Source organism: Takifugu flavidus, chromosome 22 (genome assembly GCF_003711565.1).
Source record: "Takifugu flavidus isolate HTHZ2018 chromosome 22, ASM371156v2, whole genome shotgun sequence".
NCBI lineage: Eukaryota > Metazoa > Chordata > Actinopteri > Tetraodontiformes > Tetraodontidae > Takifugu > Takifugu flavidus.
In genome coordinates, this window is record NC_079541.1 from 7,864,918 (window position 1) to 7,971,044 (window position 106,127).

Sequence of the window (106,127 nt, forward strand, 5' to 3'; positions counted from 1 at the left end):
CTCTGAAGCGGCGTCAGCGGCTTCGCTCGTCCTGATCTTTGGGTCAAAAGCAGCTCAGCACAAAACCTCCGGTTGCTTTTCTGCCTTCTCCCTCCGCCGGTTTAATTGAATCCGCAAATAAAGTTTGCTTATAAAAGTCACGTTTGTGAGCCGGTAAAGGCGCCAAAGTGAAATGCGCGGGTGATTTTAGCGCCTTTTCTGCTTCGCGTTGCGTCCAAAGCAACAGCATCAGGGTTGGGGTTTGACCTCTGACCTCTGCCGCAGTCAGAAACAGCCTAAGCCAAAATAAATGGGTTTTCATTGAGTTTAAGACAAGAATTTGGGATATTTGAATTCAGACATTCAAACGTTAAAAACAACCCCACAAAAATCTCCTTTAAAAATGAGAGTTTGGCCGCTGAAGTGGCCCATTATCTCCACCTGCAGATAAGGTTCCACTTCATTTTCTTCTTCTCCTGTTAAAAAGAGAAGATCTTTTTAACTTTCTCCTCCAAACAGCTGAAAAAGATCTGAGCAACATTTGTAGCTGTTTACCTTCAGCTGGAGGAGTTGTTCCTGGAGGTTCTTCAGAGGCTTCCTGTTCTCCTCGGCCTCCTGCCGACTGATCTTCTCCTTTCCTTCTAACATCTCCTCCAGGTTTCTCTCCTCTTCTCTCTCCAGAGTAAAGAGCTCTGGTCTTTCTCTTTAAGAGCTTCTGCTTCATGGAGTCTTCTCTCTTTGGTGAATCTTTCCTGATCCTCCGTCAGCTGTTTCTGGAAGCTCTGGTCTTTCTCTTGTAGCTCCTTTTCCATCATCTCTCTCCTGTCTGGGAGCTCTTTCTCCAGCCTTTGCTCCTCTTCTGGACAGCTGCTGGCTAAAGTTCTCTCTCCCTTTTTGGCTCTCCTGATGTTCTTTCAGCTCCTGCAGCTGTTGTTCTTGCAGAGCAGCATAATCCTGGTGGCTCCCTACCAGAGCAGCATCGGTGCTGCTCAGCAGAACCAAGGTTTCACTTCCTGTCTTTGACCACCTTGTTGCCTTTCTGGGCCTTCAACATCTCTGCAGCTTGAGCGGTTCCTCCAGACCAATGACCAAAACTACAGAACAGCTGGGAATCAAGGAATCAAGGTCAGCTCTCTTTTCAGGTGAGGCTACCAAAATACTTTAATAGCAAAGTGAAGACATTTTGGCTGGTCCTCACAACTTCAAAGGAGAGTTTGAGGGTGAAGATGTCGTATTACCGATGAGGTCAGAATCATGTTTCTGTAAGGGTTGAGGTTAGGGTAAGGAGCTTCACAAAGATGGAAGGACAACTGTGTCTTCTAAAGTGTTTTCTTTCACTGTAAATGGATCTAATTTAAAGTGTCACGTTTTCCTCAAGCTGAACATGCTTAGTTTATTTTTAAATATATAGATTTTCCAATTTCCTGGAAAAAGGGAGAAGCGTTTTTCCCAATAAAACAAAGGAGGAAATACCTGTTTAAATCGGTGTTTTTATAGACTTGCTCGGTGAGTCGAGACCCTGCAGGAATGTGGTTATTTGGCTGCATAAACCTTTAAAGTGGCTTTACAAAGCTTTATTAGGAGTGTGAAAGTCTTACACACACAGGCACCGCTGGTAATCCAGGAGTGTGTGCGACTGTGAGCGTGCGTGTGTGGTTACGTGTGTTTTCAAGGTAAATCGTGTTTGAATTGTAGTGTGACTGCAGCCTTCAAAACCGTTTCCTCTCAATGTCAGTGTGTGTGTGTGTGTGTGTGTGTGTTACAGGGCTTCCTGTTGGGTTATAATCCTGTTAGACTAACAAACCTGACCTGACATTGAACAAAGTTAGAAATGGATGACTGACACGTGCTTTCTCTCTGCTGCGGTAACCATGGCAACAGGCCTTCTAGCATCACCATGGCCACAGTATGGAAACCATCCGACTAGGACGAGGTCGTCCTCTATGAAATGACACTGGAAAATGACAAATACTCACCTGAGAAAAGCAACGCGCTTGTTTTCTTCACCAGCCGTTCCGGATGTGAGATGATCCATCAGCAGATGCTCACACCTGGCAGAAGCAGCCAGACCAGCTGTAGAACAGAGGCACGAATCAAGAGACGCGCGGCACAAAACTCTGCGTGAAACGTTCCTGCGTCTGACGTGAACTTTCAGTCGACGAGTTAATAAACGAGGAGCAGAACGCGGAACCTTTTCTGCAGCTGTGTGACAGAATTAGCATATCAACGGTTCCTCCCTTTCTGTTAAGATGTAATTGTGTTTACCAAAGCGTGCGCGCACACACACACACACACACACACCACACACACACACACATGCAGGTCTTTTGAGAAGAAAATAAATCAGTTCACTGAACTGAAAAATGTGAAAGTGACAGAATGTGAATTTTAAACAACAGCGTTGATGTAGCGTCCGTGTGACGAGCTGCTGCTGAAACTCTTCACATGCTAATTTCGGCCTTTAACTCCTCCTCTTCCTCTGGAGTTTAGCTACTTTGGAGTGATCTCTGTTTCCCGCGTTCGAGCCGACCGTGCTGGCGGTGCTTAATCCTGCTGATGGTGCGCCTCCCTGCAGCGCTTGTCTCCGTGTCTGATGACTGATGGCTGCTTCACAGCCGTTTGTCGCGTGGTCGTTATTTCTCAGCAGGACAGTCGCAGTCAGATACTGTGATTAAAACCAAGAGGAAAGATACGCCCCCTGCTGGTAGGAACAAAAGAGTGAAGGACCCCAAAACAGACTGTAATTACCATCAAAAGTACCATCGACATCAATCAACTTATATTGTCCACAGCCATAAACCCCAAACCCTACAAACATCTCCATAAAAACTGGTCAATAAAGTCACTTTTATGTCTACCAGCAGCAAATCCATTGTTTTTGATTGTCTCTACAACCAACTCCTCAAACTCTCATTGTTGTACAGCAATTAGATATTGTTTGTATTTAATGTCTCACAATTGAGTTTCCCCCCTGATAACATGCTTGTGTTTTATATCCAATTTCAGAACTGAGCACGATCCAACAGCAAACATGTTATTGATGTTTATTGTCTCAGGGAGCGAAGCGGCACCCTCAGCGGTCGGAACATCAGGAACCAATCAACACTCCATCTGTGGGGAAGACGCATGTGTGAGCTGAAGCTGTGATGAAAGGAAATCTCCACCTCTGCCATGTTGCATTGCCGCTGCATTTCAATGCGCTGGTCCCAGATGCTAATGTGGCAGTGACGTGATTTAGCCTTTAGGTAAAGACAGAACTGAGCGGTGCCGCTGGTTTCTCTACTCACTAGTGTGAAAGTTTCACTTCTACAGGAGCATCAGCAACTTGTAAGAGCCACAGGACCTTCTTAGTTTAGCTTCAATTAGCACATTTAGCACAAAACACAAGGGACAAAAACAAAACTTATAAAACTTTCAACAGCAGTACACACACACACTCTCTCTCTCTTTTTCTCTCTCTCTCTCTCTCTCTCACACACACACACACACGCGCACGTGCGCACACACACACACACACACCACACACACACACACACCACACACACACACACACACACACACACACACACACACACACACACACACACAGCCCTTGTGTTTACCAACGCCAACTATATAGAAAAAGTGGCACAACCTGCTGCTCAGACCTGTCAGTCAATTTCATAATTAATGTCAGGGTCAAGGTCAAAGGTCATCTCACCATCCATACTTCACAGGAAGGTTTTTATTGTGAAGTAACGAGCCGACGCTTCAGGAGACGCAGGAGCAGCGAGCAGTGTCGGCAGGTGGTGTCTGCTGTGGTGCAAACTGTGGTTGTCTCATTACAACAGCGCACACACAGACACACACGAACAGACACACACGAACCGACGCACAGACACACACGAACTGACACACACGAACCGACGCACAGACACACACGAACTGACACACACTGAAAATCAAGAATGTGGAGCTCTGACCTTTTCTTGTCAAACCACTGTAGTGGAAAATTCATATGTCTACATGTAAGATGTTCGTATATACTGTTTCATGCATTCATAATTCATACGTTCATATCTGCTTAGATTCATCTGTCTACAGGACAGCTTGCCCTGTCAAACTCACAATCTTACAGAACGCGAGCGCGCACACACACAAACACAAACACACACATCAAAAATGATATTGAAGGAGACCTAGGGAGGTCAGAAACTAGATGTCCAAGTGATGACATTAGCATGAATTAACATATACACAAAATGGACGGGTAGTGGCACATCTTCTCTTATAGATGCTGCTATAAAAACTGCCCCTTGCCTTGAAACCGGGGGGGGGGGGTTCTGTCTGTCCCTATCGTTTGTTCAATAAATAGGAGCATCTCCATCCAACAGACAACACCAACTGGACACGAGGACATGCTGCTGGGCCAGTTTTAGGTTTATTCAGAGTTATGATGCAGAGAACTTTGCTCTCACTGATGATGTAATGCTCGCTGATCATGTGACTGAACCACAGCTGATTCCCACCTTCTGACTGGAAGACAGAGCTGTTTTGTTCCCGTTCCTCCGCGAAATTAAAGACAAACCATGATGAGTTTCTACAGCCTTCTCTAAATCTTAAATCTAATAATCTGAAGGTCGCGACCCCGCTGCGGTCCCAGCATCCTAATGAAGACGAACACCAGGCTGCTAACGACTCATCATTGTGTCTGATTGTTTATTTCCTCCGTCACCGCCTGGATCAGGCAGCGCGGCACATCTGTTCACTAATAGCTGTGCTTCACAGCGGAGCGGCTGGGGTGTGTCTGTCTGACATTTTCAGCTCCGCCACCACGTCACCCCCCCCCCCCACCCCCCGACACCACCACCCCCCCACCCGCCCGCCACGGTCGTTATTGTTCACGTCAACCTGCAGAGAAAGGACAGAGGTGCGTTTGCAGGAGGGGAGAAAAGAAGATGGGGAGTCAGTGAGGTGAGGAGTGATGAAGATTTACCTCCGCTCGCCACCCAGGCGACAAACACATCAGTCTGCGTCCGCCTGGCGACAGGCCTCGTGCACGGGCCGATGATTGACAGCTGAAATGAACTGTAGTAAAAACTCGAGGAGGTATAAAAAAAGGACATCGTGTGTGGAAGAGTGATGAACGAGGATCACTGAGACTCATAGGAGGATTCCAAATATCAAACTTTATTAGCCATAACGCCTGTTAGCTAGTTATCCAAGCTCAGGTGTTGGTGACGTTTATACTGGGGCACTGACACGCCCAACCACTAATTACTGGATTTATTCACGTTACAGAAAATGTTTTGATGTCAGTCTTTTAGTCCGCTCCTCATTAAAGGATTTCTTTCAGTATAAGCTCAAAAGAAAGCGTCTTCCTTCTTCATTTTGTCCTGTTGTACTTCTGCTGATGAATGATGATGTTATTGATGGCGGGGACGGAGGGATCGATAGAGGGAGGAGAGAGGCTGAAAGTAGGCCACCTATCTGGCCGGACCTCCATCCATCCATCTGCTGCGAGGCTGTATAAACACCAGGGAAGAGGGGATGGAAAAGAGGCGGGAGGATGAGTAATGGGCAGGAACCAGCAGGTGGGGAAGAAAACAGAAGGGAGGGACGATAATGTGGGAAAAGGTAATGAGGACCAATGGAAGATTCTGACTCCTGGGTCTCATGTGTCTGCTGCAGCTCTGTCTCGGCTCTTCAGGCAGTTCTATGGACCTCACGGACCTGAACGACCCACGTGAGTGTGACGGTAAAGGGTCCGAAACTCACGTTCCTGTGAGCTTTCAGGCGTTCTTTTTATTTTTTTTAAAGAAACTCACGTTGCTCCAAAAACCACCAAAAGGAAAAGAAGGAAAGAGTGATCAGTAAAAAAAAAGGCAGGAGAAGCTGACAGCGGTGGAGGAGTAAGGGAACAAGGGAAGGTGACGAGGAGAGAAGGCGCTGGTCGTGTCTAAAGTGACACCACTCATCATCCAGTTTCTTCAGCACCTCCCGAACTTCCTGCTTCGCTCTGCTGATGAGATTAAACGAAGCGGGACATTAACGAACACGCTGCTGACCCGCATCACTGGCAGAACGAAGGAATCTAGATGAAAGACATGAGCGATTGAACGGATCAGAGTGGCAGCAAACATTCAAGGAAAAATGAGTTTCGTCTGTATTGTCACTTTTTAATTTAATAACAGTGTGAAATAATGATGTAATTTGTCATCAGCCACTAGGGGGCGTGTGAGACACCTCATTAAGTACAGGGACAGGGACTATTTTCAGTGGAGGATTAATCTACATTTGTTGCACTGCAGTGCCGAAATGAAGAAGATTAACCTCATCATTACGCGTGTGTTTGTGTACATATGTGTGTTTGTGGGCATCTGGATGTGTGTGTTGCTCTGCAGTGTCTGAAAGAAGAAGATAGTCCTCAACATAATGTGTGTGTGTGTTTGTGTATGTGTGTGTTTGTGGGGGTGGAGCCTGAACCAGAGATTCACCTGTGTTTACCTGGTAATTCTTAGTGACAGAACAACCTGACTTAATTTACCCAGTTAATGAGTTCTCTCTTGCCTCGTCACATGACCTAGGATCGTTTGGGGTCCTGAACAGAGCGATGATGGTTTCTTCTAAGCTCCGCCCACTGGTTCCTCCTCATAATCCCTTTATTCTTGTTCATTGTCATCAAACCTAAATTCTCAAATTGGAGGAAGACAAATGACATCCAATCAGCTGCCAGAGGTTCCTCCAGGCTGACTGTGATTGGCTGACAGCTCATTATGCGCCTGACTGAGCAGGAAGCTGAACTGATTGGTTTGCTGTGGGGAAGCGAGGGCGCGTGATTGGACGGAGCAGTCGTTTGGAATATAAATGAGCTTCTTTGGTTTTAGGTGAATAGTTTTTAATAATGACATCGCAAACCAAAAGTGAAATAAAGGTTAGGGTCTTTTTGAGCTTAATTCTGCCTTTTATTTTGAAGTTTCTCCTTCTCTCTTCTGAGTTCTTATGTTATTTTGGAATTCTATCTTCAATCCCAGAGATCTGCCGTTACTACTGGATTTCAGGCTAATCTCCAAAACATTTTTTTAGCCTGTTTTCTATACTAATGAGATGATATTTCCAACTTGAATCTCTGAAATGTTTCATTTCTTTGATAAAATCTGAATTTTGACACTAGTGCAGTTCTGGTTACAGGTAACCTGGTTCATTTTTCAGCTGCATTATTTTCACAGCTAAACTATTTCTGATGATAAAACCTTGTCGTTGTCGGTGTCAGCACGAACCCCCTCATTGCTGTATTGTATTATACAGTATATGTTGCTTGTGTAGCTCTGTGACCTCCTGCAGGTCCACTTTCTCCTGCGTCTCCTTTTTTAATGTCTCCTTTATGCTGCATCCTCTGAGGAGGTGGCGGTTCCTCCCTGGAGGTGCTGCTGTCGTTGGTTTGGCGAACATTTGTGGGTAATTCTGTTTATGGGGTTTCTCCCCGTTAAATGGTTAAATGCCTCTACAGTGAGCTTCAGGATTGTCCTCCCACACTTCCAGGTGGATTAATCTGTGTGTTTTAGTCAGGTGGTCACCGTTTTAGCCTTGCTTTGTTTGTATTTAGGATTCATTAAGTTATTTTTTGTTAAAATGCCTCTACCTGTGGTGTAAAGCACCTTTTTTTGTATGAAGGGGGGACCAGAGGAAGCTTAAGGTACATTGTTGCTCCTGGGATAAGAGTAAAATGAACAAAAATGTGAAGAATTTGTTGAAATTGTGTTGCTGGGACGGTATCTGATGTCTGGTAGCCATTGACAGATGTGTCAAATAGTTCCTCATAATATAAAATCCAGGACATATTTTGTTTTAACCTTGCCAGTCACGTTATGGATGATTCTGCTTTGGCCACAGAAATCATGCTGCTTTTATTGATCTGTACAGAAACTCTGCACAGCAGCTTAACACACACACACACACGGGATTACAACCCCACCTCTGTGTGTGTTTTGCATCTTTACAGAAGCTTTGCAGCAGACAGATCAGCACAACAATAACTGTGATTGAGCGTTTTGCAGTTGGAATGAGTCTTGGGTGCTGAGTAATGTCATTTTTACCCACTGTGAGGACGTTAAAACCAGGAGGAAACAGGGAAGGAGTGCTGACAGGCATCACTGATGGTATCTATGGAATAATGTACATCCACCTGTGCACGCGTATGTGTGCACATATGTGTGCAGTTTTTCTGCCTGCGGCCTGCTGAATCCCTCCATCCTCTCCTCTGTCAGTCCTTTATTCTTACAGTCTTATTTCCTCCTTTCCTCTAGTTTAAGTGCATGTCCTCAGGTTTAAAACACACACACACACACACACACACCACACACACACACACCACACACACACACACACACAAGGTCTTTATTTCTCTTCCTCATGCAAAAGTATCATGCTCGTGTAATTGAACGCCTCAGCTCCATTAAATCCGAGTCCACATTTGAAGGAAGAAGACAAACAAACACATTTTTCCGGTTTATAACTTCAATTTACAGAATCTGCTCTGGTCAGACATTTCCGAGCGCCTCCCCCTCCCTCTGCGTCAGATCGAAGCAGCTCGTGCAGCCGAGTGTCCCCCAGCGTGGCTGTTTAATGCAGCAGTGTAATGTGCTGCGTCACTGTTTCCACCCTCAGCACCAGTGGAGCTTCTCTCATCTCATAACTGTTGTGGAAAAAGAGCTCCGGAATGAGAGTTCGTTCCTCAATGGAACCACCTGCAGAACAGGTTGTTTTCTTCTTCTCCTCTGCCAAAAAGAGGGAAGCTCTCTTTAACTGTCTGCCCCAAACAGCTGAAAAAGATCTGAGCAACATTTGTAGCTGTTTACCTTCAGCTGGAGGAGTTGTTCCTGGAGGTTCTTCAGAGGCTTCCTGTTCTCCTCGGCCTCCTGCTGACTGATCTTCTCCTTTCCTTCTAACATCTCCTCCAGGTTTCTCTCCTCTTCTCTCTCCAGAGTAAAGAGCTCTGGTCTTTCTCTTTAAGAGCTTCTGCTTCATGGAGTCTTCTCTCTTTGGTGAATCTTTCCTGATCCTCCGTCAGCTGTTTCTGGAAGCTCTGGTCTTTCTCTTGTAGCTCCTTTTCCATCATCTCTCTCCTGTCTGGGAGCTCTTTCTCCAGCCTTTGCTCCTCTTCTGGACAGCTGCTGGCTAAAGTTCTCTCTCCCTTTTTGGCTCTCCTGATGTTCTTTCAGCTCCTGCAGCTGTTGCTCTTGCAGAGCAGCATAATCCTGGTGGCTCCCTACCAGAGCAGCATCGGTGCTGCTCAGCAGAACCAAGATTTCCACGTGTGTGACTGTCCGTCGTCTTTTTACGCCTGCTTGCACAATCCACAAATAAGCTGGCCTTGCGGCTTCATTTCTAGCTGTTGGGAATTTATACATAAAATGTCGAAATTTGTAATTGTATATTTCATCTCATACGTTTCTGGACACCAGCAGGAATGAGGGCTTTTCTGATTGGTTCTTGCTTTAGTTACGAAGGGACTGTTCCGAATATGATAAATGTGACGCTCGTCTATATGAACAGTAGCTGAGCATAAAGTTGGACCAACAAGGTTCGCGTGAAGAAGAGAAAAGTTGCTCATGTTCGCGATGTCGCACCTTAGTGGTGTTAATCTTAATTTTGTATGTTGTACTCAGTCTATTTGAGCGCGTGTGTGTCTGTGTGTGTGTCTGTGTTTAAATAATCCATCTGTGTTTATTTTCTCTGTCTATTTCTGACACAAAGGTGTGTTTGGTTGAATGATTTATTTTGGCTGGAGGGAACATGCCTCCCTCTTCCTCCCCCCCTCTTCCTCTCTTTTCCCCGTTTTCTTCCCTCTCCCGCGGTGGAACCAGTCCTGCCTTCGTCTGTTTTTAAACCTCTGAGCAGTATTACTGTAACTCAGAATCAGGATGAGGCCTGATTGACACGCTGAATATCAGCGCTGCTGCAGCCGAACACGCACAACTGGGCTCAGGATGCGTTCACTTCTCACAACTTCACAAAGGAATACGGAGAAATTCCACGACAGGCCTTGAACAAACGGGCTGCGTATTTTGAATACATTGGGTATTTTTTCTTGCCACAGCTTTTATATTTCCCTACATCGCCAACTACAATGGAAAAATATTCCCTTTTCCTCATCACATTTAATAGAAATTCCAGGTACCAACCAGAGGTATTATAGTCATTTCAGGTAGTCCTTGATTGTTCCCTCTGCAGATGTTTCTTTGCCTTCATCCACTGGGCATATAAAGTTTGGAAAATAGACCACCCGTTAACATTTTATCTCCTCTTCTTTCTCCCTTTCAGGGTCATGGGGAGGGTGCACATATGGGGGAAGGAAGGGTACCCTATGTTAGAATTTGTGGGTTTGGTGCCTTGCTCAAGGGGACCTCTGCAGTGCGCTGAAGGTGTTCTGGCACCTTCCAGAACACCTTCCATGTTTTTGTCCACACTGGGGATCAAACCAACAACCCTCCGCTACCACTGCCCCCCCTCCTTTAACCATTCAGCCATATTCATTTTCCCAAGTAGACGTTTGGAGGATGGCTGTTTGATTTTGGTGTGTTCTAATGAAATCCCTCAACTGTTTGTATATGGGAAACAAAAAGGGGATGTAAAATCAATTTTCCTCCGAATGTCATCAGCACCTTCTGTGAGTTGTAAAGACCTATTTTTCCGGCCCCTTTAGCAGCCCAGGATTTCAATCCCCTGTCTGTTGCACTTGGAGGGAAGGAGTCATTTCCCCATATTGGGCTGAAGACACAGATAGAGGGCACTTTTCTCAGATCTTCAACTTGATATCGCACTACAATCGGAATTTCCACAACAGGGATTTTCTATTCTTCTCAAAGGTTTTAGTGCCCCCTGAGTAGAGGTATACTAGGAGGGGTAAGCTTAGCCGGACTTCCTGCGGTCTTTCCCAGAGATGAGCTTCCTGTGAGGTAAACAGTGCTGTCCAATGAGCTGCCCAGTAGGACCGGAGTGGACTTGGACATCGGAATCCCTCTGTCACATGTTAATGTCTGTTATTCCACAAAAATCTGACAAGCTTTTAAGTTGAGTAAACAGCTGATTTGGAAAAGAAAGTGGAAGAGTCCAGTAACTTTGACATTTTTTGTAGTGATGGTTCATAATTACTGACGATAATATATTTTGTGAGAAATGAATGCTAATATATGTAAAGATATCCACCACTTTAAACTGAGCTATTCTAGGAGGACTTTTACTTTCTAACTGATGAAAGAACATTATTAGAATTCTACCAACATTATGGAAGCCTGGCCTGCTATATACAAAACCATGTTGATTTGTGTCAATATTTTTGGAATTGTTCCATTGTTAAAATCTCCCTTCAAGGTTTCTAATACTGCTAATATCAGTCCACTAAATGTACATCTTTCTTTTGTTCTCCCTTAAAGGCAGCAGTGAGTAAGAAATTCATTTAAAAGTGATTATGAAGCCCTGTTATGACAGCAGACATTAAGGAATGGTGTCTAGCTAACATTAGCGACACACAACTGCAAATGTTCTTGCTGGATCCTGGAGCTGGCGACCCGTCCTCTGTTGGGGGGGGGGGGGGGGGGGGGTGTAACATACTCTGCAATATTGTGATTGGGATTACAGCACCAGCTTTGGCTGAAACCTTGTGTACTGCTCCTTTATTTACTCCTGATATCTTGGGAATGACGATGCTGCCCAAGAAATTATGCATTTCAGATTTATTCTGGCACCTTCCATGTTTTGTCTGCACTGGGGCTTGAACCAAGAACCCTCTGCTTTCTCACCCCAGTTCCCAACAGACAGAGCTGGTATTGTTCAGAATTTGTCCCCTAATAAAGGCCTTAAACATTTCCCTTCTGACACGAGTGTTCGATTTGCTTAAAAATGCTATTTAATTTGTTCATCTAGGAAAGTAGGAAAGAGCGTATCTGCTAAGCATTTTGTTTAAATCTCCTTTTGGGAATATCAATAGTCAATTTGGGATCATTATAGGCTAAAAAGTTTGGAGAGGAGTGTGACAGGAGGATAGAGTCATAGGAGACCTCCTTTCTTTTCTATTGTAGTTGTGCTGAAACCAGCAGCCAGAAATCTATGTGGGACTCTGGTGTTTACTGGAGTAACAAATATTTCCCAGTTGGTTTATCTACCCTACCCCAATTATCAGTTAGACTCATTTCATGATGAAATGATAAATTACACCCCTGCTTCCTGACTGTGACTGGTCCACTTTACCTGGTGCCCCAACACGAGCACCAGGTAAAGAAGCAGCAGCAAGACATGGATTTGGGGCAAATTTGGGCAGAATTATGGTTCCCTGAGAATTCCCCCCTGAATAGTCAAGACTGCTTTATCTTTGATAACTATGGATTTGCAGGGGAATAAAAGCAAAATCTAAATGGATCAAACCCCCCTTGACTGAGAGGAAAAGGGATCTGACAGGATTATACCCTTCCACCTCCTCCTCACTTGAAGCTCCTCTTCATCTCTTAGATGGGTTCCTCGAAGGAATCCTATATTAGACTGGAACATTTTAATCCCGTTTTAATACCCTTTTTTGAATTTTCCCAAGACTTCATTTCAGACCAAATCAAGACAACAAAAATGATCTCCCTCGGCCATCATCCATCCACCTGAATATTACCCAGTCAGGTGTTCCCCCACCGTCAGATATTAGCGCTCCGCACAGCGGGAGCCGTACAGCTATGATGATGGAAAACATTTTTCACCTACTTTAAACCTCTTCTGTTGTTGTTCCTTCCGAGCAGTCTGTAATGTGTCTCCTTAGGTTTCCACCATCAAACCTGGATGAGATCTCAGTTTTAATGGTGGTAAAAGCCGCGGCTATTGTTATGAAAGAGGTAGCAGACTCTTCCTTGGCAGTAGATGTGTCTCCCTCTTGGGGCTAATGCTAGCAGCGGGGCTAGCTTCCATGGCCTCATTGTGGGCGTGGCTTTGGCAGTTGGAGGTGCAAAATGAGTGAGGTGGGTTTGTTGCTTGCGGCTGATTTCCTTCCTTTGTTTCATCTGTATTTTCTTAAACTCCAGTGTTGGAGTTGAGCTCAATGACCCACAGAATTAAACTTTTTAGGAAAGATTTTAAAGGCACAAAGCAGTCTTACGTGCTTCTCCTCAGCAAGCCGCCATAACCAGACATCTGCTTCAATATTCATATATATTTCACTTCTGAATGTCAAGCTAACGAGCTCCTGAGCTAGCGACCTGAGTATCTCCCCAGGATTGAAGGGGCGGAAATCAGCTGAAGGCCTGCGATACGATATTATCGCGCTATATTTGACGATCTTATCACAGTGCTGTAAATGTTGCAAGACGCTGCAGCTAATTAGCTTTTTTCAGCAGCAATTCACATCCCCAAATGAAAACTTTAACACTTGCTTGTTCTTATTATATAAACTTCTAATGTGTTTCTGTCTCCTAAATAAGTTTTGTTGATCCATTTTTATTGAAGACGAACATTTATGTCTTCATTTTCAACACGTATGAATCTGACTAATGTAGCTGTTTTAGAACCGACGTCATCAACTGGCTTTTTGAAAGTTTTGTACTAAAATAATTAGAATAAGAATAATATATAAACAACACCTTTGCTGACCAGGCCTAGACAAGAAACAAAAACACCACTGTCAAGTCGGCTAGAATGTTATTAATCTGGTAGCGGTTCAGTTCTCTACTGGAGGTGTGGATGGATGAATGAACGCACCTGTCGTTTTTTCCCTGTGGGCAGTGAACGCCACATGGACATCACACATAGCCAGAGGAATTATGCTTCTCCATCTCCTCAGTTTCCAACAGATGTATTAAAATATTTAGACTTAACTTAACTTCATATGCAAAATAGGTCTATACAACGTGTGGCTCTGTCAGGCGGGATCGATTTTTCCTCCGCCGCTATCCGTCCCCATCTCCACTTCCTTCTTCTCCTCTTTCCTTCTCTTCTGCACCCCCTCGTCCACCTGCTGTTGTTTCGCCCCCTCTTGTTTCTCCTGCGCTCCCGTCTGGTTCTTCTGCTCCTTTTTCATCTCGAGACGTTTCGGTTCAGGCCAACACGGAGTCGCTTCTCCAGATGCTTCTCCTCTTTCTTCACCGGCTCTCCTTCCTGCTGTTCCACCTCCACCTGTTGTTTCTTCAGCTCTCCTCCTCCTTGTTTCTTTCTGCTTCTCCTTCCTCTTGAAACATTAAGATTCTGGATGGCACAGTCGGTTCCTCTACGTTCAGCTTGTCGTGTCTCTCCTTCATTTTCTTATTCTGCCTTTATGCTTCTACTGGGAGTTCCTAACATCGGTACGGAGCTCTTTAATCAAATTAGAGCTGGTCTTGGTTAGTCTCATGGTTTCGTTTGAAGCTCCAGTCGCATCTTTTTTTCTTTCTCAGCACTATCGTTATAGGAGATCTCACTCTTCCGACCTAAGAACAAAGAAACTGAGACCAAAGGGCAATGCTTTCTCATATCAAAGGAGGGCTGACTGCAATAATTCGAAGGTTCCGCACAGGAATTGTGGAAAAAAAATGTAAATAACATTTTTATGGGGGACCTTCAACCCACCATACGTTTCCCCGTATGGGTTCATGCTGACTAGCAAACCAGCAGACGATATTTTCCCAGTTGCATAGAGGGACCATGTTTCCATCAGCTCCACACGTGACTTTGAGGATGCATCAGTCTGTCTCCACGTTGACATCAGCACTATTCACATCGGTGCGGAACGCTGCCGTTTCCGTCACCTCTCTGATGTTTTTGGTTCAGTTCTGCTCAGCTGGATGCTTCCACAAACAAAAGACGGCGACCATTTCCAATATAAAAACCTTCTTTCACCCACTCGGGAGAGTAAACACACGAAATATGAAAAGAAGTAGTTAAAAGGTGTGATAATAAAAACAGAGCATTCCTTTGTTCAGCCAGAAGCGCGACTGTGCCGACGTCAGATTTGAAAAGAAGCAGAGAGAAAACACATTAACCTTCATTACTCGCTGCTGCGCCCGTACGAGTTCCAGCACCACGACTGTCAAGAGCTCATTAGAGCTCCTCATGCTTCATGTTAGCACCCCGAACATTAGCTTAGCTAACATCGCCATTGTGGTCGGATCCTTCTAAAACGCCGTTTTTTTGTTGTTTGTGGTCAGGAACACAAAATTAAAAATAATCCATCCATCGCTTGGATGTAAGCAGCGTTGCCAAGCAACAGATTTGGAACCAGCATTTCATTATGACAAAAGATCAAGATTTTATCTTTTTGCTCTAAAACCTTCAACAAAAAATGAAATCATTGCTGTCAAGTAAACAAATGATCAGTTAATAATCATTTTCGGTATTTTACAGTTTATTTAGCCGTTAAAGAGCCGTCAGTGTCACGGGAACCTAAACCGACGTTTGTTTGGACGTAAATGTTAGATTAGAGGTTTAAATTGTGTTTTTTTTAGATGATCTGCTCACATTAAAACTTATTCTGGCATATTTCTCTTATTCTGTTTAAATACTTCTTCTTCTTGGGTTTTTCTTCACTTTCTTGGATCTGAAATCTCAAATGTTTCCTCTTTGCCGGTAAATCAACAGGACGTTTGTTGCATTCGTTGTGGGATCATCAGGGTTTTGTCTCTAACTGCCAGATGGACGGAGAGTCTTTAAATCCTTCACGTCAGTGTTAATCGGAGCTGGAGGACAAATGTTCCGGGAATTTCTGTGCGTGGTTTATTATAAAACCTGAACCTGGACCGATGGATGAGCCGCTGCATCACGTCTCGGCTATATTTGTTCACACCTGAGGCTGATTTAAAGCTCCAACTAACCTGATGTTCTTGTGTTTACATCGTAGGAGGACACACACACACACACACACACATACACACACAAGGAAACGGCAACATACGGAAACCTGGAACCTTCAATACAGCAACCATGTAACATAAAAATCAAGGTTAGCAGGAAAAAACTCAGATTCTGTTTATCAGTGTGTGTAGGTGTGTGTGTGAGTGTGTCCAAGAATCACCCTCAATTACATTCAAGCATAAAGACGTGAAGATGTGGGTGGAGGGAAGAGAGAACTATTGATATGCTAATATTTTCTTTCTCTCTCTCTCGCTCACACACACACACACAACACACACACACACACACACACACACACACACACACACAGAATGACAGCGGGTGAATGGAAGGTTTCATTTTCCATCTCAAAGCTTTTTATTACGACGCGAGCCTCAAACTTCTCATTAGAGACAAAGAGCTGCTGTATTCAAGTGCAGTCGTGCAAAAAGGAACCAAGTTCAAGCAACGACAAATGACTGAAATTATTAGTTATTACAGGACAATTTGATCTATTTCATACTGAATTTGAGATTGTGTTGTGGCTCAGGCTTTTCACTGTTGTTCTTTATCAGTTTGTGGCAGTTTGACAGGATTTTGATGTTCCGTAAAAGAACATAAAAAGTCAAGAAAGACGAGCTTAAATGACGTTTGTAAAGACCTGTTTTAATACTTTAAGATGCTACAGATGACACCACAATCAGCTAGTTTTTAACATTTTGTGCTGTTCAAATTAGCAAGCACTACCTAGCGACGCAAGTGTTGGGACCGACAACCAGTGCAACTATTAACACATTTCTGTTTTTAGGGATTAAAGAACTAGAAGTGAATTGCAAAGAGTTTGTGGTGGACTCAAATTCAGAATTTAATGGCCAAAGAAGACAGGATGGCTCTAGCTCAGCTCCAGGATTCTTGTCAGCCATAATCTGATTTATAATAAATGCAGAGATTCTTTAACGTCAGTCTGAGGCAAACCTGAACTCGGATCTAGTTTAGAACTGTTTCACTGACATAGTATCACGTTAGCATTAGCGTATTTTACTCATTGATGGTGGTACTCATACTCTTCATTTGTCTTCTCAAGTGAAATCAGTTTGAACAGGGTGGTCTGTGCCACACACACACACACACACACACACACACACACACACACACACACACACACACACACACACACACACACACACACTTGAGTGTAGCAGTGTCACATTAACAGCATTGAGGTGCCTTCAGGGACCCCAGGCTGCTGATAGAACTCCAATCATCAATCAAAACTGACTGCTGGATAATCAACACAGACACACACAGACACACACACACACACACCACACACACACACACGCACACCGTCAAATTTCTCTTTGTTCTCTCCTTGTGAAGGAAACAAGCAATTTCCTCGGAGTGGCGCCGCTGCTGTTCCATCACTGCACCTCATTGATGTCGCCTTTCACTCTTCCTTTATCTGCTTTTTGGTGTTCATTTCTTTGTGTCTCTGCCGCCATGACCTGTGGTCAGCAGACCTCGTCCCGGATTTAAATGTCCGTGGAAAGATGGTTTAGCATTTGGGAGCGTTATGAACAAACTTTCCCCTCCACAATTCCCTGTTCTCCTTCCTTGTCGGAATACCGGCTCCTCTTCCCAACAGGGCGTCCCAGTAAGGAAGAAATCTACGTAAAGAGGTTGTCAAGATGCTGCAAATGAAATGAGGAGATGGTGTCTGAGCAATGTGCCACCTGTGGAGAGGTTTTACCATCACACAGCAGGTCCCTGGACCCACTCTGGACCTTCTCTCCTCTCTCTGAAGTTTCTAAAACTAAACTCAAGACAAGATAGAGAACTCCAGTTGCTCTGAGACTTCGGCCCCGTCTGCAGGGAGGAGCAGGAAACAAAGGAGCTGATTGGTAAAAGCTATTTTCACTTGAGGAACATTTCCAAGCTCAGATCCTCCATCTCAAAGGCGCTTGAGATGATTGAGATGATTCTGTTCCCGCCGTCCAGAACTGCAAGAATTCACTCCCACCAGTAAAAGTTCCCATCACGCTGGTTGAAGCAGAGCTACACTGGTTCCCAGTTCATCGTGGGACTCACTTTAATCTTTCAGATCTCATTTTTGGAGCATTTAATGGTCAGGGGCCTGTCTCTTAGCTCCTCCAATCAGTGCCTGCTCCAGTGATCGAGTCTTTCAATCAGTTAGCATTGAATCTTTTAAAAAGATCGAAAGAGGTTTATTTTGTGTGTGTGTGTGTGTGTGTGTGTGGTAACTTTCTTTGTGCTTCTTTTATGTTCTTTTTGTTCTGTAGACACTTTGTGAATCCTTTCTGAGAGAAGGGCTAGAAATCCTATGTATTTCTTTCTTTCTCTCTCTCTCTCTCACACACACACACAAACAAACACACACACACACGCCGGGTCTCTGTCTCTTTATCCTGATTGGCTGCAGGTACCAGCTCACCACTGATGGGTCAGTAATTGTTGTTGTTCTTCTGCTTCTGACTGAAGGCAAACCTCAAAGTGGGGAAACTCTGCTAATCTTGAGCTGGTTCAAAGCTAACGCCGCCCTGCTACAGCTGAGAAGACGGGATGGTATTTAAGAGGATGCTCAACGTCGTTGGACACTGTCGCACAACAGAACTGGTGCCGATTACCTCTGACGCAGATGTTCCCTGTGCCTCCAGGGGGCGCCACCGCGTCTTCACTCCAGCCACTGCTGTCGCATTCTAGAAACCGTATCGAGCATGCTAGCTAATGTTGAAAATCTTGACAAACAGAGATAACGCACACTGAGGAGCTAGTGTGTGTTTCTAGGAGGACTAGAGGCAAGATCGTTGCTCTGCAGAGATGATGATCGGAAATAAAATTAACTCTGTTTCCAGGGATAATTGAGCAAAAATGTGTATGTGTGTGTCGCCCGAGGAACATCAGCTCAACTTCCATTCATATTGAAATGAGGAGTAGGAAAAGATGTGAAAGGAGGATTAGGAGATGTGTGGAAGGAAGGAAAAGCTGGATGAGGTGGAGGATGAGGATGAGTCAAAGGAGAGAAGAGGAGGAGTGCTGCTGAGGAGGAAGACTCATTCTCTCCCTCGGGAAGACCTGAGGTCCGTCAACAGCTGGAAGAGAATTAATGGAGTGCTAACTCCTGCTAACCCATGCTAACAGCAGATTGGGGTTAGAATTATTTAAGCGTTTCTCGTTCCTACCTCTGTTACCCTGGCAACCAGGCGCAACAGAGTGTGCACGTGTGTTTTGCACAGGCAGCGTCCTGAATACCAAAATATGAATTTTAATAGCAAAATGCGGACATCTGACAGACCGTTGTTTGAAGGGTGAATCTTGGGTTTAAAAAGTCCTTACAAGGGTAAAACTATGAGGATGTGTGTTGTGGACGGTCAGCTGGGGAACAGCTCTCTCTCTCTCTCTCTCTCTCTCATCTACTCTTCTTTTCTTCCGTCTGTCGCCGCAGCCTGCATTCGGTTTTCTGATTTTTGGTGGCTGAATGTTTTATTTCACGGTCAAAGCGAAACCCGCAGAAGGTTGAAGATGCCAAAGTGTTCGGTGGGTGAGAAATCGGGCGTCTTCCGCTCGTCCCCTCCCTCGCTTCCTGCCCCTCGTTCATCTGCTGCTCTGTGCAAGCTGGAGCCATGCTGAGTTTTCCCATGATGCTCTGGGAAAGACGTGAGTCGTGAGTCATTCATCAGGGAGGTGGCGCCATCCAGATACACTTGAGGTTGTCGGTTTGAATCCTGATGTCATGACTAACAAGCAGAGCAACTTTATTTGTTCTTTTTTCTCTTTTCTGATAAAATGTCCATCTTTAGCCCAGCAGAATTCTAGAGTTTCATAATGGGAAATAAACGACGCAGCGAGCAGAGGAGTGTAAACGACCTTCAGCAACATCCTCGATCACCCAGGAAAGAGATGAGACATGCAACTCATCGTTTTATAAAAGCTCTTCATCAGCATTATGCTAACAGAAATGCTAAAATGTTGCATCTGAAGCAGACACCAGTTTAACCAGTTTAATAACATCCAATCAGAAAATACAGGAAATCACAGCAGTGGAAGCAGGAAGTCAGGCTGCAAGTTCCTGTTTCTGTCTTTTGGTCCACCACCACCACCATCATCATCAATATAACATGTATCTGCTTAAACATTTTTAAACTTTAATTTGGAACAACAGATTTTTACAGTGCGTCATCACAGCCGGTTAATTGGTAAAGTTCTGAATAATTAAAGTTAATTGAACCTTTTCACATCCAAACAAACCATCATTATCATTAACCGAGGGCATCATTATTTCAGTTTTAATCATGATGATGACCAGCTGTCATCACACACACACACACACACACTTGTCTTTATCAACCTGTGAGGGCACAATTCCCCACATTCTTTGTGAGGACCACCTTTTCCACTGATGTTACAATAGTGTTGTCCTCACAAATCCAGTAATACACACACACACACACACACACACACCTCATATATGGCTCCATTATTATCACGGACATGGACAGTGAGAGGGAGGAGTGAGCGAACACGTTTGGAAATGTCAACATGGCTAAATTTAGTCAGTTTATTAAACTTCTGAATCAGAATTCTGCAGTTCTGTTTGCTACCCTGTAAAACATGTTGGTTCTGTTTTAAATTCCATCAGCAGAACCAGTCACAGCCAAGTTTTTTCCAGTGACAGAATTCTGGCCTGAGCTCCAGCTGGAAATCCTCTTGGTTTTGTGGTTCCTTGTGAGGGCGACATCCATCCTCACAAAATCCAGGAGTTATCCTCGGGCATTCTCCACTTCCATCTTTATTCCACACTTGAACAGGTCCTCATGCCCCAATACCCATGGAGAACATCACATCGTCTGCATATTGGAGGGTCTTTGTGGATAGTTTTTAGTCTGAGAAGCTCAGAGGTGGTGTTGGGGGTACAGAATGCTAGGATTGGGGGGGATGGGGAGCTTATCTCAACCACATATGATTTTCTCTGATATTTAGCTGCAGTTTTAACATAGTTTTGGCTCAAATTTCCCCAAATCAACCGCAGCAGGTTGACTGTGACAATTTTGATAAAGCACAAAGTTCATAAACATCTGTCAGTTCATGCAGGGTCTCATCTGCGCATGTTCACCTATCAAACTGTTTCATGAAAAGTGTTTAAAGTTTTTGTTTGAAAGGCAAACTGGGCCTTAACTGGACTAAACTGGACAGATGTTCTGTCCACAAACACTATATCATAATAGTTAATGGTTAAACTCACTTGATCTAATGTGACGTCTCTGACAGGTTAGCATTGTCAGGAAGTTTGATTCTATACTTAATAATGTACAATGTTATGTTTTGGTCTTTAAATCAGTAAAGAGCCGCACTTACAGAACACAAGTTATTGTGTCACATATGCCAAATGATCAACTAGCATTTACTGGATTAATGATGTCCAGTTAGCTAGAAATGTGAGTCAGTTAAGTCCTGAAACAGTTTGTCTTAAAGTGAAACCAGTAGATAAACCCATTCACAGACCAGCATGTGTCACTTCCTTCGACTACACTGGTAAACTAGCGAGGCATTAGCATGAGCTTAGCAGATGGTTTGTAGTCCGTTCATAAGCTTGGAGGTTTGCGCAGCCATTGGTAAAACTGGTGCCGATGAAGGCGGTGCCAGCGGACGTTGCCTTCAACAATCTCCAGCGCTCGTGGCCATGCAGGCCCCGCCCCCACGCCACTGGACTGGATGAAGTCCTTTAACTAGAGAGAGAGAGAAAGAGAGACAGAGAGAGAGAGAAGGAGTAGAAGCAGTTAGAGGCAATGAAAAAAAGGAGAAATGTGGAAGATGAAGGCACCGATGCTAATCACCAAGAGGCTAGTTGGACAACAATTATCCTAAATGCCGTCTTGTCGGAATATTATTACATTTGCAGGTTGGAGTTTGCTCATCACCAGTAAAATTGCATAGTCGATTTGCTAAGTGCTTTTCAGGCTGTGAAGGTCGAGAGTGAGGAGATGAAGGTCGCAGCAGTTAGAATGTTTTGAGAGTTTAGCTAAATTGAGCTTTAAATTAGTTTAAAAAAAAAAAATGTTTTAGGGAAAACTGCGTGACGGTAACCTGTCAGTGTCTGAGGAGAAACGAGGCTCCAAGTGAAAGTTTGTGTCAAAGGACGTAATTAAAGCAAGAAAGAGAAGCTTTCGTGAGGAATGGGGAGAAATGTGACTTTTCCCCTGAAAGTTGTGGACTGAGGAGGAAAGTTCAGACTTTGACAGATTCACTGGAGCACAAGAAGGAAATCAGCCTCCTTGCTTTAATATCGTTAACTCTGCTCTCCTTTCAGACTCCACTCCTCCATTCATCCCCTTTTTTCCTCCATACAACACGTTCCAGCACCAGTTTAATCTTCTGTGCTTCCAGCTGTGACACCAGGACAGAGTTTTTTCTTTGATTGGAAGCAGGACGATCTTTAGTCACGTCTGAAAACACTTAAAAATGTTAAAAGGGAACTTTGAGACTCAGGTTTTTTACTTAAGATGTGAATATGAGGAGACTTTAGAAGAATGACATGAATCATAGAGAAGTCAGGGGAGCCTTTGGTAGTTTTACCTCTTGAAGTTCTCGTTCGGTGTTGAGGAACTCTGTGACTCCTCCAATTAGCTTTGAGTTCAAGAACAGAGCTTCACCGTACCTGGTGGGAGAGAGTGAGACTTTAGCGTGGCTGTTGTCAGCGTTTACGTGACAGTGGCGTCGCTCACTCACCGCGCGTTTAGGATGTCCCACTTTTCCCTGAAGTACCTCCAGGCGAGGTTTCGACCCTGAGGGTTTCGACCCACATGGATAATGACGTCAATCACGTCCTGCTCGGGGACGAGGTCAGAGGTCAGGGACAGGTTCAGCAACCTGGGAGACACAGGGACACCTTACATTCAATTAACATCTTAGTAACCATGGTAACCTGATGGCAGAGCTGTACTGACCCACTGTGACCAAAGGGCACAAAATAGCCCATCATTAAATACTTCTGCTAAAGAATGTAAGCTAAAGTTATCAGGCTAAAGGTGATTTTGTCCTCCAGGCTAGCATCTGTCCTGTGAGTTTTCAAACTTGATAAGGGCCGACTGTAACTGTCTACGTGCTGCAATAGTTTGCCATCAGCCTTATTTCATAATAAAACCGGTGCTGTATTACCACGCTAATCTTTGGTAGCATGATACAGTTTGCCTGGGGCGGCGTGCTACTTGTCTAAACAGCCGTAGCTGGACAGAAACATTAAAATGCTAAAATAAAGCTGACCTAAAGAAAATGGAGTATTTTCTCCAGCCGCTAATCTGTCAAACAGGCTCAGATTGTGCAGCCGCTCAAGTAGAACAGAGCTAAAGGTCAAGCGTTGGGGTTGAAATTGACATTTTGAAGTTTTGTTTCTTTGAGTCTTGCTGTAGGCGGCGTGCTGTCAAACCACCAGCTGCAGTAATCTGATTACAGTTGGCTGGCCGGAGATTGAGCCCGCGTGGCTTCTGCAATCCGAGATTGTAACGACTGTAACGAATATCACATGACGACCGTGACACTCGCGACCCCAAGGTTATGTCACATGATCATCTCCTCTGATGTCACGAGCTGCTTTCAGCTGAAAGCTCCTGAAACAGAAGCAGAGGAACTTCTGATGAGGATCTGACTTCAGAGCGTCCAGCTCTGTAATGGCCAGTCTGGCAAACATCAGGAAGAAAAATGGGTCTGCAGCGGCGCCGCTCTGTGTGCAGCTTTAGGGTTCAGATTGTTCTGAAAATGGATTTACTCTTTGGTCTTTTCTACAACAACTTGCTGAACACAATCGGTCTGCAACTCCTGATTGGACGGCTCCGGAGACAGTCCAGACTGTCCAGGACACATGACAACAGCCTGATTGTTCCGTAGCAGCCTCTATAGAACCTCCAGATTACTGCGCTGCTTTGATCCAAACCAAGTCTGCTTTGATCTTCATGTTTGTACCTGTTGAGGAGAAAGACGTTGTCTGAGCAGGTCAGCGCCTCCAGCAGGATCTTCTTCTCCGAGACGGCGTTGGACGAGTGGAACTTCATCCAGATGAACTCCCACACGTCCTCGTCCATCAGGCTGACGCCGGTGCAGTAGACGATGTCTCTGATGTTGGGAGGAATCCTGCGAACGCACGTCGAGATTCAGGAAGAGGAAATCGAACCAACCCAAAACTGAATAGACTCAGTTACAGGATCAATCAGGAAATTTCCATCCATTTCCTCATCCCGCAGAACACCAGCGAGACTGTTTTTCCTCTTTTCTGACCGAACGGTCCAGAGTTCCAAAATGTCGATTTTTATCTTGACACGAAATCAAACACATCGCGCGACCACGGTAACAAGATAGCTGATCATTACTGATCACTGTTGGCCTCCCTGCAGAGAACCGGCTCTAAAACCGCTGTCACACTGAAATTAGCGGGTCGATGGGGGATTTTCTAAACTCGGGTCGATCCACGTTGATCATTTGGACATGTTAACATCGCCGGCTGTAGCTGGTTTTTCTCCCTCTCATACGACATCGCCTCGACAACGTCGTCTTGTGGCGGAACACTGCGCGGTAAACGACGGACAGCATGGACGTCAGCGGGTCGATGCTCAGCGTTGTTGTTTCGTGCTGCAATTTTTTTTCCCGAACGTTAACTTAGCGAATCCGGATCTAATTTGTGGCTAATCTAGAAAGATCGGAATGGGCGACGATTGTCGTATTTATTGCCCCGGTGATAGGCTACCGTGGGAAGGAGTAACTCCCGAATAATTTGTCTAAAGAATTTTGTCAGAAAGTACATTTTTGTTCGCAAATACCGTCCGCGTGGCTTAAATTCCAGCCAGAATAGCAACAATATTTGTGTTCTTCCTAACAGTTTCACAAAGAATGAATAAACTGGGTCTAGATTGTTATTGTTAGGCAACATCGCTGCAAAGCTTCCATTCAGTGGTTGCAGTTGGACAGAAATGTTCCGTGGCTCGTTTGGCATCGTCAGCAGGGCTCGACAACAGTGGAGGACGGGGGAGGGGCACCGGTGGTGTAGATAGCTGGAGATGCTGAGGAGCTTTAGCTAGCGGCTCGGCTCAGTGAGCAATTTGCTAAAGTTATAATAAGGCCACTCAAAGAGTCCCAAGCTGGCAACATCGCCATAAATAACCGAGTCCCTGCTCAGTGTCCGGGATCTGCTCCCGAATCTTTCAGAGGCCGAACAGCTTGCGGATCCCTTTGAGTTTGAGTTGTTGGACTGATTTTTTTTTTTAAAAATGGGAAAAGAAATCTCTGCCCTTTAGAGACCAGTCTATGCTGACAGGATGTTCAGTGACAAAATCACAATGCGACATTCAGGTGCATCAATGTCATTGGGTAATTTAACGGGACAGCTTTCATACAGGCGAGCTGAAGCGCTAATTTCCTGGGTCGTTTGCAGAGTCATTTCGCCGTGACAACCATTCCACGATGCCAAAAAGAGCTGCGTTGACCCGGGACAGCGCCGGATTTCCGTGCAGTGTGAAAGGGGCACAACGGTGCCCCCACTACATACTCTAAACCAGAAAAAGGGTGTGTGTGTGTGTCTGTGCTTGACCTAAATTGTTAGTAAAGTAAAAAAAGAAAAATCATGACAATACAGTGCTCAGCTGGCTGCCCGTGTGTGTGTGTGTGTGTGTGTGTGTGAACCTTGTTCTTAAGTGGAGCATCTCTAAAATGATTTCCCAGGTTGGTGGATGACGCACTTGTCGCTGGTTCACTCCACACAACATGCATGCACACACACACACACACACACACACACACACACACACACACACACACACACACACCACTGTGGGATGACAGCAGTAGACTGTCTCCATGTCATGTGACGTCTCAATCAAACATGATAATGTGGAATGTGGCTATGAAGACCTGACTGAAAACGCGCAGCCCTGACAAACTTCAGGCGTTTTCAAGTTAATTGTTGATTTTTTTCTGTGATGTGGGCAGGAGGCCCTACCTCTGGCACGCTGTGGTACCCAGCATGAGCTCACAGAGGAACGGGTCAGTGAAAAAGGTTGTGCACGAGCAAGGACGTGCACTGTTTAAAGAATCTCATTTCCCTGTCAGGTCCCTGGTGCCCGCCGCACAACGCCAGCATCTGTTTCCATTGGATTAGCTGTTTTGAATCAATATTTGCATAAGTTGTTCGGGGTCTGGTGTGAGCGGACCACCAAGCCTCACGTGAAAGGAAGAGAGTTAAAGTCAAAAAGGAGAGAAAACTATCGTTCGACTACAGAACGGGATGATGGGTAATGTGTCACACATCATGTCTTTTGTGTCAGTTATTGTGTCAGTTATCTTATAATGATCAATATGACACAGATTGCTGGCTAGAATTCCCAGAATTATGTTAGATAAATGCACAACAAACACACAGACACACATGTGCTGCAGTACCATCGTGCGCCTTGGGGGCAGTGTTGAGCACTAGAGAAACATCAGGCTAAACAGAAAGGACAGCAGTGAAGGATTGGGTGATATTACCACTTTGGAGCATATAAAACGAACCCCCCAAAAATAACATTATTTAAAATATTTCATCCATTCAGAGGAGCAGACAGATACACATCTGTTTTTATTTGGCTTTGTGTCCCTTTAATAAGCCCAACTCCATTAGATCCACTCATGTCAAAGTGACAGATTATATATTGTATGTCAGGTTTATTTTTTCATTCAAAATTGCAAGTCCTCTTAGCACAGTTGAAAATAATCCAAACGTTGGACTTTTATTTTGAAAAATTTCGGGATATACTTTTTTCTCTTTGCACCTGACTGACTGTCCTCCACGTGTTGCACCGTGCCAGAACGCTGCAACGTGCTCTAAAATAGAAGTCCCGCTCAATTTTTCAGAGCTGCAGCCACAAACAGTGTTTTAGGGGTGACATTCAAGTTCAGTGAAGATGTAGACGTATGCTTGTAAGCCCACAAACAAAAGGAGGAAGTAACAGACTAGACACACACAGAACTATGAGACCAGAGATGCTAATGCTGTACCCAGTGTTTCTAGCTCCAGCGTGTGCTCTTTTACCTGTTCTTGTTGCTGGAGATCCAGTCAGAGATGTAGGCGACAGCTTGCCGGTGACACTGTTTGTTCCCGAAGCTACAGGCTAGCATGATGAGCTCCCGCTGCAACTCCCTGACGCACAAGAAGTTCAGTTAGCATCAGCAAAGAGAGCAACTACTGGAGCAGACTGAGTCGTTTCAGGAAATACACAACCATTAATGTCATATACAGTAAACGAAAGAGTTTGTGTGTGTGTGAGGATGTGTTACGTACTCAGTCTGGTATGAAGCCTGCAACATGTTTCCCTCATTACCAGGAACACTGGTTGGCCAACCCATCTGATGATACCGAGCAGCAACCTGCTTTAGCACGTAGTCCTGATGACACACACACACACACACACACACACACACACACACACACACACACACACACACACACACACACACACACACACACACACCTAATATTAATTAAGATCAGATGTTTGTGTCATTAGTGCTGACACCACTTTAATCTTCTAAAAGTGGACTGGTGCTGATTGATTCAGAGCAGTAGTTGATTGATTGATTGATTGAGTGACTGATTACACTGAACAAGCTGTATTCATCAGTTCGGTCCAGCAGTTTGTCCAGCTGGTAAAGCGCTCGGCTGGCTGAATGCCATGGCAGGAAGGACGTCTCCTCCGGCAGATAGCCAATCAGCTGCAGGGGAATGCTTTGTGGGAGGTACCCAGCCCTGAGAGACAGAAAGACAGGGAGAGAGGGACAGAGGGACAGAGAGAGACAGGGAGAGAGGGACAGAGAGAGACAGGGAGAGAGGGACAGAGACAGGGAGAGAGGGACAGAGAGAGACAGGAGAGAGGGACAGAGAGAGACAGGAAGAGAGGGACAGAGAGAGACAGGGAGAGAGGGACAGAGAGAGACAGGGAGAGAGGGACAGGGGGACAGAGAGAGACAGGGAGAGAGGGACAGAGAGACAGGGAGAGAGGGACAGAGAGACGGGAGAGAGGGACAGAGAGACAGGGAGAGAAGGACAGAGGGACAGAAAGAGACAGGGAGAGAGGGACAGAGAGACAGGGAGAGAGGGACAGAGACAGGGAGAGAGAGACAGGGAGAGAGGGACAGAGACAGAAAGAGAGGGACAGAGACAGGGAGAGAGAGACAGAAGAGAGGGACAGAGAGAGACAGGGAGAGAGGACAGAGAGAGACAGGAAGAGAGGGACAGAGAGAGACAGGGAGAGAGGGACAGAGAGAGACAGGGAGAGAGGGACAGGGGGACAGAGAGACAGGGAGAGAGGGACAGAGAGACAGGGAGAGAGGGACAGAGAGACAGGGAGAGAGGGACAGAGGGACAGAGAGACAGGGAGAGAAGGACAGAGGGACAGAAGAGACAGGGAGAGAGGACAGAGACAGGGAGAGAGGGACAGAGAGAGGGAGAGAGAGAGACAGGGAGAGAGGGACAGAGACGGGAGAGAGGGACAGAGACAGAGAGGGAGAGAGAGACAGGGAGAGAGAGACAAGGAGAGAGGGACAAGAGAGACAGGGAGAGAGAGACAGGGAGAGAGGAACAGAGAGACAGGGAGAGAGGAGACAGAGAGAGACAGAGAGAGAGAGAGACAGGGAGAGAGGAGACAGAGAGAGACAGGAGAGAGAGAGACAGGGAGAGAGAGACAGAGAGAGACAGAGAGAGAGAGACAGGGAGAGAGAGGGACAGAGACAGGAGAGAGGGACAGAGAGAGAGGGACAGAGGGACAGAGACAGGAGAGAGGGACAGAGACAGGGAGAGAGGGACAGAGACAGGGAGGGAGACAGAGAGACCATCACCGACAACACTCATCACATGACAGCGATGATGTTCTTTGATGTCCTTTCAAATTCCCACTCTCTAAATTACATTGGCTAAACATTGACCTGACACGTTAATTTATAACTTTTCTGAACATTTAAAGATCAGACAGCCTCAGTGTGTGTGTGTGTGTGTGTGTGTGTGTGTGTGTGTGTGTGTGTGTGTGTGTGTGTGTGTGTGTGTACAGTAGAAATGCTTTGGATGGGGTTTACCTCTGCTCAGCTGTCACAGCTTTATGAATATTGATGAGTTTCCTCCTGAATTCATAAACAATGATGTTTTTTCTACATATTTTTTGGGGGGGTCAGTTCATGAGTATTAATGAGGTGGGCAGTCGAGGTCAGCGGATGTTAGCTGTCAGTCGCTGTGATTGACAGGTGAACAAAGAAGTTGTGTGTTTTTGACTTACAGGAAGTAAATCTGTTTATGATAAGACTTTTAGCAGCTCAGGAAACTAAGTCGTACACTTATTTCCATAATCTTCCACTTCTTCATCCTCAACACTCATCTTCATTCCCATCATGCACCTGGCCTGTGCAACATTACCATAATCCACCCGACTTTGCTCGCACTTCCTGTTTACAACAACTGATGGGATTCAGCATGAAGGCAAGGGCAGAAATGGTGTCACCGTGGCAACAGCCCCTGCCTCATTTATTGGTCTGAAAGGATTTTTTGGATTTGGAGGAGCAAAGGTGAACTCTTTTGTCCAGAAATTTCCCTTTTTGCTCGACTGCAGAACTGAGAATAAAACATACAATGATAACTGGCTGAAACGTAGACAAATACTGTGATCCCCAGTGACCACATCTGGCCGAGATTTGCTGAATTTCTTAATCAATCAGCCACGCATTAACGCTTGTACCTTTACCCCACATGAGCAGGCTAGTCTATGTAGCCAAACATTAGCAATGGCCTAAAAAAAGTGCATGTGAATATTTGCTTGTGAATCTTGCTGTTGTAAACTGTGTTCATGAAATACTGTGGACCAAACGCGACCACCAGAACCAGTCAGTAAGATCAGGTCAGTTTAACATATCAAAGAAAATGAGATGAAAAGAATGCCCTTCTGCACAGGCCACATTACATTACAGCCATGATGTCACCATGGAAATAACAGGCTCGGAGGGGGCGGAGCTGTCAACCCACCAAGGGGCGGGGCTGTGGCACAGTTCCTAAACATGCTGTTGTTACCCATCAGCCACAATTACAGCCATTTTCCTCCAATAACAACAGGTTTCACGACTTTTCTCTCAATCGGAAAAACAAAAATACACCCTAATGATGGCCACTATTGCCATAGCAACAGATACAGACAGATACAGAAGCCTGTTTGTTTCTGTAACCATTAATGGCGCAGTTTCTTGCCCTGTACAGGTAAAGAAACAACCCCCACTGATATCAACACACAAACACACATGGCTGCAATAAAATCATAAAATATATATAAAGAATTATTGTCCTGCAGCTCCTGTTTGTCCTCTAGAACTGCTGATGTACATGAATGTGGACATACATGTGATGCTGCTCAGTCAACAAAATATTGACTCCTCATCGCTTTAAAGAGGCAGAGAGAAGTCAGAAAGCAAAAAAAAACCCTGCAGTAATCCTCCATCCATCCACCGAGTGGCACTCATCAAACTTTGTGTGCGTGTCTGTGTGTGTACGTGCACTCTGAGCCGAACTCAGTCTATAAACCTGAATGAGAAGCGCTGAGTCTGTCAAAGAGGATTTATGGCAGCACAAAAGCAGCAGCTGAAAGGATGATGACACCTCTGAAATAAATCTGTGTGTTCAGAATAGTCGCTCCATCAGAACAGACGTATCTGTGGGACACACACCCTCACACCTGCCCAGCACAGTCTGACTGTAATAAAACCGGACGGAAGCAATAGACGAGGCTCAGCCGCAGCCTCCGTCTAGGCCCTGATGTCAGAGAGCGGATCTGTGCGTCACTTGTGTTTAATTGAATGAAAGCTGCTGCTTGTCTAAATTAAATCTTTTTTACACCAAAAGGATGATTGGATTACAGAACAGTTTTTTTTTGCTATGATTGTATTAATGGTGAACTGTTCCTCATACTGGGCGCCGTGTTGGATTACTCACCTGGCCAAGTTGAAGGTGTCATCGATGAGGCCGGCTCTGTTCCCAACAGAGATGGTCTGAGAGACAGAGGAAGCGAGTGAGAACCAGGCTAACGTTCAGAACGTGTAGCTGAAACCTACTGCAGCCGGATAGCAGTTATATCAAAATGACTAAAATCAATTCTAATTTGTGCTTTCAATTTTTATTCATAAATCAAAGAAACAAAAGCTATGGTACAAGATACTGCCACATCTGTACTTCAGTGTTTTTTCTGAAGATTTTAATGTGACCAGAGCTACAACACCATGTGCCACCAGCAGGGGGCCGCTGATGTTCTACCAGTTTTACAGTGACGTATTTCATTAACACGCACCTGATGGTTGTCATGGAGCTGCTGGATCAGCAGTTTCCAGTTCTGGAGGTCATAGTTGACACGGAAGTACCCTGTTTGATTGATGTTGCCTAGCAACCAGGTTTTGTCATCCATCGCACCAATCCTGTGGGTTTCTGAGATGAAAATAAATGAAAACAGAACATTTTCCTCCAAATCTAAACTGTTATTGAGAGTCAGCCTCTATGCAGATGATGTTGTGATGATTGTTTCTCACTGAGCTGAGGTTTATGTAATAAAAGCTAGAAATATTCCCCAGAAATATCAAGAGTATAGAGAAAAACCGCGGTCGAGTTCAGCTACTTCACACATTGCAAAAACCAACTAATTTAAGCTCGAAAACATCGTTAACACCAGAAGATAAAAGTGAAGTTAGTGTTGATTAAAATTACAGCTGAAAATTACAGGAGCTTCATTAAAATTTAACAGAGATGAAGAACAACAGTTGGTGACAAACACCATTCAGCACCTCCTTCAGCACCGTACCTGTCCTGTTGTTGATCCAGATGAGCGTCTCCAAACCAACGGTGGATGCGTTGCCAACGGCGACTGTCAGCGGCACCTGCCAGAGGGAACTGCATAGAGTGGAGAGTGATGTCAGACCTTTACACTTTCAGTTATCATCAGCCAGAATCTGCGGCGGCAGGAGGTGTCTGAGGGTCTGTGGGGTGTGTGTTCAGGGTCTGCTGCGATGCTGGAGGCAGTAAAACCATTCTGAGGCGGCAGATTTTCTCCAAATTGCATCAGAGCTCAGAGTTAATCGCAGCGTTTTTCTTGGCTCCGGAGACGTAGAAGAGATGAGAGGGTCATGAAAACCAGAAGGACAGAACCATGTGGAAGCAAAACACCATTTTAATCTAAAGAACCAACAAATCCTAATATATTAAAAACCTCAAGATCTATTCTGACGTCACTTTGTTTGATCTCCAGATCTTTCATCTCCATCAGTTCAATAATTCAGATTAGAGCTGAAATAATCTTATTACCAAAAATCAGTCAGTTTCATCTGTGGTTGGTCTGTTTTTACAGATTTACACGGAATCTGGAACCAGAGGCTGTAAACACACACACACACGCACGCACACACACGCACACACACGTGCACACACACACACATGGATTAAAGGGTCTTTAGTCTCATTAAAATCTGATGACTCACTTGTTTACAGTCTCATCGATTTGATTCATATTTTAATTAAAGTGGATTTTAATTACAGACACTAAACCCTGTGTTTGTGCGTGTGTGTGTGTGTGTGTGGTCGGTCAGGGTCACTTTAACACCACCAGCCAGTAAGATCCATTTAAAATCCCATAAGGGCTGTCTGTCGCCGTGGGAAACCAGGGATCAATAATACTGCAGTGACTAAATATTTAAGCTGATATTTATATCAGCATGATTGAGTGCACAGGAGTGCACTTCAGTCACACACACACACACACACACACACTCACGCCCACACACACATGTTCCTTTTAAAGACTCTTTGATGTGATTTAGTTTGGTTGTTAAAGGTTACGTTGAACATAAACGGTGTTTACAGCCGGCGCGCTCATCATGGAGTTCATCTCTGTTCTGGTAGGACAGAAAAATGATGCCATTACAGCTGAAACGGGTTCCTCAATGCCTCATTCCATGGCTGCACACAGGAAGTTTATCAGTTGCAAGAGGAAACATTCTGTCAGCAGCTCCGGGAACGTGAAAAATGAACCTGGCACGGAAAATGTGTTCCACGGTTCCTGTGGTGAAAGTTCTGCTCCGTTCTACAGCTGAAACTTCCTCCAAACCTGCTATTCTCCTCACTTTTCTGCTTCGATCAGTCGTGTTTTTCCGCATGTCAGGAAGTTTCTGGGTTTAGATCAGAACTCTGCTGGGCAGAATACAGGTTTCCAGGGCAGCCACGGCAGCCTCTGACAGGCATGACGGCTAAAGCAACAGCGGCATTATTCAAATATGTCAGAAAAAGAACCCAGACTTCACCTGTAACAAATCATCATTGAGTCACCAGCATCAGTATAAAAACATGGAACAAAGAAGAGGAAGTGAACGAGGAGGTCTGAGTGGGTCTGAGTCGCTATAAATGTCAGAACTCTGCATGAAAACATGACAGAAAGATGAGAGAGAGTGAAAACAGCCACAACAGGTGGAGAAAAGAGGAGAGGAGCTGATGAAGTATTGATGCAGGAGGAAATGGGTCGATGAAAGAGCGCGGGGAAACGGCTGTATGCCGTGAAGAGCGTGAATAAGAGATGAATAGAATCAAAAATAAATGAAATATAAATGATACAGAGCCGTTAAATGAAGTGAAAACAGGAGTTTTCTGGGTAAGAAGAGGCTACAAACTCGACTCCTCCAGGTGATACAAAGATGTTCAGCGATGCGACACACTAACATTACCAACACACTGAAGATAACATGAACTGAGGATGAATTTTACCTGTAGTTGTTTCTGACTTCCTGTCCATACAGGAAGTGCTCCTGGCTGACTGTGATGTAATGAGTGAACAGCTGCTCTGATTGGTTCTTGCTGATGGTGATAACAGGGTATCCCATTTGTAGAGTCCACCTGTCCATCATGCCTCCGATGTCAATGTCCCGCCCCTCTGAGCGCATGGCCTGGACAGAAACGCCTCATTTAAACGTTGAAACCCATTGCGTTGATCATTTACACGAGTTTTAATTTAACTTAAAACTGAGAAGGGACTTAAAATCACAAACAACAAGTCACATTACCATGGAAACAAGCCTTTACCCATCATGTTGGATAAATAACAGCACCCGAAGTGCCTTTGAGCCACACAGGCGAGTCTCACCTGAGAGAGTTTGCTCCACAGGTCGTCTCTGGCGGCGTTACCATACATGTGACTCAGCAGATAATCCTGAAAACCCAGAAGGTTGATCAATTCACACAGCTCAAACACATGAGACAGGAAATGACATCACTGAAAAGACTGATCACATTACAAGCTGTGACTGTCATCCATGTGTCAAAGGCTCTTATAACCACGTTGGGTCACCACCAGCTGTAATTGTAGCTGATGCTTAAAGACTATTTGATAAAGCTCCCATGATGCTTTAGGTGCAGCTGGGAGGCTTGATGTTGATATAATCTCATCTCTGTTCTGCTGTGTCAGGAGATTTTTTTTTTAATAGAATCTTGTTCTCAGTGTTCCAGGTCACACAAAGTTTTTAGAATCAGAACACTGTGTGTTTCTGTGTGCGTGTGCATTTTCTTAGTGTGACACTCTCCAGGTTGGCTTCCTGGATTCCCCCTGGTGGCTGCTGGTGTGCTTGTGGATGTTTCTCAGATATTAGCCAGCGTGTTAGCAGCGAGCAGCAAATCACTGATGTGTGTGAATGATTCAGCAGAAAATTCAAACGAATCCCTTCATGACCAGACTGTCTAATTAATTTATCTGTAGGTTTTTATTCATGTTTAATTTTGTTTGAGGCCTGTTTATTTGCTGCACATGGAGGAAACAGAAACTTGTAGACGGATGGGCCCTGCTCTTTTGAACGCTCTCTGGTCTTTTGTTCTGAGAAAACACCTGATTGAAACAGCTGGACCACATCAACTTACGTTGAGTCCTTTCTGAAACAGCGACTGTCCCATCACGTTAGCTAGCATCCGGATCAACGCTGCCCCCTAGCACAGAGACACATTTAGGAACATTAAGAGAATGACGTCAAATATAGTTTTGTCATTTCCACTTAGCCCCTAAGCTAATGGAGATGTTAGCCGCTATTTTACTGGCTAGCTCCCTTACTTTCTTGTAGGCGATCCAATCGAAGACGCGGTCAATGTCCGTCGCCCTCTCCACTTCTTGTGAGATTGGGTGGGAAGAGCTTAAACCGTCCAGTAGCATCACCTCATGGAGGACATCAGTAAGGAAGCGTTGTTTCTCCTGTGAACAGCCGCTCTACATCATGTCTGAGGACTAAATAACTCTTTCAGAAACACCTGCTTCAAAACATCCCTTCTCACCACTGAACATGTCACCTTTCTAGCACGTATGCAGGTGACACATTCTCGCAGCAGAACATACCACCTGCATACATTCTAGGAAGGAGGAATATTTCCTCCTGAGCCTTTATTCCGAGCACTGGAATTGGGCTAAATCCAGGGAACTGTGGCTGAGACTAAGCAACGTATTACAGTGTTTACTGTGGAGATGCACTGTTGATGAATCGCCTCCTGTTACGACTCTGGCTGATTAACTCAGTCATTAATTAAGCACATGAACGCAGTGTCTGATTAGATCTGGCTAATGCCTGGACCGTTGGATCAGGCGTCTTCCTGATGAGCGTTTTCCTTCAGGTTTAGTGTAACCTTTGAGCAAAAATTCTCAGCTTTGTATCCTTCAAGCTGTTTAAACATCTCTGTACTGAAGCTCCTTGGCTCCCATTGGACGTTATTCAGATTCATGAAAGAAAGATGACGTGTGAGCAGAGTTGACTGAAGCTTTCAGCTCCTTCACTGTTAAGACACTTATAGAGCCCAAACAGATCATTAACATCAGAGTCAGGCTTCATGTTCACACTTCAGGGGCTGCCGGCGTTTCATCCCCCACCATCTCATCTATGAGGACCATCATAACACCTGAGCACATGCTCCATCTCCTCCATCTACTTTGGAACCCAGAGAAATGCTCTTCCTCCTTCTGCAAATGTCTCATTTATTATTGAAAGTAGGCCAGACATGATTTAATTTCATTGAAATGAATTCATTCATCATTTAAATTCTGCTATAGAAACAAGTTTTGATGCGATTAGCCGGCCAGCAAGCGCATCTGCTGTAAATATTCTGTCTTCCAGAAGGGAGGGGGTGGGGCTTATGAGCTGCGCTGCAGGGGTCAGTCTAACTGTTTTTGAGATAAATAGAATGTTCATGGTGGTGGTAGCTCAGGCTGGTGGGAACTGGGCTGAGAAGCGGAGGGTTGGTTTGAACCCCCGTGAAGACGAAACATGAAAGGTAGTAGGGGAAGGTGTCAGAACACCTTCAGAGCACTGCTGAGGTACCCTTGAGCAAGGTACTGAACCCACAAATGCTCATTATAGGGCCCTGCGATGAGCTGGAGACTCGTCCAGAGGTGAACCCTGCCTTTGCCCATCGTGTACCCTCCCTGTGACCCCGAAAAGGGGTAAAGCGGTCAAGAAGAACAAGTGAGATGAGATCTTTGCAATAAAATGAAATTTCTCCTCCAAAAAGGACCAGATTAAGTCCTGTGTAAACACACTCACGTGCACACACACTCTCTCACACACAGGAGTGGAACAACCTAATTAGTTAATTGTTAGTTAATTGTTTAACTGACTCATTTGGAGAAAATGACTCTTGGAGGAAAAACAGAGTAAATGAGACATCAGCTCTAATTAGGAGACACTTTAATTCACACAGAGAGGTGGGGGGAGGAGGTGGGGGTCCATCTGGTCATCGTTGAGCAGATGGACGCCGTGTGGATGTGCAGCTAACAGGCCGCAGTCAGTGTAAACACGCCCTCCCACACAGATGGAGGGACGGGGCTACGTTCTGGAGCAGCTGTTGAACGTTCTGCCTGCCTCCTCCATCCTTCACCACCCCCTCCCCCCACCCCCACTCCTCAGACCCAGATGATGGACAGATTTCCTAATGGAACCTCACAGTCTTCCCTCCAACACCGTTATGATGTCACAACAACCGAAAGGCGAACAAACAGCGTCGTTTCTCTGCAGCTTCAGATTAGATCCAATCGACTTTGACAGAACCAGACAGAGCGACATTTCTGACTGTTCTCTAGTGGAACCAGAGCAGTCCTGCAGTTCTCAACAGCTAAAAAAAACATTGTGGGATGGCCTGTTTTTATTACTATTTAATTACAGTCACCAGAGAATCGTAGCCATTTGCATGTAGCATTTTTTTTCCTCCTTCATCTTTGCTGCTGCAGAAACACTTTGTTTCTGTTGGAGGATCCAGCCTTCCAGAAAGCAGAAATGGGGATTTAGGAACAGAGCGAGTGTGTGACTGAGATAAGGTGTTTCCTGTAGAAACGACGTGTGTGTGCCACGGCGTTCCTGTCAGTCAGCGTGGGAGTTTTCATCAAATTCAGGCAGAGAAGAAGAAATTCCTGCTGCAATGTGATGAAGAGGAGGATGACTGCGAGGAGGAAGAGTTCACGGCCTCCTCCTCCTCTTCAGGAAACGGGAGCTGAACATGAGTTACATAAAGATTTAAATAAAGATGAAAGCGAGCGACAGATGGTCCTAAAGTTTATGGTTTCTTCTCCCTGCTGCTGTGGTCATGCGATCACATCTTTCCAGCTTCTTCTGGATGTCAAATATAGAAGGAGCGTACGAACCAGATCTGATAGTCCAGCGCCCGCTCGTGAGAAGTGACAGAAACTGATAATAATCGGAGTAATTTCCCTTCAAATGTACAAGATAGCAGCCTGACTTGATGTAACCTTTTACATCACCGCACTCATGAGAACCTCAGCTGACCTTCATCCGTGCTTTTATCCTCATCCCCAACATTTACTCACCATGTTCCACTTTGGAAACAGGAAGTCAGTACCGACATATTCGAAGAAATGAGCGAAACCTTCTTTTAACCAGACGTCTTCCCACCAGACTGGAGTCACCAGATCGCCAAACCACTGCAAGAAACAAGGTAGAGGCTCTGGTTATACTGGGAATGATGGAAAACATGTCAAAGACAAACAGGACATCAACAAAAGGCTCAATTGTATTGAAGTCACAGAAGGCGCCACCATCTGGCTGAAGACTGCTGCTTGACTATAAAGACTTCCCCTGATCTGACCTGAAAAATTGACCTTTTGACCTGTTATGGCACCTACATTAAGTCAGCTAATTTGATGACCTGAACCAGTAACAGCAGTAAGAGCACAGAGGTGGTAGTTTCCATCCATCAGCCTCAGCAGGGTGCTGATTGGACGGCGCGTCCTCTCTGAAACTACAATCGACTGTACTGACGGGGAAACTTTGGGCCGCCAGAGAAACAGAAGCAGCTGTTTTGTTTCCTGGCAACGCAACTCGAATAAGAGCAGGAGCGTTCGGGAACAAAAGTTGCTGCCAGCTTTGTTGTGAATGTTCCCTCTGCAGCAGAGAGGCTGGCTGATCTTAAAGGAAATTCACTTTAAACCGGCATCAAACACACTTCGGAGAGTGTGTGACTGTGTGTGTTAGCGTGCGTGAGTGTTCATGTACAGGCTGCACTGCCAGGACCAGTCAGGCTCCTTTCTGAACTTTATTAGATATTTAAAGTGGCCCTCACAGCATGGACTCGGTGCCTCTGAAGGAGTAGAAACACGCATACATATTGTGTTCATTCACGTTCGTCTTCAGCGGGATGGTTTTTTCCGTGCTGGAGTTGGTTTTATGCTCGGCTAGTTTCACTCAGCTGTTTCTTTTTCTGCATCGGAGGATAAAAGAAAACAACTTTCTTCTACGTTTCCACATCTGGAAATCGTTATGCACGCATCCATAAGCTGCAGATTTAATTAACACACACTTCAGCTCTTCAGCATCCGTAAAACTGTTCCTGACTCAGATATGTTCTTCAGCTGCTCACGTTTTCATTAATCGTGGTCCATCCCTCCGCCACCGTCAATCTGGAAACGATAATCAGTCTTTTGCCATCCTTGGTTGGGAAGAGGGAAAATCAGGACAAAAACAGCCTGATTATCATTATTTAGCTACTCAGGCTGACAGACAGAACCATCTCCAGCTGGTTTCACCTCAGGTTACTTTAATTTTTGAAAATGAAACTGTTTGAATCTTCAGCTCCTAAACGCCACTGAGGGAGATGAAACTGTTGAATTGAGCTGCCTAACTTCTCGCTGGCAGCTCGGCCGTGTTGGGACTCTGTGGGACCCTGTGGGAGCTGGCGGCCTGTTGGGCTGCTGCCTGACTAATCAGGCGCTGGTTCAACTCCCCGAGGATGAGCAACACTCGCACTCAGGAAGACGACGCTGCCAGTGAAGTTCGAGAAGTTGCTTCAGTCGCAAAAGTCGCCAAGACTGGAGGAGCTCTCTGAGATCAGTTTTTATTCATATTCCAATTGAGGCTTTGCTGGAAACCATTGACCCGCTGACTGTTTCCTGGACTGGCTTGACTGGAATCTGAGCTCCTGGTTGACTCTGCTTTTCTGGCCGTTGGTGTTTCAGGTTTCAGGCCGCCCCGTCTCTGTTAGCATGAACCTCCAGCAGGAGTCATGTGACTGGTGGACGCATACCGGTCGGCACAGGTTCAACTTTAAAAGTGATCGGAGCAACAAAATGCGGTTAAAATTGCTGAAACGATCACCAGAAGGAAGGACGTCTCTCTCTCAGCACTTCCGTCCCTGGTCATTTCACCCAGATGATCTCGGGAGGGGGGTTGTTGTGCTTCTGTTGACTTTTATAAAAATCCAATTAAACCAGCGATGGTATCGGGGAGTTCCTGGCTGTAGGTTCTCCAGAGGACACATCGTGGTTCTGTGAAAACTAGAGTCGGGTCAGTGGAGATAATGGCAGCCTGCTGGTATGGTTTATTTATAGAATTTCTGGCTGAGGGAAGTTGAATTCTGCTGCGGCAGTGAATTAAAAAACAAAACCAGCGTCCACAACAACACCTTTAAAGTCTTCCTTCACCTCTTTCTTCTTGTCTGTCTCTACCTCAGAACAAAGCAGCTCTGTGCCTTTGATCTGTTCTCCTCAGACTGACCCAGCTGATGAATATTCATCTTCCTGTCGTCAGACGTTCGCTCTGAACAGAACCAGCCTGGACTGTCAGCTGGAACAGTCACACTTTATGTCTGTTTGGTGTTTCAGCTTGAAGCGTCACCTGTTTTCTCCCAAAGAAGTGTAAGACTCCTTTATTCTAAAATGGTTCTGGTCTGGCGTTCTTGGCGTCTGGATGTTCTGTACGTAGTCGTGCGTCATGCAAGCCGCCCATCGGTCGCTGCACTCATCGTAGGAAATGATCCAAGCTAGGCAGTCGCCAGAACCAGCTGGTTGAGGTTCTGCAGGTCTAACACGGTTGGTTTGGGTTCATTTATCATCTGCCAAACGTGCGTACAACCGTGGTCGACGGTAGTATTGCTGTGGCGAGTAATTTTTTAATAAGCGATGATGAAGTTTTATTGATTAAAGAGCAGCTGCTGCTGTTCCTGATCATGATGAATCACGATAGAACCTGGTGAGTGTGCGGACTATTTTCAGCAGCGCATTAATACTGATGGAGTGTGTGTGTGGTAGTTCTGACAGCAGCCTGGTGATAATTGATACCAGTGTCGTTCTGTTTAAATACATAATTATCTCCCGGTGTTCCCTCCATGCTGCACACGTGTGCGTGTGTGTTCCAGGAGTCCATTACTCATCGCCAACGCTCTGCGATCGCCCAGATTTGAATTTGGCTGGTCCCTCGGCTGTGGGGGGGGAGGCTCCCAGACCTCAGTTGGTGAGTTAATCTCTCTCTGTGCCGCTGTAGCTTAGATCCGCCCCCCCAGGTTCATCACCTCGCCTCTCAGCATCACTCCCAACATCGCTGCCTCCACGCCGCCTGCACTTGACTCCACTCCCACCTTCTACACTTCAGGCTCATTCCTCCACTCATCTTCTGACTCACCAACAAATCATTAAAATGCTTTTAACACTCCTTCTCTCCTCTCTGAACGTGGATGTCAACAGGAACAACGGAACAAACAACCATCTGATTCAGCCAGACGCATATTTAGGGCTAGTTTCAGGAGTGGATAATGTTCAGCATAACACACACACACACACAAATTCCATTTACACACAGTTATTTACCAGTTAATGATTGGGTTTCTGAAGCTTTGTGTTTCCTTGAAGCGGAAAATTCTAAATATTAGTTTGAAAATACCAGTCTGAATTATTTTATAAACTGGATACAGAAGCCTGATTAGGATCAGATCACATGACCAGATCTCCAGCAACAATCAAAATTAACTGAAGCAACAGAGTTGAACCCAGACCCAGAGAGGAACCATCAGAGCGGAACAGAAGGTGAACAAAAGAAGAAGAAAATCGAATCAGAGGGAAGAAGAATGAAGATTTATGGCTCTGAGCTTCATAAGATACTCAAGTCAGACCATTTCTGCAGTAATAAATGATCCACAGCAGAGGGTGTGTGTGTGTGGGTCTGTGTGCGCGCGTGTGTTTTGAGAATTGTCAGTTGCATGTTGCTCACAGCTCCGTTCATTCATCACAGCTGCAGGTTTATTAAAAACAACTTGGTTTGCCATTTCTGCAGCTTTAGCAGATGTTCTCCTGGTCGATGTTCTATGTCATAGAATCTATGAGAAACTGAAACTTTTCTGAACTGATCTCATCAGTAAACGCAGAAAAGGTCACAAGACAAGTTGTCCGTAGCAGCAACAGAGCAACTGAGGCTGAAACCCTGTTAGGAGCCCAGGGGAGGCAGCATTTGGAAGGTTCCGATGTCTGTCTGAGGGTCAGCAGCTGATCTCCAGCCCTGCCAACAACTTCATCAACAATCATGACGAAGGGCTCCTCTTTCAGACCTCTTTCAACCTGCAAGAAGGGGGAGAATGTACAAAAACAAACTCTCCCCCTGTGTTTCTGGACCATCTGGTCCCAGCAGGGAGTCCTTACTGAGCTGATCCAGAGCGTCACCCTGCTGCCAGAGGCTGCAGGACAAACAGATGTGGTCTAGCAGCAGTATCAGGTCATGATGGAGCAGCTGAGATGTTTCCTCACATTATCAGCAGGAGAGCTCAGGAGAATGTGTTTTAATGAGCCCTTTCCTCATACTTTCTTCTCCCCTTTCCATCACAGCGCCACCTACAGCACAGGGTGTGGAACAGAGAAATTAACTGACTCCTCCTTTCACTCATAAAGTCACCTGGCCTTCTGTTCTGTGCTAATTAACAGAAAAGTACGAGAGAGCTGCAGGTTTATTTTAAATTGAATCCCCAGAAATGAGTACCGTATTTTCCAGACTATAAGTCGCGCTTTTTTTCATAGTTTGCCAGGGGGTGCGACTTGTACTCCGGAACGACTTATATGTTAAATAAATACATGATTACAGAATTTCACATGTTCGTTATTTTCACACTGACAACCACAAGAGGGCGCTCTATGCACGTGTACCTGAGGAACGAGTTCCTTTAGCGACGCAGAAGAAGAAGCGGTGTTCTTTATGCTATAGTTATCTGAATAACTGTTAATATGTTACGTTAACAAACAAATTTACGTTAGCAAACATTTACTCAGTTCGTTGTGGGTCATGTGGCTGAATTTGTTATGTTAGCATACCGTAACCCTATTGCTAATCCATGCTAATTGCCTTTCAAGATGAAATGTATGTTCTTGGTCTCGGATTTTATCAAATAAATTTTCCCCCAAAATGCGACTTATAGTCCAGTGCAACTTATATATCTATTTTTCTTCTTTATTATACATTTTTTGGCAAGTGCGACTTAAACTCCGGAGTGACATATAGTCTAGAAAATACGGTAGGTTTAGATTTTTTTACAGCACTCTCTTATTCACCCTCTCAAACTTGCTTTGATCACCCGTCGGCTTGGATCTTTCTCTCCCTCAAGTCATTGCTTCGCCTCTTTGTCTCTCCATCATTTTCACTGTCTCTCCCTCACTCTACATTTATCTGTGCCGTTCAAGCTCGCTCGCCCTCTCCGGCTCCGTGTCTGCGCTGACTCAAAATGTTAAATTTTCTTCCGCTTGGTTGCATTTGTCTGCTTGTCACGTAGTTGATGTGGTACTGTAAAAACAGGATCATCTCCTCTGCTGCCTGAGGAACTCTGTAACACACACTCACGCACAAGCACACACTTGTGTCAGAATTGGTGCGTGTACAAGCGGATCATTTGAGTGTTTATTTTTCGCCGGGGCTCTTTTTGTGTTTGGATTTGCAGCAGCAGGTTGAGGCTCAGCGACAGCGAGTTTATTCCAATCAGATTTCACTCTGTCACCACATGTAACTGCTGCTGTCTTTCCAGCTGAAGATGTTTTCATCATCATATTTAATGTGTGTGTGTGTGGATGGGAGGGGGGGGGGTCCACTGTTAAAGCCAAAACTGTCAAAACAAGAAAGTCAAACATCGTCTGACCTTTGATGAGGGAAAACCATTTGGCGGTGTCGATTTTAGCTCGTTATCTTGCAACAGCTACCTGTCGGTGTCCCACAGGGCTCTGTGTCAGGCCTGCTGCTCTTTCATCAATACTTTAAAACCTCATGATACCGATAGTCTGCTGCCACCCTGCTGGCTCTGTGATGTGTTTTTATCATGAATTTCATACTTCAGCCAGATTTCTATACCTGATGGCAGATTTCGTGGACGACCACCATGGTCAGCTCCATCTGATAGGATGAGGAGGACACCTCAGCATCCAGCAGGATCTTCTGCTCCACAAAGACGCTCAGGCCCCAGTTCTCCATGGCAGCATACGGATGTTTGGGCACCGCCAACAGGTCTGAAAACCACAACACACAATTATCAATCAAACAGTCTGAGTAAGAAACTGCAGCTTCCTCAGTGGATTCATGAGGATTTTAACCCAGAGACGATCTGAGATGCAGCCTGAAGGTGATGGGTGACAACGATGATGATGGTTGAAACTGACTGAGTTGATGTCTGTAAGAATGTTTCATTTCCCATCATGCTTTGAGTGATGCAGTCATTAAACATATTGTTGCCTGGAGTCAGCCGGTTAGCGATTAGCTGCACCTGAGCCCCATCTAGCTTTTTTTTTTCTTTTTCTGAACATCTCTTTTGGGACTCTGGAGCATGTGAGGTCCTGATTCATCACTTTGTGCATGAAGCAGTTTTAGCTGTCCTGAGGGTGATTCCTCATTGGCTGCAGAGCATCCATGAATGACTGAAAATAGGCTCAACTGAGAGACGCCAGAACATCAATCTGCTGCCCACAGCTCCTCAGCTTCTCCTGCTCACTTCATTAAAAATTTCTGTTACATCAGAACCTGACACGATGCTAAAGACTAGCGGTTAGCATGCTTCATCATTGTTAATGCTCTGAGACGTCACAACAGACAAAATCTAAAAATAAGAATTCGCTCACTGTAGCAGAAGGAAAATTCAGCTTCGCTAAATGATTCGCCAGCATGTGAACTGGTCCTGAACCAGCTCAGCCAGTAGAGACAGGCTCACTCCAGTCTGGAGAGAGCAGAGGACACAGAGGACCTCACAGGACACATTGAGACTGAGTCTCATTTTAAACCCGAGCAACGGAACCCATTTGTGTTTGTTCAGCTTCAGCCATTAGTCGTTATCTGGTGACAGCTGTCAATCATCAGGTGACCGATTCAGCCATCACACTCTTCAAAAAGAAAACAGCAATTCAGGAAGTGACACAATGGACATATTTCAAAGAAAAAGAGCAGACAAAGACAGACAGTCAGTCAGACAGACATTCAGTCAGACAGACTGTTGTTGCCTGCAGATATAAAAACAGCTGCTGTTGACTAAAATCTCTGATTTTTCTCAGTTCTGTCCCAGTTTTACAGCAGCTGGAGAGAAGAGTCTCTCTCTCTCTCTCTCTCTCACACACACACACACACACACACACACAGGCACACACTTACTCAGTCGTTTGTTATAATTGTCTATTCGTCTGCTCATTCCTCGGTGACACAGAGTTCATATTTCAGTGTTTGCCGCAGTATATTAAGTTGAAATCATCAGTGATTTGGCAGAAACATTGGAAACGTTTTTTCTGATGTTTTTATATTTTTCCATCAGGAATCTGAGAATTGAACTCCAGTAAAAGAGAAGAGGAGCCTCATTCTGTTGGTGTTAATTATCTCATAAATTTCAGACAGGATTGTGTTCTGTGGGTCAAAAATGTGTTTTTGTGTTAAAGAGAATCAAACAACCAATCACGCGTCAGCGTTTGCTCACAGGCCTCATCATGATTGGCCGACATGACTGCGGCTCAGAGGGCTGAACTGATTGGTCGGCTCTGGCATGTGTGTGCGTGTGTGTGTGTACTTGTGTGTGTGTGTGATTAATATAAGATCAGTTCACCTTAAGGCGGAAATGTTAATGAGGCCGTTTCAGTTTAAGGTGGAATATGCAGATGAGACATTCTCAACAGACATTTAGATTAAAATGAAATTAATCATTTCCGGAAGCTCTTACACACACACACACACACTCACGCGCGCACACACACACACAGTCTATTACAGCTAAATTAAATTCTCTTTCTCTTTGACTCTCTTTGATTATTTTCCATCAGAAGTGGAACCAACCTGAACTGGTTCACATAGCAACTGTGACGGAGCATCCACCACAAACATTTAAGAAACATGAATTTTTAAAAGCGTCTTTCCAGAATCAGTTGTTGCATTATAGCAGTTGCGCCTGTAAATTTTTGCAACATAGAACAAAAGAATGAGAAAGAATTTGTTCTCATTTGTCATGAAAAGTTCCTCAGGAGTTCCTGACGGAGCCCTCGGTGAAGGTTCTGGGTGGAACTGTCCTCTTCCAGAAACTGCAGCGACGAAAGTCGCTAAAAATACGACGCCTGGTTTTCTGGTTGTGACTGGGAGGAGGATCAGGTTCACTGGCACCTTCACAGGAAGCGTGAATCACGCCGTGTTGGATGGTTCCTCCTCTGAGGTGACTTCAGAGATGATCCGTAAAAGCAGCCAGTCGTCCAACAACACACACGTTTCTGTGATTCGCTGCCATTTTAAACGCCAACTCTTTCCAACTTTAATGATTCAGACATAAACCATCTTCTTCTGTGAGCTTCATGCAGGAGGAGGCGCTGTTGCAGATGAATTATCTTCAGGATCTTTCCAAGACAAACATGTCAAGTGTTGCCATAACAGACAACTTCACGCACTCTTAATTGATCAAGACCACAGTTTATGTTTTAGTTTATGTTACAGCTAACGAAATGCTTAAATTATTTTCCAGCTGTTCCTCAGGTTCCTTCTCCTCAGGTTCCTACTGTTGTCAGAGATGGTGATGAAGGTCATTGATCTGAGACAGTTCAGGTTGAAGCAGATCATTGGAACATTGATCCCTCCACCAGGTGGTGATGATGAGTCAATTAGTGATGGATCCGTAAACCTGTTTGTAGCATGACTGATGTGATATCAGCCATGTTTTTCCTCATCACGGTCATCTTCTGCTACCAATTTATGGCCTTCCATGTGTGTGTGAGTGTGTAGAGGAGACTCAGAGGACAGTGGCCATCAGACCGCCTGGGGGAGCAGCTCGCTGGCTTGGCGAGGGTCCAGCCCAGCCAATCAGAAGCCTGGATTTCCCTGCAGTGATGAGAGCTGAGAAATATTCTACAGCAGAAATGACCTTTAAAAGGTGATAATGAAAAGGCAGGTAGAACGTCAGGTTCCCTCTATTGGCAGATCCTGATGGTCACTTGTCACTTCCTTTTGCGTGTTCCTGTTGGACGTAGTCATTTCCTGTGGCAGTGACCAGAAGGATGACCCGTCCAGCTGGCAAATGTTAAAATGGTGGTGCCATCATGTCCGAGGGGGCTTCAATAGATAAACATTATTGACAAGAAGTTCCAGCATCAGCATCCATCGGAGGTTCTCCATGATCTCTGATGGGCTGCCGTTCTCTGACATCACACAGATGATGTTGGCATCTCTTCTGCTGGAATCAGAAACATCTGACTGCCCAAACAGGTCTTAGCTCCATGGCGATGGCCTTGCTGGAGACAGAAGACCACGCCTCCTCTCTGATGTAAGTCCAGCCAAACAGATGTTGGGTTGCTGTGGCGCCGTCGGTCATTCTCTCACTCATCTTTCTCCATCTGCTTTGTTCATTCCTGTGTTCTCTCTTTCTTTTCCTCCATCTGTTCATTTCTCATCACGTCTTTGTCACGTGAATCGCTCGGCCGTTTTTCCATCTGTTTTCTCCGTCAGATGACTGGACGGCTGTGTTTGAGCCTTTGACCTGGCAAAATCTCTCTGATCTTCAGCTTCTCAGCTGTGCTGCTGAGATAAAACATCTACAGAGTGCCGGGAAACTTCAGGAAGAACCTTCAGAAATAGCCTTCAGGAGCAAACTTCAGGAAGAATCTTGAGGAGAAAGGAAGAACCTTCAGGAAGAACATTCAAGAGCAAACTTTAAGAAGAACCTTAAGGAAGAAATCTTCATCAACCCCGACTCCAGAATATCAGGCTCAGTCTGTTCATCCAGACAGATGTCCGAAGAAACGCTGAGGTTTGAACATAAATGAGCAGAGCTGACAAGGCAAAAACAAATCGTTTGTCTTGGTTATAAGTGCTAAATGTCTCGTAGCACAGGTTGGTGGGTTCCTTTCATCTTTAGAACAATAACATTCATAAAGTCTCTGTGAATTCCAACGATGTGGAAATGGGAGTGAGATGAATGAGCCTCGTTCACAGATTGGAATTAATCTGCTCATTAATCGGTTCCTGCAGCCAGTAAAACCGGAGCTGAAACTCATCAGCGCTGGGATCAGAACGTTCACCCCCAAGGAACGGGAGGAGTGCTACACTGTAAAACTACCCTAAAATATTCTTTAGTCTCATTAGTCTTTAGTCTATTTCAGAAAATGTAATGTTTTTAACCAATTGAAGATTAAGGAGGAAATCTTTTTTTTAAAAAATCAACTATTAAAATCCAGTCAACACCCGTTTAAAGCATTAAAGTCTGATTAGCAATATTCTACAGCTCACTCAAACATGGTGTGTTTAATATCTGAAACTTTGAAAACTATTGAGATTTCAGGGTTGCTGCCGTTAAAAGGATTTATTCCTTAAATGAATTACAGTTTTTAATTTCAGAACCTTCAAGAACAATAAAGTTCACAGCCACAACAATGAAGTTGATGGTGTGAAATCAGATTTAACCTGGAGCTTCATATGAACTGGAGCAGAAAGAGACGACGATGTCATCAGAGAGATTTAATCCACTTAGAACCTAATCCTCCATTGTCCGAGCTGCCTCCGGGCTAATGATCGCACTAATTATGAAGATGTCATTGTTCTGCTCATGTGTATGTGTGTGTGTGTGTGTGTGTGCGCGCGTGTGTGTTGCTGCTGGCTGAACCAGTTCTGTCTCTGATAGCAAGAACTTGAAGACGTTAGCCGAGGTTAACCACCAAATATCAGCGCTCGCGGACCTTTGTTGTTATTGTGGAACCCCAGAACTGTGTTTTAAAAGACGTGTTCTGAAATTTTGAATAACAAATTAAATTTAAAATTAAAAAAAATTAAATTAAATATTTAATTTGTTGTTTTTTTACTTCTATTTCAGTGTATTTAACACTATATGATAGCAATGTCACCAGTTTGATGCTATATGCTCAGTGGATATTTGTTACTACCAAAGAAGTAACGATATTTAGCATCAGGCTGGGCCAGAGGGGTCAAAGGTCAGAGGCTGACCGAATCTGGCGCCACTGCTTAATAATCTCCTCCTCAGCTCATTAATCATTAATCAAATTAACAACCTCTCCCTTACTATCAGCGTGATTTTAGGTCACCGCTAAAACCGCTATCCTAATTTGTCCATTTAGCCATGGAGGAGGCGGGTGTTTAATGGCACAACACAAACAAAATGGTGGCGGTGGCATCGAGAAACAGAAACGGCTCATTAACCTGCCCCGTTGATCCGACCACACCAAGACACAAACCTGTGTTTTAAGCGATGGTGATTTCACGAGCTAGTAGTTAAAACAAGTCATGTAGCAATGTGGTCACATGATCAACCCTGACTCCAAATAAAGACTTTCATGGAGAGAGAGATGTTTCCATGACAACACATGATGGGTCAGTAAGTCAAAGAGAGGGCAGCAAGAGGCTCACACACACACACACACACACACACACACACACACACGCACACACACGGCAAACACACACAGACACATAGTCTACAGATATCAGATTGCTGGTAGTCATAGTAACTATTCTGTGAAACTCATTGGTAATTCAAATGCATATGACTTGTTCAGAACACATGGACACGCCCCTCGCCAAAGGCCAGACGTCCACCTGTTAGAGTGGATGGAGAAAGAAAAGACTCACATCTGTAAACTTTTTCATCTGTTTTCCTCAAACTCCAGGTGAGACGTCCAGAGGTTAAATTGTGTGAATCAAATCTCATTACAGCTCAATATATCATTTCAATCACTGTTTCCTCAGGTAACCTGATGTCTGTGTGTGTGTGTGTGTGTGTGTGTGTGTCTATATGTGTGTGTGTGTATGTGTGTGTGTGTGTGTGTCTATATGTGTGTATGTGTGTGTGTCTGTGTATGTGTGTGTATATATGTGTGTATGTGTCTGTGTGTGTGTGTGTGTATATGTGTGTGTGTGTGTGTGTGTATGTTTGTGTATGTGTGTATGTGTGTGGTGTCTGTGTGTATGTGTATGTGTGTGTATGTGTGTGTGTGTCTATATGTGTGTATGTGTGTGGTGTGTGTGTGTGTGTGTGTATGTTTGTGTGTGTGTGTATATGTGTGTGTGTGTCTGTCTGTGTGTGTGTGTATGTGTATGTTTGTATATATGTGTGTATATGTGTGTATGTGTCTGTGTGTCTGTGTGTGTGTGTGTGTGTGTGTGTGTGTCTATATGTGTGTATGTGCGTGTGTGTATGTGTGTGTGTCTGCGTGTGTGTATGTGTGTGTGTCTGTGTGTGTATGTATCTGTCTGTGTGTACATGTGTATGTGTATGTTTGTATATATGTGTGTATATGTGTGTATGTGTCTGTGAGTGTGAGTGTGTATGTGTGTATACTGTATATGTGTGTATGTGTGTGTCTGTGTGTATGTGTGTGTGTCTGTGTATGTGTGTGTATGTGTGCTCTCAGCTGACACAAAAATAGCAGCTTCACTATTTTTCTCCAATTAAACCTCCAATTAATGACGACTAATCACAGGTCTGATGCTGTGACTAAGGAAAGACAGGAGAGAGGTGGGAGTTGTGTGTATGTGTGCATGTGTGAGATCCAGTTTGCTCCACTCCACCAGGATGATCTAGCTCTAAATGAGTCCACGATCACCGATCGAGGGATTCATCTTGAATCTGACATTTCCCTGCACGCTCGGCTTCTTGAACGTCACCACCATCTTTTTGAATGTTACTTGTAAAAGCTTCCCTGTTGCCACACACCTTGACTCTGAACTGCTGTCTCTATGGTGATCAGGCTGATGGTCAGTGATGAGTTGCCATGGTGATGTGACCCACAGATAAGGGTCTCCCTTTGAGATGGTGGCCTGGTGTTGTTCTTCAGGTCTGCACTGGAACAGTAGCTGGTCCAGTTTAGATTTGGCTCATTGACCCTAAAAAGGATGCGGTCTTGCCGACGGACTCTTTCCTCGCGACATCCTCAGAATGCGAGGAGTGGAGCCTCATCAGTGGCCGCCGTTCGGGCTCAGCTCCTGGGGGGGCTGAGGAGGGTTCTGGCTCCTCTTTACTCACAGCTGGAAAGGAATCCTTCACCTCTGGCTGTTTTCCCAAAACGCTTTGAAACAGAGACGCTGTCCCGAAGAGCCTTTGCTTTCATCTATCTCGTCCACCGAGCTCCACAAAAGCTGAAACATTTTCCTCAAGGCGACAAGGTCGCTGTGGGGGACTATTGAGGGACACAACGGCGATAACGTCTCCATTCATCACCAGGCTGGTCTGAACCATCAACACACAATCACAGATACAAAATCACCCGGAGCTCACAAAAAAAAATTACTCAACAAAGTTGCCCCCTCTGGTGGTGCGAGGCACTACAGTCCCATCGCTGACAAACTGCTTTCTGTCTTATCTTCCAGTTTAAATGACTTTATCTCCAGATTTATCAGCCCTAGTATAAATTAGCATCATACTGAAGCCTTGTGGGGACAAAAGTGCTGAAAAACTTTCAGCAAAAAAGTTTCCACGGTAACAAATGAGAGACGTTCCTGCTAAATATCCTTCAGCACGAGAGGAGAGACATGAATTTAAAAAATCATCCACAAATGCAGCAAACCCACCAGGAATCTTCGTCTGGGCTTTAGCGGCTTGGAGGAAAAATGATCCACGACAGCAGCTAATGTAGCGGGACAGCTAACTGAAATATTTACAATAGATGAGTGAGGAGGTGATCTGCTGCAGACGAAAGAAGCCGGAAGAAGTTTGATTTCTGCAGCTTTAACAAATGTGATGACAAACTCTGATAATCTGACTGATCCGATTATCTAACTGATGAAATTGGTCACTGGAGAAAATTTAAACTGCGTCACTGTAAAAGGTCCGGCATTCGCTGATTAACATTTTTCGTGAACAAGCGAACCATTGAATCGAGTGGCACAACAATTCTTTAAATTGAACCACACAAAAACAGTTTGAACATTTTCATCGAAGCGACTTTTGAGCATTAATAAGCAAACTTTGACGCTTTTACCAGCATTTAGAATCAAATTAAATTAAACAAATCAGGAGGAAACAAACAGACGCTCTGCTGAGGCAGCAGACAGCTGATCAGCCCCCAGCAGTGTGTGTGTGTGTGTGTGTGTGTGTGTGTGTGTGTGTGTGTGTGTATATATGTTCTTGTGTGTTCTTGTGTGCGTGTGTGTTGAGTCCATCTGTTGTTCCATGTTAGCCCACGGCGACGGCACAAGAGACTGAACGAAACATGAAGAGGAAAGAGAGATAAAGAAAACATAGGAGCGAGTGCGAGTGTGTGTGTGTGTGTGTGTATTAGACCTCCGGCAGGGATGCCTGTGTGTCTCTAGATCCCAGATGGAGACAGAACTCAACAGAGCATATTAGTCCAGTTGGTGTACTCTCTCTGTCACACACACACACACACACACACACACACACACACACACACACACACACACACACACACACACACACACACACACACAGATAATTCTCTAGGCAGTTTGATCACCTGAGCCTCCGCTGGAGGAATTTGTCTTTACTGCAGCATCAGATGGACTCATACGGAAGCCTAAAGAGGCCCTTTACGAAGTCTGTGCAGAGAGTGGGGAATGTGTGTGTGTGTGTGTGTGCGTGTGTGTGAACTGTTTGGATGGTATAAAATGAGTCAAAGTTTGGAGTTTGTGTTCTGACTGTAGGAGCTCCCTGCCAGGAACCGCCTGGCCTAACAGGCTGCAGCATACAGTATGTGCGAACTTCTTCTTTCGTTTTTCATGATCAAACTTAAGAGGTCTGACAGGAAGTCGATCACAAAACAAATTTAAGCTAAGTAGGAAACAATAGCCCAGCTAGAGACATTAAATCAGCTGATTATTGATCTAAAATGGTCATAAGCAATAGTGCTATTGACAGAGGGGACAGCTGGTTACTAGTCAGGGTGGTTGAACTTGACCTTTAACCTCTGTCTGCTGAATTTTCGTTACCAGAAATCATTGCAAGGTCGATGTCGATGCTCCAGCCTATTCGGATCAAAAGCAGGATCTGGACTAGATTTTTATGAAGAGGATCTGACTCTTCATCAGGTTCTCTGTCTCTTTAAATTTGGATCATCCATTTAGCATCGTCCTCTCAGGGGGTGCCGGCCCCGTACCACAGCAGATGGAGCCCTGGGGCCCTGGGACCCAACACACACACACACACACACACACGCATAGATACTGGATTCATAACAGACATGAATTCCATCTCTTAAATGTGAGACTTAAGAGCAGAAAATGCTAAACTGGGAGGAGAAGGGACAAGAAGGGAACCTGAAGGGACATCGAGGTAATCAGTATTTTGATCAGGACTCTGCTTGTTCACAGCTTCGTCCCCTCAGCCTCCTTTATCAGGTCCTGTCAGACCATCAGGCCCACTGAAGCATGCTGGGAGATGGATTCTTGGATGTTTAGGGGGCGGGGCCAGGCTGCAGATGTTTCTAATCTAGTGCAATGTCACCGTTGCTGCTAAAGGTTCTGTCGTTAGCCCAGCTGCCTTTCCTGGTCCTCTGGAGGAACAGTCTCACATCTGATCACCTCGTTTTGTTTGACGGAGCTGTGCATTAACGCGCAACAACACATCGCTTCGTTCCTATGATGCACCTGTGCGGTTCCAAACAAGATTGATAGATCGGCTCGGGGAGACTGAACTGAGGCTCAGCGGAGCTTCAGGAAACTAATAACATCCATCAGAGACGCTCGTTAACGTTCACTAATCAGAACCAGCGGTGGGAGGAGGTGATCACTCAGAGTCACCTGAGGGAGTGATCACCTGATCAGGTCCGAGGAGAAGATCGTGGCGGCATCGGAAATGTTGAGTGGAAATATCTCCTCAGAAACATGTGGCTGAATCTCAAGAGAAGATATTTGCCACCTTATCACAAGCTAATCACTTCTTCATTCCTCTGATTCATCAGCTGTTCTTGAAAAAATGCCCAGTGTTGTTTTCCCTGTTCCGCTAAACACAACGGAACCTTTGAGTCAGCAATGTGGCGATGTGAGGTTGTCCTTGTACGGTCTGGATCGTGTGATCGAACAAATCTGCCTGTTATCACAGCTATTATGAGCGTGAAGGTCAGGACGTTAACGTCAAACCTGACCAACAACAGGAAGCTTTGATTCTGGGATTATGGGAGCTGTTAAATGGATGTGGACAGGAAGGAAGTGTGTGACACGGGCGGTGCGGCGCCAAGCTGATCACATTAGCTACAGAGAGAGAAGGAAGCACATGAGCGTGACGTGGCTGATTGGTTCTGGCAGCACCAGCGTGTCAAACACAAACAATTATGAGGACAGAAGAAGGAGGCGGAGTTAAAGGGAATTAACTGTGCTGACAGGAGTCATTAACAGGCTGGTGGATGGGAGAGGAAATGCCAAATATGGTCATACGGAGAGGAGCTGACCAATAGGTGAACAACTGATCATTGTAGCAATAGAGCAGGTTGACGCCACAGCGCCACCTGCTGTCAGCAGTCTTACCTAGCTTAGGCAGTGAGTACTGCACTTTAAAGTAGTCTTGGTAAAATCCCAGAAGCCTCTTGGTGATGTGGAGCGCATAGTCGCCGGCTCCACTGGCGATGGCATCGGGCCGAGCGTACAGACGGATCTGAAAGAAGACAAACGTAATCAGGTCGAGTTTAAAGAGATCTGAGATGGAGAGAGAGGAACGCGGACAAAAGGAAATAACACGATCGGACTGAGCCAAAGTCCAGATGCTAACTCAGTCTGAGCCCGTTCAGCTTCAGTTTCAGATGTTCAAACACAATCAGAAGCGAGTCCGACAGCACTGGACCGCTAAGACCACAAATGCTAACATGCTCACATCTGAAATTCTAATGGTTGGAGTACTTTTCATGTTCGTTTGAATGTTCTTATGCTAAAAGGGGGGCTAACACTAATGATACTTGGCAATATCATCAATCAGAGAGCTGTTAATGATTGGTTTAATATGTCGTAATATGTGAAATGGTAGAAGATGGAGTGGAATAATCAATTGTGGAGGAGGGATCACTGATTGAAACCTTTTCATGCTCATGAACATGAGCATCATCTTCCTGATGGAGTCTTTAAAGGTCTGGTTGTTTGTTAGCGCTGCTGTTAAAGTCTGTGATGGACTAAAATCTGATCCTTCAGATCCCTTTTCTCTCTAAGAGGTTTCTCACAGGAGAAATGTGCTGCACTCGGATCCAGCAGATCCCAGATCATCTAAAATGGCTTCAGAACAAGCGAGGACCACGTCTGAGTTGATGCTCAATCAGTTGAAAGTAAGAAAGTGGGTATGTGAAGCCAGAAGGAACCCTGAACGTAAGCCAGAGCTGCCTATTCGGGCCTCTTTGACGGAGCAGTTTTTGATCGCTGCTCTCCTGTGCGATCGCCACAGCTACTGGTGATCTGCAGCTCAAGCAAATATCTGATTCTGATATTTTCTTGTTCATTACGGAAAATTGTTTGGTGCATTTTTTTAAGCTGCTTCTTTTCCCCAGTTTGAGCTGCAGGTTTTGAGTGAAGGAAAGCCATAAAGCTAATTAGCATTTTACTGGATTCACCTCTGATAACCCGACAGAAATTCTGATAAATACGATGCCAAGGTTGCTCCCTGCCAATTTTCAGGAAATATTCATACTTTTTCCGCTCCTCTTCCTCTTGTTTTGACCTCCGCAGCTGAACTCATCTCAGAGCGCTGCAGCCGCCACGGCGAGTATCTGCTTGCAAAACCGGAGCCCTTATTGAAATCACAGCTTGTTGCTGCGACAGCGAGTCGCTGAATTGAGAGTCGTCTCCTGAGGTTCGTTGTGCCGTCCGCAGCCATGTTTATCACGCTCGCCGCATCGTTCCGCAAAGTCGGCGTGATGTCAGAGTAACAGGTATTAAATGCAAGGAAAATGCATCTGAAGAAGATCTGGAGTTAGAACCCTGCCTGTAGAGCTGGAGAGTCCTGTTGTCTGGCCTTTCACCTGTGGCATGATGGGATATCACCTCAACTTTGAGTTGCTGTGGAAACACATGAAAGTGCCCCTACCGGGTCATCGGAGGGGGGGGAACAAACGATTCCTTCAGCACATTATGTTGTGGAGCAGAATCCCAGCTCCCCTCACCTCATCCCCATTCGTCTCTTTTTCTCCTCATTTCTCCTCATTTCCTGGTTTTCTTCTCTCCTTGTTATCTCTGCACTCATCCGTGACATCACTCGCTCCGTCTGTCGCCCTCAGATGAAGGATGAGCTGATGGACGCTCAGCTGCTGCAGCTATTTGATGGATGGTTTAGCAACTGATGCGGGGCACCGTGAGACATACACACATCCAACCGCACTCTCTCTCACGCACACTCCGAGGTCCTTGACTTTGAGGCCTCAGACAGTCTGCTCCGCATCCAGAATGAACGTCTGCCGACCCGAACGTCCGCTGGCTGCGGCGCCGCACGTCTCATCACTTGAGCTGCCGCCGCCGCCGTGAGGAGCCAAACTGACCCAGAGTCAGAAAACAGATGAGGGTCTCCGTCAATGTCAACAAGACCAGCGGGACGAGTGTTGACTCCAGAAGCATGCAGACGTTAGCGACACGCCGGCCGAAACTCCTCAGCTGTGTGGTTACCACGGCAACTTCCGTTTGACCGGCAGCCAATTGAAACTGCACTTTGTTGTTATTGAGATTAATCTGATATATTCTGGTTTTAGTTTCTGATTTTGAGGATTTGATGGGTCGGACTGTTCGTTAAATGCGTTGATAGAGCAGAGGGGTTTAATGTTTGGTTATTGATCTGGATTGTTAATTAAATTAAAGTGGAGTTTGAAATAAAATCAAACCTCTGTTGAAGTTTGATTACTGATTTCTGGCAAGCAGAAATCAGCTGATTATCATGCAGAGCTAACCCTCCACAGAGACGCTTTATTTGAACTAACCGCTGTCACATTAAAGCTTCTTTTATAATTTAAAAATACCCAGCTGACCTATTGAGTGTTGTTTATCATGGGATGCTTCTGTTACCATCTGCTGGGCTGACATTTAAACCCTTCCTGCAGAATTTCAACAGTAAATAAAAGTTTATTCCAGCCATGAGTTGGTGCAGATCATGTCATCTCGACCCAGACGATGAGTTCAACTCTTTCGTGTTTAGCCAGAAAAGATGAGGATTTTTGTTCTTTCTCATATAAAGGAGGAGGAGGAGGACTGTTGGTGTCAGAGGAAGCTGCTCTGCAAACAGACGGCAGCTACGGCAGCTATTCCAGTGCCTTGAGGCTGAAACGCGTAGAGAAAGAAAGAACAGAGGAGAGGAGAGGACAGGAGAGGAGAGGGGAGGGGAGGGGATTAGCATCACCATCACTTGGGGACTTCATCCCTGCCCATAGGGCTCGTCTTCACCATCATCGCTGCTCTTCTTTCAGATTGGATTGAATCCACAGGTCAAAGGTGAAGAGCAACCCAAAAGCCAAGTTCCTCACAGGAGGAACCAGACCGAACAAAGATCGGAAGAGGAAACCAAGCTGGTAAGCAGCCGGTGAACAGAACTTCCAGATAACAACAGGTTGTTTCTTTCTTCTGTGGCTCATGTGACCAAAACCACAGTCACATGACAAAAGTCACCACACCCTGTGCAAAACCCCAAGCTGCTAATCTTTCAAATGATCTCGGAATTATGTTCTGAACGCACGTGTGCACGAGAGGTGTGTCATACTGCCAACAGCAGCGGTAACATTTAACAACCCCCAACGTTTGTATCTATATTTTAGTAACAGATAAATAAATCAGTACATTTGTGTTTGCTGCTCAGGACTGAGAGAAAGCAATAAACTCAACATGCACACACACACTAGAAGAGTGTCGATGGTTACAAATGAGCCACATATGCTTTGACTTTGAGCATTTTACGAAAATGATCATCAGTGCGTGTGTGCATATGCACGTGTGTGTGTCTGTCTGTCCTTGACACGGTGGCAGACGAGATGAATGAGCTGTAATTACACAGATGTGATGATCGCAGTAGGAGAAACGAGGTCATGTATATCTGCGTGGGTGTGTGTGTGTGTGTGTGTGTGTGTGTGTGTTCTTCCTCTCTAACATGGCGGCCGGCACTCACCGCCACACCGTTCTCGGTTCGTGTCTCTTTGTAAGTGAAGTTGCAGACGGCCCAGGCAAGGTAGTAGGTGGACATGCGAGGCGTCCGGGCGAAGCGATTGGTCACCCATCCGTCCTCGTCTGCCAGCGCGCTGCTCTCAATGGGCATGTTGGACAGGGAGGTGTACTGGGGGTCGTGGCGGAGGCTGAGAGAGAACGTGGCCTTGTAGATGGGCTCGTCGAAGCAGGGGAAGGCCTTTCGGGCGTGGATCGGACTAAACTGGGTCACCGCCAAGTAGCTGCGAGGGAAAAGAGACGTCAGAGGGAAAGTTCTTTGATCTTTATAGTGAAAGCTAACGACGATAGCCACTTAGCCTGACGAACATCTTTGTCAGAACACACAGAGAATAACCTCCAGCAGCTTAACGTTACACTAAAACCAAAAAAGATCAAAGCAGCAAAACCCCTGAGTTTTGGAAATGTTTTCTCACACATTTCTCACACTTCCTGTTATTGTTTCTCCTTAAAACCCTCACGGACCCTCTCTCCGCTCCTCTTTCTTTACTCTGTTTTCTCTGCATTTAATTCATGTTGATGTGATTTTAGATCAGGAACTTTCAAAGAGGAAGGATGTTTGTTCAGGGTCCCCAGAGATGCGCCAGTGTTTTTATTGTGGATCTGATATTCTGCGAACATTCGTCTAAAAATAACAAATATGAAAGCGTCCCTGGAATGTTATAAACAGGAAGTAGAACAACATCACTCTAACAAATAAAAAGGAAGAATTTACTGACAACATGAAAAAGGATTTACATGGGAAACAGGAAGTTTGGTAGTCCTTCCTGTCCTAGTTTGATTGACAGCACAGATGAAACCCGCAAGCATTAGCGAAACTTCAAGGAAAACTTCAGGTTCTTTCTTAAATCCGTCTGGTAAAAAGAGGATTTTGTTTCAGTCGCTTAGATGAATCAAAGGAGAAATATAAGGTGGAATGAAAGTTCGGAGGGTTGTGAAGTTAATCCCGTGAAGTCAGACCCGACAGGACGCAAACGTCCTCACCCACTCGGTTCAGAAAAAGCTGCTTCCACAGAAGAGATAATCCAAAATAAACACTTCCTGTTTCTTCTGATTCTGCTCAACTCATCTGACAGTCACATGACAGGAAATGAAAAGTCCAGGATATAATCCACCTGCAAACTTTCTTATCACACTCTGACACTTTACAGTATTTGTGGAAGAGATGAAAAGAAGAGGAGAGGAGGAGAAGAGGGGGAGATGAGTGACGAGATGGAGAAATGGAAGGATGAGGAGAAACAGGTGGAAAAAGGAGAAAAACAAGGCGCAGGTGAGGAAGAGGAGTGAGAAAATGGTGAACAAAAGCAGGAGGGGAGTTGAAGAACGCCATGTGGAGGAGAAAGAGAGGGGGATGAGGGGAAGAGGAGATGACTGAATTTAAAATAAATGACGCAAAGAAATGATAGAGGAATCTGAATAGAGGCGTGGAATGGTGGGAAGAGTTGAAGAATGAAGATGGGAGGAGGTGAGAGATGAATGAGGGAGGAGGTGAAGAATGAAGGTGGGCAGAGGAGAAGGATGAAGGTGGGTAGAAGTGAAGGATGAAGGTGGGTAGAAGTGAAGGATGAATGAGGGAGGAGGTGAAGAATGAATGTGGGTGGAGGTGAAGGATGAATGGGGGAGGAGGTGAAGAATGACGTTGGGAGGAGGTGAAGAATGAATGAACGAGGAGGTGAAGAATGGTGGGAGAGAAGTTGAATAATAAACAGGACAATCGAGGCAGACAGACAGTGAGAGAGGGAAAATAATGGAGAGAGCCTGAGAGGGACGAGATAAAGACATAATCTATTACAGCACGCACACACGCACACACACACACACACACACAGTGACATCCTGCAGGTTGCCAACAGTCTCTGGTGCCAGGGTAACGCTCGTTGTTACAATAATCCTGATTGACAGTGAAGCCTACAGCATCATCAGAGAACACCTAAAACACACATACACACACACACACACACACACACACATACATACAGATTCAGGGACAGAAGACCAAAGTGTTGAATCAGGTGTTTGTGTGCATGTTGATCAGTGTGTGTGTGTGTGTGTGTGTGTGTGTGTGTGAGTGCCCCCTCAGCTCCAGTTTCACACAGGAAGCTGCTTCATCATCTTTGTTGTAAATCTACCTCTGATGAAGGGGGCGGGGCTTGATGGCGTCTGTTGTGACTTCATGAGCTAAAAATGGGGCGGGGTACACACATAAGGGTTGTCTAAGTCTTAAGAAGAGGTCATTTATTTGTTACAGACGCCACACATGGAGACCAAAACATGAGTCATTGAACACTTTTGATCGAGGGATCACTTGTGATCTCACAAAGCAAAGAAGAAAAACAGAACCAGCAAGAAAACAGAACCCATAACATGGAAGAGGGTGTACGTGAAGAGGGAATGATGGGGGTCTTGGGACTGTTTGTAACAATCAAACTTAAAATGAACGCCTGCTTCCTTCCTCCTCAGTCCTAATTGGCTACGGTCCGCTCTAGGTCACAACTCACGGAGTCTTGACTCGGGAGTCGTCGGTTCTCCCCACACACACGAGAATTTTTCGTTGCGCATATTGAAAATGTTTAATATTTACGATTGTCGCCCCGACTCGATTATCAATCTGAACACACTTCAGACCACAGCATAATCTTATAAGATGTACGATAATGGGATGTTTGTCGTCCTTGGCCGGGAAGGGGGAACAATAACAGCCCCGTTATTATGGGTGTACCGCGTTCCAGCTGAAACCAGTAGATTTCACCCACAATTCCCATTTAGCCAGGGTTCTTTCAGTGGTCTGCCACGTCCTGTAGGCTCCCAAGGTTCCACTGACCTCATTGCTGATCTCAACGGTCTCATCTGAACTTTGAGAGTCCAACCAATCAGCTGATAGATCTGCTGACCAATCATCTTCTCTCTCACTGGGACTCATACTTGTTCTCATGGCGACTCCTCATCATTGATGCACTGATTGTTCGGAACTGGTGCTCAGCAAATCAAAGATATCAGTGATCATCTTGTTTTGACCTCATTTTAATCTTTTACAGTTCTGATTATATGAACTGGATGATCTGGAGGAACACGGAAACAGTTTCCTATACATTCACCCCATATTGACATTAGCGTCCTGCTGTGACATCATGTGACCAGCCGACAGCAGGTCAGTGTAGAGGCCATTGAGCCAATGTGTATGCACACACGTGTGTGTTAACATAAAAATCAAACACACTCCACAATAGCCTGTGTGTTAGCATTAGCTCCCCTGCATCATGCTAACCCTTAGGCTAATCTGAAGCTTGTAGGTAAAATTAATATAAAATGTGCAACAATTGCTAATTTAACCTCGAGTGCCCTGGAAACAGACTAATAAAAAATGATGTTCTTACAAACACCACCAAGAGCTGAGAACTTTTCTTTCCTCTCATCCCCGCCCAACTACTGGGATTCCCCCAACAATGACTCTGAACTCATCAGCAGAAGCTAAACCAGCAGTGCTAACCGAGGCAAACCATGTCTTCCGGCTCTGCTGACCCCTGATCAGCATCACCCATGTTTGTCTGTGGACAAACGTCTATTTACTGTTTTATTACAGTCATTTCCACCTGTTCCAGCGATCACAGTCAGCCAGAGAGCTGGACTCGAACTAACAGGCTGTTGCGGTTTGATCGAGCTTCGCTGCTCCGTCAGCTGCTGCATTGATCTAGAATCGATCCAAACTGCAGCTAACGGCGAGCGTGTCGGCTGTCCGTGGAGCAACGGATGCAAACGAACACGTGCTGAAGCAAAAGAGGGCAAAACAGAAAAAGCTTCATCAAAGAAGGCAGTGAAGCCAAACTGTGCTGCAGCTGGAACAGAAGAATGTGGAAACAATTGAGATTGTTGATTAAAAATCAGTCAGTGGAAACGCATCTGAAACTCTTGCTAACAGTTATTAACCGGCTGGTAACAACAAATCCCCAAAACATCTGGAATAGAGATGCTCAGACCTCTGAACTTGTTTGTTTGTGCTGTCCACACATGGCCGCCGAGGCTTTGATCTCAGCCTAACCTCAGCATGAAAGACATTTAACTGAGAATCACAGAAGAACCAGACATCAGTCATCGTCTCGCCTCAATGCTTTTACTGTGAAAGGAAGCGAAAAATGCCCAGAAAGTATCACATTAGCTGTTCCTCAGTATGAAGATATGAACCTTTTGAGTTCACGCTTGGCCGTTTGAACTTTAATGTAGGTAACTTCTACCATTGCTGCTGCTGCTGGCCATTGGTGAAATGTATTTTGGGATACAGAACTGTCCCGAGCTTGCCCAAGTCATGTCTGGGAAAAATGGGCGGAGCAAGTGCACACCTGGGGAAACCTGGGGAGCGACTGATGATGTCACAAGCATGGGCGGTTCAACCGCCCTATTAATAGCACACACACACACACGCATACACACTCTATCAGCACAGTAGGCAAGAAATCTGATGTGAAGACTGCAGCAAAGGCTTGTGTGTGTGTGTTTATCTGTGTGTGTATGTGTGTGTGTGTGTGTGTGTGGTGGATATGTAGGACATTCACATGTCCATACACACTCCAACAGCAATGTGTGAGTTAATCAATGTCTCGCATGTGACACGTTGACCTTTTCTAGCTGAACCACCTGCTGCTGGAAAAACTGTGAGCTGTGTGTGTGTGTGTGTGTGTGTGTGTGTGTGTGTGTGTGTGTGTGTGTGTGTGTGTGTGTGTGTACCGTCTCTCTCTCTGCAGGGTGTAGGAACTCCTGAAGAAGCCCAGCAGCTCGTCCTCAATGGCAGCGTCGAAGCTCATGTTCAAGCGGTAAACTCTCATTGGCTTCAGCTCGCGGTGCAGCACCACCACGTGCATCTGATTGGCTGCGTACGGGAAGTGGCGGTTGATTCTCATGACTCCGCCCCCAGGTCTGTTGATGGGACGCCCACCAGCTCCACCTTCAAGTGTGACAGACACGCGGTCCACCTGAAGGCGTGAAGAGGAAAATATGTGTTTAATTTCATTGTTGTCTGGTCGAATGATGTGTAGTTGGGACTCTTAATGGTGATCTTATGTGATAAGGCTTCTAAAATGGCCACCCTGAACTCAAGTCTGTCGCCCAGCACAGAGAAGATAAACCTGCAGGTGCTGATCTTCAGAAAGTTCTTCCTCTAACCCCTTCATGAGCAGAAAAGGTCCCAACTAAAACCCACCTAGCTCCACACCTGGTCAACATCTCCACCACCTGGATCAGATTCATCCTCCTGAAGAGTCTGACAGGTCTGGACTGGGTGACTGTGGCCCATTTCAGATCCCCAGGAAGGAGACTGGCACAAGGAAGATCGTCTCATTTTCTCCGTGGAACAGCTCCAGGGGATGTCAGCTGAGCTCGCGCCACGTAAACCCGAACAGAGTTGACGGCAGGAGTTTGAGGAAACGTACGGAGGGTAAGCAGAAATGCATCATGGGAGTGCTGCTGCCAACACCGGGACTCATCAAACGTGTGTGCCGGGCTGTTTGCTCTTTGATGAACCCGCCGATCGATACGAAGGCAGAGTCCGCTGACACGGAGAGGTACCAGCCTGGATTAAAGCCACGGCCGTTTCTGGTGAGTCAGCGAAGTGCACGGAGAGGCCGTCAGATGTTCCCCACAAGGAAATTGCATTTCAATGACATCGTCTGTTTGATGAGACGTCATGTGTCTCCAGGATTGGACCTCACGTGTCCACGACCTGAAAGAACCTTGTGTGATCCAGCTCCAGAACAGCTGAAGGTTCTCCAGAACAGCTGAAGATTCTCCTGAACAGCTGAAGGTTCTCCTGAAGGGTCTCCTAAACAGCTGAAGGTTCTCCAGAACAGCTGAAGGTTCTCCAGAACAGCTGAAGGTTCTCCTGAAGGTTCTCCTAGACAGCATCTCAGAGCTCCGTGTGTCCTTCTCAGCTCAGGTAAATCAGCTGTTTCATGTAGGAATAACTGAGGAACCTTCTATAGTTCCTACGACACAAACGTTTCTGTTAGCTTTGCAGGGCGTCACGAGTGTCCAGGCAGGAACTGGATCCAGGCAGTTTTCAAAATAAAAAACTTAAAAAAATTAAAAAGAAATTAAAAAGACGCCGCACCCATAAAGAATAAAGTTAAATGTGAAATTTTAAAAATGATTTATAACTGAGCAACATAGAAAAGAAGCTAATGTAAGCAGCTGTTATGTCAACACTGCTGAAACTTTATTGACCAGAATCCCAAAAAACGGGCAGATGCTAACTTGATGTATCAGTTTTTACTAATAAAAAACACTCGTCGGCTGTTTTTATCGACCCGCGTGTTGTTTTCAGCCTTCGGTTTAGCATTTTGGTAGCATTTACAAACCTGAGCTGGAAGAAAATGGCACCTAGCATCTTTACTCTTTTAAATGTTAGTATAATCATGATGTTTTTCTCACCTTTGCTGGCACATTTATGCACCGCTCACAACGTCTTTACTGCACTTTTACGCTCGCTGTGGTTTGTTAGCGGTGAGTGAAATTAGCTGTACTTCGGATTTTGAATATTAGATCATTTTAGAAAAGAGACAGATAACCCCTCCCCCCCAACACACACACACACACACAGTTTCCGTTCTATGATATATATTTTTTGGCCTGTTTACACAGATTTTCTTTTTTTATAATGAACTGACGCTGAGCAGACCTTTGGAGACCTGCCAGGCACAACAACACCTCTTCATTATCACCCTGAACACACACAAAAACAAAAACCACAAAAGGCTGCCGGGTTTCAATTGGCCAGAATTAGACAGATTTACCCTGACACATCAGCGAGATGTTCGCCGCTCGGGCGTTTCTCCGAGGCTTCGTCTCGCAGTAATCATATCAGAAATTCGGATGAAACTGCAGCTTTGATGTTTAATTAGCCTCCTTAAGGAAATCTCTCAGGCCGAAACCCGGAAATAGCATTCTTTGTTAGTGAGGGTCAGTTTTTGAAAGCAGCGAGGTGAACGCGGTGAAACATAAACAAATGAATTCATTACGAGCTTGACGACAGCGAAACATCTGTTGATCAACCAATTAATATTATTTTCAGGATGTTAGGGGTCAGAGATCATCGTCAGAGCAGCCGTCCGTCTTACCTCCAGTCTGTCGGTGTGCAGCACGATGAACCTGGTGGCGTCCACACACTCCAACTCTATGCTGACGTCTCCAGAGAAGGTGAAGTTGTCCATGTAGACGACCAGCTGGAGGTCGTAGTGTCGCGGCCTCACCGTCCCAGGAAGCCGCGAGTTCCTCCAGGGTTGAAGCATCTCCTCATCTCCTCGCTCTCCCGTCCTCTCCCCTCTGCTCCCGTTCAGCTTCGCCGACCCGCCGCCCCCTCGCGAACCCGACTCCCCCGTTACCCCACCTCGGTCTTGAGCGGCGCAGTCCTCAAAGCGGACACTGAGCGCCACGGCAACCGCCGTCACTATGATGAGGGTGAGGATGGAGAGGGCAAAGCCCAGCACCAGCCGCTTGTGCACGGTGATGCGGCGCTCCGTGGTTCGAGGCCGGACCACCACCGACTCTGCCCACTGGTCCGAGAGGCCGCGGCCGTTCCGCATGGTGCCCGGGCTGCTGTCGTTAAGTCCCATCTAGCTAAAAATGTAGCAGGTGCAGTGGTGAGACGTCCGCAAGGTTCAGGATCAGGAAGTTCATCGACGTCCCGCTCAGATTCCAGACCGCGTAGGCTCTAGTCCAGAACCTGACCTCTGACCTCGGGCTCAACTGTCACAGATGTCCTTCAGAATCGCCGCTTCCGCACATCTCACATGTCAGGCGGCAAATCTGACCGAGGAGAGGAAGGAGATGGTCGCGCGTGTTTGAGTTTGCCACGAAGATGAAGAGATCAATGCTGCATGGCTCGATTACAGGTTGTAGAGGAGAAGGTGGACGAAGAGGAGGAGGAGGTTTGCTGTTGAGGATGTGGCGGAACAGTGAGTGGACCATCCATAGATCAACTGTAAACAACAGATAAGCCCTGTTAATCACATATAATCTCAGGTTTGATGTCTTAATTCAGATTTGATCACAGATCACACATCAGAACCACTGTTGCAGCATGTGTGTGTGTGTGTGTGTGTGTGTGTGTGTGTGTGTGTGTGTGAGGGCACATGGTTCAACGGGCTAAATCAACCTGAGGGATGATGAGCGGCAGGTTCTCATCCTCGGGCTGTTAAAGTTCAAACTCTTCCAGAGCCACAATTAAGCAGCAAGGAGTCCCATCAGACTATTCTGGGATTATTGTTCTGGTTCAGTGGGACATGAAAACGCCTCAGAGAACATTAGATCAGCTGGAGGAACCCGAGCACATGATTAGATTAAAGTTCAGGTTCTGAGGACTTTACTAACAGGTCCATCATCTTAATCTCCTCATCAGATCCTTAACAACAGATTTTTCGGGCCATCTCATGGTGGATTTCCCTCCCTTTCTGTGATTGTCATCTTCATTCATGATAAAACTCTCCGTCTCTCTCTGCCCTCTTGGTCGGTGTCTCTCGGCCTCTCTCGGGGGGATTAAGTGTGTAATTCAGGGAGTCCCGCGGGTTTATTACACAGGGCAGCAGATCGTTTACCTGGTTGCTCCGCACCGGCTGATCGATGAGGGCTGGATTAGGGATGACGGATGCCCGGGAAGGAGCCTCTGCAGCCGCGCGGAAGCCCGCGGGTTTATCCGGTCTAATGGGGTCCTCTGCTACAGCTGATCCGATCATTAACGCTCCGTGACGGTTTGTTCTCCACACAATATCCGATAACTTCTGCGGTCAGACCGCACTGGGATACCGGCAAATCTCCACCGCACCTACATCCCGAGAAAGATGCGGGTCAGGAGTCCAGCCGGGACTGTCCGAGGGTCCAAAAACCTGGTCAACACCCCGTCAGAACCCGTCACTGCTTCCCAGTTGGAGAGAAGCTCCGGGAGGCTCGGTTAAAGCAGCCGGGATCAGTTTCAACACCGGGGAGCTTTTGGAAACTGATCCCGGGGCGCCAGAAGTGATCCCATAAACACACAAATCCGTCTGTGTGGGTTCCGGAACAGAGCTCAACCGTGACGGAGGATTATCCCGATTTAACGCCGGCACGAGCCCCCGCCGGGGGATCCGTCAGTCAGCCGGGTCCTCAACTTTTCAGCCCGGAAAGAGGCGCTGCTGCTCCGCCAGCTCTCCGCTCCTGGTGCTGATGAGGACGAGTGAGGATGAAGACTCTGTTAGCATCCCTCCATCCAGCGAGGAGGAGGAGGAGGAGGAGGAGGGGGCGGGGTGGGGGAGACGCTCTCGTGCCAGCCCGAGGAGAGGTCCGTTCGCTCGTGCAGGGAGCTCGTGTCTATGGCAAACTGCAGCTGCGAGGCACGCGCGCCGGGAGAGAGAGAGAGAGAGAGAGGCAGGCACAGGGGGGGGGGGGCACGCGCTGTGAGACTGATAAGGTGAGCGGGAGAGAGGCACGCGCTGGGGCAGAGGGAGAGGGGGAGAGGGAGAGAGACACGTGTTAGGAGCGAGAGAGCGAGGAAGAGAGAAGGCAGAGCGAGAGACACGCGCTGGGGGGGAGATTGAAAGGGCGAGGGATGGGCAGAGAGAGGGGGGGGAGAGGGGGTGAGACACGCGCCGGGAGAAAGACAGGGGAGAGAGAGAGAGCGGCAGGGGGTGAGAGGGGGAGAGCGACGGGCACGCGCAGGAAGCGGAAGAGAGGAAGATAGAGACGCGCTGGGAGAGAGACGGGCAGAGGAGAGAGAGAGGCACGCGCTAGTGGAGGTATGGAGAGAGAGAGACAGGCAAAGAGAGAAAAATAGAGAGAACCACCCACTCCATCCTGCTCTTTATTCTCTCTGGAAAGACCAAAGAAAATGATGAAAGACTGCTGAGGCACGCGCGCACACACAAACTCACACTGGATTTTCAAATTCGTTTATAGTAACTTTTGCAGGTGAGTCATTTAGAACAGATTTAGACTAAAATTACAGCATTTGGAAGCACAACAGTAAAGTTACTAATAGCAGTCAAAGTAAATGATGAATTTTCAGTAAAACTAAGCTGAAAACTAAAACTGCTTTAATGTTTCTGTGAGTCAGTACAGGGTGGTTGTCATCATGAGCACAGTAACTTCAGACTGAACGTTGGGCGGGCTACCACCAGGGGCGCTGTAACCACAGTCAGACTGGAATAATAGGGCTGCTCACACACTTGCTGCACTGATTAACATGACTTTATTTTATTTATATAGCACCTTCCATACAAGGAATGTTACACAAAGTGCTGTAGAAATAAAAGATTAAAAGCCCTGATAACCCCTCCTCACCCCCCCACCTCTCCAGACACACAAGCTCAATGACTCTGACATGCACGCGCAACTGCCAGCAAATGCTCTTTAAAACCCCAAAAAAGCTGCACACTGAGGAACCAGGTGAAGAAACCAAGGATCCCTGATCATTTCCTTCAGCTCAAAGCTAACAGGAGCAGCGAGGACGATGAGCGTTTGAAGGTGCCCGGCTGCCGAAGGTCACACGTGCCCCAGCTGTCACACAGGTGACGCCGACAGACCTCCTCGGTCGTCGGCGTTCACGCCGGCAGCTGTTCGATTGGCTACTGACACACACCTGCCAAGTCTCTCAATGGTTGTTACACGAGTCATTAATTTTGGTGTCCCGTCTGTGGCAGGTTGCGTGTTTATAGGTGTGTGTTTTTGGTGATTAAAGTCATTGTTCAAACACTCTGTGTGTGTGTGTGTGTGTGTGTGTGTGTGCGTGTTTAGAGATGTCATATCCATTGAAGCTAGCAGCAAATTTTATGTCTGTCAGACGCTTCGGTGGTCAGAGCGTCGAGGTTATCGAGGTAATGATGCAGCAGGGTGGCAGGAAGTGACCTTTGTTGCCCGTGCTGCTCCCTCCACAACATTATCATTTTAAAGATAAATGCAAGAAACAGCAAGAAAGTTGAAAGGAGTCAAATGGAGCAGAATCACGTGAACTGGATCCCTTTAAATATCCGAACTGGCCTGGTGAAGCTACTCAACTTAGTTCTGTGTGTTGGAGTTCATGGGCTGGACCACCGCAGAGGACCAGTCTGGCTCCAGAGGCTTACTGGAGCAGAGTTAGGGGCGTGGCTTCGGTCCAACGAACACCTCCATCATGCTTAATGAACAACAGAGTCAATGCAGACACTCTCTCTCTCTCTCTCTCTCACACACACACACACACACACACACACGCACACAGACACACAGACACACGCACACATCAGACACTGTGCACTTGACACTGATTCGTCCCTAGCCTGACCAGCGTACGGCCCACTTACATCCCCACCTTGATCCAGTTGGCTGAACTGGACTCTAATTGGCTGTAAAGTGTCAGTCCAGCCGTGTGTGTGTGTGTGTGTGTGTGTGTGTGTGTGTGGTGTGTGTGTGTGTGTGTGTGTGTGTGTGTGTGTGTTCTTTCGCAGGGCAGTGAGTTGGAGCAAACATCAATTTTTCTGATTGGCTGACAGAAGAGATCTATGGAAATGTAGTTTGCTGCCACGCTTAGAAAAAAAGTGCCACGTTATAACGAGGACACATCTCATTATTTGCAGATAAGATGTTTTTCACACAACCTGATATTACGCAAGATACAGGCAAGATTTAAAACAAATTTAAAAAAGCAGCGTGGGGCAAATATGAAGCTTAATTTCACGGTTCGGTTTGAGACACTACAGTTATTGAGCACACGTGATTAAAACATGAAACGTTTCTCAAAATCATGTGCTAGTTTCTTGTTATAGCCTGAAAACACCTTGAAATAACAAGATAGTTTTTCATTATAACGTGATACTGAGCAACCCACTTTAGCTCTATACAGTATGTACTTGAATATCAGTGTTCATGTACTGATACATAGGGAAGACCAAAAGAACTATTTAACCAGCAAAGTGAGGATGTTTATTTTGGTCCTCATGTCACAAAAGTGGGTTTGAGGCTTTAGATAAGAGTTGGGTTTGATTAAGGCCAGGGTCAGGGTCAAGGTCAGGGGCTGGGGGTGCATAAGTCCTCACAAATATAGAAATACAGAGAACCTCCCACTTCAGAGAGCAGACAGATTTTTGATAACTCTTCTTGTTCCTGCTTCTTATCATCTCTTTAATCCTCTGCCAGCCTGTTTTTCAGAGAGGAGGGGTCACAGGTGACAGCGCCCCCTACAGGTGTTAACTTGAGGTATTATCCTCTCAGGTGTGTGTGTGAAGGGGGGGGGGTACTGATGAGATGTGAGAGCTTTTTGATTGGCTGCCCCTTTTGTGGCTGTATTAGCATGCTGCGCTAGCACACACGCTCAGCAGTAATTGAGCGTTTCTCCTCCACGTTTGATGAAACTGGATCCAATCAGCAGCTGAGCTGTAACAAACCAGCACTTCTCTATGTAGATTTATGCAGATCAGCTGAAGTGGAAGATGAATGAGCCCGTCTGTGTGGGGGAACTCTCTGTCGTCTCCCAGTTAACCTGCTCCAGTCGGGACTGGGAAAAGAAAACAGAGGCAGTTACGGTGATGAATGCTAACAGATAGCATCAGACGTTGGGTCTGCTTCGGTGGCGAGGGCACAGAGGAGGGCCGGGAAAACTCTGGAGGACTGAATCTGGAATTCTTTCCAGAGAAAATAAGTTTGTCCATTTTTATCTTTTCAGAGTTTTTCTGCTGAAAACACACACCCACTCTCACACACACACACACACCCACACAGTCCCTGTTGCTGTCCCCTGTAATGACTCTCCACTTTGTTTCAGAGCAAAGCATTATGGGTAACCTGGCACACGGGCAACAATTAGCTCCTTATTGCCATGGCGATGGAATGTTTAGATTTGACTGGACCTGATCCCGACCAGAACTGGTGATACTCTTCCCCAGGTCATTACTCAGGTGTGTGTTCGCACATGTATCAAATCACCAAATGGCCCCTCCCCCTCCCAGTATAACCAGTCTATCCCACTCTCATTATCTGGGGAAATGACGCTCGTGTTGGTGGGAACGTTTCTCTCTGCAGCAGCTCGTCAGATGTCAGCGAAGTTCTGCAAAAAAACAACAAGATAATGTACACGTAGGTCTAAACCTGGAGAACGGAGGGAGGAGGGAGGGATGGAAGGAGGGAGGCCGTGAATACATTAGCGTTCAGGGTCGTTTCTAACAGAGGAGAAAATACAATTATTCAGTTTAAGCCTTCACACTTTCATTTTTGCTGCAGGCTCAAAGTCACAGCGTCTCTTTTTGTTTAACCTCTCGTGTGCATGAGAACACACGCGCGCATGTTACACACACACACACACACACACGGTAGAGCGTGGGGGCTCCTGCAGGTTCCAATGCTGAGAGAAGATGATGGATGGAGGAAAGAATATTAGAGTTGTAGGGGAAACAAATATACACTGAGATAGATAGATAGATAGATAGATAGATAGATAGATAGATAGATAGATAGATAGATAGATAGATAGATAGATAGATAGATAGATAGATAGATGGATGGATGGATGGATGGATGGATGGATGGATGGATGGATGGATGGATGGCTGGCTGGATGGATGGCTGGATGGCTGGCTGGATGGCTGGATGGATGGCTGGATGGATGGATGGCTGGATGGCTGGCTGGCTGGCTGGCTGGATGGCTGGATGGCTGGATGGCTGGCTGGATGGATGGATGGATGGATGGATAGATAGATAGATTATAGACATCTCAGTGTTGGTGAAGTTGTCATGGCCATGGCCACTACATCCCAGCACCGTCTTTTGTCTTCATGAATGATGGACAGAAGATGAAGAAAACATGAATTAATCATTGTAGGTTATTTTAGGTGGTGCTGCTGTGAAGTCATGCGTCTCTTTTCCTGTTCTGCAGACGGCTGCCCTCGCTGCTCCGCGTGTTCTCCGTGTTCTCCGTGTTCTCGCTGAACTTTAAAAACTTCACAGAATGAAAGCTCAGTCTGTTCTGTTTCTTCCCCTCTTCTTTTCCCTCACCTCTTTCAGACGTCATGAGACAGAGCGGAGCAGCCTAAAGAAACCAGACAATTTTACACTTGAACTTGGAAAGCCTTCAGACTGGGACTCAAAGACTGGTTCTAAAACACACCAGCAAGTTCTGACAATGCTCCAGTGTCAGATATTTATCAGAGTCAGGGAGCATCAGCAGATAAACAAGATCTCTCTCTCTCCTACACACACACACACACACACACGCACGCACACACACACACACACACACCACACACACACACACACACACATTACACCAAATGAAATGAGCCACTGACGACCTCTGACCTTCAGTGCCTGACCCAGCCCATTCCTCTGTGGTCTCTGTCAGGATAACCTTGTTAAATAAAGCTTTATTCAATAAAGCTGCGTCTTGCCCATCTGCTCGGCATCGTTGTAAATCCATCATCAAACACAGGACACAGCGGATCGATGATGCCCGCCAACCATCGAAGCTTCGACTGACAGCCGCCGTGGCTCCGTTAGCGGAACACATCTGTTTACCTCAGTTGAACCATCAGCAGGTCAAACAAAACTGTCATTGATTTTCTTACAGAAATGAGTTTAAACCAGGTTTTGTCCAGTTCAGCCTTCTAAAAGCAGCACGAACAGTTTGTATGTTGCTAGCAAACTGGTTATCTTTCTGTGACACCCAGTAAAACCAGTAAAAACTACCGACGACTCGTCATTGTGGTGTGATGCGTCTCGATCACCTGACCTCTAAACATCATCCTGATTGGCTGAATCACATTTACGAATTCTTTCACCTTTAAATTTAGAAAAAAAACAGCATTTAATCTAAAGCAGCTGTTGTTTTAAACATTTGAATTACAGTGTCGTCAACTTTGTTTTTCTTTGATTTCCAGCAACGTTTTTAGCTGATGTTAGCAGGCATAAAACTGCTAGCTTAGCTCTTTTGATGGATGTGGTGTTCACTGTCCATCCTGCTGTTTATTGACAGGTCAGATGGTCTCCATGGAGATACTGACGCCGCCTCAGCAGTTTTAGAAAAGTGCTGAAGACGTCATATTTAAAGTTTTCACGTGATCAGATGGAAAAAAACGAATCAGATATAAAAACGCATCACGGGCAGAATCAACTCGTTTCCCTGGCAACTGAGCTGTCACGACCTCTGACCTCCCATCTTCCTCTGTCATGTGTTTTCTGACATCGTCCATGTGACAGGACTGATCAAGGGCAGGTCAGAGGTCAAAAGCTGCTGAAACAGCATAAAAACTTTCATCGGGTGACAGCGAGAAGTGGGCGGAGCTTTGATGCTAACGGAGGGTATCCAACATTCCTCTTTCAGAGAGAGCATCCTAGAATATTTTGGATTATTGAAATGAGAAAATATGACATTACACTACTCCCTGGTGGCTGTCTGCAGGCTATCTGATGACATTTACGTTAGCAGAGCCAGGAAGCAAACGTAAATGAAAGTTTTTCCTGGAATATTCAATGTTGTTTTGGATTAAATCTTGAAGACAAAAGAAAAGCGAGACGCAAAGTCGCAAGTGCCTTTTTAAAAACACTGGCTTTCTCTGCTGGATGACAGAAGTATAATCGTCTTAATGTCATTTATAAATTAGCCGTTGGCATCATACAAACACAGCGTCGGTGAGATGAGACTTTTAAACGCTGCTGAGCGTTAGCCTGAGGTGAAATTGCAGCAAAGCACTTCCTGTCAGACTCTTTTTACAACCAATCACACTAAAATACAACAATTTTACTGACACCAGGACAAATAAAAACATGGAGATAAATGGGGAGTTATGGTTGTTTGATAATTGTCACCATTTCTGATGTTACAGCAGCTTCAGATGGACTCATCAATCAATTTTTATTTATATAGCGTCTGTTACAATCAGAATTGTTTCTAGGTGCTTTCCAGGATCCCAGGGCCTGACCCCCAACAAGCAACAGTGGCAAGAAAAAACTCCCCTTTAACAGGAAGAAACCTTGAGCAGGACCAGGCTCATGTAGGGGGACCCTCCTGCTGATGGCTCATGAAGCAACTGTAGTTAATAAATAGAAATAACTGTAATTATAGCCCCGCCCCTGGCTCCTCCCACATCTTGAGGTTGATCTCATGGTGCTGCCGGCGGCAGGCCATTTTTCCTCCCCCGTCTCCATCACCCGGCCTCCTGACCTCCCGTCAACCTCAGTCTCATTCTCGGCTGAGTGAGAAGACGTGGTTGGAATCAGGAGTTTCCAGACTGAACGTCAGAACATCTCAGATTATCTACAGGCAGGTCTTTTTCTTCCGGGATGTTGATTGCCTTCATCATCCTCTTTGTCCCCCGTTGACATGTGGAGCCAGGTCTTGTTGAGACTGAAGGGGCGGAGCCAAGAGAGGACCATCCAGTCTGAGGAGAACCTTCAGCCCAGATCCTTACCTGTGTCAACCTCCTTTTTCTTTTTAAGTTTGAAATGTCTGTCACACACACCCCCAAAGCAGAAATACAGGCTATGTCTCCCTGCAGTGTGTGTGTGTGTGTGTGTGTGTGCGTGTGTGTGTGTGTGTGTGTGTGTGTGTGGTGTGTGTGTGTGTGTGCATGTATTTGAGACATGGTGTTACGGTGAGTTGCGTCACTTCTCCACAGGTTGCCCTGGTGGACTCATCATGAGCGTCTGTCATGGAACGTCACCTTTGGTGGTTTTGGGGGCGTGGCCTCACTTGTCATCTTGTGTGTTTCTGTACAAACTATTTCAGGACCTTTTTTAATGGACAGTGTGTGTGTGTGTGTGTGTGTGTGTGTGTGTGTGTGTGTGTGTGTGTGTGATAAGTGTGTGAGTGACAGGTTTCAGTTCCTCATTCCCTCATGTTCCTTTCTAACCTGATGATCTAATCTGATTAATTCTCTTGGTGTTTCCCACTGATGCTTGTGGGCAGAGCCTAGCAGGGAAAAGGGGCGTGGCTCACATGCATGTATGTGTTGGCGGGTGTGTGCCTGTGTGTTTGAGTGTGTTGACCAACCATGGTTGGCCCTTCGGTCTGTCCTATCCTACAGGGGTGATTGGGTATTCTGTCTGTCTGCTGCCTGGATCAGTGGTTGCAGCATCACACACACTCTCTCTCTCACACACACACACACTCACACACACACACACACACACACACACACACACACACACAGAAGCACACTTTAACTGTGTACATGGCAACTTGTCTATATGTGCATACATACAGTATATGCGTGTGGTTCAGTCATTAATAATTTCGGTTGTTTTTATTTTGTTTTGTTTGCTAGGTTGTTTTTATCTGTTAACTGGATTTGAGCTGTGAGTGTTTGCTAGTTTGTGGGTTCCCCGGCAGTCAGGTCAAGGAACAGCGAAATCTGTCTGAGACAAAGAGGCATCCAGATGCTAAAGCCGCTGCCTCACTACAGGACAGGACGAGGGTTAAAAGCAAAAACAAAAAAAAAAAGGCAACTCTGTGGATCCACCTACTGCATCAAGGGCTCCGGAGGAATTGTGGGGTGAAGCTAGTTAGCTTAGCATGGCCTTCTGACCTGTAAATGTTGATTAAATGCTTCTGTGAAAATTTGCAGTAATCCCACTGATGTTTGAGCTGGATTTAATGGCAGATGAGGTGGATTAATTGATTGGGGGTGTGGTGGTGGTGGTGGTGATGACGATGATTAATGAAACATTTCTAGCTGCCATCAGGTCTCATTTGCAGTTAATTTATTGGAACCTGCTAGGATTTAAGACACATCACATCAGTCAGAATGAGTCATTAACACAACCACAAGAACAGAGATAAAGTTTTGTTATCGTTTAACAAGTTGATTAGAATATCCTGACTGTTCTGTCCAGCTCTATTGTTCCACTGCTACTGTGCTTAAACTCATATTCATCCACCGCTGCAAATAGTCCCCAACTAATGAACATCAATTGTCCAAACGAGGGGCAGATGATACGAATGAAAGGATTCACAGAGAAGTGTGTGTATGTGTCAACAGCTCATGAATTACTGAGTTCCATTTACAACTTTTTGTCCCCATGGCAACTGACCCCACAGGGCAGGAACACACTGAAAATATGACAACAACCCTGCAGGAAACACAAACAAACACAGCAGGCGCATGAGTGTGTGTGTGTGTGTGTGCGTGCGTGTGTGTGTGTGTGTGTGTGTGTGTGTGTGTGTGTGTGTGTGTGTGTGTGTGTGTGTGTGTGTCAGAAAAACACAGCTTCATGTTTTATTTATGTATGTTTCAAACGGAGCAACAGAGCCCCCCGGTGGTCGATAACGGACACAACCTGAAGTGTTTGCTGAGATTTCCACTGCAGGAGTTCCTGGTAATTTCCTTGGTTAGGGCCTGTAAACTTCCTGTAGATGGCTTCAGTGGCCCCATCCCCGGGAAAAGTCCCCAGAGCTCCTGCAGTGGAAAAGCAGCTTTTCTTTCTTTACCATCTTGTTGCTGTTCTTTTTAGCAATTAAAGGTTTTCTATCTTTTCTGAATTTTTCCTTCTCTGGCTGATGAAGAGCGAGAAGAGAAAAACTAGACAGAAAATGACTGAACTTCACCTCCAATAATCAGTAAAATCAGTAAAATGCTAACAATTAGCATCTGTCATGTTAGCCGAGCCTCGATGTGGACTTGCTTCACCTTTGACCTGTCTGTCATTTTTCTGTAGTTTCATCCTTTCGTATTCATCTGGTCTCACTGTTTATCTCATCTCTGATTACCTGTCTAATTACCTGATTAATTACTTTCTGATTAGCTCTGATGTTCAATTCAGTCTTATTTTATTCCTGCTTTCATTAAAAACGCATTTTGCGGCAACCACAAAGATCAAACTGGTTTTACTGGTTTCTGCTGTCAGCTCGTTTATTTCCTCCCTCCTATTAGCTTATCTTTGCTCGAACTGGTTTCTTCAAAGAACCTCCAGAGGTCAAAGGTCAACATTGCTTGATGAACGTTGCTGGGTTTTTAAAAAAAAAAAAAAATATGTGAACTCCCTCCTCCCCTCCTGACAGTCCGGTCAGTTGCTTCTGCCGACTTCCGTGACTGAACAAACAGGAAGTTGTTCTGCATCCTGACAAAAATAAAAATAAAAACAGTTTTCTGATGAAGCATCTGATTTCTGAAGATTTAAGATTTAATGGATAAGACGCTCACATGTCAGCTAGCATAGCTGCTACACAGTCCATGGCTACAGTCCAGGGTAAATTATATAAACACACACTCACACACACACACACACACACACACACCCTTGAAGGTCTGACTTTGTGAGGACCTGTTTAGACATAAGTCATTCTCCTGACCCCTGACATTAAAGCAAACCTCAGTGTGAACCTTAAAACACACCTGTGTGAGGACCAGACACAAGCTGATTGGGAAAAAACCTGTTCAAGAAACTATGTGGTCTGATAAAAATGGTTCTGAATTTCCCGATTAAAAAAAAACCCCCTCAAAATGCTTCATCATTGTTCTGATTGATCGTGTTTGAACAAAAACAACAGAAAGCATTTAACCCTGTCAGGGGAAGGGGGAAAGGAGATAAATGAACAGGTGATTCACCAACAAAGAACTGAGCCAGAAGACAAAACCACCCACCTGAACTGGTTTACCTGCAGGAGGGGGCGGAGCTTCAGCGGCACAAAGGGATGTGAGTGTTAAAAGAGGTTAAAAGAGAACAGGTCACGTCAACAGTGAACAACAGCCAGGAAAGGGAGACACAGAGAGAGCGAGGGACATAGAGACAGAGACAGAGAGAGCGGGAGGGAGCGCGTGGCGTCTTTGTCAGGACTCAGCTGATCCCGTTGATGTCGGTTGATGTTTCTTCTCCCTGGGAACTTCCCGTCTGATCCGTGTTGTCCTCGGGTGGTCGCCATGTCGTCTCCTGGCTGCCTGCTGACCGAGGACCAGCTCCTGTGCGACGTCTGCCTGGACGTGTTCTCCGACCCTGTCACCTTGCCCTGCGGACACAGCTTCTGCCGAGCGTGCGTGGAGCGGCACTGGGAGGACAGCGTCCAGCGCCACTGTCCCACCTGCAAGGAGACGTTCTACGGACCGCTTGAGCTTCAGCTCAACAAGTTCATCTCTGATGTGATTCTGCGCTTCAGAGGAGCTCAGAGGGACCCGCAGCTCGCCAAAGGAGGTGACATCACCTGTGACATCTGCAAGGAGCCCAAACTGGCGGCGTTGAAGTCGTGCCTGGTGTGTCTGGCGTCCTTCTGCCAGAGTCACCTGAAGCCTCACCTGAGCGTGTCCCGCCTGAAGCAGCACCAGCTCACCGACCCCATGGAGAACCTGGAGTGGAGGATTTGCCCCAAACACGAGAAACCTCTGGAGCTCTTCTGCAGGACCGACCAGACCTGCGTGTGCATGCTCTGTCCTGTCCACGACCACAAGTCACATGACATCGGCCGGCTCAAAGACCAGTACGAGAGTAAGAGGGCAGAACTGGAGAGGCAGGAGGAGGAGATCCAGGAGATGATCCAGGAGAGGCGGCGCGTCGTCCTGAATATCAGGCACGCCATCAAGCTCAGCAGGGGCGCGGCTCAGCGAGAGATGGCGAACGGCGTCCAGGTCTTTGCCACTCTGAAACGCTCTTTGAGGAGAGCGGAGGCGGAGCTTGTTGGAACCATCGAGGAAAAGCAAAAAACAGCAGAGACGCAGGCGAAAAACTTCATCCAGGAGCTGGAGCAGGAGCTCGGAGAGCTCCTGACCCAACAGGTGGAGCTGGAGCAGCTCTTGGACACTAAAGATCACCTCCACTTCCTCCAGAACCTCAGGACTCTGAAGTCCTCCAGCACCAAAGATTGGACGGCGGTCAGCGTGAATCTGCCGTCGCATGAGGGCACATTGAGGTCGGCTGTGGACCAGCTCCATCAGACGCTCAGTGAGGAGATGGAGACGCTGGTCGCCGAAGTGGAGCTCAACCACCTCCGGCAGTTCAGCGTGGACGTGACCCTTGACCCTGACACAGCGCATTCGGCGCTGCTGTTGTCTGAGGATGGGAAACGTGTCCATCACGGGGTCCGGAGGAGGAACCTCCTGGACAACCCTGAGAGGTTTGACCCCTGCTGCTGCGTGCTAGCTCGCCAGGCTTTCTCCTCCGGCAGCTTTTATTTTGAGGTTCAGGTCCAGGGAAAAAGCCGGTGGACGGTGGGCGTGGCTAAAGCCTCCATCCAGAGGAAGGGCGTGGTCCCGCTGTGTCCTGCAAATGGCCACTGGTCTGTGTGGTTAAAAAATGGAACCCAGTATGCGGCACTTGTCGGCACTCCTCTACCTCTGACCCTGAGGTCGACACCGCGGAGAGTCGGGGTCTTTGTGGACTTCGACAAGGGTCTGGTGTCCTTCTACGATGGGGACACGGCAGCCGTTCTCTTCTCTTTTACCGGATGCTCCTTCACAGAGAAACTTCTCCCCTTCTTTAGCCCCGGCATCAACGACGACGGCAAAAACTCCATCCCCCTCGTTATCCTTAATTCTACCGAGTCCAGATGACGCTGGTCCAAAAAGCAGAACCAGAACTGTTGGCAGCCAGGGGTTGGCAGATCTGACCTGTTCCCGTGGAACTTCTGCGTAGGAACAACACAGAGCAGATGTACAGGAGGCTAATGCTAGCTGCTAGCAGCCAGAACTGTTGCATTTCCTTCAAACCTTCCCCGTTTACTAGCTTAGCATTAGCTTCTCATTTGCAATGCAACACCTTCAGGCAACTTAGCAGGAATTCACATCGGTTATTTAACTTATTGTGTTGCCGATGGTCAGACTAGTTTAACAGCAATGTTTTGTTTTTTTCGTTTTTTTTAAAGCCTAAACAGAAAAGACAATGTTGCATTTGTCACCATTACACGACAGAAATGTTTGCTGCTGGTTTTTCGACATTCCAAATCGACTAGGGTTGTTCTTTTGTTGGCGCCAAAACCTTTTTAAGGAGTGAGACTTAAGTTCTTAACTCAGCGTTGTTTTTAGATCTCATATGAAATGTATGTTGCATGTTGATTGTTTGCATGCTAACTTATAGCCGCAGCAGAATTAAAGTGTGGTGTCAACTTTAATTTTGATTAGAATCAAAAATGAACAAAAAAAAAAGAAATTCTTTTTTTCCCCCCTCAATACAATAATCTTTCACATCCTGTAAGCTCTCACCAACATGCTAGCAAACATATCTCTTAGTAAAATGTAAATATGAATGTTTTTATTGTTTATTTTACATAAACAGATCAGACCCCCGCAGGTCTCTGATGCCCCCATCTGGTCATCTTGCCGAACTACAGCTGAAACTATTCAAATAACTTTTGCTTTATAAATAACTCCACTTTTTCAGGTTTTAGTCTCTTTTTCCAAATGACGCCACAAACGTCAGTGACGTCATCATTGATCCGAAGTTTGGCGACCTTGTCCCAGTTGGTGAGGGGGGGGGGGTCGCAGGTCAGGTCAGGGACGGTTTGGGCTCATATGTGACTCGGTTGAAGTCGTCCACTCTGACCTCCACCGGTGGCTTCGTCCAGTATTCCTCCAGTGCCAACGCCAAACACAGAGCAATGGCCGCCATCTGACCACGAGCCAGCGAAAACATCCAGGTTAGCGTTAGCATAGAACTGAGACCAAAATTAAAATTCAGACAAAAAAAACCTAAAAACCGGCTGGAAGTGACTGTTTCTATGCTACATGGCGAGGAGTTTTCCTGCACTCTGCCAGGCGCTGCTTCCTGTTGGGCTGTGACATCATTTCCTATTAGTGGCCCTACCGTGATTGTGGCGAAGGCCGAAATGATTCCGATCCGGAGTTTGATGGGAAAACTCAGGTAATTCTTCAGGATGGGGCCGCAAGGCTGCACAAAGGTCAGAGGTCAACGTCAGCAGAAATAGCTGCTTTCATGTGAAAGTGTGTTTTGACGGAACCTTGGCGTGGACCCAGAGCGTCCCTGGGGTTGGTTGACCCGGTTGATGGTTGCGTTTCGCCATCACACAACGGTGATCTGAGCTGAAACACAAACGTCTCCGTGAGGTTTCAAAATCCGTTTGAGTCTTTTTGAACGCAATTTTCTCACATCTGCTCGGACGCCGGGCGGCCGACGGACGGCGTGCAGAAACAGGAAACAGGAAGTTCATTCTCCCAGTCCTCGGAACTTCTCAAACCACAACAAGAATCCTGAAAGTTATTTATGCCAGTGTTATTTTTCCTCGAAAAGACACTTTAATAGCACAATGGCAGAGAATACCGAGATTCTGATTATTCTGGGATGCTTGGTTACCGACAGCTGCAGTTTGTTGAGCTCCCTCTGGATGTATGGGTCAGCCCGGTGCAGCGGCGTCACGTTCAGAAACAACTCATCGACGGCGCCGTCCATCTGCACAAGACGGCAATGAGCGAAGATCACGATGTGATCAGTTAAGCATCAGGATGTAGACAGGAAGTTACCTGAGCTTCAACCTGAACCAGCGGCGCCGCAACGACCATCAGAGCCACGAACTCCACCAAGGCCAGAACTGAAAACTGCAGGATACGACTGCAGGTTGGATGTGTGTGTGGGTGGGTGGATGTGTGTGTATGTGTGTGTGTGGGGGGGGGTGTGGATGTGTGTGTGGATGTGTGTGTGGGGGGGTGTGTGGATGTGTGTGTGTATGGGTGGGTGGGTGTGTGTGGGTGGGTGGATGTGTGTGTGGATGTGTGTGTGTGGGGGGGTGGGTGGATGTGTGTGTGTGTGGATGTGTGTGTGGATGTGTGTGTGTGGGGGGGTGGGTGGATGTGTGTGTGTGGGGGGGGGTGTGGGTGGATGTGTGTGTGGATGTGTGTGTGTGGGGGGGGGTGTGGATGTGTGTGTGGGTGGGTGGATGTGTGTGTGGGGGGGTGGGTGGATGTGTGTGTATGTGTGTGAGTGTGTGTGTATCTGTATGTGTGTGTATATGTGTGTATATGTGTGTGCGTGTGTATGTAAGTGTGTATGTGTGTGTATATGTGTGTGTGTGTATCTGGATGTGAGTATGTGTGTGTATATGTGTGTATATGTGTGTGTGTGTGGATGTGTGTGTGTATCTGTGTGTGTGTGTATGTCTGGATGTGAGTATGTGTGTATATGTGTGTGCGTGTGTATGTAAGTGTGTATATGTGTGTGTGTGTGTGTGTGTCTCACCACCAGCAGCAGCAGTTTCAGGTCCAGTGTTGCTGCACAGATGCCCATAAGCGACAGAATGACGGTGAGGGGACCGAACACCTGCAGGACCAGTAAACCATCGCTACTGGACAACTGGTCAAACAACTGGGAGATGAAGACAGAAGCCACCGAAACGTTCACTCGTTTTAATAAAGTTTCGGGAGGTTTTTACTGAAATTCTTCGAGATGCTGCTAATCTGGCTAATAAATAGCACAATAGCACAATCAGCCATCAGGGGCAGCAAACAACAGTCCAGCTGTTACCTCAGCAACTGGTGTGTTTCCATCACCTGAGGAGAATCCAACGCCGATCATGACAACACCCGACACCTGAAAACAGGAAGTCGTTACCGGCAGCAGTGTTTCTTCAAAATTGTCATTTCCTTGAGAGACGTCATCAGCTGTCAGTCCCAACCATCACAGAACCTCCCAGAATAAAATAGCATCCCTGATGCTAACATGCTAACAGCTACAGACACAAGGGGGCTAAAACCAAACAGAAGTGACGCCATGTTTTAACTCAGATTTTTTATACATATTAAAAAAAATTATTCAAAATCTATTTTAAGAAATTAACTTTCTCATGAAATTAGGTTTGTGACCCCAAACTTAAATTTTCACATTTTTCTGCTAAATCTCTCAAAAATAGACCTTCAAACATCTGAAGCTTAATCAAAATAATCACGTCAGTTAGCAGTTAGCTCACCAGCAACAGCACAGTGACACAGACGGCGAGTCCTCGTATGTAACTTCTACAGCGAGTCATGATGGCGACTGAGGAGGCTAAAATAGGAACAGAGCTCAAGAGTGTGTGTGTGTGTGTGTGTGTGTGTGTGTGTGACAGAGAGATGGATGATGTTTAAATCTCAGGAGTGTTTGGCTGCAGAACGTAGAACATGACCAAGTTTGGAAGCTCAGTTCTTCTCATCAGCAGCAAATTTTAGCATCAAAGAGAACAAAAACAAGAACAAAGAAAATCAAAACAGAAACTTTTGCTTCAAAGATGGTGTCTGTTGTTCTGTTGTTGATGTTCCGATGGACGTTTAAAGTTGATCTTCAGGCTTGAGAGATTCAGGAACCTTCTGATCCAGAAAGTTCCACAGATGTTAATGAAGAAAAAAAAACTTTTACATGAAGAGTATGAATTAATTTAATTAAAGACAAACATTGTTTTTGGATCATTACATAATTCTGTGATGTAATGTTTATGGAAAAATGTAAAATACTAATTTACAATATTAAAAGTAAATAAGATAGTTTTGATTTTATTTTCTAAAGTAAATGATAGATTTTGTGATCAAAATTGAAACATTTTGTTGTTTGTTGACAAAGTAAAGAAGAAAAGAATGTGAGCGAGTCATAAAACGTATCTAAAAATAACTGTGTGCGTGTGTGTGAGTGTGTGTGCGCCCGCGTGTTTGGGGGCATGTGTGTGTATGTGTGTGTGTGTGTGCGTGTGTATATGTGTGTGTGTGTGCGTGTGTATGTACGTGTGTGTATGTATGTGTGTATATGTGTGTGCGTGTGTATGTAAGTGTGTGTGTGTGTGTGTGTGTCTCACCACCAGCAGCAGCAGTTTCAGGTCCAGTGTTGCTGCACAGATGCCCATAAGCGACAGAATGACGGTGAGGGGACCGAACACCTGCAGGACCAGTAAACCATCGCTACTGGACAACTGGTCAAACAACTGGGAGATGAAGACAGAAGCCACCGAAACGTTCACTCGTTTTAATAAAGTTTCGGGAGGTTTTTACTGAAATTCTTCCAGATGCTGCTAATCTGGCTAATAAATAGCATAATAGCACAATCAGCCATCAGGGGCAGCAAACAACAGTCCAGCTGTTACCTCAGCAACTGGTGTGTTTCCATCACCTGAGGAGAATCCAACGCCGATCATGACAACACCCGACACCTGAAAACAGGAAGTCGTTACTGGCAGCAGTGTTTCTTCAAAATTGTCATTTCCTTGAGAGACGTCATCAGCTGTCAGTCCCAACCATCACAGAACCTCCCAGAATAAAATAGCATCCCTGAAGCTAACATGCTAACAGCTACAGACACAAGGGGGCTAAAACCAAACAGAAGTGACGCCATGTTTTAACTCAGATTTCTTATACATATTAAAAAAAATTATTCAAAATCTATTTTAAGAAATTAACTTTCTCATGAAATTAGGTTTGTGAGCCCAAACTTACATTTTCACATTTTTCTGCTAAATCTCTCAAATATAGACCTTCAAACATCTGAAGCTTAATCAAAATAATCACGTCAGTTAGCAGTTAGCTCACCAGCAACAGCACAGTGACACAGACGGCGAGTCCTCGTATGTAACTTCTACAGCGAGTCATGATGGCGACTGAGGAGGCTAAAATAGGAACAGAGCTCAAGAGTGTGTGTGTGTGTGTGTGTGTGTGTGTGTGTGTGTGTGTGTGTGTGTGACAGAGAGATGGATGATGTTTAAATCTCAGGAGTGTTTGGCTGCAGAACGTAGAACATGACCAAGTTTGGAAGCTCAGTTCTTCTCATCAGCAGCAAATTTTAGCATCAAAGAGAACAAAAACAAGAACAAAGAAAATCAAAACAGAAACTTTTGCTTCAAAGATGGTGTCTGTTGTTCTGTTGTTGATGTTCCGATGGACGTTTAAAGTTGATCTTCAGGCTTGAGAGATTCAGGAACCTTCTGATCCAGAAAGTTCCACAGATGTTAATGAAGAAAAAAAAACTTTTACATGAAGAGTATGAATTAATTTAATTAAAGACAAACATTGTTTTTGGATCATTACATAATTCTGTGATGTAATGTTTATGGAAAAATGTAAAATACTAATTTACAATATTAAAAGTAAATAAGATAGTTTTGATTTTATTTTCTAAAGTAAATGATAGATTTTGTGATCAAAATTGAAACATTTTGTTGTTTGTTGACAAAGTAAAGAAGAAAAGAATGTGAGCGAGTCATAAAACGTATCTAAAAATAACTGTGTGCGTGTGTGTGAGTGTGTGTGCGCCCGCGTGTTTGGGGGCATGTGTGTGTATGTGTGTTTGTGATTGAGTGTGTATGTGTGTATATGTGTTTGATTGTCTGCGTGTGAGTTTGTGTGTATGTGAGTGTGTACGTGTGAGAGAGGGTGTACGTGTGTGTGTGTGTGCCCACGCGTGTGTGAGAGCGATTGAGTGTGTTAGCGATTGAGAGAGTGTGAATGTGTGTGTGAAAGAGTTTGTGTATGTGTGTGTGTGTGTGTTCTCTTCATTGTGAATAGTCTACAATTGTAGTTCACTGAACCGCCTGCGGGGCGCTGCTGTTGAAACATCGCAGACAAACTTCCTGAAGTTTGAAGGTTTATCGTAACAAATGTGACAGATTTAAGGTTTGTATAAACACACGGGACATACATGAAGCAGATCTCACTAAGGCCAACAAAGCCACAAGTTTTATTACTCCGAGAGGCGGAAAAATACGTCCCAGGAACGGGTGGAAGAAACGAGTCACGTGGTTTTAAGCAAAAGTCTTTGGGAAAAGTCTTTAAACGTGGAGTTCTTGTCATGATAAAAAACAGAAAAAACTAAATTTAACTGTTAGCTTGTGCGATGAAATGACATCACAGTTAGAGAAGGAAACATTGATGATATTGATTAGACATTTTCAGAGCAAAAAAATCCCTGCTAATATGATGTTAGCTAATTACTCGTTACTTTTCCCACCTATTTAACGTGGTTATGTTTTTATTTAGTTTTTGCTTTGGGGCTGATGAATAATTTACTGGCTTTACAGGCTGTTTTTGACAGAATCAGCGCTGTAACAGTTGAATATTGAAAATTACCACCAAAAATAAATAAAAGTATTTAGTAGAATGACAGTGTTTTTCATGTGTATAAACTCAAAGCCTGACGAAAAAGGACATTAAAGGCACAACATCAAAGACAAAAACTCTACTCCTAAACATAAATTCTAATATACTAAAACTATCTACTTATGCTAGTGAAACAGCATAACATAACAGAATAACATAACAGAAGCTGCTAAAGTGATCTACATTTTAAACATAAAAGTAAGAACAGGAAGAGCAATGGAGAAGATACAGAAGCAGAACAAAGAGCTGCGGAGGTCAGTGACGGAGCTTCAACATGAAGTCAGGCAGCTAAAAGAACAGCTGGCTGAGAAGGACGAGCAGTTGAGCCGGACCATCACAAGGCGCCAGATAAGAACAGTGGCTCATGTGGACGCCCTGACCCAGCTGAACCAGGCAAGGGCTGATCTCAAAGTGAGCCAAGAGAAGTGCTCTGATCTGGAGGAGAAGTTGCAGAAAGGACCCAACGACAGCCACCAGAGTCCGGAGCACGGAGACCACGTCAGAGGACAACAGACTGAGAAAGTGGAGACGAGTAACATAGAGCTCTCTAAGAAAGAAGAGGCTCTGAAACTGCAATTCTTAGAAAAAGAGCAGCAGATGCAGGCGTGGATGAGGCCGAGGCTCATTAGCATGCAGGAAGAATTCCAGAAGAAGCTCTTGGAGGAGAGAGAGAAGGACCAGCGTGAGATGAGTGAGAGAGAGGAGAGGCTGAGACAGCAGCTTGAGAGGGGATGAGGGAGAGAGGGACGACTGCTTGAAGAAGCAGCTGACCACGTTGATCGAGTCCTGGCAGACCGAAGCTCAGCAGTGGAGAAAACACCAGTCAGAGCTGCAGGAGAAACTCCAGGAACAAGAGACCCTGCAAAAACAGCAAGAGGAGGAGAGGAAGCAGGAAACTGAGCGCTTCCAAGAGCAACTCCAGCAGCTTTGGGTAAGCAGCCGCAGATTTGTTTGTCCCGTCACTCCTGGTTTTGGAAGTTTAAATGTGTGGATGTGAAAACTAAAACCAATTCCTCCTTTCAACAGAACTACATTGTAAAGAAGGAGAAGAAGAAGAAGAAGAAGAAAGGGGTCTGGAGCAGGATTCTAAAATTTTGGAAAGCGTGAACTCCAACACCTTTCCTTGCTTCCTTTTGAACTGGTCACAGCTCCCTCCACCCGTTTGCCTCCTGCCCTCAGTAGTTTTCCACTCTACCTGTCAGCCACTCCCACCTCATCAGGCCAACTCCACTCACCTGTCAGCTCCACTGCAGCTCATCCCAGACCTGCCTGTCTTCATCCTGCCCCCTCGCCTGTTCCCCAGGAAACCTGCCTGCTTCCTGTCTCCGACCACGCACTCTGCCTCCGTGGCTCCAGCTATAATCAGCTTCCCCGGCTTCGACTCCTCTGCCTGGCCTCGACTCGTCTGCCGCTCGCCCCTCATCGGTACCTCTGCCTTGCCGCCCGGCTCTGGACCCTCCCCTCGGCCGTTCCACCAAGAGTAAACCCATTCCTTCCCCAATCCTAAACCCAGAGACTCCTTTTGGGCCACTGGTCTGAAGAAGACTGTTTCCTGAAATCACGGGGCTTCATAAATGCAGAAGTTGTCCTGGAAAAAATGTTCTATGTATTGAATGGATTTTAGTTTTTGGAGATTTTTTTATACTGAAGTAATTCACAACATAATTGTGGGATCCTAAAATGAGTTTTTTTTTCATTAATATAGTAATTCAATAATTTCAGACTGCTCAAATGATTTGCATCCTTATTTAAAAATGTAAAAAATGCAAACACTCTTTGAATCCAGCAGATGTAGGTGTTCACACCCCGATGTGTATCTGCTTTCATTTATTTTACGCAATCTGTCATTTTTGCCATTTTCTGTTATAATTAAAATACATTGATATTTCATTGTGCTAGCCATTTTACCATTCAATCAGTGCATCCTTTCAAGTCCATCTCCAGCAAAATGAACAATTACCACAGAAATAGGACACACTGAGCTTTTTATAAATGTTGAATAGGTGTAATAAAATTAAGTTAGAGCAACTGAGTGGGACCACAGACGCTTCAACAAGACAGGAAAGTCAGAAAGTGCTTTCAGTTGATGTGTCGTAGGCACATTGGGGGTAGATTTCTGATGACTTAATTGCTGACATAATTATTCAAGTAAAAGACTAAATACAATTGGAGAAAAACAAAACTAGCATTCCCACTAGCGCTGCTGTTACATTGGCTGGTTCTACAGAAAACTGTCTTTGATGCACTCTGATGATGAACAGTTCTTAGGCAGCTTCTCCAGCCATCGAGGGTTGTCAGCAAACCAGGTCTTTCGACAGGCCTTGCAGCAGATTCACGAGAAAAAGATAAAATACTGCCCACTGTGCCAATAAATACTTGAGGTCTTCCCACACCTGCAGAAACCACCAGAGGATGAGGACATCTTTGGAGACATGGCAGATTGTAGTTGACTATAGAATAATGTAAAATAACAGCTTTATAAAATAACAGCTTTTCTGCCCCCGCGGCCCGGATCTGGATCAGCGGGAGAAAACGAAACGAAAACAAAAGGAAAATAACAGCTTATGTATGCACAGTAACTTTGGTAAAGACGTGTTACATGAAAATTAACATGAACTCCTAATGCCATTCTCATGAGAGAATCAGAAATTGGGGAAAAGGCGCCTACTAGCGGCCTAAAGTATATTACATCTGTAGTGGTTTAGCACTACCATCGAGAATGAATGAGGTAGAGGGTTCTTGTTTGTTCATTCGTTTTCTCCCACTTATCCGGATCCGGGTCGCGGGGGCAGCAGCTTCAGGAGGGATGCCCAGACAGCCCTCTCCCCGGCCACTTCCATCAGCTCCTCCGGGGGGACCCCCAGCAGCTCCCAAGCCAGGCGAGAGATGTAATTTCTCCACCTAGTCCTGGGCAGGCCACGAGGCCGCCTCCCGGTGGGACATGTCCGGAACACCTCTAAAGGGAGGCGTCCGGAAGGCATCCTAGCCAGATGCCCAAGCCACATCATCTGACTCTGATGTGGAGAAGCAGCGGTTCTACTCCGAGCTCCTCCCGGATGTGCGAGCTTCTCACCCTATCTCTAAGGCTGAGCCTGGCCACCCTGCGGAGGAAACTCATTTCAGCCGCTTGTATCCACGATCTCGTTCTTTCGGTCATCACCCAACGTTGATGGCCATAGGTGAGGACTGGGACGTAGATCGACCGGTAAATCGAGAGCTTTGCCTTCCGGCTCAGCTCCTTCTTCACCACGAGGGATCGGTTAAGCGCCCACATCACTGCTGACGCCGCTCCGATCCGCCTGTCGATCTCACGTTCCATCCTGCCCTCACTTGTGAACAAGAACCCGAGATACTTGATCTCCTCCGCCTGGGGCAGGACCTCCTCCCCAACCCGGAGAAGGCACTCTACCTTTTTCCGAGCGAGGACCATGGACTCTGACTTTGAGGTGCTGATCCACATCCCTTCACACTTGGTCGCAAACCATCCAGCATTTGTTGGAGGTCCCTGTTCAATGGTGCCAGAAGAACTACGTCATCCGCCCACCGAACTCAACACCCTCCACTCCCCGGCTGCAGCTAGAAATTCTGTCCAAGAGAATTTCTTGGTTATGAAGAGAACCGGTGACAAAGGGCAGCCCTGGCAGAGTCCAACCCTCAATGGGAACGATTCCGACTTACAACCAGCTATACGGACCAAGCTCCTGCTCCTTTGGTACAGGGACTTGACGGCCCTTATCAAGGGACCTTCCACCCCATACTCCCGGAGCAACCCCCACAGGAGGGGGACCCGGTCATAAGCCTTTTCCAAGTCCACAAAGCACATGTGGACAGGTTGGGCAAACTCCCAACTCCCCTCAAGCACCCCAGCAAGGGTAAAGAGCTGGTCCGTGGTTCCACGACTGGGGCAAAACCCGCATTGTTGCTCCTCGATCAGAGGTTCGACTATCAGTCTAATCCTCTTTTCCAGCACCCTGGCATAGACTTTCCCAGGGAGACTGAGGAGTGTGATCCCCCTATAGTTGGAACACACCCTCTGGTCCCTACTCTTAAAAATAGGGACCACCACCCCGGTCTGCCATTCCAAGGGCGCTGTCCCCGATGTCCACGCAATGTTGCAGAGGCGTGTCAACCAGGACAGCCCTACAACATCCAGAGCCTTAAGATACCCCGGGCGGATCTCATCCCCTCCCGGAGCTCCACCGCCAGGCAGCTGTTTCACTACCTCGGCAACTTCCGCTCCGGAAATTGGATGGTCCACCTCCTTGTCATCACTCGTCTCTCTGTTCCACCTTGAGGATACGTGTTGGTAGGATTTAGGAGCTCCTGGAAGTATTCCTTCTACTGCCGGATAATTGCCCCAGGAGATGTCAGGAGCTCCCCACGCACACCTAACACGGTGTGGGCGAGTTGCCGCCTGCCGCCCCTAAGGCACCGGACAGTTTGCCAGAATCTTCTTGGAGCAGACTGAAAGTCTTCCTCCATAACATCACCGAACTCCTTCCATGTCCGTGTTTTTGCCTCCACGACAGTCATGGCCGCAACCCGCTTAGCCAACCTGTACCGGACAGCTGCTTTCGGAGACCAACAGACCTGCCATGACCTGTAGGCCTCTTTCTTCAGCCTGACGGCTCCCCTCACCTCTGGTGTCACCATCGGGTACAGGGATTACCGCCACGACCAGCACCAACGGCCTTGCAGCCACAGCTCACGACAGCCGCCTCGACAATGGCAGAGCGGAACATGGCCCATTTAGACTCAATGTCCCCTACTGCCCTCGGAACATGATCAAAGCTCTGTCGGAGGTGGGAGTTGAAGACCAGCCTGACTGGTTCCTCCACCAAGCGTTCCCAACAGACCCTCACAAGCGTTTGGGCCTGCCAGGTCCACGCAGTGGTTCCCCCCCACCACCTGACCCAGCTCAACACCAGGTAGTGACCAGTTGACAGCTCTGCTCCTCTCTTCACCCGAGTGTCCAAAACATATGGCCGCCGATCAGCTGACACGACTATAAAGTCAATCATTGACCTACGGCCCAGGCCGTCATGGTGCCAAGAGCACCGATGAACAACCTTATGTTCAAACATTGTGTTAGTTATGGCCAAACTGTGACTAGCACAGAAGTCCAATAACTGAACACCACTCTGCTTCGGGCAGACCGTTCCTCCCAATCACGCTGTCGTTGCCCACGTGAGCGTTGAAGTTTCCCAGCAGCACGATGGAGTTACCAGTTGGGACACTGTCCAGCGTCCGTCCTAGATCCTCCAAAAAGGGCGGGTACTCTGAACTATTGTTTGGTGCATACGCACAAATAACCATCAAAACCCGTTCCCTGATCCGAAGGCGCAGGGAAGCAACCCTTTCGCTCGACTGCGAGAACCCCAACGTTGAACTAGAGAGTCTGGGGGCAAGCAAAAAGCCCACCACCGCTCTCCGCCTCTCACCCTGAGCAACTCCAGCGTAGAAGAGTGTCCAACCCCCTCAAGGACTTGGGTTCCTAACCCGACATTATGTGTAGAGGTGAGGCCGACCATATCTAGTCGGTAGTGCTCAACCTTCCCCACAAGCTCCAGCTCTTTTCCCGCCAGAGAGGTGACGTTCCATGTTCCAAAAGCCAATTTCCATAACCGAGGATCGGACCGCCAAGGCCCCCACCTTGGTCCGCCGCGCAATCCACACTGCACCGGACCCTTCATGCTCCTCCTGCAGGTGGTGGGTCCACTGGAGACGGGAGTATCCACATAGCTGGTTCGGGCTCGGCCTGGCCCGGCCTCATGGACGTAGGCCCGGCCACCAAGCGCTCGCCATCGAGCCCCAGCCCCAGGCCTGGCTCCAGGGTGGGGCCCCGGTAAACCTCCGGGCCGGGTACGCGGCTTCCCTTTTAGATGTTCCATGATGGGTCTTCTGAACCACCGCAGCATGATGCTGAAAAGTTAATTCATGCTTTTGTTACTTCCAGGCTGGACTATTGTAATTCTTTATTATCAGGGTGTCCAAACAACTCTTTAAGAAGCCTCCAGTTGATCCAAAATGCTGCAGCCAGAGTTCTGACAGGTATTGACAAAAGAGATCACATCTCCTGTAATGGCGTCACTTCATTGGCTGCCCGTTAAATTGAATAATTTTTAAAAAACCTTCTTTTGACCTAAAGGGTCCTCAGAGGCCTAGCTCCATCCTACCTGGAGGAGCTAGTGATACCTTACCAGCCCAATAGACCGCTCCGCTCTCAGAATGCTGGTCTACTTGTGGTTCCCAGAGTTTCTAGGAGTAGAATGGGGGGCCGAGCATTTAGCTACCAGGCCCCTCTGCTATGGAACCAGCTCCCTGTCCAGGTATGGGAGGCTGACTCCATCTCTACTTTTAAGATCAGACTTAAAACCTACCTCTTTGAAAAAGCTTATTGCTACTAATTCTGTAGTTCCAGTTACTATCATAAACAGACAAATTATCATACTTAGGGGGTCGTCTAATCGTTAGGTCACATCTTAGCTATGCTGTTATAGGCCAAGGCTGCCGGGGTCCAGAAACATGATCACCTGACCTGAGGCCTCTGTCACCCCACTGGGTCATGGTTTCCTCTCCCTTCCTCTCCTCCTCCTCTCCTCTCCTCTCCTCTCCTCTCCTCTCCTCTTCTCATCAAGCAGACTAGTTATGCTGATTCCTGTGTAGTTTTTCTGCCCCCCCCCCCTCTATTCATTTACAGGTATCGCTGCCTTCGGAGCTGCATGATGACCTCCGGCCCCGCTGACCCGTTGTATAGTGTATTTTTGTGTGTGTTTCTGTGCTCTGTGCCTCCCCTCCCTCTCCCCCTCTCCTCTCCTTTCCTCTCCTCTCCTCTCCCCCTCCCCCTCTCCTTCTCCCCTCCCTCTCCTCTCCTTTCCTCTAGCCCTCCCCCTCCTTCTCCTCTCCTCTCCTCTCCTCTCCTCTCCTCTCCTCTCCTCTCCTCTTCCTCCTCTCTCTTTACCCAGCCGCCATCAGCAGGAGGGTCCTCCTACATGAGCCTGGTCCTGCTCAAGGTTTCTTCCTGTTAAAGGGGAGTTTTTCCTTGCCACTGTTGCTTGTCTGGGGTTAGGTCCTGGGATTTTGGAAAGCGCCTTGAAACAATTTTGATTGTAAAAGATGCTATATAAATAAAGATTGATTTGAGTCTTTGTCTGACCCTTCACCTAGGACCATATCTAGTCGGTAGTGCTCAACCTTCCCCACAAGCTCCAGCTCTTTTCCCGCCAGAGAGGTGACGTTCCATGTTCCAAAAGCCAATTTCCATAACCGAGGATCGGACCGCCAAGGCCCCCACCTTGGTCCGCCGCGCAATCCACACTGCACCGGACCCTTCATGCTCCTCCTGCAGGTGGTGGGTCCACTGGAGACGGGAGTATCCATGTAGCTGGTTCGGGCTCGGCCTGGCCCGGCCTCATGGACGTAGGCCCGGCCACCAAGCGCTCGCCATCGAGCCCCAGCCCCAGGCCTGGCTCCAGGGTGGGGCCCCGGTAAACCTCCGGGCCGGGTACGCGGCTTCCCTTTTAGATGTTCCATGATGGGTCTTCTGAACCACCGCAGCATGATGCTGAAAAGTTAATTCATGCTTTTGTTACTTCCAGGCTGGACTATTGTAATTCTTTATTATCAGGGTGTCCAAACAACTCTTTAAGAAGCCTCCAGTTGATCCAAAATGCTGCAGCCAGAGTTCTGACAGGTATTGACAAAAGAGATCACATCTCCTGTAATGGCGTCACTTCATTGGCTGCCCGTTAAATTTAGAATAATTTTTAAAACCCTTCTTTTGACCTAAAGGGTCCTCAGAGGCCTAGCTCCATCCTACCTGGAGGAGCTAGTGATACCTTACCAGCCCAATAGACCGCTCCGCTCTCAGAATGCTGGTCTACTTGTGGTTCCCAGAGTTTCTAGGAGTAGAATGGGGGGCCGAGCATTTAGCTACCAGGCCCCTCTGCTATGGAACCAGCTCCCTGTCCAGGTATGGGAGGCTGACTCCATCTCTACTTTTAAGATCAGACTTAAAACCTACCTCTTTGAAAAAGCTTATTGCTACTAATTCTGTAGTTCCAGTTACTATCATAAACAGACAAATTATCATACTTAGGGGGTCGTCTAATCGTTAGGTCACATCTTAGCTATGCTGTTATAGGCCAAGGCTGCCGGGGTCCAGAAACATGATCACCTGACAGGCCTCTGTCACCCCACTGGGTCATGGTTTCCTCTCCTCTCCTCTCCTCTCCTCTCCTCTCCTCTCCTCTCCTCTCCTCTCCTCTTCTCATCAAGCAGACTAGTATATGCTGATTCCTGTGTAGTTTTTCTGCCCCCCCCCCCCCCTCTATTCATTTACAGGTATCGCTGCCTTCGGAGCTGCATGATGACCTCCGGCCCCGCTGACCCGTTGTATAGTGTATTTTTGTGTGTGTTTCTGTGCTTGTGCCTCCCCTCCTCCTCTGAGAAGGGAAGAGAGAAGAGCCCCTCCTTCTGAGCCTCTCCTCTCCTCTCCTCTCCTCCCCCCTCCTCCTTCTTCTCCCTCTCCTCTCCCCTCCCTCTCCTCTCCTTTCCTCTAGCCCTCCCCCTCCTTCTCTTCTCTTCTCCTCCCTCTCCCCCTCTCCTCTCCTCTCCTCTCCCTCCTCCCTCTCCCTCTCCTCTCCTCTCTCTTTACCCAGCCGGCCATCAGCAGGAGGGTCCTCCTACATGAGCCTGGTCCTGCTCAAGGTTTCTTCCTGTTAAAGGGGAGTTTTCCTTGCCACTGTTGCTTGTCTGGGGTTAGGTCCTGGGATTTTGGAAAGCGCCTTGAAACAATTTTGATTGTAAAAGATGCTATATAAATAAAGATTGATTTGAGTCTTTGTCTGACCCTTCACCTAGGACCAATCTGCCTTGGGAGACCCTACCAGGGGCAAACTGCCCTGGAAAGCATAGCTCTCAGGCTCATTAGGGTACGCAAACTCCTCCACCACGATAAGGTGATGGTTCATGGAGGAGTATAGAGGGTTCTCATATGATCAAATTCAATAAAACATAAGAATAAGATAAAAGCAATTTGCATTGGCCGGGAATCGAACCCGGGCCTCCCGCGTGGCAGGCGAGAATTCTACCACTGAACCACCAATGCATAAACAGCAGCAAAAAAATGACGTTTTTAAAGAAACTGAACTTAATACTTAACCAGACTTAACTTAATTCTCAACTATAAACGAGAACAAAAGCGTTCAAAATACTGGCGTCTCTTGGATAACTATGCTGCCATCTAGTGGTCAAATACAGGTATCTACACGCATAAATTAACACGCACTTCACGTGGTAATTAACGATATAAAGCTTGGACAGAAATTGTCACACACTTAACAGCTTAAATACGACCACAATAACGTCGTGTGACACTAAATAAAGGGTATAATCCTCAGAACAACCATCGCAATGCAACCACCCAATTAACAAGCAGAAACCCAACTACCAAACATAACAACATAAAGCAATAGCCACTAACCAAACTATAAATACGACACAGTCAGGAAAATGGCTTAAAATTCGTCTGTGATAAACAATACCGTCCGAACTTCATCTGGGCCGTCTCTTCAGGCGATGAAGACAACTGGCTCCGCTCTGACGCGCTCCCAATTAACGCTGACCAGTGTGGCGCGCTCAGCGCCCCTCACTGCGCATGCGCTCAGGCTGTGACCCTTGTTTTCCTTGCTGTGACCCTGGTATTGCTGCATTATTACCTCCATTACCCCTGTGCAAGCTGACAACTATTTATCAACCCTCTTTCCCAATAAAACACCAATTTCTGGCATAAAGAATAATAACTAACGCTGTATGCTTGTGTAGATTGTGGATTGAGAACAAAATTCCCATCGTTTCCTTTATTTAATAAGACGTCTACTGTAGCGTTAGGAAGGCTTAAGTACTGCGGAAAACATGTACTACAGGTCAGAAAGCTCCCGTTCCGTCCGAGTGTGCCTTTTTTTAAGACCATAACAGTTAATGTTGTGTTCATCCAACAGTTATTGTACACATCAGTGGATTAGGAGAGATGAGGAGAATCAACAGATCATAGTACACTGACGCTGGGGGTGTCATACCCCTATATGGACACACGGGGGCGCTGAAGTCCACGACATATGTCAACCTTGGGCGTTTCGTTTCAGGCCCCGATTTACACACTGCAAGTTCTGGGTCTGCGCAAGTATTTATGGACCGGAACAGTAAGACAACGACTGCATGTCATACGCACGACTTCTGTTTCAAGTCGGGCAGTACTTTTGTAAAACGACCCTTCTTGCTAATGTGAACATTGCTCGTTGAGCAGCGCTTGGAAGTAGTGGTCCTCCTAAATCAGTGTTTTTTCCTCTCCAGGTCCAGTCGATTGTGGAGAGGGTGATACTGTTCCTGCTCAGTCGGGTTGTGGACAGATCTTTGGATGAGAGCGTGTGTTTCTCCCTGCACCCCCGCACCAAAAGCTGCAGCCTGTTGTGGAGAGACGGTCACCGTCAAACACAAAGGTGTGATGGTGGTGTGGGAGGGAAGCGGCAGTTTTACAGTCTTTCACAGAGAAGGTAAGCTCCAGCTACATGTATGGGGCAGACCAGTGCGTAGAGATGGGCGGGGCTTAAAATGTGTAATTGCTGTCACCGCCAATGCATTTAGGCTACTGTCCTGATTAGTTGGACCTGCAGAGTATGTACTGGAAGCCAATAAATAAAATTCCTGAACAACATTTAGGGCTTGTTGTTATTGATATGCTCCGTATGCCAGAGAGGGCTGCTAAATAAAACACCTGATTATTGAATTCATGATTGAGCTCCCGTTTTTCTTTTCAGGCAGCCTCTGTGACACCTGGAGTGGTCAGGGTACTTGCTGCCTGGGTTTGGACACGCCTGGTTCAAAGCCTGACATAAAAGGCACAACATCAAAGACTAAAGCTCTACTCCTAAACATAAATCCTAATATACTAAAACTATCTACTTGCGTTAGTGAAACAGCATAACATAACAGAATAACAGAACAGAAGCTGCTAAAGTGATCTACATTTTAAACATAAAAGTAAGAACAGGAAGAGCAATGGAGAAGATACAGAAGCAGAACAAAGAGCTGCTGAGGTCAGTGACGGAGCTTCAACATGAAGTCAGGCAGCTAAAAGAACAGCTGGCTGAGAAGGACGAGCAGTTGAGCCGGACCATCAAAAGGCGCCAGATAAGAACAGTGGCTCATGTGGACGCCCTGACCCAGCTGAACCAGGCCAGGGCTGATCTCACAGTGAGCCAAGAGAAGTGCTCTGATCTGGAGGAGAAGTTGCAGAAAGGACCCAACGACAGCCACCAGAGTCCGGAGCACGGAGACCACGTCAGAGGACAAAAGACTGAGACAGTGGAGACGAGTAACATAGAGCTCTCCAAGAAAGAAGAGGCTCTGAAACTGCAATTCTTAGAAAAAGAGCAGCAGATGGAGGCGTGGATGAGGCCGAGGCTCATTAGGCTCATTAGCATGCAGGAAGAATTCCAGCAGAAGCTCTTGGAGGAGAGAGAGAAGGACCAGCGTGAGATGAGTGAGAGAGAGGAGAGGCTGAGACAGCAGCTTGAGAGAGGGATGAGGGAAGAGAGGGACGACTGCTTGAAGAAGCAGCTGTCCACGTTGATCGAGTCCTGGCAGACCGAAGCTCAGAAAACACCAGTCAGAGCTGCAGGAGAAACTCCAGGAACAAGAGACCCTGTGCAAACAGCAAGAGGAGGAGAGAAAGCAGGAAACTGAGCGCTTCCAAGAGCAACTCCAGCAGCTTTGGGTAAGCAGCCGCAGATTTGTTTGTCCCGTCACTCCTGGTTTTGGAAGTTTAAAAGTGTGGATGTGAAAACTAAAACCAATTCCTCCTTTCAACAGAACTACATTGAAAAGAAGGAGAAGAAGAAGAAGAAGAAAGGAGTCTGGAGCAGGATTCTAAAATTTTGGAAAGCGTGAACTCCAACACTTTTCCTTGCTTCCTGCCCTGAGTAGTTTTCCACTCTACCTGTCAGCCACTCCCACCTCATCAGGCCAACTCCACTCACCTGTCAGCTCCGCTGCAGCTCATCCCAGACCCGCCTGTCTTCATCCTGTCCGCCTCGCCTGTTCCCCAGAACCTGCCTGCTTCCTGTCTCCGACCACGCACTTGCCTCCTTGGCTCCAGCTATAATCTGCTTCCCCGGCTTCGACTCCTCTGCCTGGCCTCGACTCGTCTGCCGCTCGCCCCTCATCGGTACCTCTGCCTTGCCGCCCGGCTCTGGACCCCTCCCCTCGGCCGTTCCACCAAGAGTAAACCCATTCCCTTCCCCTAATCCTAAACCCAGAGGCTCCTTTTGGGCCACTGGTCTGAAGAAGACTGTTTCCTGAAATCACGGGGCTTCATAAATGCAGAAGTTGTCCTGGAAAAAATGTTCTATGTATCTCATGGTTTTTAGTTTTTGGGGATTTTTTATGCTGAAGTAATTCACAACATAATTGTGGGATCCTAAAATGAGTTTTTTTCCATTAATATAGTAATTCAATAATTTCAGACTGCTCAAATGATTTGCATCCTTATTTAAAAATGTAAAAAATGCAAACACTCTTTGAATCCAGCAGATGTAGGTGTTCACACCGCCTTGTGTATCTGCTTTCATTAATTTTACGCAATCTGTCATTTTTGCCATTTTCTGTTATAATTAAAATACATTGATATTTCATTGTGCTAGCCATTTTACCATTCAATCAGTGCATCCTTTTAAGTCCATCTCCAGCAAAATAAACAATTACCACAGAAATAGGACACACTGAGCTTTTTTAAATGTTGAATAGGTGTAATAAAATTAAGTTAGAGCAACTGAGTGGGACCACAGACGCTTCAACAAGACAGGAAAGTCAGAAAGTGCTTTCAGTTGATGTGTCGTCGGCACATTGGGGGTAGATTTCTGATGACTTAATTGCTGACATAATTATTCAACTAAAAGACTAAATACAATTGGAGAAAAACAAAACTAGCATTCCCACTAGCGTTGCTGTTACATTGGCTGGTTCTACAGAAAACTGTCTTTGATCTGCTCTGATGATGAACGGTTCTTAGGCAGCTTCTCCAGCCATCGAGGGTTGTCAGCAAACCAGGTCTTTCGACAGGCCTTGCAGCAGATTCACGAGAAAAAGATAAAATACTGCCCACTGCGCCAATAAATACTTGAGGTCTTCCCACACCTGCAGAAACCACCAGAGGATGAGGACATCTTTGGAGACATGGCAGATTCAACAAGACAGAAAGTCAGAAAGTGCTTTCAGTTGATGTGTCGTCAGCACATTGGGGGTAGATTTCTGATGACTTAATTGCTGACATAATTATTCAACTAAAAGATTAAATACAACTGGAGAAAAACAACAAAACTAGACTGGATTTTAGTTTTTGGGGATTTTTTTATGCTGAAGTCATTCACAATATAATTGTGGGATCAAAATGAGTTTTTCTATTAATATAGTAATTCAATAATTTCAGACTGCTCAAATGATTTGCATCCTTATTTTAAAATGTAAAAAATGCAAACACTCTTTGAATCCAGCAGAAGATGTAGGTGTTCATGTAAAAGGGCCGTTGTGTTATAATGCGTTATAAAGCATTTAATTACACAAAATATGGTCTGTTGCATGCTCAGCTGTCAGAAATACAGCATTTCCGGTCTTTAGTGGCGGGTTTGGGAGCTCCGTCCCGCATTTCTTCTTCTGTGGTGCCCCTATAAAAGTGATGGCGATCCCTCCGCCTCCCCCCTTTGGCACATCACTCTCATGGGAGAGGTGCGTGTCTCATTTTCCATTACGTCAGTTCAGATTAGTTACGTTTGGTTCTGTGTTCATCCGCTTACGTATTCTGATTGATTGTTTAATAAGTTTGTTTATTCATGTTAGAAATACAATAGAAACATACCAGCACTTAAACATGATGTTTAGACAGTGTTGACCGCTAGCTTACCCGCTATGACGAGTCGCGCTAATGTTCGTCTTCCCGCCTTATCTGTCTTTAGGAACTGGAGCGGGCTGTTAACTGTCGACCAACGTTATTAGTTGTTGCTGCCAGGTATGTGACTAGTTGTCTGCCCTTTTTTCACATTACTCTCATGGGAGAGGAACTGGAGCGGGCTGTTAACTGTCGACCAACGTTATTATTTGTTGCTGCCAGAATAAAGAGAATCCTGGACACGAGAGTCTCATTAAAACACAACGCAGAGTTCCACCAGTTCCACTTGGTGCCGTTCGACCCGTCCGGACTCCGGCTGCTCTCGCTGGGTACCGTCGCGGGATTCTCCGTGAGGCTGCGCCGCTGTGCCCTGGTCGGTCCGTATGGAGTAAACTACTGTTTTGGATCGTCAGAGGGGCATCTTTCTTTCCTTTTTTTTCTTCTTCTGATTATTACACTGATTACACGTATGTTCATGTTATCCATTTTGGGGCTTATGGCAAAGTAATTGGGTGTGCCTTAGCATTTTCATCCAGTTATTTATTTTCACACTGTTCCTTTTGGTGATATAAACCCCCCATTTGTGTCCTGTATGATGTCTGAGCTACATTAGATGGGCCGTGGTGGCACTTTTAGTTTGGGGAGGGGTCAGTCATGTTTTACATTTGGGGGGTTGAGGCCAGTCGCCCCCTGTAACTTTGACTGTACTGGTGACCAGTTAAACATGAACCCACCGTTAGTCCCTGCTGCTAGCTCAACTCCTGTTGATGTCCAGTCTCCACCTACTCAAGTCATTACAACAGAGGCTCCTAGCACTATGATTACAGGTTTAGCACAACAAATTGGTGAGAATATTGCTGCTAACCTCCATGCTATGCACCAGCCTACACCCGCCCAGTTACATCCCACACATAGCCAGCCTTCCAGCCATGTTGATACATCCCAGCTGAAGGTGGTTGTCCAGTCTGACTCGACAGATGTGTTGTCTGTTCAAGAATGGGTGGACATGATGAGATGCTATCTGTCCCAGCAGAGCTATGACACACCTGATGGAAAGTTTAACCTTTTACTGTCTAGACTAAGTGGCAAAGCCAGGGATGTGGTAAAAATGTCACGACGCTGCCGCCAAGACTTGTGTGGTGATGAGTTGATTGAAGCGCAATTTCGGCGAGCTGCCGTGTTCCAACCTGCCAATGAGGGACTTCTACAACACAGTGCCAAGAGTGGGTGAGGATGCTATGGATTATTGGATCACCTAAACAAGTCCTTTGATGCAGCTGATGAGTGCCTTCGCAGGCGAGGCAGACAGGTGGAAGACCCGAGTGTGCAAGTTGTCACGATGTTCATTTCTCATTGTCCTGATCCCACCCTTGCCTTGTCATTCCAACTCAAGCCTCTTGAAGATTGGACTGTGGCTGAGGTGCAGAGTCGCTTAGACAGTCACGTTGGTAGGGTCAGAAGGGCGGTCGTTCATTCTCAACACGCTATGAGTGTAGCTGACATTTGCATATAACTGTACTGTCCATGAAACCACAGGGTTTGCAACATTCTATTTAATGTTTGGGAGGGTCCCCAGGCTGCCAGTTGACCTCATGTTGAAGACTGTTCTCCAGGACGACACTGTTTGTGTCTGTGCCACTTACGTCAAGACTCTGGTGGATGACCTGATCTGGGCCATGCTCCAAGCTCAGCGTAGTAGCACCAAGGAGCAGAAACATCAGTCACATCAGTATAACAAGAGAGCAAAAGGCCTGCCTCTGTCTGTTGGGGATCAGGTAGTTGTGGCGAATAAAGGTGCCGGGGAAAAACGGAAGCTTGCTGACAAATGGGAGCCGGTTGTCTACACGGTGGTGGCCTCAAAACCTGCCCTGCACATCTACCGAATCAGAGATACGGATGGGAATGAGCGTGTGGTACACCGCAACCTCCTCCTTGAGGTGGACTTCTTACCACTGGATGTGGCTTTGGATGGTGCAGCTGAACCTGTGGACTCTCTGGCTGGTGTTGCTTCTGGACCTGATCTGCATGAAGCTAAGATGGGCCCCTCTTTGGCTGGGTCCGGCACTTCTTCCAGTATCTCTGAATGCACATCAGCGTGGGCCCAGCAACTGCCCCCGCCTGTGTCGGAATGTGATGCTGAAGGTGGATTTCCTGATGTCAGTGTTCCTCAGCATTCCCGTCCCCTCCCCTGCTGTCCCTATAGAGTCACTTAGGGATAACCAACGTACTCCACGATTTGGCGGGCTCATTAGGCCAGTTTCTCGCCTGATCAAATCTATGACTCAGGTTACCTCACTTTTTGGTACCTGTTCCATCTCCTGTCATGATTGTGTAGTTTTCTGTTGTAAACTGTGTACTTTCATTGCATTTGGGTGACTGCCATTTATGGCTGTTTTGTTTGTTTGTTTTGCAACTGTCCTTTGTATTGTTGGTATGATGTGCACTGCCATGCCTTAAACCCCAGCCACCTGTGGTTGGGCAGCCATATTTTCCCCTTGAGACCTAAAAGGCATCTCTACTGTATCTATGGAGTTTTCAACAATGTTGTTCTGACTCTGAACTCTTTGAAGAGGCAGCTGTCGAGCTGATTGTGTGATTGTGGCTGATCTTGTATTTGGGTGTTGGGGGGTTTCGGTGTTTTTTTTGGGGTTTTTTTGCTCCTCTTTTGGTTTTGTGATTTTGTGTTTTTTAGCACAATCGTGTAGAAATAATAGAATGTCCAGGTTGGAGCTCAGGATCAGTATAATTTATTCCCTTTATCTTCTAAAGAAGAACTTAGTCTTTTGTTCCTTTTCACTGAGGAGTTGCTGCAAAGACAAAGATCATTTATCAGATTAAAAAATGTGACATCTGTCAGAAGTCAGAAACAAAGAAGGAGGTGGAGGCAGCTCACCTGCAGCTGGACGATTCTCTCGGTCAGGAGTTGGATCTCCTTCCTGTTGGAGGTCTCCTTTTCCCCTGAGATCTCTTCATGGTTCCTCTGGGTCTCAGGCCAGATCACTTCTTTCTCCAAACTCTGTGTCAGGTCTGACATTATCTGTTTGGTTTGGTTGAATTTTTTACAGACCTCCCTCTGGAATCCCTCCTCTTGATTCTTGGTGTCTCTGCTCCTGATCAGCCAGCTTCTTGCAGCATTGTTCTTCAAGACTGGCACATTTTTGTTCTTCCTGCTTTAGCGCAGCCTGCGTGCTGCTCAGCAGGGCCAAGGTGTCCGCGTGAGCCTCAGCAAAATTTTAGAATCCTGCTCCAGACCCCGTTCCTCTTCTTCTTCTCCTTCTTTTCAATGTAGTTCTGTTGAAAGGAGGAATTGGTTTTAGTTTTCACATCCACACTTTTAAACCTCCAAAACCAGGAGTGACGGGACAATCTGTGGCTGCTTACCCAAAGCTGCTGGAGTTGCTCTTGGAAGCGCTCAGTTTCCTGCTTTCTCTCCTCCTCTTGCTGTTTGCGCAGGCTCTCTTGTTCCTGGAGTTTCTCCTGCAGCTCTGACTGGTGTTTTTTCCACTGCTGAGCTTCGGTCTGCCAGGACTCGATCAACGTGGACAGCTGCTTCTTCAAGCAGTCGTCCCTCTCTTCCCTCATCCCTCTCTCAAGCTGCTGTCTCAGTCTCTCCTCTCTCTCACTCATCTCACGCTGGTCCTTCTCTCTCTCCTCCAAGAGCTTCTTCTGGAATTCTTCCTGCATGCTAATGAGCCTCGGCCTCATCCACGCCTCCATCTGCTGCTCTTTTTCTAAGAATTGCAGTTTCAGAGCCTCTTCTTCTTGGAGAGCTCTATGTTACTCGTCTCCACTGTCTCAGTCTGTTGTCCTCTGACGTGGTCTCCGTGCTCCGGACTCTGGTGGCTGTCGTTGGGTCCTTTCTGCAACTTCTCCTCCAGATCAGAGCACTTCTCTTGGCTCACTGTGAGATCAGCCCTTGCCTGGTTCAGCTGGGTCAGGGCGTCCACATGAGCCACTGTTCTTATCTGGCGCCTTGTGATGGTCCGGCTCAACTGCTCGTCCTTCTCAGCCAGCTGTTCTTTTAGCTGCCTGACTTCATGTTGAAGCTCCGTCACTGACCTCCGCAGCTCTTTGTTCTGCTTCTGTATCTTCTCCATTGCTCTTCCTGTTCTTACTTTTATGTTTAAAATGTAGATCACTTTAGCAGCTTCTGTTCTGTTATTCTGTTATGTTATGCTGTTTCACTAACACAAGTAGATAGTTTTAGTATATAGGGATTTATGTTTAGGACTAGAGTTGTTCTTCAAGCCTGGCACATCTTTGTTCTTCCTGCTTTAGCCCAGCCTGCGTGCTGCTCAGCAGGGCCAAGGTGTCCACGTGAGCCTCAGCAAGCCTTTTCCTTCAGGCTCGACCCTGCAGATCTGCTGATCTTTTCCTACCAGAGGTTCCTTCAGGTGCCTGAGCTCTTGCTGCCAGCTCTCCACTCTTCTCCTCTTTTCTTCTTGAAACAATTTTGATTGACATCTGTCAGAAGTCTGTATGTTTTGTGATGTGAAAAATAACAACCTTTATCCACCATTTTTAAAGCAAACGAGTGTTTTTTAGCACAATAATGTAGATATAATAGAATGTCCAGGTTGGAGCTCAGGATCAGAATAATTTAGTCCATTTATCTTTTAAAGAAGAACTTCATTAGATTGAACTTCGTCTTTTGTTTCTTCTTTTGTTCCTTTTCACTGAGGAGTTGCTGCAAAGACAAAGATCATTGATCAGATTCAAGAATGTGACATCTGTCAGAAGTCAGAACCACAGAAGGAGGTGGAGGCAGCTCACCTGCAGCTGGACGATTCTCTCGGTCAGGAGTTGGATCTCCTTCCTGTTGGAGGTCTCCTTTTCCCCTGAGATCTCTTCATGGTTCCAGAGCATCTCCTCCAGCTTCCTCTGGGTCTCAGTCCAGATCACTTCACACAGTGGGAGGTCTGACGCCATCTGTTTGGTCTTGGTGAAGTTTTAACAGACCTCCCTCTGGAATCCCTCCTCTTGATTCTTGATCTCTATCTGGTGTCTCTGCTCCTGATCAGCCAGCTTCTTGCAGCATTGTTCTTCAAGCCTGGCACATCTTTGTTCTTCCTGCTTTAGCCCAGCCTGCGTGCTGCTCAGCAGGGCCAAAGTGTCCACGTGAGCCTCAGCAAGCCTTTTCCTTTCAGGCTCGACCCTGCAGATCTGCTGATCTTTTCCTACCAGACGTTCCTTCAGGTGCCTGAACTCTTGCTGCCAGCTCTTCTCTCATCTCCTCTTGTCTTCTTGAAACAATTTTGATTGTTGTCCTTTGAGTGTTTGAACGGTTCTCCTCCCGCTCCTGCTGCTTCCAATGCTCCGGCTCCTTCTTGGACATGGGGCTCAGCCTGTCTTCATTCTTCCAGCTCTGTCCTCTCGATTTCCTCACACCATCCAGAGCTCTGGAAAACAACTGAGTGAAGAAGCACAATGACAATTTACAACAAATGCACTCTTGTTTTCAATCCCCTGAATTCAATGGGATGTAAAGGGAGATGCTCCAATGCATGTTTGGATTTGATTGACTTATATTTTGAGATGATTCTTGTGGAGATGCTAAGTATTAAGTAAATTAAATATATTTTAGCAACGGACACGTATGCTATTGCTTTCAAAATGTCACTGAGTGTCAGTTTAAATTAAAACACAAATACAACTACTGTTATAATCAACAGTCAGTGACGTAATCAAATAATTGGGAACAAGCCAGGGTGGTGTTTGAGTGAATCCTGATTGAAGCGTGTTACCTTGCTGACTCCTCGATGTGCTGTTGACATTCTGGTGGATTAGAAGGTTTCCAACTGCTGTAATAATATCACGTTTCCAACTGGTGTAAAAATATAACGTTTCCAACTGGTGTAATAATATAACGTTTCCAACTGGTGTAACAATATAACGTTTCCAACTGGTTGTAACATACAACGTTTCCAACTGCTGTAACAATATACTTTGCCTTTATTGGTTTTCCGCTTGTCCATCCTGGATCCTGAACTCGTCACCATTTCCATCGGGACAATCCGGACGCACCGGGTGGTTCGCCTCGAGGCTCCCATTGGTGGAAAGTTAGGAGTTCCCGAGTGTTTCCCTCTCTCCCTCTCCTTCTGTTTGTTGTCTGTGTTTCCCTTGTCTGTTTACCTCCAGCCTGGGCAGGGCTGCTCCCAGGTTCTCTCCTGTTGGGCGATCAACACACCTGGAGCTCATCTGCAGCTAATCACTCACACCTGCCTCCTGCTTTAAAAGGCTGGTCCACTTTCTAATCATCACCAATTCATTGTCTAACCCCGTGGTACAGCCTGGCTCATGAAACTCTGCACGCAAGTTTGTTTCATGATTCCTGTTCTGAACTGATTGTGAGTCTCTCCTACTGACATCTGTGGGACAACTGAAGCCATAGCAACCTCTGAAGAGCACGACTGAAGCACTGGAACTATTTCAAGTCCATGACACCAATAAAGTTCATTGTGTGCTCATCCAGGTGTTTTGTTCATTCATACCAAATAATGATGTGATGTCGTGACGGATCAAATATG

The 106,127-nt window shown here is 46.1% G+C and overlaps 3 protein-coding genes, 4 long non-coding RNA genes and 1 other non-coding gene across 8 annotated transcripts in view; 2 read left to right on the forward strand and 6 right to left on the reverse strand.

Moving 5' to 3' along the window:
• Positions 1–2,232, reverse strand: part of LOC130519089 (uncharacterized) — a 3,387-nt gene extending 1,155 nt beyond the window's left edge. The window contains exons 1-3 of the long non-coding RNA XR_008948227.1: positions 1,956–2,232; positions 535–1,084; positions 1–455 (exon numbers count right to left, since the gene is read on the reverse strand). The exon at positions 1–455 is cut by the window's left edge and continues 1,155 nt beyond it. This is a non-coding gene — a long non-coding RNA (uncharacterized LOC130519089). The remainder of the gene's footprint in view (positions 456–534; positions 1,085–1,955) is intronic.
• A 17,568-nt stretch (positions 2,233–19,800) lies between these two features.
• Positions 19,801–67,039, reverse strand: LOC130519206 (thyrotropin-releasing hormone-degrading ectoenzyme-like). Its single transcript, XM_057022406.1, has 21 exons — positions 66,276–67,039; positions 64,800–65,660; positions 62,416–62,660; positions 57,644–57,920; positions 54,049–54,175; positions 43,465–43,619; positions 37,683–37,796; positions 34,932–35,069; positions 34,745–34,810; positions 33,978–34,043; positions 33,602–33,780; positions 31,653–31,741; positions 31,149–31,282; positions 30,797–30,852; positions 27,433–27,580; positions 27,116–27,219; positions 26,867–26,974; positions 23,770–23,937; positions 22,540–22,680; positions 22,387–22,468; positions 19,801–21,539 (listed from the first exon to the last, which is right to left on the reverse strand). The coding sequence occupies exons 2-21, from the start codon at positions 65,292–65,294 to the stop codon at positions 21,396–21,398; spliced, it is 3,036 nt and encodes a 1,011-aa protein (XP_056878386.1). The 5' UTR covers positions 65,295–65,660; positions 66,276–67,039; the 3' UTR covers positions 19,801–21,395.
• Positions 67,040–77,342: 10,303 nt separating this feature from the next.
• Positions 77,343–79,697, forward strand: LOC130519454 (E3 ubiquitin-protein ligase TRIM39-like). Its single transcript, XM_057022891.1, has one exon. The coding sequence runs from the start codon at positions 77,475–77,477 to the stop codon at positions 79,149–79,151; it is 1,677 nt and encodes a 558-aa protein (XP_056878871.1). The 5' UTR covers positions 77,343–77,474; the 3' UTR covers positions 79,152–79,697.
• A 123-nt stretch (positions 79,698–79,820) lies between these two features.
• LOC130519455 (23 kDa integral membrane protein-like) lies at positions 79,821–82,896 on the reverse strand. Its single transcript, XM_057022892.1, has 9 exons — positions 82,514–82,896; positions 82,072–82,137; positions 81,787–81,912; positions 81,075–81,149; positions 80,908–81,003; positions 80,704–80,804; positions 80,555–80,636; positions 80,401–80,484; positions 79,821–80,205 (listed from the first exon to the last, which is right to left on the reverse strand). The coding sequence occupies exons 1-9, from the start codon at positions 82,571–82,573 to the stop codon at positions 80,083–80,085; spliced, it is 813 nt and encodes a 270-aa protein (XP_056878872.1). The 5' UTR covers positions 82,574–82,896; the 3' UTR covers positions 79,821–80,082.
• A 395-nt stretch (positions 82,897–83,291) lies between these two features.
• Positions 83,292–85,521, reverse strand: LOC130519458 (uncharacterized). Its single transcript, XR_008948324.1, has 3 exons — positions 84,096–85,521; positions 83,654–83,719; positions 83,292–83,494 (listed from the first exon to the last, which is right to left on the reverse strand). It is a non-coding gene; the product is annotated as an uncharacterized LOC130519458 (long non-coding RNA).
• Positions 85,522–94,696: 9,175 nt separating this feature from the next.
• On the reverse strand, positions 94,697–94,767 carry trnag-gcc (transfer RNA glycine (anticodon GCC)). Its single transcript has one exon. It is a non-coding gene; the product is annotated as a tRNA-Gly (tRNA).
• Positions 94,768–99,279: 4,512 nt separating this feature from the next.
• Positions 99,280–99,840, forward strand: LOC130519442 (uncharacterized). The gene is made up of 2 exons (XR_008948318.1): positions 99,280–99,440; positions 99,668–99,840. It is a non-coding gene; the product is annotated as an uncharacterized LOC130519442 (long non-coding RNA).
• Positions 99,841–102,331: 2,491 nt separating this feature from the next.
• Positions 102,332–103,934, reverse strand: LOC130519441 (uncharacterized). Its single transcript, XR_008948317.1, has 3 exons — positions 102,982–103,934; positions 102,494–102,891; positions 102,332–102,407 (listed from the first exon to the last, which is right to left on the reverse strand). It is a non-coding gene; the product is annotated as an uncharacterized LOC130519441 (long non-coding RNA).
• Positions 103,935–106,127: the final 2,193 nt, after the last annotated feature.

Excerpts from the sequence above, each read along its gene's own strand:
- LOC130519454 (XM_057022891.1), top strand. The coding sequence starts at position 77,475 with ATGTTTCTTCTCCCTGGGAACTTCCCGTCTGATCCGTGTTGTCCTCGG.
- LOC130519455 (XM_057022892.1), bottom strand. The coding sequence starts at position 82,573 with ATGACTCGCTGTAGAAGTTACATACGAGGACTCGCCGTCTGTGTCACT. Across the intron at positions 80,637-80,703 it reads CGCCCGGCGTCCGAGCAGAT|CTCAGATCACCGTTGTGTGA; the intron begins GTGAGAAAATTG and ends TTTGTGTTTCAG. Across the intron at positions 80,485-80,554 it reads CGCTCTGGGTCCACGCCAAG|CCTTGCGGCCCCATCCTGAA; the intron begins GTTCCGTCAAAA and ends ACCTTTGTGCAG.
- LOC130519206 (XM_057022406.1), bottom strand. The coding sequence starts at position 65,294 with ATGGGACTTAACGACAGCAGCCCGGGCACCATGCGGAACGGCCGCGGC. Across the intron at positions 33,781-33,977 it reads TGTGGAGCAAACTCTCTCAG|GCCATGCGCTCAGAGGGGCG; the intron begins GTGAGACTCGCC and ends GTTTCTGTCCAG. Across the intron at positions 23,938-26,866 it reads ATCTCCAGCAACAAGAACAG|GATTCCTCCCAACATCAGAG; the intron begins GTAAAAGAGCAC and ends GTGCGTTCGCAG.